Source organism: Crinia signifera, chromosome 3 (assembly GCF_055691185.1).
Source record: "Crinia signifera chromosome 3, ASM5569118v1, whole genome shotgun sequence".
NCBI classification, from domain to species: Eukaryota; Metazoa; Chordata; class Amphibia; order Anura; family Myobatrachidae; genus Crinia; species Crinia signifera.
Window position 1 is genome coordinate 277,474,928 of NC_139219.1, and position 144,179 is coordinate 277,619,106.

Consider the following 144,179-nt stretch of genomic DNA (forward strand, 5'->3'; position numbering starts at 1 on the left):
CACACTGGACAATGGATATATGTCACGCTGGACACAGGATATATGTCGTCACACTGGACACAGGATATATGTCGTCACACTGGACACAGGATATGTCGTCAGTCGTCACACAGGACAGGACACAGGATATATGTCGTGAGTGACTTGTGACACTGGACAATGGATAAGATATAGGCCGTCACACTGGACACAGCCCCTTGTATTAATGCTGCCCCTGTACACAATGTACTACTCAGCAGCACTGCAGCCCCTGTGTGTGAGCACTGCAGCACTGAGTTAGTTAGTTAAATCACAAAAAAAAAACAGGGTTCAGGGCTAAATAAAATAAATCACAACACAGGGCTTAGGGCTAAATAAATCACATCAGGGCACGGGCCACAGGACAGCCCCTGGACAGTGGACACTGCAGCCCCTGCGTGTGAGCACTGCAGCACAACACAGGATATATGTCGTCACACTGGACACAGGATATATGTCGTCACACTGGACACAGGATATGTCGTCAGTCGTCACACAGGACAGGACACAGGATATATGTCGTGAGTGACTTGTGACACTGGACAATGGATAAGATATAGGCCGTCACACTGGACACAGCCCCTTGTATTAATGCTGCCCCTGTACACAGTGTACTACTCAGCAGCACTGCAGCCCCTGTGTGTGAGCACTGCAGCACTGAGTTAGTTAAATCACAAAAAAAAACACAGGGTTCAGGGCTAAATAAAATAAATCACAACACAGGGCTTAGGGCTAAATAAATCACATCAGGGCACGGGCCACAGGACAGCCCCTGGACAGTGGACACTGCAGCCCCTGCGTGTGAGCACTGCAGCACCTAGTTAGTTAAATCACACTACAGGGCTCAGGCCACAAGTCTACAACACAGGGCAGTGAGGGCAGGTCACGGAGCACAGCACAGCACGGAGCACATGGCACGGAGCACAGCACAGGGCAGTGAGGGCAGGTCACGGAGCACAGCACAGCACGGAGCACATGGCACGGAGCACAGCACAGGGCAGTGAGGGCACAGGTCAGGTCACGGAGCACATGGCACAGAGCACAGCACGGAGCACACGGAGCTTCCCAACCACCCTCTTCCCTCTCCAAGATTGGAGTGAAGATGGCGGGCGCGCGTGCGTCTTTTATAAGATCCCGCTCCCGCGAGAATCCGACAGCGCGATGATGACGTTCGGCCTCGTTATTGGTCCGGAATTCAGGCGGGAACACCCGAGCCGGCTCGGATCTGGCCCGGATCCCTGATATTCGGATCTGTCGGATCTCGGGGATCCGGACCCGCTCATCTCTAGTTGATACATCTTAATGTCTCAAAATGTTCGATTAGCGTTTCCATTAAGGATACCACCTATAAAGTATACACAAGTTTGTATCTTCAACCGGAGCACTTACACTTTATGTACCCTGGTGCCACTAACCTTTATTGGAGACTGTAGCCATGTTGGTTCCTTTTAACACACATGGTGGACTTGTCCCATTATCACTCCCTTCTGGTTGATGGTCCAATCCCTGATCTCCTTTATGATCCCTCTAACTTCTCCTCTTAAGCTGGGTATACATATGTACAATTTCATTTTTCTTGCGACCGTTCGATCGACCGAATACACGTTCGGCCGTCCAAAACATACGACCGATCTGCGCGTACACATATGTACAATTTTGCCTTAAATGCTTTTTATTCAATTTTTATCATACATAACAGATACAAAATACAAAATATACATATAACCCTTTACCCCCCCCCCCCCCCCCTTGCCAAAGCAAAACCCCGAGATAAAAAAAAAAAAAAAAAAAAACCTCAATGCGTAATATAGTGCCCCTCACTGTTGGGCCATATAGATGACCGGATGTGCCTACATCCTTTCTCGTTACAGTACATCAACATACAATTCCCGTTATTCTTTCAAGCAGGTAAGTTAGCCGTCGGAAGAGCTTTCACTTATGAGGAAACATCCCTCCAAGCATAATTCAAAGGGAAATCACATAGAGATTATTATAGTACCATGGGCCAGAACTGATTGGCTCTTTAATTATGGTGTTATTGGGATGTTTAGAACTCATACCTCAACAGGTATCCACTATAGACTGTGTCTAATCTAATATAGCTCAAAAATTTTACCATAGTGAAAACAATAGTGGATTATAAACAATACCTATGAACTCAACGCATATCACTTAATTCATTAACATATTTTAAGAGAGTCATTAATTCACAGTGCATAACCCCGTGTTTGTAATTACTAATACTATTCAAGAAAGAAAAAGAACATAAGTGTAATCACCCCTTGTTTTGTGTAAAAAAGAAAAAGTGAAAAAAGATAGAATAAAAAAGTTATCTATTTCTCATAATCCAGTGACTGGTGGTCAACCATCTACCCCATATTTTGTGAAACTTATTAAGAGTATTTCTGTTTAAGTGAAGTAGTTTCTCCTGCTGAACCATAAAGTTCACCTTAGCAATCCACATTTGTATATCTGGGCCGTTTGGGGCCAACCACGTTTTTGCAATCAGAACCTTTGCCACCAGGGTTAAGCCCATTACATACAATTTATCCTCCATCGCCATTCTCTTATTATGGAATATATTTAAGATACAACATCTTGAAGTAAATGTATCCCCAGGAATCCCGGTATCCATCACTTTTTCTATTATTTCTTCCCAAAATTCCTTGACCACTTGACAGTCCCAGGTTAAATGAATAAATGTCCCGGTGGATACTCTGCACTTAGGGCACTCAGCTGAAGTTTTTGCATTGTATTTGACCAGCCTAGTGGTTGTCAAATATGCCCTGTGCAGAATATACACCTGCACTTGTTGACTACGACTTGCATTAGAGGCCTTATATATTGATCTAACAGCCATTTCCCATTCCTCCTCATCCATAAGCCCCACGTCTGGTTCCCATTTTCCCTTCAACTCCGCCATATACAGATTGGTCACATCCCTACTCAACACTTTATATATTCCTGATGTAAAACTATTTTTCCCCCCCTTCCTTAGTTTCTTTTTAATTAATGATTCTTCAAATAGGGGCGGGGAATCGCGATACCGAGCCTCCAGTACACTTCTTAATTGAAGGTACCTAAAGAAGTATGTCTGTGGAATCCCGAACTCCTCTTTTAATTGGGAGAAAGATTTGAGAATGCTGCCACTATACAGCTGACTAAGATCTGTAATTAAGTACTGACCCCATACCTCACCCAACTGTAACTCTGGCGCAATCTGAGTAGTCAGTTTATCCTCCAATGGGTATTCAGGGTCAAAATGTTGGTTACCCACTAAATTATGCGCTTCCTTCCAAATCTTCACAGCCTGGATAACCATTGGAGGATCCGCTGAGGTTGTATACCCCTGTAACAATCTAGACAAAGGAGATTGGCCGGGAGTTGACATGTTGACCAGAGCTGCCGGTAAATTATTATCTTGACCTGGAGCCACCCATGACTTCATACTGGCCACTTGTGATGCAACATAATATTTTCTAAAATCAGGTAGTCCCATGCCCCCCATGTCCTTATCTAACATCAGATTTTTTAGTTTTATTTTAGGCCTTGTTCTATTCCAGATAAATGATGTCATAATACTATTTATCTTCCGGAAAAAGGGTTTAGGCAGGTACAGTGGGGCATGCTGAATTACATAAAGAATCTTGGGCAGAATTACCATCTTTAAGAGATTTACTCGACCGATAACTGTTAGAGGGAGTCGGGACCAAATTTTACATTTAGTGTTCAACTGCGCAATTAGTGGATCGATATTTAATCGAATAAATTCCTTGGGGTCCGTAGAAATCCAGATCCCCAAATACTTGAAGGAGGGTACCCATTGTAAAGGGAGCGTGTCGTCAGGCCCTGGATTTATACTTGGCACAAGCGGGAGGATATTGGATTTACCCCAGTTTATCTTAATTCCGGAAAACCCACTAAACTCACTGATTACCCTAAGGGCCAGGGGCAGGCCCCGGGTATAATCATCGAGATATAACAATAGGTCATCCGCGTATAGTGAGACCACCTCACACACTTGGCCAACCCAAAATCCCTGACCTGCAAGCTGCGTTCTTAGGCTACATGCCAAGGGTTCAATTGCCAAGGCAAATAGCACGGGGGACAGAGGGCATCCCTGCCTTGTCCCCCGGGCTAGCGCAAACGCCGGGGAGGTCCAACCGTTGACTGTTACCCTTGCCATTGGACCAGTGTATAAAAGTTGGATCCATTTTATGAATCTCTGGCCTAAGCCAAAGGCCTGGAGTGCTGCCCACAAGTACAACCACTCAACTGCGTCAAAAGCTTTTGACGCGTCAAGTGAGACCACCACCGGAGATTTCTCATTATCACGTGGCAATTGTAAAAGACTCTGCAGCTTACACAGATTGATGGTCGTGGATTTTGCCGGCATAAAACCGGTCTGATTAGGATGTACAATTTTAAGGATATGTTTATTAATCCGGGTTGCCAATATTTTGGATAGGACTTTGGCCTCTACCGTAAGGAGGGATATAGGCCTATACGAATCTATGGTGCTGGGGTCCTTTCCCTGCTTAAGTAAGATAATTATCCTAGCCTCCAGCATCGATTGCGGGAGATGGTTTTCTTCAAAACAGAGATTTAAAGTTTCTAATAGTAGAGGGGAAAGCTCATCTATGAACATCTTATATAACTCAGAGGGAAGCCCATCAAGGCCAGGTGATTTGCCTCCCTTTAAGCCCTTAATCGCGACCTTCACCTCTTCTAAAGTGAATGGAGCGTCTAATTCCCTAGTTACCTGTTCTTCAAAAGTGGGAACACCTATTTTAGTAACATACTCTTCTATGGCTACACGAGTGCTAGTTAACTTAGAGGCATAGAGCTGCTGGTAGTACTTCATAACCTCCATACCAATTGACTTAGCAGAGACCAAGACTGTTCCGTCCTCCTGTTTGATATGGTCTATATTATTTGACGGAGATTCGGACCTGGCCAGAAATGCCAGGAATTTGCCCGGTCTATCTGAGTGCTGATAGTAACTGCTCACCCGGTAGGCCATTATGCTGTTGTTTTGAGCCTGCAGTGCCTCTACCCATTTGTTCTGGGCAACCAACCACTCCTGCTTGGCAGATTCAGTTCCATCGGAAAGTTACTTAGTCTCTAACTCTACAGTTTTCTGTTCTAGCTCGAGGGTTTCTCTCCTTAACGTCTTCTGTAACTCTGCTATTCTTTTAATTAATGTGCCCCTAATATGTGCCTTGAAGGTATCCCAAACAATGGATGGAGAAGAAGTACCTCGATTTATCTCCCAAAATTCTCGCCATTGATTTACTAGGTTGCGTTCCTGACCCAGGGAGTACAACCACCTGGTATTCAATCTCCAGAGCTTTTGACCCATTTCCCTATTTTCCCGCACCTTCAGACATATTGGAGAATGGTCAGAAACGCCCCTAGCCCAGTATTCTATACCCTCTACCTGCATGGTACATTCCTTGGAGACTAATGCTAGGTCAATCCTCGAGAAGGTCTGGTGGGAGGCAGAATAACAGGAAAATTGTAACGTGGCAGGGTTACGGACCCTCCATACATCCACCCACCCAACCTCCTGGACAAAATTATAAAACCCCTTATTACCCGTGGATCTACTACCCCCAGTGTGGCTCCATCTATCCAGGCCTGTGTCTAAGACATTATTATAATCCCCCATACATATAATAAACTTTTGCTGTGACAATGCGGCAAACTCAGCTGCTTTTGTTAGCACTTCGAGATTGAAAGGTGGTGGAATATACACAAAGAGCAGTATCATTTCAATACCATTGACCTTACAATCCAGAAAAACGTATCGTCCAGCCGGATCTAGACTGCTCCTGTCACAGCTGAACGAGACAGACCTCCCAATAAGAACAGAAATGCCACGAGAGGAGGAAGAAAAAGAGGCATGGTAAGTTTTACCCACCCACGGCTTTTTCAAAGCTAAGAGTTTATTTCCTACCAGATGTGTTTCTATCAAGCACATAACATCTGCTTTAGCTTTCCGCAACTGATCTAAAATCAGGGAGCGTTTGACCTTGTCATTGGCTCCCCTAATATTCCAAGCTAAGATCTTAACCATCGCTTTATTACGTGATTACCTCCCAGCAAATAACCCTTCTTCCTCTATCTCGAGTCTCCTCCCGCGGCATCTGGTCAATTTTACCTCTATTGATCTTAGTGTACCAATTACCATCCTGGCTAATGTACTGTAAGAGAACATACCTAATTACGCATTTACCACATACAACAACAAACCCACCCACCTCCCCCCTCCCCGTATACCTTCCCTGTGATGGCATACTTTACCTAAACCCAACCCCCCCACCTCCAAAGAGAAGAAAAAAAAAAAAACACAACAAGTAAATCCTCTATCTGGGGGCTATCTGAAGAACCCTGAGCTACTCAAAGCAAGGTGAGCTCCCCAGTGGAATAGCACTTAATCCAATTTAGGCCAGTGTCCTATCTGCTGGCTAATATGTACAATTTTACTTGCGACGTCCGATGTACTCCCGTCCAAACAATCGCAAGAAAAAGATTGTACCACCGTACACACTCTCCCGATCTGGCTATTCCCACGATAAAAATGCACACAACATTATTTAATTTAAAAGGAATGCACACACAACGAATATTCTTTAACAGCATGGCGCGGAAAGTACGGGGGAGAAGACTTCCTGTTGTTTACATGCTGCGCTGATGGAGGGATGACGCAGCTAGTCAACACCCACATGGGCGTGCTGCTTTTGGGAGGAATGATCGCAGGAACGGGCTGCATATCGATCGAACGTGCGTACACATGTCACTTTTCTTTCGATATGGATCCGTCCTGTCGGAAGAATATTAAGCAGCAAAGAACCTTCGACCGACCGACCGTGGACGGCCAAGAGCGTTTTTGGCCGTTTATCGATCGCAACGAAGAGATCGGGACTGCGTACATATATATACAATCGAACGGCCATTCGTCCGCAGAACGGAAGAACGGCCCGACGATTGTACATATGTGTACCCAGCTTTACCCCAGTCACGTTGCCTTAGTGTGCACAAGTCTGCCAAGCCTACAAACCTGAAAATAAATTAATTCTACACATCTCATGCACAGCTAAACTTCAGATAGCCAATTATTGGAAACAAGCGCATTCCTCAACCCATAAACAGGTTCTGAATCAAATCTTATTTGTTGCCAGAATTGAGTACATAACTAGCCTCCAAAACAATACGGTACACAAGTTCCATGCAGTATGGTTACCTTAGTACCGAACTCAAGGTGGGAATCTCCCGGTCCTCAACTAACTACAGTATTTACTCCCCATCCACCACTCCCCACTTTTCCTACCCTTTTATCTGATTCTTCTTCCTCCCTTCCCTACTCCTCCATTTTTTTCCTATTCTTATCACACTAACAAAACAATTTTTAATGTCTCCCTGTCTCTCATTTTTCACTCTGATCTCATACCCTTACTCCACCTGTTCTCCACGAGTCTGATAATCCCACCCCCCTTGTATTTTTTTTCTTACTTCTTTTCCCTATCTTTCATTACTCTCTTGAGAAATTATTACTATTATGAAGAGCTTTTTGTATCTTAGTTGACAGGATATGCTCATCCTATTAGTGCATTTTTTTTTTCAGGGTCTGGGTGGAGAGGCAGGGGGTAGTATAGGAGGCACACCACACAAAATAAATAGGAAGGCACTTACTGGTATGTACAACAGAGCCCGTGCAGAGAGGTATGAGCTACCACTTAGATAAGAGGCATCACTCAAAATAGATAGTAAGGCCCTTAGGGGTGTTTACTGCAGGGTCCAAGCAGAGAGGCATGAGGCACCATACAGATGGGATAGACATAACACACAGAACAGATAGGAAGGCACTGAGGAGTGGGTACTGCAGGGTCCACACAGAGAGGCATGAGGCACCATACAGATAGTATAGGCATAACACACAGAACAGATAGGAAGGCACTTAGGAGTGGGTACTGCAGGGTCCACGCAGAGAGGCGTGAGTACTGCATAGATAAAAGGCATAACATAGAATAGTAAGAAAGGAACTTGGGGGTGGCTACAGCAAAAAAAAAAAAAAAAAGGTACACTTTACCTGGAAGGGCGCCCGCGATTGGAATCGCGGGCGTCGGGGGTAAAAAATCGCGGGCATCGCGGGTAAATCGCGGGTACATTAAAAACGGGTGCCCGCGATGACCGCGATTTTCCCATAGGGATCAATGTTAAAAACGGTGATTGACCGCGATTTTAATGTTAAATGCCTCAATGCCCGCGATTTGGCCATAGGAATCAATGTTAAATGGGCCACAGAGCCCTAATAGTCACCGTGAACTCTGAAATGGCCCCCACAATTGTTAACGCCACCCCACGATCAACGTGAACCCGAAGCGTGGCGAGCGCAGCGAGCCCGCGAGGGGCGGCGGTACGCGTCCTCCGACCTTTTCATGCCCTACTATCCACGTCGGCGTGGAGTTGAGAATAGAATAGTGTGGCGAGCGCAGCGAGCCACCGAGCCCGAAGCGTGGCGAGCGCAGCGAGCCCCGCGAGGGGACGCGGATACCTTCACAGGTAAACGCGTCCCCTCGCGGGCTTCACAGGTGTCCGCTTTTCGCCACGGACACCTGTGAAGCCCGCGAGGGGACGCGTATAACTGTGAAGGTATCCGCGTCCCCTCGCCACGCTTCGGGCCTCGGTGGCTCGCTGCGCTCGCCACACTATTCTATTCTCAACTCCACGCCGACGTGGATAGTAGGGCATGAAAAGGTCGGAGGACGCGTACCGCCGCCCCTCGCGGGCTCGCTGCGCTCGCCACGCTTCGGGTTCACGTTGATCGTGGGGTGGCGTTAACAATTGTGGGGGCCATTTCAAAGTTCACGGTGACTATTAGGGCTCTGTGGGGCCATTTAACATTGTTTCCTATGTAAAAATCGCGGGCATTGAGGCATTGAACACTAAAATCGTGTCCAATCTCATTTTTAACATTGGTCCCTATGGGAAATCGCGGCCATCGCGGGCATCGCGTCGCACCCGATTTTTAGTGCATTCGATGGTCGCGATGGGCGCCCTTCTAGGTAAAGAGTACCAAAACAACTTCCTATCTGAAATTGCTGCCAATAGCATGTTATCATACTGTATACTGACCTTTTGCAAGTTACACCTCTAATACCTGTGTCCTGTCATCAGCCACAACCTTTTTCTTTTAAGAACTACCACCATGTTTAGCTTGGGTATATAGGGTTGATCCAATTAAGGTCAATACTCAAAAGGTTGACCACTATTGGTTGACAGGCTATAGGTTGACACATTAAAAAGGTTGACATGGCTTAAATCTACAGGGTGAAAAGGTTGACACAAGCAATAGGTCGACATGGACACTGTACTAGTGCACCACATATCAGTGTGTATTCGCTACATTTGGCACACTATTATATTCTATGTCCACGGGGACGTGAAAACCCATGTTGACCTTTTCCATGTCGACATTTCCTTTTTCAACCTATTGCTTGTGTCAACCTTTTGTCCATGTCATCCTAAGCCATGTTGACCTTTTTTAAGGTGTCGACCTATGGCCTGTCGACCTATAGAGGGTCACCTATTGAGTGTTGATCTAATTAGTGTCGACCGATTGACTGCATACCGTTTAGGTTATTGTCTATGCTTGCAGTCCACTTAATTTTCCACTAGATGGCACCACCTTACATCCAGTAGATAAGTACCCAAATAGATCAAAAGCTGCATCAACAACATTTACAATTGCAGACCACCCTGACAATGCACTTCAAACTTCAAGAAACATCAAGATCGAGATGTAATGTGGTGCGATGTTGTAGACTGTGCTATTTTTTGGTCAAAAATAGCACAAATAGCACTTTTACCACAAATTGCACATATAATAGTGTGCGATTTGCCGTAAAAATCACACGTTTTGCCATGACCAAAAATCACACTTAAAAAATCGCCTCCAGATGTTTTGTCATTGAAAACATCAAACTATTTTAAATTGCACCCTACATTCCACCCTAAATCTGACCAGAATTGCAAGAAAAACAGACCTGCTTCTGGCGAGACTGATAGAACCATGCACAGATCAGTGAGATCTGTGCGTGGTTCTGTAAAAAAAAAAAAAAAGTGTGTAAAAATTAAAAGAAAAGATGGAATGGAGTCCTGTCTCTGCATAACCAGCCCTGGGCTCTTTGAGACGCTTCTGGTTTCCCAACTATGGGGGGGAATTGTTGGGGTACCCCAGGGTTGCCGACTTTCAAAAAATCCTCTCCGGGAGAAGCCCGGAGAGGAATCTTGTATTACTCGTTTTGGGGGGCGGGGCTTAACTGTGACGTCATTAAGCCCCGCCCATATTACAACAAATAGCCGAAATAACAGTTATCCATGGAGGGGGCGGGGCTAAAACGTCACGATTGTGCCGTTTTAGCTCTGCCCCCTCCCCTGAGACCCGCGGATTGCGGCATATAAATGCCGCGATCGGGGGGCTCAGTGGGGGTCCCCCTGATTCCGGGAGGGTTGCCCACCCTTCCGGGGGCTGGGAGGAAGGACCCGATTTTCGGGAAACTCCCGCAAATTCCGGGAGGGTCGGCAACCCTGGGGTACCCCCTTATTTAAGAAAACAGCATCGGGCTCTTGGACCGGTCCTGGTTCAAAATATGGGGGACAAAAAGACTAGCGTTCCCTCTTATTTTTGTACCAACATCGGGCTCCAACAGGATCCCCGTCCAGGGCTGACCAGCCACAGTGGTAATGTTTTGGCTGGAGGACCTTGCATAAAAAGTGTCCCCCGGCTGTGGCTTTTACACCGCTGACTGTTGGAGCAATTGGAATTGGTGAATCAAGTTGTCCAACATGCTGGGTTTCCGTGACCAATCAGGTAGTATTTTATAAGTAAAATTGTCACTCTGAGTGTCATGATGCACACATCGGATCTTTGGATGAAAATGATTTGCTAATCACTGAAAAATATCTCCAATGTATGAGTGCATATCGGTGGATGTGTTAATTGTTAAATTGTTGGGAAGTCCTAATTGTTGAGGCCAGCATACTTGCCTACCCTCCCGGCACACCAGGGAGGCAACCGAAAATCAGGTGGGGGAGATGTTAAATTGTCACAAATTGCACCATTTTAGCCCTGCTCCCTTCTTTTAGAACCACAAATAGTGGCATTCAGCTGGAAACGGGATTATGTAATTGCCGGTCACCACCCTCTGGACTGCCCATGAGCGTCTTCTGTCCCGGAGAGGAATAGAAGTATGTATGCAAGTATGGCAAACTTGAGCCCTGATATAGTGGTTGAGCATGGTTGCCTACCTCAATTTCATCAAGAGAGTAGCAGCACAAAACAAGAGCCTGCTTCTCATCCACACTGCATGCAATGCCATAGGCGAATCTAAAGGGTGGTCCGGGGGTGCACTGGACCACCCATTAGATAGAGTGACCAACTCATCCCTTTAACCCGGGACACATATTAATTACACAGGTTCTGTGGCTGGCTTTCACCTGGTTTAAACCTGCCACACCTCAAGGTTCCATTTCACCTGGTTTTAAACTGCCACAGGACCTGTGTAATTAATATGTGTGTACGGTTTGGGGTGGTCATACGCACAGGACACACAGTTGTATTCTTATGAACAAATGGCCCCCCGTCAGGGTATATTGTCAACAGTTGAAATAAACTACCTGGGGGTGTGCTACCACAGGACAAAGAATTTATGAAATCAAGTGAAAAAGAAGAAGGGTTGTCACGGTAGTGGTGCACCTTAAATAAATTGCGAGACTTAAAACATAATTTTTAATGAGTCAATTTAAAAAGAAATCGGCTGCGAAATATGACAAAACAACATAAAACATTTAACATGGACAGTGCTTGTGTGAACTTTAAAAACTTGGGCTCATGCGGCGTCCCTTGATATTGTTAGTAGTATAGCTTATGCATATAGGTCTCACCCTTAGTGCTGGCTGTTATGCCTATAATACACTAGTGGGGACTCAGAAAGCTCTTTAATAAAGAAACAATCGATCATCTGCCTGTGTCTTTTATCTATATGTACATTGCTCGAAAATAGAAAGATTAGACGAAATTTAATGCAGCTGACAATTGAGCGGTCTCTGATTGATTAAACTGGATGCCCCAGTCTGCACTCAATTTATAGTGACTACCTCGATGCAGTTAACCACTGTATAGTGTGAAATTCTACATATAATTCTACACAGTGTCGAAGTGGGGTTTATGAGCAGCTGGCGCGAACGCCTGATGTATACTGCTTTAGAACACCCCTTGAGTCACTTTGTTTGTGGGTGCATAAGAATGGCCAGTATTTTTACCAAAATAAATTCGGACAAAATTGACAGCGTATAATAGATAGTAATGATATTATATGCAGTGTCACAGGGGTCTGGCTGCCGTACCCTGTCCCTGTCAGTCTATGGGGCCATAAGAATCCCTCAGGACTGGCAGGCGGTAGATGACTGACGGCTAGTTCAGAACTCCCAGTGCTGTATAGTGAGGTGCTGATGGTTGTGCAATCTTAATTTGTATAACTGGAGATGCGCTACTGTGTAGATAGATAGTGATTGCCTTGATACATATAGACACTGTGTAACGTAGAGATCCTATACGAGGATCAACACAGTTTCAAGGTGGGGTTAGGAGCAGTTGGCACAATCGCCTAGTATGTACTGCACAAATCACCCTCTATATCACTATTCCTACAGGCGCATAATAATTACCAGTGTCTGTAGCCAAAATATATTTGGACAGAAATTACACCATATCCGCACTAGTACAGAGTTACATAGGGTCTGGCTGTAGTGTCCCGTCCTTGCCAGGTCATGGGTTCGCAGGTATGTATCACCCAGGGCTGGCAGGCGGAGATGACTATCAGCTCACGATCTCCTAGTGCTACTGCAGGCGGCAATGTACATAGAGTGAAGAAAATTTCTTAACTAAACATTAGAGTCCTTAAAAGGACTAGAAATAACAATCAGGCAGGAAAATAAAAAAGATTCAAGGGAGCAAACGCTTCGCAGTTTCTTCCTCAGGGTCGCCCTGAGGAAGAAACTGCGAAGCGTACGCCGGCCTCCACAAGCCGTGCGGTTGCTCCCTTGAACAGGGACAGGGTACGGCAGCCAGACCCCTGTGACACTGCATATAATATCATTACTATCTATTATACGCTGTCAATTTTGTCCGAATTTATTTTGGTAAAAATACTGGCCATTCTTATGCACCCACAAACAAAGTGACTCAAGGGGTGTTCTAAAGCAGTATACATCAGGCGTTCGCGCCAGCTGCTCATAAACCCCACTTCGACACTGTGTAGAATTATATGTAGAATTTCACACTATACAGTGGTTAACTGCATCGAGGTAGTCACTATAAATTGAGTGCAGACTGGGGCATCCAGTTTAATCAATCAGAGACCGCTCAATTGTCAGCTGCATTAAATTTCGTCTAATCTTTCTATTTTCGAGCAATGTACATATAGATAAAAGACACAGGCAGATGATCGATTGTTTCTTTATTAAAGAGCTTTCTGAGTCCCCACTAGTGTATTATAGGCATAACAGCCAGCACTAAGGGTGAGACCTATATGCATAAGCTATACTACTAACAATATCAAGGGACGCCGCATGAGCCCAAGTTTTTAAAGTTCACACAAGCACTGTCCATGTTAAATGTTTTATGTTGTTTTGTCATATTTCGCAGCTGATTTCTTTTTAAATTGACTCATTAAAAATTATGTTTTAAGTCTCGCAATTTATTTAAGGTGCACCACTACCGTGACAACCCTTCTTCTTTTTCACTTGATTTAATTAATATGTGTCCCGGATTAAAGGGATGAGTTGGTCACCCTACCATTAGACCACCAGCCGCTTAAAATTTAAAGAAATGACAGCCGGGCAGAGAGAGCTGTGTGCTGCCCGGCTGTTTAGTCTAAGTTGCAGTGGTTGCCAAACTGTGCGCCGCTGCTCCCTGGGGTGCTGTGGCTCTGTGACAGGGGTACCGTGGCTGGTGACTCTAACATGGAGCCTCACATCCGCATGTCTTTTTTTTTTTCACTGTGGTGTGAGCGGGCCGGGCAGTAAGTGGAGACAATCAGCACCGCCCCCCGTTCTGATCTGAGGCACTGTTCACAGCTGACTCAGCCTCCAGCGCCCGCCCTGCACTGCGCCGCCGGGGACCCGCAGAGCATTACTGGGAGTGGGGCAGGTCCGTCAAACAGTGACAACCAATTGTTGCAGCTGGAGGTGGAATCCCTGATGCTGCACTCAGCTGTACTGTGTGTTCGGCGGCAGTTTCCTCCAGTTCCTTGCTACTGCACAAGTCTACTGACAGGCTGTGCGACTCTGTGTTAGCAGCTCCAGCAGTGCCCGCAGCAAAGTAAGGGCCTTACTGTACCTTGTTAAAACTTTACTGTACCCTCTTAAAATGATGCTGTGGGATACTGTATCTATCTATCTATATATATATATATATATATATATATATATACAGTTTGTATACACACATATATGTATATGTGTGTATATGTCTATACATATACTGTATAGACTCTAAGGAATTGCTCGTTGCCAAGGGGGATGTCTCACGCCGATGGAGGCACCTAATTGAAAGAAATGACAGCTGGGCAGAGAGCGATGTGCGCTGCCCGGCTGTAATCTAAGCAGTGGCATCGATATTTTCAGTTTTCCTTTTGGACGGACGGCAGCCAATCAGGAGCGGCATTGGTGGTATTGGTAGCCGCTTCTGATTGGCTGCCGGACCCAAGTGCGAGAACTGAAAATATTGATGCTCCTGCAAAGACTACAGGCGGGCAGCGCACAGCTCTCTCTGCCCAGCTGTCATTTATTTCAGTTGAGTCCAGCGACGTGTAACTCCCCCCCCCCCCCCCCCAGACAACAAGCAATTCCTTAGACTAAACAGCTGGGCAGCACACAGCTCTCTCTGCCCGGTATGACATCCCCCTTGGCAATGAGCAATTCCCTCCCTTGGCAACGAGCAGTTCCCTCCCCACCTTGGCAACAAGCAATTCCCTCCCCACCTTGGCAACAAGCAATTCCCTCCCCACCTTGGCAACAAGCAGTTCCCTCCCCACCTTGGCAACGAACAATTCCCTCCCCCCTTGGCAATGAGCAATTTCACTCCCTCTTGGCAACAAGCATGTATTCCCCCATGGGATCGAGCATGAAGCTCCCTTGGCATCGAGCATGAAGCCCCTTTGGCATAGAGCAAGAACCCCCTAGCAATGAGCACGTAGGTAAGCGGCACTTATGTGTCAAATATGTAATGGGAATAACGTTTTGTTATATAATATGTAAGGAGCATTATGGTGTGTGGCCTTATGTGTAATTGGCATTACGGCATGTTAATTTATGTGTAATGGGTATTACAGAGTTTGCTAAAGTATGTAATGGGAATTACGGTGTGTGGTCTAAAGTGTAATACCACGCCCCTTTTTGTGATGCCACGCCTCTGTCCCATGAGAGGGTTTATGTGGGGGAGGGGCGATGTTAGTGGTGCCAGTGTACATACTAAAAGAGCGGCAGATAGAGGCTGGGAATGGGATTAAAAATAGGCCCTGGCATTTAAAATATGCAGGCCCACCATGGAGACAAAAGTGAAGGATGTAGTTGTGCACGTGCCAAAGGCGCGCTCCGGAAAAGGGGGTGTGGCCACTCAACAGGGGGCATGTCCTTGAGTGTAGTGTACAACACCATATACAACTTCTACACATTATGCAACAAAATACTAGACCCCATTATACAGTATTTGCCCCTTACACATGATGCCAAATGAAATGAGCCAAAATTCACATAATAACACACGGATTGAGCCAAAATTCACATAATGCCACATAGATTGTGTCAAAATTCACATAATGCCACACAGATTGAGCCAAATTAAAAAATACCATCCGGCTTGAGCCAAAAATCACATAATGCCACACGGATTGAGCCAAAATTCACATAATAACACACGGATTGAGCCAAAATTCACATAATGCCACATAGATTGTGTCAAAATTCACATAATGCCACACAGATTGAGCCAAATTAAAAAATGCCATCCGGCTTGAGCCAAAATTCACATAATGCCACACGGATTGAGCCAAAATTCACATAATGCCACACGGATTGAGCCAAAATTCACATAATGCCACACAGATTGAGCCAAAATTCACATAATGCCACACGGATTGAGACAAAATTCACATAATGCCACACGGATTGAGACAAAATCCACATAATGTCACATGGATTGAGACAAAATTCACATAATGCCACATGGATTGAGCCAAAATTCACATAATACCACACGGATTGAGCCAGAATTCACATAATGATACACAGATTAAGCCAAAATTCACAATATGCTTCATAAACATTGTCCACCAAAGGCGCGCATTAAACATTTACACCATAATGTCCATTAAACGTTAAGTTACACGCCATTATGTCCATTATGTATTATGCCAAACACCATAATGCCTATTAAAATTATTCTACATAAGTGCTGCTTATCTACATGCTCATTGCCAAGGGTTCCATGCTCATTGCCAGAGGTTCCATACTTGTTGCCATGTGGGATTACATGCTCATTGCCAAGGGGGAATACATGCTCGCGGTAAATGGGGGACAGCCGCCGCCATGCAGAAGTGATAGCCACTGACAGTGGCAGAGCCTGGCTGTATTCAGAGCACTGCAGGTCCCGTCTATTTGAAATAATACCCCTTTCACACCAGAAAATGCATTCCCAGGTTGGCCCCTTTTACACCAGCCTAGTCCCTGCATTTTCTGGTGTGAGGGGGAGAGAAAACGGGTGTGGTATGATTCACCAACAGTCGGGATCCCGACAGTCATTATCCCGACATCGGGATCCCGACTGCCTGGTCTCAGACAGCGTGGCCAGTGCAACAAAGCCCCTTGCAGGCTCGCTGCGCTCGCCACGTTGCGGACACGGTGGCAAGCTATGCTCGCCACCTATTCTATTCTCCCTCTATGGGGTCGTGGACCCCCACGAGGGACCCCCACGAGGGAAAATAGCCGAGGGAAAATAGCCGACGGCCGTCGGGAACCCGGCCATCGGTGTTTTAACAGTCGGTATCCCGAAGTCGGGTTAGTGACTGTTGGGATCCCAACTGTCGGGACCCCGTCCAACACCCAAGAAAACCACCCCCCCCCCTTTAACCAGTTATCTAATTTAATTGGCTATATCTTCGGAACCAACTGACCCATTTACATGAGACAAGTATCATATTGAAGAACTTTTGAGTGGACTTTGAATGATTTTAGTCCAGTGAAACTGGAATGTTTGGTTCCAGAGTAATCTGTCCTCAAAGAACATGAACCTCCATGAAATTACATTTCAAAAAGAAAAAAATCTGTTTACACGCAATATCTCTGGAACCGATTGACCAACATGGACCAGCCTGGTATCATATTGAAGGCCCAGCGATTTGGAATTGAAAGATATCAACCACAAGCTTCTGTGATGCCAGTGGGGGAACTGACAGCCGTTGGAACCGGGTGGCTGGGCGGAATTACCACCAGATCCGTCAGAATAGGGTGAAAAGTGGCCAAATCGCACTAGTGTTTGGCCAGCTTTACTTTGCAGCATCAGAGAATATGGACAAAACCAAATTTATTATCTTTCCTCCACCCAGGGCTATGCCCCCTACTAATATCTCTGTCACTCTTAACAACACCATCATCATCACCCCCGTTCCCCAACTCCGCTGCCTGGGTGTCACTCTCGACTCCCCCCTCTCCTTTGCACCCCACATCCAAGCCCTGGCCCATTCTTGCCGTTTCCAGTTATGCAACATTGCTCGCATCAGGTCTTTTATCTCACAGAGCGCAACTAAGCTTATCATACACTCACTGGTCATCTCACGTCTCGTCTTCTCACTGGCCTTGCTCGATCCCAACAGGCTCCTCTCCAATCTGTCCTCAATGCTGCAGCCAGGCTTATCTTCCTCTCCCGCCGCTCTAATTCTGCCACTCCCCTTCAACAAAATCTGCACTGGCTCCCATTCCCCTACAGAATCCTCATCAAACACCTCACACTCACATACAGGGCCATCTCTATTTCCATATATCTCTAACCTCATCTCCATTCATACACCCTCCCGCCCTCTATGGTCGGCCGACGACTGTCGTCTCTCCTCCACCCTGATCACTGCTTCCCACGCTAGAGTACAGAACTTTGCCAGTGCTGCACCCCTTCAGTGGAATGCACTCCCTCGCTCCTTTAGACTCTCCCCGACCTTGCAAAGCTTCAAACAGGCACTGAAAACTCACCTATTCATCAAAGCGTACCCTTCCACTGCATAAACCAGCTGGTTCTCCGACCCCTTGCCTGTTTACATCCTCATATCTAGGCACCACCCACTTGCTTGCACCTCTTGTAATCTGTCTGTCTTCCCTTCCTACTAGATTGTAAGATCCTCCAAGCAGGGCCCTCTTCCCTCCTGTTGTGAAAGCCCTCTTCTCTTCACATTTCACTCACAGCTCTCCTATACTGAAACATTCAGTGACCATCTTCGTCCGCATACTCATCTCCATTATTGGCCTCAAGCCTCTAGTTGCATATTAATTGAGTCCTCACTACCTAGCTTTAAGCTGTAATGTGTATTGAACTGTGGCGCTCTTTATTTGTACTCTATTTTTGTTATTTATTCAATGTAATGCCAAGTTTTGTCTCCCTGTACTGTTCCTTTGTATGGCGCTGCGAAACACTTGTGGCTCCTCACTGGCATCTTCAAAATACAAGATGATCGATTGGGTCCCCCCCAATCACAGGGGAGGCGATAAGGAATAATCTTGTTACAGAAAGAGGCAAAATGGATGCATGTTTTACAAACAGTGCATCCATTGGGTCTCAGTGAAGTGATGTCCCTCAAATGTTTCTTGTAAAAAGTCACTGCTGTCATGTTGTCCAGGTTGCTTAGTATAATGCATTATTGCTGGTTCATGCAAGAGATCCTGCGTGTGGCCAATGATTGGGTACACCCGGGCACTTTGATAATCCCCAATGTAGCTGGATTGTACCATGTCTCATTGTTCCATGTACCAATGCAGGTTAGGGTCAATGAAGACAGTTAATCATTGGCTGGACTTATTCTGTGCAGTATCATATTTGATTATCATTCACTTGTTGCACATGATGCACCCTGAGATTGTTCCCCAAGCATTAGACCGCTAACATGTTGATCACATTTATAGTATTAATATGCCATCAAGTGGTTGGCATTAGTTACCCTCTCAGGATAGAGAACAACATTGGTTAAATGTTTACCATATATACTCGAGTATAAACTTACTTTTTCAGAACATTTTTTATGCTGAGAAAAGCCCCCCTCGGCTTATTCTCGAGTGAGGGTCCCACTTGAGTCAATAAGTTTTCCCAGTTTTTTGTTGTAAAATTAGGTGCCTTATATATTCGGGTCGACTTATACTCGAGTATATACGGTATATATTATGTATTTTTTGCCCAGTCAGTTGTGCAATTCTGTTGCAGTATTGTTTATTTGTAATTCTTTGTGTCACAGCGGCACCTAGTACCATGGAAGCAGACGAGAGACGTCAGTGAAGCGGAGGAGAATGACGTCATCGTGACTCCAGGGAACGGCGCGGTGGAGGTGGTAAGTGTATTTAAATGTTGTTTGTCTGTTATACAAGTGTTGTCCTGACAAAGGGAATATAATAAAATTCCCGAAACATTGCCCAATAGACCGGACTAAGGGCTCTTTATTTGGATGTCTGTGAGTGCCGGGTGCGGGGAGCTTTGTCCCACCAGCAGGTTTTATATTGATTGACCGAGGCACCCATCATTATATAGCAATTGGAGTACCGGATCACCCACAGCTGTGTGTGTGTGTATATATATATATATATATATATATATATATATATATATATGGAAGGAAAAAAGGTTTTCCAGAGGGCGCTAGCCAATATTTAGACAGAAAAGTACCGGTTTTTACCGTTTATTATAAAAATGTACAAAATCCCTTTACAGGGTATCACAAATGCATAAAATTCATATACATAACAAACAATGATAAAATACTGCTTGATACAACAATTGATATCTGACGTTTACAATTTCACATGAAGTGATGTTCAAGTTTGCGAAGAAATAGCCCAACGCGTTTCGTCAGAACCTGACTTCATCAGGGGCAGAAAACATAGTCAGCAGACACTGTAGATATGTAACAATGCAGAAAATAATTAAAATCAAGCACAACATATAATCTCAGTTTGAGAAATACAATAGGGATTGAGATCAGGAGGAGGAGATGGAGAAAAGGAGAACGACAAAAAAATAGAAGAAGGAACATCCAGGGAAATGGAAAAAGACGACCATAATGAGGTAAGTGGAATAAATCGAGAAGGTTTAAACCCATTTAAGATGAAAAAAAAGGTGAAAAGGGTTGTAGCCACTCCGGAAACACCATGTGATGGTTGAGTCAAGAAGTACATACCTATAAGAGTTCAATACCGATAAAGTTTGAAGGTACAATTTCATATAACGGTCCGTTGAATTTCAAAAACTCTATATAGAGACATATTAGGAATATACATATAATGGTATCATCAGTGACCAATCATAAAATATAAACAATTTATACAAATGTATAAAAAGTATAACAATCCAGGGAAAAAAATACATATGGTATATAAAGGGTATAACATACCAGAAACATGTAACGTATCTCAGCAAACAATTTAAAGGAATGTTCACAGCAGGTAGATCCACTGATAGGTCTCACAACGGGTAAACTCAGATAATGATTGGATCTGATCAAAGTCTGATAATGAAATGGGCTAGGTGTCAATATCAAAATACAAACCAGAGAGATATGCCTGTTCAATCAACAAGTATGTGAAGAAACTTAAAATAATTTCACTCTCTTTATAATGAATGGATTTCATTCTAGATTAATTATATATCACAGATACACGGGATGGAGATTGTGATTTATTAGGTTTCAGTGAATCCAGTATTAGATCCTCCCATATTTTAATTTTAATTTTATTCATATTGTCATTATTATATAATACACCCTTATCACTTACACATGCATATTACCCTATATGGTTGCTGAATGGAACGCACAGTGTCCCATCAGCACTTCCTCTTCCTCAAATTCATCCCCTTTCTATATATAAAATATCCAATATGGCCGCCAAATGGAACGCACAGCGCTATTTTTGCGTTCCATTGCTTCTTTAATATAGTCCTGTTCTAAGTTATATAACTATTTACCATAGGTATTACTTATCTTTTGCCACTTAATAATATTCCCCATTTAATACAGGCTTAGATCGCCTTCATACCGTGTATACTATAAGGACGCGATGTCATATCCGCCCTTTACATTATGATGCACTGCTCTCACATAGGAAGTTGTAGAGAATCCAAGATGGCCGCCAAATGGAACGCACAGCGCGCTGTTTGCGTTCCAGCACATCGTAAATGCTGTTTATACAGCTAAACACTTAGTCCATTTAGGCACTAGGAGCCTCTTTATACATCATACGCCACTTCCATTATACTTGGTAATTTACTATACCTTACCTTGTAAGGTTTATAAGTTTAATACTTCAGATCCCATCCCGGAAGTGATGTCATCACTAAAGCACTATATAAACTCGCTTGACATACAGAGCTATCACTCATTCTGGTGAAACCCTGCTGGATACTTCCTGTTGATTTCTATGTAAGTAGTCTCTTATATGCTATGCATCTGTAGGCATTTTTTCCTCCTAACTACCATATGGTAACTACACCCTATTTTTAGGCATTGGTCTAATTTTTCCCTTTTTACTGAAAAACACTATTTGAATTTCTTTTGTAGTGAAATTACTTTGGGCTCTCCTGCTACTATATTTGCTGGTAGCACCTAGCAATTATCTACTCTGGTGCCACGCCACCATTAACTACTCCCTGTGGCTCTATATGTAAGTTACTTATTTTAAGTTTCTTCACATACTTGTTGATTGAACAGGCATATCTCTCTGGTTTGTATTTTGATATTGACACCTAGCCCATTTCATTATCAGACTTTGATCAGATCCAATCATTATCTGAGTTTACCCGTTGTGAGACCTATCAGTGGATCTACCTGCTGTGAACATTCCTTTAAATTGTTTGCTGAGATACGTTACATGTTTCTGGTATGTTATACCCTTTATATACCATATGTATTTTTTTCCCTGGATTGTTATACTTTTTATACATTTGTATAAATTGTTTATATTTTATGATTGGTCACTGATGATACCATTATATGTATATTCCTAATATGTCTCTATATAGAGTTTTTGAAATTCAACGGACCGTTATATGAAATTGTACCTTCAAACTTTATCGGTATTGAACTCTTATAGGTATGTACTTCTTGACTCAACCATCACATGGTGTTTCCGGAGTGGCTACAACCCTTTTCACCTTTTTTTTCATCTTAAATGGGTTTAAACCTTCTCGATTTATTCCACTTACCTCATTATGGTCGTCTTTTTCCATTTCCCTGGATGTTCCTTCTTCTATTTTTTTGTCGTTCTCCTTTTCTCCATCTCCTCCTCCTGATCTCAATCCCTATTGTATTTCTCAAACTGAGATTATATGTTGTGCTTGATTTTAATTATTTTCTGCATTGTTACATATCTACAGTGTCTGCTGACTATGTTTTCTGCCCCTGATGAAGTCAGGTTCTGACGAAACGCGTTGGCCTATTTCTTCGCAAACTTGAACATCACTTCATGTGAAATTGTAAACGTCAGATATCAATTGTTGTATCAAGCAGTATTTTATCATTGTTTGTTATGTATATGAATTTTATGCATTTGTGATACCCTGTAAAGGGATTTTGTACATTTTTATAATAAACGGTAAAAACCGGTACTTTTCTGTCTAAATATTGGCTAGCGCCCTCTGGAAAACCTTTTTTCCTTCCATTTCTATTCTGGGTCTTGCCTAACAGAGGACCCCCCAGAGGTGCTGCTGCCACTTTCTCAAGCGCAGAAAGGGTTCCCCCACTTGTTATATATATATATATATATATATATATATATTCTTGTTTTGTTGTTCTGCACACCATTACCCTGTTGGTCGTCCTGAGGAAGGGGATTGCTCCCCGAAACTATTGACACCCATGACCTGATTTCTGCACTTTTTTGCCTGTTATGATTTGAATACAAAAAAGGATGCACTCTCCAGAATTTTTAGTAAATGCAGATAGAATCAGCTGTGTAATTGAAGGTTCATACGCAGCAAAACACAATTATATACTGCTGTGTGGTCCATGCTGTGCCTTACCATTGGACAGATGTACTTGTTGTGAAACTCCTGATGAAGGTCCTCAATGGACTGAAATGCTAACGTTGAGTATATAATTGTGTTTTGCTGCATATGAACTTCCAATTACACAGCTGATTTTATCTGCATTTACTAGAAATTCTGGAGAGTGCGTCCTTTTTTATTTATGTACATGAACTCGTCACAAGGTTCTGGATGACACCCTGGGAGCTGCCTTTTGGTTGGATGAAGTGCAATCTTGTACTATACAAATATAGTCCTGGGCGGAGCTGGGGGACGGAGGTCGTGAAGCGGCAACGCAGTGACGCGGCTGGTCCGGGATCCAGGCTGAGAGTGCAGCGCGAAGTCACTTGAGAGCTGTCTTGCGGTGATATACCTGTAATATGCGCTTATGTGTTATATATCTTATAACACCTGCACTTGTGTGAGTTTTTAATCGCTTCAAGTAAAATATCTACTTTTAAACTTAAATACTACACTATGGTGCGCCTCCTTTTTTCTTTCTATGCAATTCACAGATTGGGCTGATTTGGAAGGGCCCTAATAGGAGTGCAGCACGGCCTGACTTTATACATATCCTGGACATTCTCCTGCAGACATCAGCTCTTAAAGGATAAACTGTTTTTTGGAGATATATATATATATATATATATATATATATATATATATATAAAAATGCGGGGGGGGGGGGCCTTCCTGCGCTATGGGAATGGAAGCAGCACCTCTGAAGGGTCTTCTGTTAGACAAGACCCAGATAATAGAAATGGAAAAACAGGGGGGTATCAGAGTGCGCTAAGATACAATGGATGACGATTTAAACATTCAGTATTTAATATACAAATATAAAATGTACAGGTACAAGAATAAAAATGAGCCCTTTTTTTAGGGTATCACAAGTATACAATTGGTGAACAAGAATGATTGTTGTTCAATTCAGGAGATCTTGATCACAGTTAGCCCAACGCGTTTCGTCATAACATGACTTCATCAGGGGCGGATATTGTAATCAGCAATGACCATATGTGTCTTAAAAATAATTTGCCGCTCGGTGTTCCAGAGTCTATCCGGTGTAATTTCAGCAATCGTAAAGGAACAAGTGGAATCTATGTATGTCCTATATACAATTTTCAGCGTGATGTCTCAGAAACATTCCAATGTAATTTCAGCAATCATAAAGGCAAGATGATTCCAAAAGAAATGTCAAAATATTGCCAGATATATAGAATTATTAGAGAGCTCAGGATACAGCAACCAGTCAGCAGGGGTTCACCAGTGCAAGTGAAGTAAATAGTGGAGATTTGGTTCATGAATTGATCAATGCATTTAAGCCTGCAGCCCCCTTCACGGGACCCCACTTTTCTGCAGGTCCTACCACTATCGCTCAAAATGGCTACAATACACATAGCTATCACATCAATGCTTGATTCCAGGCATGCTATCTGGACCAGATGCTCCTGATGACGGTGAGACCCCACCGAAACGGCCGTCGGGCATGAGTAATCCACTCTGGACCACCATGGCATGTTATTCATGTGACCTGTAATGCTTTATCTGTGTCCAGATTTGATGTTTACTTTGTTCCATGGAGTTCTGCTTCATTGGTATGGATTGATCCTATATTGAATATAAACTTTTTTTCTGCAAATGAAAATTGGATGTGCTGGCTTCCCTTTATTACCTACTACATCACCATTATGTGGCTACAGCACTTTGAAGCATAGGCGAATCTAGGGGGTGGTCCGGGGGTGCACAGGACCACCCATTAGCCCATTTTGTAGCTGAGGGATGGAGCTTTCCAACGAGCCCAGCCCCGTGTCTCTAGCCCCCTGGGAACCCGAGATACGACCAGGCAAAGTTGGAACATTTTCCCTATAGGATAACATGGGACCCGCTAATTCCAACCCCCACCCAGTTCAACGGCTGCCAGTTCCCCCTTCGGCATCACTGAAGCTCGAGGTTGATCTCAGTCAAACCCAAATTGCTGGGCCTTCAATCTGATACCAGGCTGAATCCATATGGGTTAAATGGTTCCAGGGATATTGAGGTTAAACCGTTTTTTGTTTTTTTTTCATTTCTTAACCCCTTCCTGACAGAGCCAGTTTTTGCGTTCCTGACAGAGCCCTTTTTTTCAAATCTGACATGTCTCACTTAAGTGGGGATAACTTTTTTTTGCTTTTACTTATCCCAGTGATTTTGAGATTGTTTTTTCGTGACACATTGTACTTCAAATTAGTGGTAAATTTGGGTCGATACAGTCTGTGTTTTTTTGTGAAAAATACCAAAATGTCGGAAAAAAATGGAAAATTTAGCAATTTGCAAAATGTTAAATTTTCTGCTTGTGAGACAAATAATCATACCACTCAAAATAGTTAATAACTAACATAGACCATATGTCTACTTTTTTGGACACTAGGAGGCTTACAATATGAATAGCAAATTCTCAAATTTTCAAGAAAATTTCAAACACTGATTTTTTTAGGGACCAGTTCAGTTCTGATGTGACTTTGAGGGACTTGTATGTGAGACACCCCCATAAATGATCCCATTTCAAAAACTGCACCCCTCACAGTATTCAAAACAGCATTTTGGAAGTTTGTTAACCCTTTAGGTGTTTCACAGGAATTAAAACAAAGTGTAGGTGAAATTTCAAAATTTCATTTTTTTTGCCGATTTGCAATTTTAATACATTTTTCTAAGGAACACAGTACATTTTACTAGAGAAATGTGACTAAAAATTGATTCCCCCAATTCTTTTGTTTTCATAAATATCCTATATGTGGCCCTAGTGTGCACGTTGACCAAACCACAGGCTTCATAATAGAAGGAGCACCTACTTGATTTTGGAGCCTCCTTTTTATGAGATTATTTTTTAGGCACCATGTAGGTTTCTAGGCACCATAAGATGCTAAAAGTTAGGAACCCCCCCACAAGTGACCCCATTTTGAAAACTACACCCCTCAGGGAATTCATCTAGGGGTATAGTGTACATTTCAAACCCCCAGGGGTTTCACCAATTGTGGTACAACTGGGCAGTGAAAATGAAAAATTATTTTTTTTACACAAAAATGCAGTTCTGGCTCCAAATTTGTCATTTTCAGAAGGTATGAAGGAGACAAAGCACCCCAAAATCTGTGCCCCAATTTCTCCCGAGTACGGCAATGCCTCACATGTGACCAAAAAATACCATTTGGGTGCATGGCAGGACTCAGAAGGGAAGGAGTGATTTTTGGATTTTGCAGCTCAGATTCTGGTGGAATTTTGGTGGGTGCTATGTCGCATTAGCAAGACCCCCCAAGCACCAATACAGTGGAACCCCCCCACAAGTGACCCCATTTTGCAAACTACACCCCTCAGGGAATTCATCTAGGGGTATAGTGTACATTTCAAACCCCCAGGGGTTTCACCAATTTTGATACAAGTGGGCAGTGAAAATGAAAAATTACATTTTTTACACAAAAATGCAGTTCTGGCTCAAAATTTTTCATTTTCAGAAGGTATGAAGGAGAAAAAGCACCCCAAAATCTGTGCCCCAATTTCTCCCGAGTACGGCAATGCCTCACATGTGACCAAAAAATACCAGTTGGGTGCATGGCAGGACTCAGAAGGGAAGGAGTGATTTTTGGATTTTGCAGCACAGATTTTGGTGGAATGAATGGTGGGTGCTATGTTGCACCAATACAGTGGAACCCCCCCACAAGTCACCCCATTTTGCAAAGTACACCCCTCAGGGAATTCATCTAGGAGTATAGTGTACATTTCAAACCCCCAGGGGTTTCACCAATTTTGATACAAGTGGGCAGTGAAAATGAAAAATTAAATTTTTTTACACAAAAATGCAGTTCTGGCTCAAAATTTTTCATTTTCAGAAGGTATGAAGGAGAAAAAGCACCCCAAAATATGTGCCCCAATTTCTCCCGAGTACGGCAATGCCTCACATGTGACCAAAAAATACCAGTTGGGTGCATGGCAGGACTCAGAAGGGAAGGAGTGATTTTTGGATTTTGCAGCTCAGATTCTGGTGGAATTTTGGTGGGTGCTATGTCGCATTAGCAAGACCCCCCAAGCACCAATACAGTGGAACCCCCCCACAAGTGACCCCATTTTGCAAACTACACCCCTCAGGGAATTCATCTAGGGGTATAGTGTACATTTCAAACCCCCAGGGGTTTCACCAATTTTGATACAAGTGGGCAGTGAAAATGAAAAATTACATTTTTTACACAAAAATGCAGTTCTGGCTCAAAATTTTTCATTTTCAGAAGGTATGAAGGAGAAAAAGCACCCCAAAATCTGTGCCCCAATTTCTCCCGAGTACGGCAATGCCTCACATGTGACCAAAAAATACCATTTGGGTGCATGGCAGGACTCAGAAGGGAAGGAGTGATTTTTGGATTTTGCAGCTCAGATTCTGGTGGAATTTTGGTGGGTGCTATGTCGCATTAGCAAGACCCCCCAAGCACCAATACAGTGGAACCCCCCCACAAGTGACCCCATTTTGCAAACTACACCCCTCAGGGAATTCATCTAGGGGTATAGTGTACATTTCAAACCCCCAGGGGTTTCACCAATTTTGATACAACTGGGCAGTGAAAATGAAAAATTACATTTTTTTACACAAAAATGCAGTTCTGGCTCAAAATTTTTCATTTTCAGAAGGTATGAAGGAGAAAAAGCACCCCAAAATCTGTGCCCCAATTTCTCCCGAGTACGGCAATGCCTCACATGTGACCAAAAAATACCAGTTGGGTGCATGGCAGGACTCAGAAGGGAAGGAGTGATTTTTGGATTTTGCAGCACAGATTTTGGTGGAATGAATGGTGGGTGCTATGTTGCACCTATACAGTGGAACCCCCCTACAAGTCACCCCATTTTGCAAAGTACACCCCTCAGGGAATTCATCTAGGGGTATAGTGTACATTTCAAACCCCCAGGGGTTTCACCAATTTTGATACAAGTGGGCAGTGAAAATGAAAAATTACATTTTTTTACACAAAAATGCAGTTCTGGCTCAAAATTTTTCATTTTCAGAAGGTATGAAGGAGAAAAAGCACCCCAAAATATGTGCCCCAATTTCTCCCGAGTACGGCAATGCCTCACATGTGACCAAAAAATACCAGTTGGGTGCATGGCAGGACTCAGAAGGGAAGGAGTGATTTTTGAATTTTGCAGCTCAGATTCTGGTGGAATTTTGGTGGGTGCTATGTCGCATTAGCAAGACCCCCCAAGCACCAATACAGTGGAACCCCCCCCACAAGTGACCCCATTTTGCAAACTACACCCCTCAGGGAATTCATCTAGGGGTATAGTGTACATTTCAAACCCCCAGGGGTTTCACCAATTTTGATACAAGTGGGCAGTGAAAATGAAAAATTACATTTTTTACACAAAAATGCAGTTCTGGCTCAAAATTTTTCATTTTCAGAAGGTATGAAGGAGAAAAAGCACCCCAAAATATGTGCCCCAATTTCTCCCGAGTACGGCAATGCCTCACATGTGACCAAAAAATACCAGTTGGGTGCATGGCAGGACTCAGAAGGGAAGGAGTGATTTTTGAATTTTGCAGCTCAGATTCTGGTGGAATTTTGGTGGGTGCTATGTCGCATTAGCAAGACCCCCCAAGCACCAATACAGTGGAACCCCCCCCACAAGTGACCCCATTTTGCAAACTACACCCCTCAGGGAATTCATCTAGGGGTATAGTGTACATTTCAAACCCCCAGGGGTTTCACCAATTTCGATACAAGTGGGCAGTGAAAATGAAAAATTACATTTTTTACACAAAAATGCAGTTCTGGCTCAAAATTTTTCATTTTCAGAAGGTATGAAGGAGAAAAAGCACCCCAAAATCTGTGCCCCAATTTCTCCCGAGTACGGCAATGCCTCACATGTGACCAAAAAATACCATTTGGGTGCATGGCAGGACTCAGAAGGGAAGGAGTGATTTTTGGATTTTGCAGCTCAGATTCTGGTGGAATTTTGGTGGGTGCTATGTCGCATTAGCAAGACCCCCCAAGCACCAATACAGTGGAACCCCCCCACAAGTGACCCCATTTTGCAAACTACACCCCTCAGGGAATTCATCTAGGGGTATAGTGTACATTTCAAACCCTCAGGGGTTTCACCAATTTTGATACAACTGGGCAGTGAAAATGAAAAATTACATTTTTTACACAAAAATGCAGTTCTGGCTCAAAATTTTTCATTTTCAGAAGGTATGAAGGAGAAAAAGCACCCCAAAATCTGTGCCCCAATTTCTCCCGAGTACGGCAATGCCTCACATGTGACCAAAAAATACCAGTTGGGTGCATGGCAGGACTCAGAAGGGAAGGAGTGATTTTTGGATTTTGCAGCACAGATTTTGGTGGAATGAATGGTGGGTGCTATGTTGCACCTATACAGTGGAACCCCCCTACAAGTCACCCCATTTTGCAAAGTACACCCCTCAGGGAATTCATCTAGGGGTATAGTGTACATTTCAAACCCCCAGGGGTTTCACCAATTTTGATACAAGTGGGCAGTGAAAATGAAAAATTACATTTTTTTACACAAAAATGCAGTTCTGGCTCAAAATTTTTCAATATCAGAAGGAATGAAGGAGACAAAGCACCCCAAAATCTGTGCCCCAATTTCTCCCGAGTACGGCAATGCCTCATGTGTGACCAAAAAGTGGCAGGACTCAGAAGGGAAGGAGTGATATTTGGATTTTGCAGCACAAATTCTGGTGGAATGATGGTGGGTGCTATGTCGCATTAGCAAGACCCCCAAAGCACCAATACAGTGGAACCCCCCCACAAGTGACCCCATTTTGCAAAGTACACCCCTCAGGGAATTCATCTAGGGGTATAGTGTACATTTCAAACCCCCAGGGGTTTCACCAATTTTGATACAAGTGGGCAGTGAAAATGAAAAATTACATTTTTTTACACAAAAATGCAGTTCTGGCTCAAAATTTTTCATTTTCAGAAGGTATGAAGGAGAAAAAGCACCCCAAAATATGTGCCCCAATTTATTCCGAGTACGGCAATGCCTCACATGTGACCAAAAAATACCATTTGGGTGCATGGCAGGACTCAGAAGGGAAGGAGTGATTTTTGGATTTTGCGGCTCAGATTCTGGTGGAATGAATGGTGGGTGCTATGTGGCATTAGCAAGACCCCCGAAGCACGGTGAAATTATGAACCTAAAAATCCATAGATGTGTGGTATATTTTAAAACACTCCTTTATACATAGGCCGGGTTTGTCGGGGCAAGTGTCACACTGGAAAATAGTTTGCTTTCTTATTCCCTTTTTATAGCAAACTTTGCACCTTTTTTGTGTCCTGCCCTTTTTTCCAGTGGAGGGGATTTCATCAGGAAAATGCTGCCCTGGTACAATACGGGGGCCAGTACTAGAAGTACTGGGGCCCTCTGCCTGCTGGTTCCCAAATATTAGGCCCTTTATGACTTCCTCTTGAAAGTGCATAAATGTCCCCCTCTGGCCGGTAGAACGGAATAGCACGTAAGCGTTATACAGTGCCATCTGGATGATATACACGGCCAGCTTCTTGTACCAGATTTTTGTTTTCCGCAGGGCACTGTACGGCTTCAGTACCTGATCTGAAAGATCCACTCCGCCCATGTACCTATTGTAATCCAGGATACAATTAGGTTTTGAGGTGTGGGTACTGGTACCTCGTACAGGGACGGAGGTGGTACTGTCTCCGTGAATTGTTGTCAGTATAAGGACATCCCTCTTGTCCTTATATTTGACCAACAACATATTTTCGGTGCATATTCCCCTGCTTTCACCCCTTCTCATTACTTGGGCAATGTGCGTTTTTGGGAGGCCTCTTTGGTTCTTGCGCACAGTACCGCAAGCTGCTGTACCTCTTGAACCAAGGGCCTTAAACAGGGGGATGCTGGTGTAAAAGTTATCCACATATAGGTGATAACCTTTATCCAGGAAGGGGTGCACTAAATCCCAGACAATTTTTCCACTAACACCTACGAGGGAGGGGGGGCATTCTGGCGGTTCAATTCTTGAATCCTTCCCTTCATATACCCTAAACCTGTGAGTGTACCCTGAGGTGCTTTCACACAGCTTATACATTTTTATGCCATACCTTGCCCTCTTACTGGGAAGGTACTGGCGGAATTTAACCCTTCCTTTAAAATGTATAAGGGACTCGTCTATGCAAATGAATTTATCTGGGATGTACATGTCTTCAAATTTGGCACTGAAATGATCAATGACCGGCCTGACTTTGAATAGCCGGTCAAAGGTGGGATCATCTCTGGGTGGGCACTGTGCATTATCGTTGTAATGCAAAAATTTAAGGATCGTCTCAAATCGAGCCCGGGGCATGGCCATACGGTAAAATGGGGTGCTGTACAGAACATCTGTACTCCAATATTGCCTAATTTCTGGCTTTTTTACTATGCCCATATGAAACACCAGACCCCAAAACGTCATCATCTCTACTGCATCTACAGGGGTCCACCTAGCAAATGATGACGTGGGGTTTTGAGCAATAAACTGCTGGGCATATAAATTAGTTTGGTCCACCATTAAATTTATAAAATCATCAGAGAAAAATAATTTGAAAAAGTCAATTTCTCTGAGACCTGTGGAATCAAATTGGATTCCTGGCATGGCCAAAAACTCAGGAACCTGGGGCTCAAAATTGTCTGGTGGTGGGGTCCATACGAGATCAATTATTGGGGGGGGGGGTCTCAGCTGCTCTACGGGGGCATCTTTGAGGGGGACCCTCATCACCAGAGGAGGAAGAGGAGCTTAAGGCGAATCCTTCAAATTCCCCGCTTGCATCACTGGCTGTGTCAGAGTCAGAAGCAAGCATGGCATATGCCTCCTCCACTGAATACATTCTTCTGTATGACTGGGATGACATTTGGGATGACATTTGGGATGCCATTTTTATTTTTGTGTTACTGGTAGTGAAATGTTTCAACACGTGTATAGTGTAGGGGGGGGTACAAACTTTATTTCAACCCGGGGGGTATGTAGTGTGTAGTGTGTATGTAGTGTAGAAAAAAAAAATACTTTATACAAAAAAAAAAATTGAAGGGGTTAAAAAAAAAAAAAAATTGAAGTAGTTAAAAAAAAAAATTGAAGGGGTTAAAAAAAAAAAATTGAAGGGGTTAAAAAAAAAAAAAAAAAGGTCCTGCGCCAAAAATTGAGCACAGATGTTGGTCAGTAACGTCCGTCACTGAACAGCGCTCAAAGGCAACAGGAATTTGATCAAAAAAAAAAAATAGATCAACCCTGTGCCGAAAAAGATGATCAGTGATGTACGTCACTGATCAGCGCACAGCGGCCACAGGACACCCACAAAATCACAGTGTGTGTAAAAAAAAAATTAAAAAAAGACCCCACAGCACACACAAAAAAAAAAAAGGTGATCAGTGATGCGACACTGATTACCAGTGAGGGGCAGCAGGTGCACAACCTTTGGTGCAACTGACAGTGCAACTGGCAGGTATATATAAAAAAAAAAAAAACCTCTGCACCCCCAAAAAGTTGCTGATCACCTCAGATATAGTGATCAGCACAAAAGGCGGGGGCAGCAGACACAAAATTTAGCACTCTCTATCACTCTCTGTCACTATCTCTCTCTATCTCTCTATCTCTCACTATCTATCACTCTATGACACTGCAGCAGCAGCACTGACAGTTATATATATGAAAAATAACCCCTGCACCCCCAAAAAGTTGCTGGGGGTGCACAAAAGGGGGGCAGCAGACACAAAATATAGCAGTCTCTATCACTCTCTGTCACTATCTCTCTCTATCTCTCTATCTCTCACTATCTAACACTCTATGACACTGCAGCGGCAGCAGTGACAGGTATATATATATATTAAAAAAAACCTGCGCCCCCAAAAAGTTGCTGATCAGTTAATTTATACTGATCAGCACAAAAGGGGGGGCAGCAGTCAGTTATATAAAAAATATATAGCACAATCTGTCACTATCTCTATCTCTCTCTCTCTATCTCTCTATCTATAACTATCACACTGCAGCAGCACAAAATATAGCACTCTCTGTCACTAGGCCTCTATCTCTCTCTCTCTATCTCTCTCTATCTCTCTCTATCTCTCTCTATCTCTCTCTATCTCTCTCTCTATAACTATATCACACTGCAGCAGCACAAAATATAGCACTCTCTGACACTATCTCTCTCTATCTCTCTCTATCTAACTAACGCTATTACACTGCAGCAGCACAAGTTCACAACACAGGAAGTCACAAGTAACAGGATCCAGGAAGCATCCAGCACACTACAAGCAGGCAAGATATTTGCAAGGATCAGGTAAGTATTTTGCAAGGTTCTGGTCAGTATATCGCGGCAGCTAGGCACGGTGACCGCACTGCACGCAATTCCAGACCGGAATGGCGTCTGCAGTGCAGTCACCGTTAGTTTAAACCCCCCTCCATGGCTGTGATTGGTCCGTCGGTCCGACGGACCAATCACGGCCTTTGGGGGCGGGCGGGGTGAGGTGGGGTGACACCAGTGTCACCCTTACACCCCGCGGTGATTGGTGCTGTACTTTACAGCACCAATCACCTCCGATCGCGTGTCACCGGCGAACGTTATTCGCCGGTGACACAGAAAACGCTGTAATTGGCTGTTCACACTGAACAGCCAATCACAGCGATCGCCGACGGGGGGGCGGCATCGCAGCCCCCCCTGGGCATGCACGGACATGTCTGCTGTCAGGGACAGCAGACATGTTGAAACTGTCACCGCGTCTATAGACGCGGTGACAGTTAAATGCCATGACGTACATTTACGCCATGTGTCGGGAAGTACTTCCCGACCATGACGTAAATGTACGTCAATTGTCGGGAAGGGGTTAAATGTAATTTCATGACTGTTTATGTTCTTTGAGGGCAGATTTCTCTGTAACCAAACAGCCCAGTTTCATGGGACCAAAATCTTTCGAAGCCAACTCAAAAGTTCTTCAATATGATACTGGTCTCATGTAAATGGGTCAGTTGGTTCTGAAGATATAGCTGGTTGGTTAAAGGGGGGTAGGGAGAGGGAAGTGGTTGTCTCTCCCCCTCACACCAGAAAATGCAGGGACTAGGCTGGTGTATAAGGTGTCAGCCTAGGAATGTCCCTGCATGATCCTGGGATCATATTCCCGGGTAAATCCCTGAATTTTCTGTTGTGAAAGGGGTATTATTTTAAACAGCCGTGATCTGCAGTGCTCTGAATACAGCCGGGCAGCCCCCTGCTCTCTGCCCAGCTGTCAATGACTGTCACCCCTGCAGCTTCCACTCCAATTCTTCTTCCCGCTTTCACCTCAGCCTCCCCCCCGTGTGAGCATGCTCTGCGCTGCGCTCTGCTCCTCTCACCATAGAAGCAGCTGCAACGCTCTCCCTCTCTCCCTGCAGCAGCAGCGAAGTCTCATATAAAAATTTACAGTAAGTGGCACTTTTGGGGGCATTGCTTAAGAGACGCTACAAGTAGCGGTATGTGGGGGCATTATGCATAATGTGTGGCTTAATGTGTAAGGGGCATTATGGTGTGCAGCATCATGTGTAAGCGGCATTATGTGTACTGCATCATGTGTAAGGGACATTATGTGTGCAGCATCATGTGTAATGGGTACTATGGTGTGCGGCATCATGTGTAATGGGTACTATGGTGTGCAGAATCATGTGTAATGGGTACTATGGTGCCATCAAGCAAGAACCCCCTAGCAATGAGCACGTAGGTAAGCAGCAATTATGTGGCAAATATGTAATGGGCATAACGGTTTGTTATATAGTATGTAATGGGCATCATGATGTGTGGCACAATGTGTAATGGGCATTATGGTGTGTGGCCTTATGTGTAAGTGGCATTACGGCGTGTGGCTTTATGTGTAATGGGTATTACAGAGTTTGCTAAAATGTGTTATGGGCATTACTGTGTATGGTCTAAAGTGTAACACCACACCCCTTTTTGTGATGACACGCCTCCTTCCCATGAGGCCACGCCCCTTTTTGCCACGCGGCTGCGCCGCGCTAAGGTCCCCCTACTGTTATGTCTAGATTTGGGACCACCCATTACCATAATTCTAGATCCTCCTATGCTTTGAAGTTGGTGGATATGGTGTGCATTAATGTCCTCTACTCATATATATATATATATATATATATATATACTATCCTATGCAGACGGCTGACGTCCTCTGGTCCTGTGATAACGTATCTGGCTCTGTCCTGACTGCGGCGGGTGGACGAACCCCGCTGGGTTGATCACCCTGCGATCTTCTAAGTTCTGGTTGACCCCGCTGTGCCGGTGACAAGCGCTGTATTGTGGTGATTTTTTTCCCTCGTTTTAATCCCATGTATGTCAGTTTTTATTAGTAAAATATCAGTAAAACTACTATATTTTATATATTGTTCTGACTGTGCGCTTTATCTATTTTCTCTCTATAAACACATACCCTGGATTCGTGGTTGGATCCTACTGTTTGGAGCTGCACACATTGGGAATTGGTTTATGGACCTGGTATAAAGACTGTGTTGGACTGAATTGCGCTGGGTATCTCTCTCTCTCTCTCTCTCTCTCTCTCTCTCTCTCTCTCTCTATATATATTTTTTTTTATTAGTAGTAGGAGTCCTGGCACTTGCTGTGGAATACAGCAACCCGGGTGCCTTGCGAACCTCAGATGAGGGAGGATATATGGAAGAAATGTCCGCTGGCACTCCTGAGGATTTTCAAATACGTATACGGTGGTCAAATAAATAACACCAACACTGGATAGTGTATAAATGTTCCCGAAACGTTGATACACTATACAATGTTGGTGTTATTTATTTGACCACTATATACGTGTTTGAAAATCATCAGGAGTGCCAGCGGACATTTCTTATATATATATATATATATATATATATATATATATATATATATATATATATATATATATATATATAATATAGCATAATTTGGAGAAGCACTCCCACTATCTTGGGAACCTTGCTCCGGTGCCTTCCTAGTGAAGGATGTACAGTCCCACAAGATAACAGTGGGGTTTATTCTAGTTCATTCTTTCTGACAAAATCCTTCTTAGATGGACAAAACCATGTGCATTGCAGGGGGGCAGATGTAACATGTGCAGATAGAATTAGATTTGGATGAGTTATTTTGTTTCTGTGCAGGGAAAATACTGACTGCATGATTTTACACTTCAATATAGATCTCACTTTGAAGAAAAACCCCACCCAAATCTAATTCTCTCTGCACAAGTTACATCTGCCCCACCCGCAGTGCACATGGTTTTGTCCATCGGCCCGTTGGGGGGAGTATCATTGGCTGCAGTGGGTCAGCGTGGAGGTCCCGCTAGCAGCCTTGAGTGGTCGGAGCAGGCGAAGCAGTCCCTGAAAGGATGGAGGAGAGGACGGAGCAGGCAGGCGAAGTGGATGCCCCCAGCATAGCAGCCCCTTGGCCGGAAACAGGCAGCAGAACAACGGCTGCAACCCCCAGTGGTAAGTCCCGGCTGCCGCCCTCCCCTGGCACAGAATGGCACAGCCTGCACGGAGGAGGATAACGGGTGTCTCCGGCGCAGCTGCCCCCCTCCCCCGGACAACAGGTGGCCAAACAACGGCAGCGGCCACACCAGAGGGCAGAGGTGGAAGCTTGGCCAGTCTGCAGTGAAACAACAGCCGTGGCCCCCTAGCTCCCCCTCTGAGAAGCTCAGGACGTGCACAGGACCCGGCCGTAGGTGCGCATCTCGGCCCACGGCATGTCCTCCAGAGGCGGTGACTCCCCACCAGCACCCAGATGACACACATTGGCGGCGCCCCAAGGGAAAAGGTACGATTACACCATAGGGGAAGCTGCGTGGAACCCAGCCTAAGGTGGGCCCAACTACAGCCATAGGCCTCACTGACTCACTCCCCCCTGCCCCCCCCACTGGTTCTCCCACAGGAAGATGGTGCCGCAAATGGCTGCCAAGGAAAATGTGCACTCAGCCTATGTAACCCCGTGTCCCCCTTGTGATAACGGTACTGTCTCTGCTATACTGTGCTGTGTTTGCTCTATTGTTACATACCTGGCTGCTGCAATGACCAGTGGCGCCGCTGATGGCTGCCTAGGCGCTGTGCAGTTGGCAGGTATGTGTTCCCTATGTGATAAATATACTGTCCCTGTTTATATTGCTACCTACCGGGCTGCTGCAACGACAAGTGGCGCCATGGACAGCTGCCTAGGCGTTGTGTAGCTTGGCGAGTATGTGTTCCCTGTGTGATAAACTGTAGTGTCCCTGCTTATATTGTTACCCACCTGGCTGCAGCAACGACCAGTGGCGGCGCTGATGGCTGCCTAGGCGCTGTGCAGCCCGGTGGGCATGTGGTTCCTGCATGTAATGTCTTAATGTAATGTATGCAATGAACCCCCCCATCCCTGCTTGATGCTGCACTGTAATCAACAAAAAATTCCTAGTGTGCGCAAGCACACATGGCCAATAAAGTTGATTCTATTCTATATTCTATAAATACTTGAATAAATGAATAGGAATACCTGGATGATTGACGATTGGATAATTGGAAGATTGACTCTTAGATGATTGGAGGATTGGATGATTGATGGTTGACGATTGGGTGTTTGAGAATTGGATGACTGGAGACAAGATGGTTGCAGATTACCCACCAGGGTATGAGGAGGAGCCGAGGATATCCCAGAACTAGAGACAACTGAGGTGTGTGGCTCACCGGAGGCAGCAACCAGGAGATCAGAGACCAGCAGGGACAACCAGCTGGAGCACAGTGCACAGGCATTAGGTTTGCCAGGAACTTCCCCTTGCTTGCAGGCTCAGGAAACAAGTTGTTCTGAAACAGATGGACCTAGGCAGCTCCCCTTTATACCAAGGGAAGGACTGCCATAGGCCAACTGGTCAGAATGGGAAGGAAAGTCCTGACCTGGCCAGTACTGCTTCCGCCCTTAACCAAGATGGCGACACCGCACTCGGTGTCAGCCTCCTGACAGCCAGACTGCCCTGCCTCTTGTTTGAATCTTTGCGCGCCACTCACAGCTGCACAACACCACCACTGCTCATCCGATCAGGACCCCAGCGGACACACGCCAACCGTTAGCGGACATGGATGGGTGAGTACTGTACCCAACGTACTAAGCCACGGCGGCGTGTGACAGTAATAGGCTTTGTACCCAGTTCTAATAACCCAATTGTTGTGGTGTAAAATGGGTACAACTCTCTCTCACATGTTACATTTGCCTCACCTGCAGTGCAGCATGGTTTGTCCATCAGCAAATATTTTAGCCTTGCCAACAGGTCTGAATCAGGCCCCCCAGAACAGATCTCTTCACAGCAGGGTGCGAACAAAAGTGGAGACATGTGCCTTGGTGCCCAACCCCCCCACCCCCACAATCCACATGTCACATCCACCATGGCTCTCACCCAAATCCCCTGTGCTGTGCCCAGCCCTAGGCTCTCTAATCACATATGTAGCACCATGGCACTCACCTCTGCTTATGTCCATGGTCCTGGTGGGGTACATGTGTCCACGCTGTCCCCAGCTGGTGACGCTGGTGCTGTGTGCCCTGGTGCCGCGCGGGGCATGAGCGATGTGGGACCTGAGTTGCCATGTGTGTCTGTGCCTGGTTAGGCCAGGGTTTGAATGTCTGCGTTTGCGCAGCTGCGCACAATCACAGCCGGCTGTAACCTGTCGCCCCCTCTGGCAGCCACCATCTTTTTGGTTCCCTCAGCCTCTCCTGTGCGGCTCCGCCCCCCTGGTAATGGGCTGACCAATCGCTGCACAGTCCACCTGTTAAGTACTGACTGGCCGGGTTAGACCGGCAGTCAGTACAATGATGTCTAACCCTATGCATCATTGCTCCGCTCTGACTCTGTTGTTCCCACTACAAATCCTGCGTGTCTTCGAGGGAAGTCTCTCCTGCTGATCGTCCACTGCTCTTTTCAAGTACCACGGACTCCACTGCCGCCAATGCGGATTATATCCAAAGGTAATATCCAAAGGTTACCTCTGATTGCAGCCACGATCCAATCCAGCAAGGACAGTCTTCTTCATTCATATTCTTCATTTATATTCTTAATCCAATCTTTCAACCAATCATTCAATCCTCCAATCAATCTTCCAATCCTTCAACCAATCATCCAATTGTTTCTTCAATCTTCATTCCAACATCCAATCCTTCAAGTATCCGATTAACTCCCTTCTTCTTTATTTATTCTTCAATTATTCAAGCAATATTACAATACTCTTTCAAGTATCAAGAATATGATATTCTGCAATAACTTATTGGACAAGTTTTTACATTTGCATCATATACAGTATATCATTTGTGCCATCAGTATCACTTGTTTGCAACATCTTTATTAAATCAATTTTATTTTATTCTATTGTTTCACTCCCTTCTGTTGTGGATGCAACATCCTTACATTAAAGCACCCAGCCTCCGTTACACTATAGCTGGTGCTTCTAAGAAATGTGACAGTTTGTACTGACTCCATGGATCCAGCATCAGGTCAGGAGAGAGGCACTGTTCCTGTACAACAACTTGCGGCTCGTCTGGATCAACAGGAGGCTGCTCAGGAGCAGGTAATTCATGCCCTCCAGGACCTGACAAGAAGACTGGACACTATTCAAACTACGTTGCAAAAAGGTCAAGGGCCTGTAGTTACATCTGCACCATTGCCTAGGCCTATGTCCACTGCGACAGGAGTTACTGCTCATCTTCAACTTCCTACTCCAGCTAAATTTGATGGAAACCCCAAAAATTGTAGGGGTTTTATCAATCAATGTGAAATTCATTTTGAGCTTCAATCATCTTATTTCCCTACCGAAAGGTGTAAAGTGGCCTATGTGATATCTCTTCTTACCGGTTCAGCCCTCAATTGGGCATCTCCCTTGTGGGAAAAATCAGATCCTCTACTAACAGACTATGCCAGGTTTATCGCCACCTTTAAAATCATCTTTGATGAACCAGGGAGCCTCAGCTCCGCTGCTACAGAAATCTTCAGGCTGTGCCAAGGATCCAGGACAGTGGGTCAATACCTGATCCAGTTAAAAATCCTAGCAGCTAAATTGGCGTGGAATGAGGAGGCCTTTTTAGCAGCATTCATGAATGGGCTCTCAGACAAAATCAAAGATGAGCTTGCTGCTAGTGATCTGCCTCCTAAACTAGAAGATCTAATCTCATTATGCACCAAAATTGATCTGAGGCTCAGAGAGAGGAGACAAGAGAAAAATCGATCTGACCCTAAACCTTTTTTCTGGCTTCCAAACCCTCTTCATTACCAACGGAAGAACCTATGCAGGTCAACCGTTCCAAACTAACACCAGCTGAGCGTAAATGTCGCCAAGTTGAACGCCTCTGTCTTTATTGTGCTGATCCCCAGCACTCCGTCGATTCCTGTCCTAAGAGGCCGGGAAACGCCAGAACCTAACCTGTAAAAGAGAGGGCAGGTTAGGGGTTGTTATTACCTCTCTAAACAACAAAGACTGTATTCTTCAAGTTTCCTTGCAGGTTAAACATCAGCTCAGACAGTTGCCAGCTCTTCTCGATTCAGGAGTAGCAGAAAGCTTCATCAAGCGTTGGCATCTACCCACTACGCCGCTTCAATGCCCTGTATACCTCACTGCAGTGGATGGGAGTCGTATACTGGGAGAGACTGTCACACTAAAGACCTAACCATTAACTCTGCAAATTGGTCTACACACAGAAAAAATACAGTTCTTTGTCATTCCCAAATCCTCCTACCCAATCGTCCTGGGCCTTCCCTGGTTACGCACCCATAATCCCAGTATCAATTGGGTAACGTCTCAAGTCCAAAATTGGATTACTAATTGTACAAAATCATGTCTTAACTCTTTGGCACCAACTCATCACGTTTCCCTTCAGATACGAGAAGGGTTACCCACTCAATATCAAGATTTCTCTGATGTTTTTTCTAAACAAGCCACTGATAAATTGCCTCCTCATCGTTCATGGGACTGTTCTATTGAATTAGTACCAGGGAAAAAACCTCCTCGAGGTCGTACTTACCCTTTGTCATTACTGGAAACACAAGCCATGTCAGAATACATTGAGGAAAACTTGGCAAAAGGTTTCATACGCCCTTCATCATCTCCTGCAGGTGCGGGCTTCTTTTTTGTAAAGAAAAAGGATGGAGGACTACTTCCCTGTATTGACTATAGAGGGTTAAATGAAATTACTAATCAAAAATCGTTATCCACTACCACTCATTACAGAACTCTTTGACAGAATTAAAAGGAGCTACAATCTTTACTAAATTAGATCTTCGCGGAGCCTATAATCTTATCCGCATTCATGAAGAGTGGAAAACCGCGTTTAACACAAGAGATGGACATTATAAATATCTTGTCATGCCTTTTGATTTAAGTAATGCTCCAGCAGTTTTCCAGTCTTATATGAATGAGCTGTTTCGTGATCTTCTGTATAAACATGTGGTGGTCTATCTCGATGATATCTTAATATTCGCCAACAGTGTCCAGAAACATCGAGAGATTGTCAGGGAGGTGCTTTCTCGCCTTAGAATTTTTTTTCTCTTTTGTAAATTGGAAAAATGTACTTTTGAGGTTTCATCCATACCTTTTTTAGGTTACATTGTATCGGGGTCCGGTCTGGAGATGGATCCAGCTAAAGTGGAAGCCATTCAGTCATGGCCTCGTCCTCATACTCTTCGAGGGGTTCAAAGATTCCTCGGATTTGCAAATTATTACAGGAAATTCAATAAAGACTTTTCTACCATCGTTGCCCCAATAACCGCCCTCACTCGCAAAAATGCCAAACCTTCCAAATGGGATACCAATGCTGCTGATGCCTTTTTGTTACTCAAGAAGAAATTCATCTCCGCAGCAGTGTTGACTCAACCAGATGTCAGTTTGCCTTTCACTCTAGAGGTTGATGCTTCTGCCATTGGCGTAGGGGCAGTTCTTTACCAGCTGAAAGCTGACGGACAGTTACACCCATGTGTTTTTTTCTCCTAAAAATTCTCCCCAGCAGAACAGAATTATGCTATAGGGGATCAAGAATTATTAGCTATTAAAATGGCCTTGGAGGAGTGGCGGTATCTTTTAGCGGGGGCAGTTCATGTTATTAACATCATTACTGATCATAAGAATTTGCTGTATTTAAAAAATGCTCAATGTCTTAATCCCCGTCAAGCCAGATGGGCATTGTTCTTTTCAAGATTTAATTTTAGGTTGTCTTTCTCTCCTGGAGCAAAGAATCGAAAGGCGGATGCCTTGTCTAGGTCTTGGGAGACTGAGGAGGAAGCGAGATCCTATAAAGTAAGTCCAATTGTCGATCCACTTGCTTTGGCCGCAACAACTGTGCAAGTTCCAGAACCACCAGGTAAAACTTTTGTCAAGTCTAACTCAAGAAAACAGATTCTTCTTTGGGCCCATGACTCTAAGTCAGTGGTAGCCAACCCTAGCCCTCGAGAGCTACCAACAGTGCACATTTTCCAGACAACCTAGCTGCTGCACAGCTGCACTCATTAATCACGGACACATTTTAAAAGATACACAGATGGAGCTAATTAGCTCACTTGTGATTCTGTGAGGAGACCTGCAAAACATGCACTGTTGGTAGCTCTCGAGGACTAGGGTTGGCTACCCCAGCTCTAAGTTCTCTGGCCATCCAGGGGTTCAGAAAACCTATGAATTCCTGTCACATCAGTATTGGTGGCCGGGTCTGAAGAAGGATGTTCAGGACTATGTTGCTTCCTGTCCTCACTGTGCCCAACACAAATCCTCCAACCTTGCTCCAGTAGGTCCATTGAGACCATTGTCTATTCCCAAGAGACCTTGGTCTCATCTGTCAATGGACTTTATCTTCCACCATCAGATGGTTATACCACCATTTGTGTCGTCATAGACAGATTCTCTAAGATGGCTCATTTCATACCTCTACGTGGTTTACCTTCAGCTCCCAAATTGGCAGAACTATTCATTAAAGAAATTTTTAGAATCCATGGGTTACCTGAGGAAATTGTATCTGATCGAGGTGTACAATTTGTTGCAAAGTTTTGGCGAGCTCTGTGTAAAGTTCTCAAAATTCAGCTTAATTTCAGTACAGCATACCATCCGCAATCCAATGGCCAGACGGAGAGAGTCAATCAAGACGTAGAGACTTTTCTTCGTTTACATGTCTCCTCCTCTCAAGATGATTGGGTGGAGGTGTTGCCATGGGCCGAATTTGGGCATAATAACCAATATCATTCGTCTTCTTCTTCTACTCCTTTATTTGTTAACTGTGGCTTCCATCCTAGGGTTCCTGATTTCCAGCAAGTACCTATGACATCTGTACCAGCAGTAACTTTGTCCCTCCAGCAGCTTCGACAGCATTGGAGGAAAGTAAGGAAATCTCTAGCGAAAGCCTCACAAAGGTATAAAAGGTTTGCAGATCGAAAAAGAAGAGCTGCTCCTACTTGGAAAGTAGGTGACAAGGTATGGTTGTCCTCTCAAAATCTTCGTCTTCGTGTTCCCTCAATGAAGTTTGCACCTCATTTCATCGGGCCATTCCCAATAGTACAAATCATCAACCCAGTTGCCTGCAAGTTAAAATTGCCAAATTATTTAAGGATTCCTAATTCCTTTCATGTTTCATTGCTAAAACTTCTAATACTGAACAAATGTCATCTTGCTTTGCCTAAATCTCCTAAAGTTTTTACCCATAGGGGCATCGGGTATGAAGTAGCTCATATCCGGGACTCTCGTATCCGGTACAAAAGGTTACAGTATCTTATCGACTGGAAAGGCTATAGGCCGGAGGAGAGGACTTGGACTAATGCATCTGGACTGGTACATGCTCCCAGAATGGTAAATAACTTCCACAGGAAATTTCCAAACAAGCCTAAAGAGTGTCCTGGGGCCTGGGGCCACTCGTAAAAGGGGGGGTACTGTCACATCCACCATGGCTCACACCCAAATCCCTTGTGCTGTGCCCAGCCCTAGGCTCTCTAATCGCATATGTAACACCATGGCACTCACCTCTGCTTATATCCCTGGTCCTGGTGGGGTACATGTGTCCACGCTGTCACCAGCTGGTGACGCTGGTGCTGTGTGCCCTGGTGCCGTGCTGGGCATGAGCGATGTGGGACCTGAGTCGCCATGTGTGTTTGTGCCTGGTTAGGCCAAGGTCTGAATGCCGGCATTTGCGCAGCTGCGCATAATCACAGCCGGCTGTAACCTGTCGCCCCCTCTGGCGGCCGTCAACTTTTTGGTTCCTTCAGCCTCTCCTGTGCGGCTCCGCCCCCCCTGGTAATGGGCTGACCAATCGCCGCACAGTCCACCTGTTAAGTACTGACTGGCCGGGTTAGACCGGCAGTCAGTACAATGATGTCTAACCCATGCATCATTGCTCCGCTCTGACTCTGTAGTTTCCACTACAAATCCTGCGTGTCTTCAGGGGAAGTCTCTCCTGCTGATCGTCCACTGCTCTTTTCAAAGGCTCCACTGCCGCCAATGCGGATTAAGCAAGGTTAGCCCCCCAAAGGGGTATTATCTTGCTCATCATTCCCAACGGTTATATCCAAAGGTTACCTCTGATTGCAGCCACGATCCAATCCAGCAAGAACAGTCTTCTTCATTCATATTCTTCATTTATATTCTTCATCCAATCTTTCAACCAATCATTAAATCCTCCAATCAATCTTCCAATCCTTCAACCAATCATCCAACCTTCCAATCAACCATCCAATCATCCAAACATCCAATCCTTCAAGTATCCGATCAACTCCCTTCTTCTTCATTTATTCTTAAATTCTTCAAGCAATATTACAATACTCTTTCAAGTATCAAGCATCATCATATTCTGCAATAACTTATTGGACAATTGACTTTTACATTTGCATAATCTACAGTATATCATTTGTGCCATCAGTATCACTTGTTTGCAATATCTTTATTAAATCAATTTCATTTTATTCTATTGTTTCACTCCCTTCTGTCGTGGATGCAACATCCTTACATTAAAGCACCCAGCCTCCGTTACACTACCGTTGGTGCTTCTAAGAACGTGACATTACATATGGAGGGAGCAAGAGTTTATTATTTGAAAAATCAATATACCTCCTCGGTACTTGTGTATTATAGCGGCGCCCCCGATGTGCATCGCGCGATGTTTATATCGCATCGCATGGCATGCATCGGATGGCATGCGATGCGACGCGATTTTTGCCCCCTATGCGATGAAAGATCGTATAAGCACCATAAAGGGTGCTTTTAAGCACCCTAATGGGTGCTTACAATGTGAAATGCACCCCCACGCCACCCCCCCACTATAAACGTGAACCCGAAGCGTGGCGAGCGCAGCGAGCCCGGGAGGGGCGGCGGTACGCGTCTTCCGACCTTTTCATACCCCCACTATCCCACGTCGGCGCGGAGTTGAGAATAAAAAGTGTGGCGAGCGCAGCGAGCCCCGCGAGGGGACGCGGATACCTTCACAGGTATCGGAGTCGCCTCGCGGGCTTCACAGGTATCCGCGTCCCCTCGCCACACTTTCTATTCTCAACTCCACGCCGACGTGGATAGTGGGGGTATGAAAAGGTCGGAGGACGCGTACCGCCGCCCCTCGCGGGGCTCGCTGCGCTCGCCATGCTTCGGGTTCACGTTTATAGTGTGGGGGGGTGGTTATACAATGTTTAATCGCGTCGCATCGCATTGTATGGCATTGTATGCCATGTACAATGTCATACAATTTTAAAATTGTATGACATTGTACAGCATCGCGCGATATCGCGTCGCATCGCATACCATCGTATGCCTTATGGTATGCGATGCGATGGGCGCCGCCAAAATACACAATTACCACCTCCTCTTTTACAGATTTTTCAAGGACAACTTGGAAGACAACATGGGAAATGCTTTGTTAACACCAGCAATAAGTATGGGAACACATTAGCAGTCACCTGAAAGTAATATACTGTATATATTTGTGTATAAGACAAGTTTTTCAGCACATTTTTTAGGCTGAAAAGCCCCCCTCGGCTTATACACGAGTGAGGAGGCCGGAACTGCCACTATCAGAAGGTGCAGGGACACAGTGTGCCAGCAGTGCACCTCCTCCATGTGCTGCTACTGTCCTCCTCATTTCCGGTGCCTGGGGCTGCCGTGTCGTCACGTGGAGTGATTTGTCAGGATGCTCTGTCAAAGTGTGCGGATGATGCACTGGTGATCTCCCCGCAGTGACCGAGCCCAGTGACCTGTACCCGGGGGACGAGAGGGCGGTGCGGACACCGGGTCAGAGGTTATGCGTACGGCAGCCTGAGTGCTGCCACTGAGAGGAGGCCGGGGATGCCATGTCTGATCCCAGCAGCAGCAGTGTGTCCCTGCAGCAGGTGCTGGATGGATGAGTGCCGCCCAGAGACACTGATCCCCCTCATACATACATACATACATACATACATACATACATATACAGTATGACACACTCCTCCACACACACACATACATGTCACACAGCATGCTTCCCACATGTATGGCACTCCAAAATATCAAAACCTTACTGTAATTTCCCAATGTATGACAGTTTTCTCTAGTATGGGATTCAAATTTAGCATGTCGGGTAATTTTCCTTATACAGTATGGCCTCTATGGGTGGTCTGATATTTACCAATAGCTGCTGCACTTCCCACCCTAGGCTTATACTTGAGTTTTCCCAGTTTTTTTGTGGTAAAATTAGGTGCCTCGGCTTATACTCAAGTATATATGGTAATCATTTCTGAAGCATATTCAGTTTATAGCCATGATCATACACAGAGACAAGATAAAAAGTTTTCAAACATCGGACTTCCCATACAATCTCAAAAGGGTATTTCATATGTTGTTCCAAACTAATGTCAACATTAAACACCATGGATCTTTAGCAAGCACCTACTTGGTCAGACACTCCTTTTTCCTGCTTATCATCCACTCTTTAGTGGTGGTCATTTGATCACTAACATCTTAAGGGATGTCAGTTATATATTCTGTGTCTAAAACGTGACTTGGTGCCAGAGTATAAGGCACATACCTCCCAACTTGACCCTCTCCATGAGGGACACAATGCTCTGCTCCTGGACTTCCCTCTTAAGGCCCATACACACTTGACGATTTTCAGCTGAAAATCGCCTAGTGTGTATGCCCCAGAGATTTCCGACTAGCGATGATGCGCGCTCCCGCATCATCCCTAGCGAGGTGGGCAATCTGCTGGTTTTACCAGCACACCTAGCGATGATGGCTGATTTTTCAGCCATCATTGCCAAGTGTGTACAGCAGCCAGACTGAAAGATGAAAGTCTTTCAGTCCGACTGACAGCCCACTCCCTCCCCCTGTTCATACTCACCCTGCCCCGCTCCAACTCTGCCTGCCTCTCCTCCGGCTACAACGCTGCGGCTGCACAGCTTCTCTGCTCCACTCCCCTGCCCGAACATACAGCCTGGCGGGACGCCCCACCCCCTGGCAGTAAGCCCCGCCCCCGTCTGACTGGCCAGCTCCCTGCTCCTGCTGCGTGGAGCATAATGCCACTGACCACCAATGAAGTTCTTTTAAGGCAGTAATATATGCATTGCTGGCCCATGCCAGCATATATATATTACTGCACCAATGAAGTTGTTTTAAGGCAGTAATATATACATTGCTGGCACATGCCAGCATGTATATATTACTGCCCCACTGGGCACCAATGAAGTTGTTTTAAGGTTATATATACATTGCTGGCACATGCCAGCAAAGTATATATTATTGTTCCACTGGGCACCAATGACACATAAGCCAGTAATATATACATTGCTGGCACATGCCAGCAATGTATATATTACTGGCACTACTGGGCACCAATGAATTTGTTTTAGGCAATAATATATATATATATATATATATATATATATATATATGACTCCAGACAGTGCGGTAATTAAGCTGGTGTCTGGACACGTGGCGTTCCTGGACTATAGAATATCCGGGAACAGACAGAGTCCAGCAGCGGCGCCAACATTAGTTACATTAGTCTCATTAGTGAGAGTGAGACACGATATGTGTGCACGTTCGCCAAAGAGAGAGATAGCCGGGCCGACGAGCAGGTCTGCAGCTATTTTGCTTCCGGCTGCGCAATGCTTTCGGCCCGGCTGTCTGGCTGCCGCTCTCGCCATGCTCACTGCTCTTAAAATTTCCCATGGCAATGAGCACTTCACTCCCCCATGGCATTGAGTATGAAGGCCATAGCATCTTGCATAAAGGCCCTGTCATCTAGCTTGAAGCCTCTGGCATTGAGCAAGAAACCCCTAGCAATTAATATGTAGGTAAACGGCAATAATGTGGCATACTATGTAAAAGTCATTATGGTGTGTGTGGTATAATATGTAATGCCCATCACAGTGTGTGGCATAATGTTTAATGGCCATTACGATGTGTGGCATAATGTGTAATGGCCATTATAATGTGCAAAATCAAGAATAAAAAACAAGATAAGGTGAGTCAACGGGCGGTCTGGGGGCAGGTCAATGGGTGGGCTGTGGATGGATCAAGGACTGGGCCACTGTCTGGAAATCTCTCAACACAAAGGTGGTAATCCTAATTTTATTATGGCAGTAACCTAAATATTGCTGGCACAGGTGAATGGATTTCTCCCTACGTGCACGGCTGCAAATAAAATTGTAGCCTTGCACATGAGCGGAATTTCCCCGGACGGGGCAACGTTTACCCGATCGCCAGGCTCTGTATATACGCAACCCAGTGATCAGTTCTGAATCAGGCTCCAAGAACAGAAGTGCACTGAATAAAGCAGCCCCTGCTCCCACCCTTGGAATTTAAACCCTGCCCATTATGTAAATAGCCTTTTATCTGAAAGATGTTCAGCAAAGTCTTTTGCCTCCTGAAAATCTTTTGCTCTTTGGGGAAAATAGCTCAGTGTGTACGCACTACTTTGGTGATAGATATATCTATCACAGATTTTGGCAAAGTCTTTTGAAATGAAAATCTTCTAGTGTGTATGGGCCTTTAATGTATGATTACCTTCATCTATTTTGAACTAGTTAATTGATAAGAAAGGTGTTCCACCACAGGTGATGACAATCATACATTACCAGGGAAGTGCAGGAGCCGAGCAGTGTGGCAGATGTATTACAAGAGATAAGTGCAAGGGTGATAAAGAGAGATAAACATCCAGCTCCTTACTTTTTTCAAACACAGCCTGTAACATGGCAGTTGGCAGGTGATTGCATACCTCCCAACTTTGTGGACGCCGGACCCGGGACACTGCTGACGTGCGCCGATGGTGCGCCTAAATTTTTTGGGGCGTGGTCTAATTCAGGGGGCGTGGCCTATACTCACGTCCCCATACTCACGACTCACGCCCCCATTTTGCCGCTATGGGGGCATGACCCAGAGGCTCTATGAGCCTCTAGCCATGCCCCCAGCCCCCTGGCTGCGGGAATAGACGCTGTGCGCATGCGCACAGCGTCTATTCCCCGCTGCTTAGCAGCCGACAGGGGGGACTCCCAACAGCCCCCCCTCACCGCGGGACACTGCCAGCCGCGGGTGGGACAGCGGGACAGGCCCTAATAATCAGGACTGTCCCGCTAAAATAGGGACTGTTGGGAGGTATGTGATTGGCTGTACGTTTATCTCTCCTTATCACCCTTGTATTTATCTCTTGTTAAGGCTTAATACATCTGCCCCAATGTGTCCCTCCTGGAAAGGGTAACGTTGGGAGGTATGCAATCTGTGTGCTGATTGCAGCTAGTATAAACCTCGTTGCAATGGGTCTTTGGTGCAGACTGCCAATCTATCATTCTTCACCTCTGTTATTCAGCTCAGCTGGTAAAACAAATATTTCTTTTTAATCTTGACAATTTAACACTAGTTTGAAATCCCATTTATTATATCATAAGTTCTTACTGAAAAATGTTTTGTAAAACAACTTAAGATCAATGCATTGTAAGTTGTTATTAAGTATTTGTTGTTGTTGTTGTTAAGTATTTCAGTATTATAGACCAGGCATTCCCAACCACGGTCCTCAAGGCACACCAACAGTGCAGGTTTAAAGGTGCCCACACACGCACCGATCCCGGCGTGCGTTGTGGGCTTAACTAGCACACATAGCATTGCATCGTATGCCTTGTGCATATGATGTGCATACGATGCGATGCTATGCTAGAAAAAGCTAGTACAAAAAGTATGTACAGCACATACTTTTTGTACTGTGCGATGGGGTGCCGCGGGAGCGCGCACCCGATCGTATAGCATCGCACCGCCGGGATCGGTGCGTGTGTGGGCACCTTTAGTGATATCCAGGCTTCAGCACAGGTGACTTAATTAGTACCTGAGTGATTCTGATTAAACCATCTGTGCTGAAGCCTGGATATCACTAAAACCTGCACTGTTAAGCCCCATACACACAGGGCCGGCTCTACCACTAGGCAGCTTTAGGCAGCTGCCTAGGGCGCCAGGATCTGGGGGGCGCTACCAAGTCTACAAATCAAAAAATCAAGGATGCCTATGAGGATCCTTGTTGTACTTAATGCAGGCGGCGGCTGTGGAACTTCTAAGACCTCACCTCGATACTTTCCCTTAAATCATACTTCCTACATTGCTGCCCCCTCCTCCTTGTACTCTGTTGTGGGTGGCAAAGCGGAGGGTGTGGGGTGTGGGGGGGGGGGGGGGGGGGTCACGGGGATTGGATGACCATATGATCTAAAAAAAAAAAAATTGGGGGGGGGGGGGGGAGTAGGTTGAAGTTTTGCCTAGGGTGCTGAGAAGCCTTGCACCGGCCCTGCATACACACGGGGGAGATATATTGCTCAGTAATATATTGCTAGCAATATATTGCCCAGTGTCTCCTTTTCATCAGCGACCAGAGATGGTCGCTGATGAAAAGGATCTTTCTGCCGGGGGAGCTGCAGAGGTAATCAGCTGGTCGCAGGAGAAAGCTCCTGCGACCAGCTATTAGAATGGGGCTGAAAAAGGGAGCGCGCACCCAGCGATTTATCGCCGGGACACACTTCCATCACTGGCAATATGGTCGCCAGCGACCATATTTCCAGCGATTTCAGCCCCTATCGCCCCCGTGTGTACACAGCTTAAGTGTGCCTTGAGGACCGTGGTTGGGAATACCTGTTATAGAGTGTAAGAAAACTCCGGCCTAATTCAGACCCGATTACAGGACAAATTTGTTCTCAAAATTGGCAAAACCATGTGCACTGTAGGTGGGGCAGATGTAATATGTGCAGAGAGAGTTAAGCTGTGTACAAACAGGCAAAAAATCGCTGGCAATATGGTCGCTGATATATTGCTGGGTGCGTGCTCCCGTTTTCAGCCCCCTAATGGTCGCTCGTCGGAGGAGCATGCGACCATGCTCCTCCGACCAGCGACTCCCCCTGCCTCTTCTCCTGGCAGTGTGTCATTTCAGGGACCATCTCTGGTCGCTGATGAAAACGGGACACTGAGCAATATGATTGCTGAGCAATATATTGCCAGCTATCATATTGCTCCGTGTGTACACAGCTTTAAGGCCTGTACACCTGGGGCAATGGTTTCCCCATTTAAGCACAGATCGCATAGCACACTTCGCTGGTAAACATGCAATTCACTTGTAAAAACACTGGTGATCTAGTCAGGTGATAGCGATGCGCGGGACCGTGCATTGACATCGCTGGAAGGTATACACACAGGCGACGTTTGCTTAATTTCTAATGCTGCGTACACACGGGGGCGATTTTGTGTAATATCGCGGGAAATATGGTCGCTAAGTGACCATATTGCCCGAGATGGGAGTGTTCACCGGCGATATATCGCCGGGTGCGTGCTCCCGTTTTTACCCCTGTAGTGATCGCTGGTCGCAGGAACATGCTCCTGCGACCAGCTGATTTCCACTGCCGGGCTCCCCCCGGCAGTTTATTTTTCATCAGCAACCATCTCTGGTCACTGATGAAAAGGAGAAACTGAGCAATATATTGCTCAGCAATATATTGCTCAGCAATATATTGCTAGCAATATATTGCTGAGCAATATATCCCCCCCGTGTGTACGGGGCTTTAGCGATCTAGTCAGATCAATTAGAAATAGCCCTGAACTCTTCCTTTGTGTACTGGCCTCTTGTTGTTTGTTTGTTTTGTTTTTTCTGTGCAGGGTAAGTAAATACTGATGGCTTTATTTTTTACAATGCAATTTAAATTTCAGTTTGAACACTCCCACTCAAATCTAATTGATCTCTGAACAGGTTACATTTGCCCCACCTGCAGTGCACATGATTTTTCACATTTTGAAAACGCTGCAGCCCAGCACACAGTTGTGTGAGGAGGGCTGACAGGCAGGAGCCTCCCTGCACCCAGCACATGGCTGCATGAGTTGGCTGACAGGCAGGAGCCTCCCTGCACCCAGCACATGGCTGCGTGAGTTGGATGACAGGTAGAAGCTGCAGTGCCAGGTAAGAGAGTGGTGGACCTAGGCCCCTCCATCAGGCCAGGGCCTGGGTAAATTAGTACCTGCCTCACTGAGAGCCACTGCTCCTAGTTGTTGCACAGGGGAGTCTTTACTTGCTGACCCATTTCAAAAGATCCACAGCATAAAGCAAATAATCAATAGAATAGCCGCAGTATTGCCAGCATTACATTTTGCCTAAAACTGTAAGCTCGTTTTCACAGCCCTTTTCATACGCACTGGCCAATCCATCGATGCACCATCCACCAGTGTCTACGAGCCCTATATCTGTGAATGGCATCACACTACAACATAGCCAATGCCCAATATATCTATAGCTATATCCGTGTATTGTGCTGTGTGTAAGGGCCATCTGCCGAGAGCCGCCGGTGAGTGATAGTTCAGCTGTCTGGTGCATGCAAATGCGCCAGCCCACTTATGATGTCAGTTACGATGGATCGAGCAGTGTGAATGAGGAACACACTGCCCTATCTGTCTGTAGATCTATCTGGAGATCCATTAATCTGCAGATATATCTTTTAGTGTGTACCCAGCTTTAATCCGCTACATCTACAAACCCTCCAACATGACCAATTCCATTACGTACAACATGCTCTCATTCCTCTCAATGTATTATTATCATCACCTGTATTGAACTAGTTAATTGAGAATGGTGTTTAACACAGGTGACCGCAATAATACAATAAACGGGAAGTCTAGGAGCAGAGCATTTTGGAGGGTATGTCTCAAAAAGATTGTAAGATTGTCTGTCATTATCCAGTTTGCTTTATTACTGTTTCCAATTGTAAAGCATAACGGAATTTACTGTGCTATATAAGAAACTGTTACTAAATAAATAACTGTATCTCTTCTCACTTGTAATCATTCATCTCTATCAACAACCTACCCCTGACGGGTGTGGTATAGGGTTCTGACAGTCATTAGCCCGACGTTTGGATCCCGACTGGCCTGAGTCAGACAGTATGGCGAGCGCAACAAAGCCCCTTGTGGGCTCGCTGCGCTCGCCACACTGCGGCTCGCTATGCTCGGCACCTATTCTATTTTCCCTTTATGGGGGGTCATGGACCCCCACGAGGGAGAATAGCCGGTGGCCGTCGGGAACCCGCCTGTCAGTGTTTTAACAGTCAGGATCCCAACTGTGGAACTCTGGCACCCCCCCTGACAGTATGCAGACAACTCCTTTGCCTCCCTACATCTCAGCTGTATTGTGTATGGAGAATTGTGCAATCCCAGGTCTGGTGCTTTCACGTTAAACGCGAGGCACCCATTATACAGAGGACTTGCCAGGTTCGGCATGAAAGGGGTTTACTTGTTACCTGTGCTTTTTTTTTAGTTTTTCAGTTACTGTAACGTAAAGTTTTGTGTACCATGTATTGTAATGTGTACCACTTGTACAGTGCTGCAACCACCTGTGGTGTTTTATAAAGAAAGTCTAATCCTAATACTGCACAGTGGCATTCAGCCATCACAAGGCCACCAGTCTATGTTTTAGTTTGCATGCACAATGGGGTGCCGGATGATTCACCAACTATCGAGATTCTGACAGTTGTTTCTCTGACATCGGAATCCCGACTGGCAGAAGCCTGATAGTTGGAATACTAACTTACACAGGCAATTTTTCCTCGTGGGGGTCCATGAAACCCATAGAGGCAGAATAGAATGGGTGGCGAGCTCAGCTTGCTACCTTGCCCCCAGCTGATTGACGAGCCTCCAAGTGGCTTGAATGTGCTCACCCTCCTCGTCGGGCTCCTGGCAGTCAGGATTCCGATGTCGGAGAAATGACTGTCACTCCTCTGAACTCCGATCTTAATTACCAGACAGTCCCAGTAACCCTAGATTCTGGAACAACGATCGGCTTCCGATGTTCACCCGCAGCCTCAGGTGCTGCTCCATGCAGCCATCTTTCTAGGGATCTTCCTTTCTCAGCCATAAAGGTCCAGGACAACCATGAGATTACTGCATGAGGCTAACCTTCTGTCTCTTATAAAGTACTATTACAGTGTAAATGTCCAACTTTTAATAACAGTGGAAGAAAACATACACGTCTTCTTTAACTAAAGGCAATGGAAGCCATGTATATTGTATGTGCCTATAAGCTGTCCCGGCTGCCTCTGTCTCCTGCTTAGTTGCAAGCAATCTAACCATGGATGAATGGAACCTTTTTAACTGTTCTCATGTATACTCTTTTCAATAAAGCTTTTACCATAAAAAAAAAAAAAAAAAAAAAAAAGTTTCGACCTCCACCTTGCCTGACGCATTTCCACATCCGCTGCCTCACCACCAGCCCCGCACTCAGGCTGACGTGTCGCGGCTGATGACGTACCTGTAGGTGATAGGCTACAGCGCGCTGTATATAAGTTCTGGACGAGGCGGCCGCTGCTTTCCCCGGCAGTCAGCGGATCGGGACACGGAGTGAGTGTATGGAGAGGGGTACCTGGGGAGTAACGGCGGGGCCCGGTAGCCGCCAGGGGGCTGGCCGGAGTACGCTGTGCAGCTGCTGTTATCGCTGGCTGCGTGGTGTAGTCTGTATGGGAGGTAGCGGGAGCCTTGGACTGTGCTCACTGCAGCAGCCGGACTCCACGACCCAGGCACCCTATAGATCTCTGGCCGACCGGCCAGCTCATCAATGTCCTGTACAAAACGATCGATGTCTGCCTGATGCAGCTCACACGTCCCTAGTGCTGTACTGCCAATGGCTGCACTCTTACAGCTAACATATGTTACACCAGACTTACCTTGAACGTGTGCAGTGTGGGATATCTATAAATCTGTGAGATGAGATATAGAAATATATACATTTCTATATCTCATTCTCTAATTATTCATTCTACTCCGTCTCCATAGCCTGACAGTATTGAAATGTGGAGCTCGATGGCTAGTAGTGATATATATAGGACTGCAGCCTGAGGTACACTGTACTGACCTGCCCACCTGGGATGTGTCTGGCTCCAGACAATCCATCTAACTTATTTATCTGCAGTTCAGTTTTGTGAATGGAAGAATATGGAATGGTGCCCAGTTAATGTAATGTTGGTGTGCCCACTTAGTGTCTTGACAGCCAGAAGAGGCACAAGGTGCCAGTAGTAGTCTGAGGAATGCCTTGTGGCACTGCATAATCAGGGTTTACAGATTTAAAAAACTTTCTGGAGAGTACCAGTTTCCAAATCCGTCATTCCTGAGTGGCGTTAACATGGTGAATTTTATGGATATTTATATAATTCAACTTAGTGTTTGTTTTTGGTATATGCAGTTTTACTGCCAGATGGTTCAAATTGTTGCTGGTACACTGATTTATAGCTAGAGGTAATGGGGTGACGAGCCTAATATTTTAGCTCTTAACTTCTCCAGCATGTTTGTCATGAATATGGTTTTCCTTTTTTATCAGCTACCTGTCACCTGTAGACAGGAGTGTTTAATTATGTGGCTAGCAAGAAACACAGGTTTAACCTGGGCCTGAAGTGGTGACGTTGGCATTGAAAGAGGCCTAGGGTGGGAGGGATATGCAGTTAAGAGAGGGGGAGGTGAAATCCTCCTAATCCATCTCCCAGCCAGCAGTGGATGTTGCAAGCTCTGCAAGTGAAAATAAGAGGACTACTTAATTGTAACTAGCTGACTTTCTCATCTGACATTGTGTGCGGTTTCTTTTTAATCTCACTGGCAGATACAAATTTCATAGCATTTTTTTGTTGGTAAACTGCTTACTTGGCTAGTATGAAACATAAAAATAAGTAATAGCCTTCATCTTCCGGTTACCATCAAACACCTGTCATCCAAAAATGCTGTTTTAATCTGAACTTTGTATACGAAAACGTATTTATTTGACCTGTCATTTGGTTACATGTTTGTCAATGGTAATTAAGGATGTATGGTAATGGAACTAGTTTGCAAAGTCTGCTATAGTTCAGATCATGGGGTTTATAAACTGAACATAAATTTACCCATAATATAGCCTAAATAAACTTTTACTAATTATGTGTGTATGTATATATACTGTCCCATGTTATCATTTTAACTGTATGGTTTGTGGTTCTCCTATAAAAACCATACTATATTTAATTAATGTTGCGGTTTGCTGCCAGCATTCGTTTATTTCTATAAATCCACTATGAAATTTAATTGAATGTTCCAAATGACCTATTCATTAATGTTCTCATAAAACCAAAGTCTTACAAGTTGCTACAATATTACAATATGGATGATGACGCATATGTGATTTAATAGCATAATGCAGATTATTTAAGGTGATGTGCTTTGATGTGGTGGTAATGTCATTGTTTTATTTTGGCAGCTTAATTTGTTGTCACAATGTTGGCAAGTGTGACTAAGGAGAATATGTACTATTAGTGTGTAGAAATAACTCCTGCATTGGTGACTTTGCAACATTACATACATCAATGTAATTCTTCATTTTTATGTGGCAGTTTCTGCCCTCTGTTATTGGGATTATTTTTACAGTGTTTTTGTGAGTTTTGTAGGTGCTATACATGCGAATTGTAAACTATAGATTATAAGTGTGCGAGCAGGGCCCTCCTAACTGTTATCAGTTTGCTACTTGTGTAAGTGTGCGAGCAGGGCCCTCCTAACTGTTATCAGTTTGCTACTTGTTTTAACACTGTTTCCAACTGTAAATGGCTACAGAATATGCTGCGCTCTATAAGAAACTAAATAAAACTTGTCCAGTGATGGCAGTCTGGCCAGAATGGGGCATATAGTTTATTAAGTTACACACTATAATGCTTTTTCGACCTTTTTTTGGTATGCTACTTCATCTGTAAGAAACTTCGATGTAGGCCTATTGTGCATACTGAATACATTACAGCGTTGCATGTTGCTTAAGTCTCAGTCCAAAGTTCCAGAGCGAAGTATTTTTCTTTTATGCGCTAGAGGAGCACAAGGTCTATTGAGGTAGTAATAGTCAGACTGCATACACTTGTAATTGATCATTTTAAAGAATAACTCTTATAGAATGCATTATGGAATTTTAAGTTGGAAAAACCCTCTCAACAAAGTTATTAGCCAGTCTCCCACATATTGGAGTTCTTCAGGGTAAATAGCGAACTCCTAAAAGGAGTGTCACCTACTTTCTAGTATCTATGAAAAGGTAATGGGTTAATAGTCTGACTGCCCTGGTTTGGCACACAGACGCTCAGATCTAGAAAAAGGTAGTTTTGGTCCATTCATGCTTAAATTTAGCTTACATTCTAAAAGGCCCCTGCAGTAAAATGTAAGAAATTGGCAAATTAGCATTGAACACCTGATCAATAATATACAAGGTCAGCCTTGAAAGTTTATTCCGGGCGCTAATAAAGTTCCAGCACTGGGCTCCCTTCTCCCATGAACATCAGCCTGTGATGATCATTGTCCTGTTTCTAAAGTGCAGTCGCCACCCCCTATGTTAAAGACTCCGTGAAAAAAAAAAAAAAAATTCCTCTTTCCGAGCACATTCCATAATTCCAGGCATTCTGGTAACTGAACGGATTTCTCTATTAAAGAAGCAGGCTCTTTTTGAGGGAACACATTTGTAACAAGTTTGGCAGTTTGTATTTCTTGTGGAGCCCATTCTGAGAGTTGATTACCAAACGTGTGTGACAGACGACTGATGTGATTGTACGGCATAATAGCTTAGGGCACTGGAATTCAGCATATTAAGCCCTTTCTAGATGTTCTGTTTTTCCTGATTTTTTTTTTTTTATTTTACATTCTTTCCATGTCACTTTCTGGTGTGGTTAATTAAGAAGACAAGGATCTGTAATGAATTTGCAGAGGTATGGCTAAACATGTGGAAAATCCCTTTTTGTCTTTGGAAAGTTAGGCTCTTAGGACAGTTGTGAGTTTTATTTCTCTGAAATTCTATACCTTATTACATAATTATAGTCAGTCTTCCTGCTAATGCTTATCCATATGGAAATATCTACAGAACCCACAGTCACTAAGTACTGTATGTAACGTGTTGCTTTTTGTATGAACCTCAGATTTATTTATTCTCCAAATGGTCTTAAGAAATTCTATTTCTATTCTATGAATCAGGCAGCAAAATGGTTAATCGTTTGAGAGCGTTGTCTGATGCATGCTGAGCTGGCAGGGAGCTCTGGCCCTTTAAGTAGTCCCCTCCCCCATACCGGTAATACAGGCTGTGCTGAGGTGGCAGTACAGAGGAGCCTGTCCCTGCTGATCACACTGCTCCATGCTGGGAGACAGAGCCTCCTTCTCCTACACACCTGCTGAGGCTCTGCGCCCTGACAGTGATCCTTGTTTGATCCCTATGCCTGCACTGTGCAGAGACTCTTCCTCCGAACACTTCCCCATTACTTCTAGTGCATCCACCTAGTAATCTTTCTCTTTTACAAATGACCTTTAATTGGCTGATTGCGGTAGGCAGGGTTACCACCTCATATCTATCTATAGATCTATTTTTCTATGTTGACAAGTTGATTTTATGTAATAACATTGGTTTACTTATTGGCAACATATTTTGTTTAAAATCGGGGACAGAATCCTAATTAAACAAGACTGGGAAATACACTGACCAGATGATAGTGTCTCACAATCTAGGTAAATGGGCATGGATACATATGCCTAGCCTGATTCCAGAGGGGTCTTGGTTTACAGCAGTGGTGTCAAACTCATGGCAGTCCAGCTGTTGTGGAACTACACGTCCCAGCATGCTCTGACACAGTTTTAGCAATCCATTATATAAAATCTGTGGCAGGGCATACTGGGACATGTAGTTCCACAACAGCTGGAGCGCCATGAGTTTGATTTGGACTGTACACCAGTGGTGTCAATGTCACACTGCAGGGTCTGTGTTTTATGGATCAGGAAGTAAAATGTCAGGTTTTCATCTTGGTGCATTCGATTTTGCATTCAATCATGCGATTTATTGAATGCACCGTTTGGTTAAAAAAAAAAGAGAGGAGGGGCCAGGAAGTGACCAGAACTGTTCAAGAATCGCACGTCGCCGTTTAGAAAAATCACATGCGCACAAAACAGCATTCGACCGCACATACAATTCGAGAAATATTATGTGCAGCGCTTAAAGACTGTGAGACGCGACATTCGAGCGGCGTGGCCGCGCATCGCATCGAAAGGAACACATTTTGTGCATACAATCATTTGATTTCTCGGCCAGATGAGGTCGAAATCGAAGTATTGTATACAATATCTCACAATTGTATGGGCAGCATTACGGTCACTTTTATTCTTACCTGTGTTTTCTTTTACTGTCTGTAATTTACTTTTAAAGTAATCATTTAAGAAACGAAGCAAAAACTGAACATTTCAGTCTAGTTTGATTACAGCTCTTCCTCAAAGCCTATGCTAAATTGTTCTTTGTAATGTTTATTTGCAGAGTAATTGTGGAACATCTGTTGATGTAGTCAAACAATGCATGCGGATATAGCAAGCATTAACTTTTTTTTTTCTAAAGCAAAAGAAGATTTAAGTTTTAATGTGAAGATGTGTAAAAAGACAGGCATGGTAACTTTTAACCTTTGATTTGTAGTTCCATCCTGAGACTGTACATAAGGCATTGAACCTTGTGTCTTCAACAACCATACAGGTCAAGGTGTGGCATGTTCCCTTTGGAAACATTTGTAAAGACCTGTAGCAACTTTATGCTTCTGTCTATTCTAGCTGGCATTTAAGATTTTATTTGTAAATAAAATAATCCATCTCCAGATGATTTTAGCCGAATAGTGTGGTTTATATGCCTTCAGATTAAAACGCGTTGTTTCTAGAATACTTTGGTCATTTTCAGCCATGTATTGCATAATTTTGCTCGGCATCTATTTACATTAAGGATAGATATCCTATAGGTGCCCTGCACACCCCCCAGTAAGGGGCCATGCCCCCTTTTCAAGAAGTGCATGTTGCCCACAAAGCTGCATCCTGCCACTATTTGTTACTTGCCATTGTATCTAGTGATGCCAAGTAGCTCTGTTTCCTGACAGGTAATAAATAGATACACTTTAGATTTGTTGTACCTGGCTGATATAAGTGATCTAGGTACACACTAGAGCAATGTGATGAATGACTGAATGATTGCAGTTTCGTCCTTTATACTGCAATATCTTCCGATTAGCAGTGCCTCACTGCAAACTATAAGATATTGCATGCAGCTGCGGGAACGTGGAATTGGTTAGATGACGTAGTTCTGATATGGCTAGAAGCAACGATGTGCCAATATCGGCCAGGTGGGTATCCACCTTTAAAATATGGTAAAAGTTCAAGCTGCTTAAAAAAGATACTTGAAAAAGATCTGCATTTAGTATGGGCATAAAGTGAAAAGATCTTTTAAAAAGCTGTCTTGGTTGTTGTCTTAACTGGGTACAATTCTGTACCCAGCTGTGGCATGAAGACATTTGACGGAATCCTGGTGCCGCCAGAGCACATGCTTGAACTCTGATATGGATTACAGTCAATGCTGGAATCCTGACAGCTGGCAACCAGAATGCAAGTGTGCCATGGTGGGTTATGTTCAGACCAGTGATGGCTAACCTTGACACTCTAGCTGTTGTTGAACTACACATCCCAGCATGCTCTGCATCAGTTTTAGCATGGCCAAATAGTAAAACTGTAGCAGGGCATGCTGAGATGTGTAATTCAACAACAGCTGGAGTGTCAAGTTTAGACACTATGGGGGACTTGGGGTTAGCGACTAGCATGGAGTGTTAGTGGGCTATGGGGATAGGTTATGGCACATGCCAAACTCCATTTGGTATCCTTTGTATTGGGCTACGCTATGAGCTTATTCTATCCATTAATCACTGGTGTGGCAAGGTTGAACTTTATTGGGCACGTCCGCTCAACCCATGGACAGTGAGCAATGATGCAGCCCTGGCATGTTTGGCAGCTAATGCCAGCTATAGAGGTCAGAAAAGCGGTTTCCAGGGGCATGTGAAGAGAACATGGCACATGGTCCCCTGGTGTCACAGCTCGTGTGGGCTAGTGCAGGTGTGTGTGATGCACAGCAAATGGCATGGGACAGTAATCCCTGAATGGAGGGGAGATGCCCCCACACACACCTGCCCCCTCCCATACAACAGAGTTTGAGGAAATATCCTCTCCGATCCGGAGCGGGCTCCTCCATAGTAGCAACAGCTTCACGGTCCCTGGGTTTACTGCAATTAATCTCTGTGGTTGTTGGATCCCACTGTCATATGTCACTGGTGATTATTATCCCCACTGAGCATCGGTGCTGTGCACACCTGTACAGGATCGCATGCTGGAGGATGATGCTGTCGCTTGTCCTTTTCAGGCGGTATAAAATTGCAAATTTTATGATTTGGATTTTTGTTGCGCTTTCAATAGATCGACAGTGACGTTTGTAAATCCCATTCTCAGCAAGCACCTAGGACCTAAGGAGAAGCTACTTGCCAAGTTTCAAGATTGTAGGCCTTGTGGTTTCAGTGTATTAATGATGAGTCCAATCTTGGTTTTTGCCTGATAGATATGAGAGCGAGAGATATGTCTATATGACATTACAATATGGTTTTCACCAAATCTACCAGACTGCATATACAGTTTAATATTGCCATGCAGGTAGTAACACATACAATTGTGGGTAAACCTGAGCGCGGGCATATAATATCTATAATATACCATTCAGTTATAGGTTGTGAAGTCAATGCAAAGTGTGCTTCTACATTTTATTGTAAAGTAAGCAATGGGTATTAATTATGGATGTGATATTCCAAAGAGTTCACTGCAAGATCAGCTGATTTCTGCATCCACATTTCCCTGCATGTTTAGTTCATACATGACTTCATCAAATACAATGCAGAATATCTGTACTTATGCTCTGGTGGTGTCTAGGAGAATAGTGCTAGGTCTAGGTCAAATCTTGTATATTCCGTTCTGTGTGACCACTGTCGGTAAATGCGTAGACCCTTGATGACTCGCATTTCTCTCCATGCTTTGCTCAGCACAGGTTACTGTTCCCAATAGTTGTACATTTCACACTGCACCTCGAATAGGCAATTCGACCTGGGTTATAAAAAGGGTTAAACATAGTTCGCCCCTCTGTATAATTGGTGACCCGGCTTAAATGTGAAAGCGCCGGACCCGGTATCGAGATCCCAGGTCCGACCCAGCTTTGCAGTGGAGTATAACTCAAGCAAATGTTGGGAAAATGTGAAAAAAAAAAACCATACAACCTCTTGGTGTCAACATTTTGACTGTCTACCTATATATTGTAGATGTCGTCCGAAAACCGCTCTGGAGATTTGTTTCCCTCCCATACTTTGTAGGGTTATGTAATAAAGTGCGTGACCTTTAATGATCTGCAACCGCTACTACCTGAAGTATTAGTAGGCTTGCAGGGTGTTGGCTAATCTTGCACAGTGAAAGTTTTTTTTAAAAGCACTTTCTTACAAATTAACTTGTACCATTCTTTACCCAGAAAAAAACATTAATGTTGCAGTCTTGTGTGATCTGATGGGACTATTAAACATGTTAGTTGGTATAAACATGACTGTTATACAGTTCTGTCACTGGGTGAAGCCGTATAGCTGGTGACCAATGCTGGCCATACACTAGGTGGCCAAACCTGTCCTCAAGATCTACCAACGGTGCATGTTTTCCAGGCAACCTGCGGATCTATAGTAGGAATGAATGCAGCATGTTTTAAAATGTGACAGTTAGTAATGACTACAGCTGTGCACCAGCTAGGTAACCTGGAAAACGTGGACCGTTGGTAGATCTCGAGGACCGGTTTGGCCACCCCGGTAGACTAGACCAACTCCTCTAACCATCCAACTAGTTGGTTGGATAGAATAAATATCTGGTACTGTATTGGAGCAAATGTAATATGTAATTAAGGGGTAAATATGTAAACTGGCAGTTAGGACAGTTCTCTGATTGGCTGGAGCATTATCACCTTGCACAGAATGTTTTTTATGGGGCCCGGTCGCCACGTCACTAATAGGGGTGGGCTGGCACCACTGAAGTCTCTGTGCGGCCGGGGAAGCATCGGGAATTGCCATCTACAGTGATGCTGGGCTTCTCCGTGCACACTGGCGGGAACAGGCAGCAGGCTCTTTTTGGCGGGGTGCTGCTAGAGGGACGGGCACATTTTGCCCTTTAAAAATTGGGCAGGGTGCAGCACCTTGCTAAAACGGGAACACTACTGCTGTATGCTCTGTGAATTCCGGCAATCCAGATCAGCTGGCCTTGTTGTTTCTCCAGGCTGTAACCTTTCTACTAGCTGGGATTGGAAAGCCTGTGGGTCTCCAGGTAATAGAATTGCAGTTCCCAACATGCCCAGCCAGTCTTTTCCTTATTGCTAGGAGGAAGAGCAGGCCCATTTTAGTTGGAGTCAGCTACCTCTGAGTTGTGGCTTCTGTAAATGTTTGCTACTACTTTACATGTAACTCATGAGCATACAAAGTGTAATTGTTCTGCATGCATCTATTTAACCTGATTCCTCTGAAAAGTGTCTACATAGGGGTCATTCTGATTGACTCAGTAAGCTGCGAAGTCCCTGTTACACTTGTGGGCATTCCCATACCCCAGCTCCTGCCGCCCCATCCCTTCCGTCACCCTGCGTACTGTGAGCAACTCATCTGGGCCATTCCCAAACCCCAACCATCGGGGCATGGGCCAAATTCAGAATCGCCCGTTTTCCACTGTGCTGCGTATTCAGGGGTAAATGGCACAAATGAAACCTAAATATTACCTACAAATACCATAACTATCCAATAATCCATACCAGTTATTAATCAGACACCAACTAGGTTGACATGCAGGAAGGTCGACACAAGCATTATGTCTATGTGGGGAAAGTCAACAGTTGAAAGGTCGATATGGGGTTTTTACTTTTTTTGACCCGAATGTTGACAGTCGACATGAACACTGAAACGTAGCAGTGTCCCCTCGCCTGGCTCGCTGCGCTCACCAAGCTTAAGGCACCATATTTTATTCTCCCACCACGCCCTAGTGTGTGGTAATATGATAGGGTATGAATTACCGCCTGTCGGCACATGTCGGCTCAAAGAAAGTGGAAAAAAAACATGTTGACCTTTTGTCTGTTGCCCTTTTGATGACCTTCAGTGTCGACTTAATGCTTATAGACCTAGTGACCGTATCCCAATAATACCGAAGATGAGTGTTCTTGTTTACCTGTGCATTTTGGGTTCTGTTACGTGCAAACATGTAAGATTTGTTTTGTCACCAGGCTTACTGTAGGATTGAGCTTTGTGGCGTGCTGTGTCTCTGCAGGTGATTACATATGAAGCAGGCACTACAGGGAATAATGCTTGCAGAACCTTATGTTCTTCCCATGAGGTTCCCAGTGTCCACTAGAGACTGAGGACGCATCTGCATTATCCTCATCGGGGCCACGGCAGTTCAGAAAATAAGAGCTCTAAAACGAGCAGAGCATTCTGTCTGATGTGTTTAATTGGTGTGCACCCATTCTCCCTATCCCATCTTACTCTGTAAGCCCGTACATTAGCTTGCAGTGAGCACAGCAGGCTGCTTACTAGTTAAACTGGTGTAGACTTGACGGAGCACATCTGTTTCAACTCAGGGAAACCCTTGTTTCCACGCATAATGTCCAACAGAATTGTACAAAATGGCCAACAGGATGTCTAACAGCAGCAATAGCTGTTCAAGCTCTGCCTTAGCCGGTCAGTTTTCCGGTTTATTTCTAATTGATAGTGAACCTGATATTCGTAGTTGGCAGATGTGCAAGGTGAGTAACTGCATCAGCCTCCAAACAGGAAGCCTGGAGTGAGTTCTGCAAAAAAAAAAAAAGCTGACTATTTTTCACAGACCTGGCCTTTGGTGCTCTTCTAATATGGAACTCTGAAATCTTTATGCTACTTACATGTGCCTTTGACTGTGACTAAGAGCACCACAAACCGTTCAGAGTTTTTAAGCTGACGTTTGCTAAGGAATGACAATATGTATGTGTTTTCCACTAATATGTATTGTGAAATACCTGTGGTAGTTTTTTTCCGAAGTCCAAGGTTCAGTCTGTGGTTTAAAGCTCTTTGCTGAAATCATGTATGGTCCTTGCCGACAGTGCCTATTACATTAGTCCTACTCCATGGTAGGAGATATAAGGCAACAGTCATTTTAGATGTACCAACACTAAACTGTAAACCTTCTAGTATTGCTGTACAATGCCCATACATCAGTGATTTTCAACTCGCAGCACACAATAAAGATATTACAATTGCCAAGACACCATCCCCAATACCCCCTCCCCCCCTCCCCGGTAATCATCATAAAGCAATAGGGAGACCACAGTGCCCTTGTACAGAATACGCTAAGCCCAAGCAGGAGGCACACTTGTTAACTCTTTGAGTGCCAATGTTGCTTTGAGCATCAGACTATCAACTAAAAAGGTCAGTGTTGCTCACAGCGACTTTTTGTATTTATTTAAAAAAAAAAAAAAGAAATAAATAAAAAAATACATCAAAGTCAATTAAAGTTTAGTTAAAATGTCACCCAAAAGAACAGTTGGTGTGAACAACGCTGGCATTTTTAGTAGATATTTTGAGGATCTCACAGCAATGCCACTGCCTGACCGGTTTGGTATACATGACATCACCGCATACATCTTTACCAATTTAGCTGCTGAAAAAGATGCGTGCAATATATATCTAAAAGTTTATATTGTGCTGCACATGCAGTATGTGTACTATGAGGATCGCGTATATATGACTGCCCGCATGATATATTTAGTTCGCTGTACAATTGATATATTGGCAAGTGTGTACCCAGCTAGAAAGTAGAAACCTATAACTAGACAATTGATGATGGAATTTAGCACTACTGGTTTGTCAAGGGGTAAAGAAATGCTTTGGGGCATTTCTAATTTGCCACAGAATTTACCTACTGTCTGGTTGTCAGCACTGTGCAATTGTCAGCTGTGGGACCTTGTTATACTAAAGGTGCGTACACACGGGGCAATATGATCGCGGCAATATATTGCTAGCAATATATTGCTCAGCAATCATATTGCCCCGTGTCCCGTTTGAAAATTTAAACACTGCTGGGTGAAGAGGCAGGGGATGTCGCTGGTCGGAGGAGCATGTTCCTCCGACCAGCGACCATTCAGGGCTGAAAACGGGAGCGCGCACCCAGCGATTTATCGCTGGTGCACACTCCAATCACTGGCAATATGGTCGCTCAGCGACCACATTCCCAGCGATTTCAGCCCCTATCGCCCTCGTGTGTACACAGCATAAGGCCCAAAGTGTTATTATTTATTTATTTTTTCTTTGCTGCCACAGGAAAAAATAAAATGCGCTAACATTTTAATGCACAGAGAAACCTATAGATTCCAGCTCATTGCCCTGAAACTGTTAGTTTGCATTACCCTTGGACAGGGGCTCCCAAACTTTTTTTGAATCGTGGCACCCATAAGCCAAAAGTTTCTAATTGTAAAATAAATAATTAGTTTAATTTAACAAAAATGTTCATTATCCTTAAGCTGTGTACACACGGGGGCGATAGGGGCTGAAATCGCTGGAAATATGGTCGCAGGCGACCATATTGCCAGTGATGTGAGTGCGTCCCGGTGATAAATCGCCGGGTGCGCGCTCCCGTTTTTAGACACCTTATGATCGCTGGTCGCAGGAGCTTGATCCTGCGACCAGCTAATTACCTCTGCGGCTCCCCCAGCAGAGGTTCCCTTTCATCAGCGACCATCTCTGGTCGCTGATGAAAAGGAGAAACTGAGCAATATATTGCAGAGCAATAGATCTCCCCCTGTGTGTACGGGGCTTTAGGGGCATATTCAATCTTGGCCAAGTTTTTGTCCAGGTGAAATAGAACGGCAAAGATTTGCCTATTAGTGTTCATTTAATGGCATTTTCACCCATTTTTGAGTATATTTTTGCCCATGCCATTTTGGGTCCAGTTATGTGGGGAGGGATCGGATCCTCTTCTGTTTGTCAACATATGTTATGATTAGAAGCCACACTGAATTGCTCCTGGACCACCAACCCAAGGAAACCCTTCAATTGTCTCGAGGCAACCCTTGGTGCCACGGCACGCAGTTTGGGAAACACTGCCCTAGGGTTTAATGCACAGAGAAATGTAGAATAACTAAATAGTTGTGGGTATGACACCCAAATCCCTCTTTATTTTTATTTTTTTTCCTCCCAGTAAACAGTGTGACTAATTTTAATGTTTGTGTGTAACAGGATTTAGTAAATATAGAGCAGTCTTCCTCAGGGTACTTATTTGGACTCAAGAGGCAGGTTTTCTGCAATGGCATTAAATTTTGCAGTTCATATCACTGCCTTTTAAATACTGTAGCCAGAACTGCCAATTGGCTGCTTTGAAACGCCACGTCCACCGTGCCCTGATGTGGACCGAGCCAAAAAGTGATTGGCTAAGGCTCAAATGATCCTTTTTTCTGTGCTTGATGCCAACAGATAACATGGCACATTATGGGAAATGTTTAATCATTCACATCATGCCTGCCGGAGTGGCTCTAAACATACTAGGGTGAGTTTCAGCAGACTTGACTCAGTATGATTTTTGACATTTGGAGGAGACCCAAGAACATCTATTAAAATTAGTACTGTGCTGTGGTCAGCAATAGTGACCACTTTGTCACTGAATATCAATTTATACTATCAATGTAGATCTCAAACTCTGTCCTCAGGACCCCACACAGTTAACGATTTCCAGGTCACCCGACAGGTGCACTCATTACTGACTGACACTTTAAAAAAAATCCACAGAATCACTTGATTCTGTGAGGAGACCTGCAAAACATGCACTGTTTTGAGGACTGACTTTGAGAACCTCTGGACTAGATGGTGCTCCAGTAATATTGCATATAAGTGAAAATTGAGGTGTACTGCACACACTTTTTTTTTTTACTGAAGAAAAACAGGTACTTGTTTCCTAGCACGGCGCCCACGATTTTGATTGTATTGATCATGGCCGCAAAAATCGCGTCCATCGCATGCCAACCAAATCACATGCGATGCAATCGACGCGATTTTTGCATTGGAATCTATGTAAAATGGTCCCTGAGACCAAATTTAACATTGATTCCAATGTAACAAGCCCCAAAAAATATACAAAAAGGATGAAATCGTCCCAAGGCGCAAAGCCGGAATCCTGCAGCCGTGCACTGGAAAAAAAGGTTCACCAGATGCCTCTTATAGACAAGATTGCAGAGAGAAAAACCAGTATGTGATGGGCGCTGGGTTCCTGTTCGCTTCAGTAGTATCTCATATGTGGGAGATATATGAAAAAAATGTAAACATACATAAATTAGTAATGTATGTGTATTTAGTTAACTCAAAAAGAGAGAGATTCCCAAATGAATATCGTACCCTCACTCACACCAGAGTATTGGGTGGACAGGCACATCAAGGTATCTTTAAACTTCATAGACCACCTCCGTGTAAGATAGTGACAAAACAATGGGGTCGTACCGTACTCACATGTACGATCACAGTTGTAAGCGCGTAAGGGTATCTTTTGGAAACCCACAAACGATAATGGGAGGTGACGTCAAAGGTCTCCAACCGTCCCAGATCATCATCAAAAGAAAGAAACGTTCTCTCTTATTTAAAGGTTTTATTGTGGATAAAACATAGATGATGTGCAGGGTGCAACCTGTACCCAATAGATGTTACAGGACAATAAAGGAATCGTACCTGAACAGGCAGAGTATGGCCTGGCCATCCACTGCCAATCGGGTCTTTCCAGGGTTACAGGTATGTTCACTGCACAGCTCCTCTCCACCAACGCGTTTCGACAGGTGAACTGTCTTTCTCAAGGCTGGAGAGCAGTTGTGCTTAGTGCAGGTATTTATACCAATGGCTTGATCATCTTGATCCCTCCCAGTGTGGCGTCCAACCAGAAGTCCCAGTATTACACTGGGAATCAGTATATAAGGCTTTAAAAATAAATACTGGTGATATTATCACATTGTGTATATTCACTTTAACTTCTCCGTTTTAAGGGGGATTCGGCATATGCGCTATATAATATGAGACCAAGAAAAAAGTTCTAATTCAATATCCGGAAGCGGCGGGTGACACGCATCTGAGACGCAAACGTCACTTCCGCCGCTTCCCCTTCGCCACTTACAATGGAGCGGCGCGGTCAGCTGTCTCAGTAGAGCGGTACGTCACTTCCGTCGCTCGGTGTGACCGCGCCGCACCATTGTAAGTGGCGAAGGGGAAGCGGCGGAGGTGCTATTCATAGCACCGAGAATTGTCGACCCCCAACAAGGTTGAATAGTTTTGAATGAATTTAGTGTGTAGTGCTTGTGGTGTTCTTTCCCAGTGTATGCGCACCCGCCGATGCCTACTCACAAGTTCATGACCATCTCAATCGTCTGTGCTAGCAGAGACAATATAGCATATCGAGTGTGTATGCACTCACAGATGCTTGGTCACCACTGATATCATAAGTTTAACCATTATTTATATAGCGCACACATATTCCGCAATGCTCTAAAGAGAATATTTGATCATTCACATCAGTCCCTGTGGAGCTAACAATCCATATTTCCTGCCATATGCACACTCATTTATTCTTTGGTAAATTTTGTTGGGAGCCTATTAACCTACCAGTATATTTCTCGATTGTGGGAGGAAAGGAGTACCCGGAGGAAACCCACACAAGCACAGGGAGAATATGCAAACTCAGTCAGGGTTATGGTGGGAATCTAACCCATGATCTCAGTGCGGTGAGGCAGTAATGCCTAACCATTACACCATTGCTGCCCAATAAAAAACTTCTACTTTTATTGATAAAGCACTACTTCTGGTCCCTGCTGAATTGTTTTATTGTGAGTGTCTGTCTAGTGATAGTTGATCACTCTGATCTGTTACTAGCTAAGCCCGCTGGAAGATAAAGCTACTCTGCTGCCTTGTGATTGCCTCTGTTTTTGTATGTGTTAAGAAGATGATTTGGTTTTACAAAAGAGGTTGAATTTTGAAAGCTATGTCTAGAATTCTCATCCCATTACAGCTATGTTCTGGGGAGGTTTAGCACCAGAACTACATGTAGGTCATTTCTTATTGGTATTGGTCAGAATGTCATAATGTAGGATGTGATCCTTTTTATATGGATTTTAATATACACCACTGGATTTTTATGCACTGCTTGCCATGATTTGTATGATCTAGCCTTTTATTGATGATATTATTCCACAGAAGCTGGCAGGCTGAAAGAAGCATTCAGCTCACCGGACGGACTTTCTGGCTTTTGACCCTTTAGCTGGTAAGTTGTTTTCAGTGTCTCTTTCACTTTTAAACTTTGATTGTATTTTAAGTGACTTTGCGGTCAATCAGTGTCCAATCAACACACTGAATGGTATATGGATGTTATATATGTAGTCTAAACACAATTTTATTTAAAAATCACATGCTTTTTCCAAATTATGGCTATGAAAGTTTTCAAAAACCTGTCCGACGCGCGCACACACACACACACGCGCGCGTCATATTTTCAAATCACCACGGCAGCGATCCTAATTAAGCTAGAGAGGAGGGGGTGGTGTCTTATTATAATTTTTATTTATTTTTTTCTGATATACAGCACAATGTTCTGTGAACAAGATGTTTTTTCAAATTTAATTTTTTGTTCATGATTATCGCAGCGCGTTGACCGTCATAAGGTTTTGACAGACATTTTTGATGTACTTGAATTCAGTGTTTTTGAATGCTACAATATCTATAGTATTCATTACAAAATCTCTAAACAATCTCCAGTTGACACAAATAAGTGACCTTCTTTCGTCCGGCTGGACCTTCACCATAATTTTTTGTCCAAGGAAGCCTGATGTACTATGCTTACCTCCTAATAGAGGTATTATGCTGAGTTGACCCAACTGGAAGTATTTGTCATGTCTACTGATTACACTTTAAAAACCACTGAGTCATTGTCAAATTATCTTCAAATAAAATAGTTGGCTGACTAATAAAATGTCAAATATTTCTATTCATCTTGATTAATGTAATTAAGCTAATGAAGCCATCAAATCTATTACCTTTTTACTACTTGTAATTCACCTGTTGTGTTTTTTTTTAATTACTTTTTTTTTTCATAATTAACTATGAACCCATTATCTTTACACTTTTAACCAGATCATTATGATCAAAAATTTCAGTTTGAATTTGGAGAAAGTTCTTCCTCACAAACAGCCAGGTGCACTAATCTTCGAAAGTGATATAAAGGAGAGTGATAAACCACAAACCAATCCGCTCCTGTCTGACATTTTTCAAACGGCCTGTTACATGGCAGATAGGAGCTGATTGGCTGACTGTTTATCACCCTCCATTTGGTCACTTTTGAAGCTTAGTGCATCTGGCCCAAAGCCTGTTGTGTTGAATATAACAACACAGTACAATTACATCACTCCCACCCCTCTAGCTTTAAGTAGGAGCTTTTTGGGGGATTTAAAAATGTGCTGGATGTGCATTTTTGCCAGTTTTTTTAAAACTTTACACAACTATAATTTGGTAATGGCATGAGATTTAAATAACATTTTGTATTTTTGTTAGACTACATATATAAACTTCATATACCAAACTGTAACAAAATCTGAGTCGGTAAGGTAAAATTTGAATAAAGTGTTTATTTGACACTGAATGGCCCTTTGCACAAGTTGCAGTTTACTAGGGGGTCAGTTGCTAAAATGAAATTGTAAATGTCAGGGTCTATTTTATTTCTGTTAACAGTATTGGACTTGTGGTCCATGTGCAGAGAGAGATTGATCAATATATAGCTATCTCTCTCTTTGTACGTGGACCGAAAGTCCAGTACTGTTAATAGAAATAAGCTATTCGCTTTTCACCTTGATAAAGGGGGGTCAAACCCCGAAACGTTGGTTTGAAATACATTTTGCCTTTTTTCAATGAACCTGGAGTGCCGCCGTTTGTTATCTAATATGTATAGGTGTGTACTTGCCAATTGTAAGAGTATGGACAGAGTTACAGATGCATAAACACAACTAACTTGTCAAGCCTTTCAGAGTGCCTGAAATACCTTATTAATAGGGTGTGGGGATGCAAATAAATTGTCAACTTCTGATTGAACGCTTCCTTTAAGTACTTACTGGCATATTTATTTGGACTAAAATGTGAAAGGGTGTCTTCACGCCCTCTTTCACATTCTTTTTTTTATTTTCTCCAAAATGTATTAAAGGGCATTTAAGTGATCATATAGCATTTCTCATATTTGTAATAAGAAATGTAAGTCTAGCTGCATTTACTTGAAATTAAAGAATACAAGAAGCCTTGTGATAAAAAGGCAAATTTCAGGCAGCGTTATCCACCGGTTCCTTCCTGGCTTTGTTCGCTGCTTTGACAGGCATAGCAGAGACAGGAGACAGCTCCAGTGATCAGCCATGTGTGTCTAGTGAGTTTGTCTAAAACAATAATAGAAAAATAAGTGAACCGTTTACAGCAGACATCAGATGGCAGGGCCACATAGCTGAAACTTGGCCATCAGATAACTAGACCCAAAGGCGTGCACTGGAACACAATCAAGTGTTAATTGAAGGTGGTGTAGAGGCGGCAGTAGTGCTGCATGGGGATGCGGTCATTTGGTCTACTGCATTATGGTCGACAGTCATTAGGTCGAATCCATTAGGTCGACATGCTAAAAGGTCGACATGACTCTAGGTCGACATGGGAAAAGGTCGACCTGATTCTAGTTCGAAAGGTCATTAGTTCGACAGGTCATTAGTTCGACAAGGTCATTAGTTCGACATTGTCTGTCGACATTCACAAGGTCGACATGGAGTTTTTTGAGCCAACATGTGCCGACAGGCGGTATTTCATGCCCTACCATCCACTAGGGCGTGGTGGGAGAATAAAATAGTGTGCCGAGCGTAGCGAGGCACCGTGCCCGACGTATAGCGAGCGATGCGAGGGGATGCAGTGCACTTTAAACTGTGTCCATGTCGACTGTGTTGACATTCAGGTAAAAAAAGTGAAAAAACCCATGTCGACCTTGTGAATGTCGACATAGACAATGTCGAACTAATGACCTTGTCGAACTAATGACCTTGTCGAACTAATGACCTTGTCGAACTAATGACCTTGTCGAACTAATGACCTTGTCGAACTAATGACCTTGTCGAACTAATGACCTTGTCGAACTAATGACCTTGTCGAACTAATGACCTTGTCGAACTAATGACCTTGTGACCTTTTAGCATGTCGACCTTTTAGCATGTCGACCTTTTAGCATGTCGACCTTTTAGCATGTCGACCTTTTAGCATGTCGACCTTTTAGCATGTCGACCTTTTAGCATGTCGACCTTTTAGCATGTCGACCTTTTAGCATGTCGACCTTTTAGCATGTCGACCTTTTAGCATGTCGACCTTTTAGCATGTCGACCTTTTAGCATGTCGACCTAATGGATTCGACCTAATGGATTCGACCTAATGGATTCGACCTAATGGATTCGACCTAATGGATTCGACCTAATGACTTTCTACCATAATGCAATAGACCAAATGATCCCAACCCGCTGCATGTGCAGCACATACTTGGTGAATTTATTGTGAAAATTACCCAAAAAGTCTGGAGTGCACTCGAAGGGATAGGTTTTAGATTAGCTCTGTCCCTGCATGCGATAATAGATACTACCCTCAAAGCATTCAGTTAGCCCATTGCAGAATGGGTCGATTTTTGTCATATCTAAGATATGTATTGTGATAAATATGCCAGATTTTTAGACTTTTCTGCTGCTATGCAAGTTTGTTATATACTATCGTGGCGTTTGTGCATAGAGTTTAAGTAAATTATGCAATTAGCTCCAGTATTTCGGATAAAAACAATACCCCCTCCCCCCCCATAAAAAGTACATCATAGAACTGGATAACGTCCAGAGAAGGGCAACAAAGCTAATAAAAGGGTTGGAGTTGGAAGTTACATCATGAAGGCAGATTGGACAAATTGTGATTGTTTAGACTAGAAAAGAGACCTTTAAGGGGAGACCTGCTTACCATGCACAAATATATCAGGGGCCAATATAAGGAACTGTTAGGCACCCTTTTTGCTTTGAGGAAGGATCCTAGGACATGTGGGCATGAGTTTAGACTAGAGGAGAAGATTTCAGACTTTTAGAAGAGAACTTTTTTACGGTCAGGGCCATTAAATTGTGGACCTCCTTCCTGCAGATGTGGTGACTGCAGACACAATAACTTAATTTAAAATAAGGTTGGACTAACACCTATTTGGTGTACAAATAACAATAATTAAATCTGATATCCGTTTATAAAAGGTTTGTAGCATATAGATAATTCGCTATAACCAAAGGTTGAACTTGATTGACACACGTCTTTATTCAGCCTTAACTACTATGTAACTATGTATTTGTGTGATTGGATGGTCAAGTAGTCCTTTCATTAGTGGCACATAACCTTCCATTACAGATTGCATTCTCCTGTATATTGGTTTAGTGAACAAAGTATATGTACACACTAGACAGCATTGTGTGTTTATGAAATAATTCAGCTACTTTAACAGCAGACTGAAGTTTTGTACTGCTAAAGCTTTCAAATGGTGGTTGATTTTATGTACTTTTGGTATATTCTGGTGTGGGTTTTTATTTATTTTTTTATAAATTAAACCGCAGTAGTATTGGTTAGTTGTGAAGGTAAACATAATTTCTGCTGGTAAATGAAATTTAATTCTTTCAGTGGTTACACGGATTTGCGTGGGAAAATGAGCTCGGTGGCGGTTCTTACCCAGGAAAGCTTTGATGAACATCGCAGTGGACTGGCCCAACCAGCGGCCAGAGGTTCGTACAATGTTCTGCATACTCTTAAGTTAGAGGTTCTCAACTCAAGCACCAACAGGTCATGAAGTGTTGAGCTCATTAAATTTGCTTGCTCAGTAATTATTTAAAACTTGACCTGTTGGGGAAAACTTGAAGGCTGGCAATCTCTGCTTTAAGCGATTTACTTGCACTTAATTTGAGTATACTCGAATTTGGGCTTTCTTCGTAGCAGCCATTGGATCAGAGGAGGAAAATGATCCCCCCACTTACAAAGATGCATTCCCACCCCTCCCGGAAAAGGCTGTTGGCAGCGAGACCACTTCTGAACCTGCAGGTGCATGGAGCAAGATTAGGCCTATTAAGTCTTCCGTTATCACTCAGGTAATTTACAAATGGATTGTAGATTGTGTCCCTTGTGGATTTGCTGAGGCCTTTACATACTGTAAATTGCTGAAAATCAAGTCCCATAGTTCTTGGATATGTTTCACGTAGGAAAACAATTTTTAGGAATCCGTGAGAGCACATTAAAATCCAGCTATGGTTTTCCAATTTAGACAAGTTATTAAACTAGAACTCCATGTTGCCAATAATTAGTGGTTAACCACATTACTGTTCTATTGTCACGTATTCTAGAGGTAATTATATGTAACTCTGATTTGCCATTTAAAGAAATCTAGGTGGGCATAGTTGTGTAGGTTTTTTGTATGTTTATATATTGACACAGTAAAATATGTTTGGGGATGAGAAAATAAAGTAGCGTTATTCAGTACTGTGAAAGACTCAGTGCACATTCGATTAGTTACAGTGCAGAAAGCTTAGTGTGACCCATTCATGGACAGCAGGCATGTCCAAACTATGGCCCTCCAGCTGTTGTGAAACTACACATCCCAGCATGCTTTTAGCATTCCCTAATAAAAAAACTGTGGCAAAGCATGATGGGACTTGTAGGGTCACAACAGCTGGAGGGCCATAGTTTGGACATGCCTGATTTACAGGTTTGATGTAATATATATCACTAAAGGGTGGTCATGAACTTTGCCACAGAATGATGCTCATGGCATCTAGCTATTGATGGTTTATATTGAGTAAAGACTTTGCTTGGTCAGATTGCATCTGCAAATGCTTTGACCTTGCATGCTCAGATTTCTCAGCAGTAGACTAAATTGTTTAAAGCAGTTGAAGACTGGTCTTTCCTTTTTATCTAGGTGTTTCATGTCCCTCTGGAGGAGCGAAGATACAAGGACATGGCTCAGTTTGGGGAGGGTGAGCAGGCCAAAATTTGCTATGACATAATGCAGAAGACTGGGGCTCAACTGGAGCTTTCTCTGGCCAAAGACCAAGGCTTGTCCATTATGGTTTCTGGAAAACTTGATTCTGTTATGAAGGCGCGGAAAGAGATAGTGACCCGGCTGCAGACCCAGGTAAGGAGTGTTTTTTGTTATCTACGGTATTACAAAGGCACAGTTGTAGTCTTGACATTGCTATGTTCCCATGTCATCGATTAGCTGAGGGGTTTTGCATTTGACATCTCTAAGGGTTGGTGTAGTGGGAACACAGAGTATTTATGAGCATGATGCATTTTAAATCCCCCTAAGGTTAATTTAACAGATCTGCAGGGAAAGTATAAATATTGGGTTAATCGGCAGATACTGTACCAGCATCTACAGTCATCAGATGCGTGCCTTGTGCTATGTATTTACCGATGTACTAGTTTTGAAGTGTTTAGGTTCAGAACATCACCATCTTTTCAGGGTTTTTTATTTTTTTTAACTGAAAATTACATGGATGAAAAAAATCCTTTCCTTTGCTAATTGAAAGGGCAAGTTCTGCAATTTATGACCATTCTGTACCGAATGTCAGTTGCCTCATTATGGCAAGCCTAGTAGCATGCCTGATGCTGAATTAAATGATTACCCTGTTAGTAGAGCATGGTACTCTATATTCGCTGCAAAAATGATGTTTAAAATTCTGCATCTAGTTAAAAAAAAAAAGTATCCACTGGAACTGTTGGGTGGAGGGGGGGGGGGGGGGGAAGCAGTACCTCCACCTCCAGAGGTCTACTGCAGCGCCACACAGGTGCACCTATTTGAGTGTATTTTTGAGCACATTTGAGTTGTTTTATTATATGGCTCTAAATTATCAGCTAATTTACCAGACACATGTGTTGCTTTCTGTTGATCTTATTTTATTGTTTTAAAACCCCTACAAATCCACCCTCAAGAACAGCAGAAATATATTGATTAGCTTGCTAGTTGCCAGCCTCCCATTGGAGGACTGTCCGGTATTTGTTATGACTTCTGCTCCCAGCACTTACTGCTTGGCTGACTTTGATACAAATGTTGCCATCATGGCATATATAATTTATTCTGTGTTGCAGTTTTCTGCAAAACTTTTTCTAACCCATTATATTAACCGCTGAGCCAAAACCTCATCAGCGCTCGCATATGAAGTGAATGTATCCTTAGAACGGCATATGAACCGGTCCGTTTACTAGATAATAAGCTGCTGGAATTAAGTACTCAGTCAAGGTGATACTTTCCTACGGGCAATATTCATGTGCCCAAACAACTGGGTCAGTAAAAAAAAGAAGGAAAATTGTTGGGCAGTGGTGAGTACTGGACGGTGTTTCTGAGGGAATTGAGCACTGAGCAGAACAGTGTGCCCTTACACTCTGCGTACAGTTTGAGGGTAGGTACAAAGAACGTGAAAGCCGCTCTGGCCTCCAAATCCTGAAACTTCATTCTAGTTGCACATCTATGGTATGATTTTGGATTTCAACTTCCAAAACTGCGATAGGTCCAGCTCTCTGTGTGTGCATAAGATGCACATCTCCTGCTAATGGTCTTTCATTATATACAACTGGTCACCTTGAGAGGTCTTCTAGGGCCCATGTATTTGCTTGCTTGTATTGAAGCAACAGCATATTAGCAGATGTCCTGATGTTTTGGCTCATCTGTTTGTTGTGCCTAGAAGTTTCCTTATTCCACATGACTTATTTCCACTAGTATTTTAGACTTTTGGGATCAGAGGGTTGAGAAATAGTACACAATTGACTGTCTTTTAACTGATCTATCTAGGCTTCCGCCTCAGTCGCTATCCCCAAGGAACACCACCGATTTGTGATTGGCAAGAATGGAGAGAAGTTGCAGGACCTGGAGTTGAAAACGGCTACCAAGATTCAAATCCCCCGGCCCGATGATGCCAGTAACCAGATCAAGATCACTGGCACCAAAGAGGGCATTGAAAAAGCCCGGCATGAGATTCTGCTCATCTCGGCCGAGCAGGTAAGGATGCAGTGTAAGTGGTAAATTTAGAAGTGGTCTCTTCATCCACTATTTAATGGTGGCAATTTATCTCTATCTCTATCTCTCTCGCCTTGACACTCCAGCTGTTGTTGAACTACACATCCCAGCATGCTCTGCATCCGATTCAGCATGGCAAAATAGCAAAACTTAAGCAGAGCATGCTGGGATGTGTAGTTCAACAGCTGGAGTGTCAAGGTTAGCCATCTCTCACACACTGCCTTGAGTACTGTTCTTCCTTGGATAAATATAGATATGTTCAGTAATCTATATCTAACACTTCAAATGCACATCTTTGTTTTACTGACCACGTATTTGTCATCATCAAGGATAAACGAGCAGTGGAACGATTAGAGATTGAAAAGGCCTACCACCCTTTCATTGCTGGACCCTATAACAAAACGGTGAATGAAATCATGCACGAAACAGGAACAAGGATAAACATCCCACCTCCAAGTGTCAACAAGACAGAGATCGTCTGCACTGGAGAGAAAGATCAATTGGCCCAAGCTGTAGTAAAAATCCGGCAAATCTATGAGGAAAAGGTGAGGAAGTGTTTCGGGTGATCTGCTGTCCCTGAATGAATTGGTCGAAGGACGAAGATGGTCACCTGAGTGTTGGAGTATAGGAGAGCTGTGAGTGAAATGTGAAGAGAAGTGGGCTTTGACAACAGGAGAGAAGAGGGCCCTACTCGGAGGAGCTTACAATCTAGTAGTACATTATGTACTACTCCAGCCTTTGCTATTAACCCAGGATTTACATTAACTGAGATATTTGTGCATCATTTGTGTCACTTATTCATGGTACATTAATTTAATATTGTTTGAGTCTGACCACCTCCTCTAGAAGGTATAAAAGTTTTTATAATAATGCTAGTATTACAGGGGTTCCTAATGCCATATGTTCTAACCTCTCACCCCTGCAGAAGAAGAAAACCACCAGCATTGCAGTAGAAGTGAGGAAATCCCAACACAAGTATGTCATTGGTCCAAAAGGCAATAGCCTGCAGGAGATCTTGGAGCACACCGGGGTGTCTGTGGAGATACCTCCCAGCGACAGCAGCTCAGAAACGGTCATCTTGCGGGGAGAGCCAGAGAAACTAGGCCAGGCACTGACAGAAGTATATGCTAAGGTACAGCTTACTGTATGGCGCTAGGCTATTGGCCAAAACAAAGGCCTACGGGTTGCAGGCAGCTGTGATGCTTCACTGATTTAGTCTCTGGAATCAAGAAATCCAGAGACTAAATCGGTAAAGGTTGGTTGGGTTTGTAATTTAGGAAAAAAGAAAGGTACTTGTGTATTAGCACGGCGCCCGGCTACACTACATTGTCTGTGTAGGCCAATGGCTGCCTAGCGTAGTTAGCGTAGGGACTCCACAGCGTCCATGGCTCTGTCCCCAGCGTCCATGGTAAGCCTAGTAAACGCCTCACACAATGCCGGTAACCGCCCCTGTGCTGGCGGACGCCGGCGGAGAGGCGCTCCAGCTGTCTGACACAGGTGAGTCTCAGACGCTCCTGCGTCTCAGTAATTATTGCGGCAGGGTACGGCAACCCTGCCCGTGTCCGTAAGTGTGTCTTATGCACAATAAAGGAGGCATTTGCCAGTGCTCCATGTTACATACTGACAAATGCCTCCTTTTCAAACCCCCACTATCCACGCCAGCCCGAAACGTGGCGAGCGGATGCGGTAATAGTCCTCCCAACCTGTTCATATCCTCACCATCCATGTCGACGTGGAGTTTATTTTATAAAGTGTGGAGAGCCCGAAGCGTGGCAAGCGGACACGGAATACATGTAAAGTAATCCGCGTCCCCTCGCGGGGCTCATTGCACTCGCCACACTTTATAAAATCAACTCCACGGTAACGTGGATAGTGGGGGTATGAACAGGTCAGGCGTAACGCATCCCCTCGGGGGGTGCTCTGCGCTCACCACGCTTCGAGTTGGCGTGGATAGTGGGGTTTTGAAAAGGAGCCATTTGTTAGTATGTAACATGGAGCACTGGCAAATGCCTCCTTTATTATGCATAAGACGCACTTGCGGACACGGGCAGGGTTGCCATACCCTGCTGCAATAATTACTGAGATGCAAGCTCCGGCTGATACTAACGGGGATGCATGACTGACTACGCTAACTGCGTATGCTCCGGCTAGGCGGGAACACTACGCTGGGTGCGCGAACAGTACGCTGATTCTGACAGTGGCGCTACGCTAACTGCGTAACGGGCGCCGTGCGAATACACAAGTACCATATATACTAAGTATAAGCCTACTTTTTCAGAAAAAAATTTATGCTAAAAAAGCCCCACTCGGCTTATACTCGAGGTACCAAAAGAAAAATTTGGAATTTTAACTTTGAAATCTTGCAACTCCCAAGTGGTTACATCTGGTTCCATGACTAATCTTTACCAATGGTGTAAATGCAATCTGTTCTCTACTGTAGGCAAACAGCTTCACACTGGCCTCCGTATCTGCTCCCTCATGGTTGCATCGGTTCATCATTGGAAAAAAAGGACAGAGTTTGGCAAAGGTCACACAGCAAATACCAAAGGTAGGCCAGCTGGGTGTGTGGTGGCAATAATCCTTCTTAATGTGAGCACAAAATCCATGTTTAGGGTCCCTGAACTGTTCTTACCCAACTAGCACTATTTATTGATTTGTATCTAGATTCTATTTGTTTGTATTCAGCCTGTATGACCGTGATGCTGATGGTCTCCTCTGCAGGTGCACATTGAGTTTACAGAAGGGGAAGACAAGATTTCTTTGGAAGGGCCCACAGAGGATGTGACCGTGGCTCAGCAACTGATGGAAACACTTGTCAGGGACCTGGTAAGCATTTATTACTAACTCCTGTATGCTAACCAGTTTGTTTGATTACCAGTCTCTGTTTGTGAAGCCTCTCGCAGGAATAACTTAAATAATATTGTAGAACCTAATGCTTGTATAAAGTGCTAAAGGGCTAGTCCCATCACCTGCATTTTACAGTATATTCATTACATCTATAAAACTACCTGTAACTTGCACATTGTAATTTCTTCAGTTCAGTTGTATTTTCTCCTATGTCCTCCTATATTCTGTGTTTATTAGGTCTTCCACTTTGGGAACGTTCTATTTTGCATTAATTTGCTTCTAGAGGTGATGCCTGTGGGGTAGCCCAGCCCAGAGGATTGCTCAGTCTATTGCTACTAGGCTGGATTGAGTAGCCAGCATCATACTTTGTCCAGCCTCCAGGAGGCAAGGTGTAGACCGGTCTAATCCAGTACACCTAAATCCTAAATCATCCAAGCCTTTGTACTGTGCCTAACCAGTCTGTCACATTGAAACATGAGATTTACTGGTAGATGAGAACCAAATTGGCCAATCCAGTCTGCCCATCAAAGTTAGTGTTAGTGTATTAGGGTTGGGTTAGGGTATTAGCGTTAGTTGGGCAAGTTTTGGTTAGGTGTAATGGTATTCGGAAAAGGATCTTAGGGTTGATTTAGGGTTTTGTGTTAAGACATTAAGTTAATGTTTAGGGAAGGCTACTAGGGTTAGGGTAGAGATGCTCTTTGTCCCAGATCGAGTGGGTTGTTCTAGGTTTGGGTATGTGCCCCAGCTCCTGGAGATAGTGGGACAGATACTTTAGTAATCTGATGGTTTGCAGGTAACAGAACCCTGATCAATAGCAGCATCGGGAAGATTGTGAGGCAGAAACTTATGGCCAGATCACCAAGGTCCAGCTGGGGGAGAGTGTACTCCTTGCAGTGTTGAAAGCACGGTACACAGGTGTTTGTATTAGTGGGACGCCAAAATAGTGTTTTCCTCAAAGCAGTTTTACAGAATTTTAGTAGACTGTTTCTATGGGTTCCTCCTGCTTAACTCCTGTATAATATTTAATAATGCTTTAATTGTGATGACACTTAGAAAAGGAAGAACACTGCAGCCTATAGCCATGGCTGCAGCCAATACTAATCAATACATTGGGAGAAATATAGAATGGTTATGTAAGAAGGTACAATAGTTGTATGTTTGCGTATGTATACCTTTTTTTAATTTTTCCTTACGTTTATTTTTTTTTTTTTAAGATTTCTCGTATGGACTTTGCAGAAATAAGCATTGAACACAGATTCCACAGACATCTAATTGGCAAGAGTGGAACAAACAGTAAGTCTGTGATTTAATGAGTTGTCCTACCAATCAATTATGGGTGATATCTCAAAAAGTTGATTGGGTGTAGTAGTGATAGTAATTGTCTGCGCTGATCTCCTGGGAGGGTGCAGGGAATTTCGTCCACTGTATTAACCAAGCATGGTTGGAAAAATGCGAATGTCACTTTTCTTAAGTAACTTTGATGTATTGATATCTTGGTGTAGTCCAATCATAAGATGCAGAGAATATTTGTGTAAACTAAATGAATAGGTTTGTCATGTTAAATGATGCTAAAATCTTTTTGGCTAATATGTCATGTTTATTTAGTTAATAGGATAAAAGAGCAATACAAAGTATCTGTAAGGATTCCCCAGGACAGTGAGAAGAGCAATCAGATCCGGATTGAGGGTGACCCCCAAGGCGTACAGCAGGCAAAGAAAGAGCTTTTGGAGCTGGCGTTGCGCATGGTGAGTGGAGCAGGAAACCTTTTACAGTTCTTCTATTCCGGAGGTCTCCTGTAGTGATGTAAACGTTTCTGTTGTAGGAGAACGAGCGCACAAAGGACTTAATCATTGAGCAAAAGTTCCATCGAACAATAATTGGACAGAAGGGGGAAAGAATTAGAGAGATCCGGGAAAAATTCCCTGATGTGAGTATTTTCGTAATCCCTTGCAATAGTTCCCTGGTAACCTACCCAACAATCTTAATGGTTTCTTTTTTTTTTTTTTTTAGGTCATCATTAATTTCCCTGATCCGGCTCACAAGAGTGATATTGTACAGCTGCGTGGTCCTAAGAATGAAGTGGAGAAGTGCACAAAGTATCTACAGAAGATGGTTTCTGAGATGGTAGGGGCCGTTTCACAAGCCACCAGATTTCACATACCAATATTCCCTTTTTTAATGAATGAATGTTTTTACGCCCTCTTAATGCCAAAATTGTCATTTTTTTTCAGTCTGCTTTTAAAATACTAATATGATATGTAAATTGAGTTTAATCCGGTTACACCCATAGAGCGTAAATATAAATATGACAAAACTTTACAGCTTTCAGTAATGGCGAGTCAACTTTTGTGTTCTTCTGAGCCGGAGATTGATTTCATTAATGGTTGACTGCAAGTTTACATGTTTCCGATGTTTGCTTTGTAGGTGGAGAACAGTTATTCCATCTCTGTGCCAATCTTCAAACAATTTCACAAGAACATCATTGGAAAGGGTGGTGCCAATATAAAGAAAGTATGTAGTCTGGTAAAAGGGGGAACTTGTTTTTATTGTTTTGTACCTTATTCCGTACACCTTTTTATTCAATCTTATTTTGGTTAATGTTTAGATCCGTGAGGAATGTAACACTAAAATTGACCTCCCAGCTGAGAACAGTAACTCTGAAATGATTGTCATAACTGGGAAGAAATCCAACTGTGAGGCTGCACGTGACAGAGTTCTGGCTATTCAGAAGGAACTGGTAACTAGTGTTCCAATATTTTACTTTGGTGAATTGATGGTTTAAGAGAAGATAATCAGGAGAATCACTGATCTTCCCATGGTTGGTAATCGGTCTGCACTGTCTACATTGTTCTAGGCTAATATAACAGAACTTGAGGTCAGCATTCCAGCTAAACTGCACAATTCCCTTATTGGAGCGAAGGGACGCTTTATACGCTCCATCATGGAAGAGTGTGGGGGCGTACACATCCACTTCCCAAGCGAGGGCTCTGGCAGTGATACAGTCACCATCCGTGGACCAGCTCAGGATGTGGAGAGAGCTAAGAAACAGCTGTTGCATCTGGCTGAGGAGAAGGTAAAGAAGCATTCATATACAGTGCTTGGGAATGGGAGGGGGAGATATACATGTCTTTATCTCTCTATCCCAATAGTGGATTCTTAATCTATTGGCTTATAGCGTGCGGTAATAAGAGCTTTGATGAAATAACATGAGCTCCCCTGTCCCTATTCTGCAGAATGCTTAAGCTCTGCATGTATTAGGCTGTTTTAAATGGCTGCTTTGTGTCTGCTTTCTCCACCCCCTTAAATAAGGATTTTGAGTGTTCCTAGTATTGACCAGTGCTGGGAAATGTTGTTGCTTGAAATTCTGTTTTAATATTGAGGTCTTTTACACCAGTCTTCATACGTTGGTATCTTAGGTGCTAAAATGTTAGTTCATAGCTGTTGATCATTAAGTTGCTTCATTGTCTTCTTTCAGCAAACCAAAAGCTTCACAGCCGAGCTGCGAGCGAAGCCGGAATACCATAAGTTCTTGATTGGTAAAGGAGGTGGAAACATCCGTAAAGTGCGCGACCTAACAGGGGCCCGTATCATCTTCCCAACTGCTGAGGATACGGACCAGCAGCTGATCACCATTGTGGGTACCGATGAGGCTGTGAAGGATGCTCAGAAAGAACTGGAAATCCTCATCAAAAGCTTGGTGAGACTTTTTTTTTTTTATATATTCATTCATGTTTCAAACTTGAGCCTGTGTCGAAAACATTAGATTAGGGTGACTATAGAAAATTGGGGTTCACATTGTTTGATTGCTATGACTTATCTAACATTTTTAATATGAATTTTAGCATCCCAAAGTGAAACCTAATACAAGGCGTTCTTGGCATTCTATGGGAGAACATGGTTGTATACAAATGTTGCATCAAAGTTCATTCAGTGGTTTCAGTTTATGGTGTTTCACAATACCCATTGTTTTATCGATCACTGTTTTTCCTATTGGTATCTTAAACCTAATTGATCCTTAGTTCTATGTTAGGAAATGCATATGCCTACCTCATGCATGTTTAAATTGCTAGAATGTCTGAAGCCCCCCCCCTCATACACTGGTTCAATTTGGCCCAATTACACCCAATTCCAACGGATTGGTCCAAGAATTTGTGTGACATCCTATCAGGTTTCCATCATGGTCACCTGTTTCCAGAAATGCTAATCACTAGGCTCTTGCATGGTCACTTGATTCCTGATTTTGACCATTTTACTCAAGTAACTACAGTATTTATCTGTATGCCTACAAGACCAGTTCAGATGTCTGCAGCACAGCAGACTTACATAATGTCCACTTTCCATTCTCTAGGATAATATAGTTGAGGACTCCATGTCTGTTGACCCGAAACACCACCGTCACTTTGTGATCCGCCGCGGCCAAGTCTTGAGGGAGATTGCAGAAGAGTATGGAGGTGTGACAGTCAGCTTCCCTCGCTCTGGTGTGCAAAGCGATAAAGTGACCTTAAAGGGTGCCAAGGAGTGTGTGGAGGCTGCTAAGAAAAGGATCCTAGATATCATTGATGATTTGGTAAGAGGATAACTCCTGGCTAGTGTTCAGCAACGTATGTAACCTTTTGGTTTTTAGTTGGATGCTCATGTATTCTTTCTTTATTCAGGAGGCTCAGGTCACCATCGAGTGCATGATTCCGCAACGATTCCATCGATCCATTATGGGACCTAAAGGTTCCCGAATCCAACAGATCACAAGAGAGCATGCTGTGCAGATCAAGTTCCCTGACCGGGAGGACAACTCTCAGGGAGGTAAGGAAATTTACTGTGCCGCGGTTTTTAACAAAACAAAAATGAAACCTAGAATTCTAAGGGATTGGCTGCTTCTCTGCCAGGACCCAATGCCGAGTCGCCAGCTCAAGAGAATGGGGAAGATGGTGCAGAAACTAAAGTCGCTACCGATCCAGGATCCCCCAAAAAGTGTGACATCATACTGATCTCTGGCCGCAAGGAGAGGTGTGATGGAGCTTATGAAGCCCTGAAGGTGTGTATGGAACTGTGGGGTGGAGATAACAGGGGTGATAATACTTGTACATTTGTCAACTGAGCAATTAATAGTTGTGTGCAATACGACACTTGCTGCTCAATAATAATCTTTTCACCTCGCCAGGCTCTTGTACCAATCAGCATTGAGGTGGATGTACCATACGATCTCCATCGTTACATCATTGGGCAGAAAGGAGCTGGAATTCGCAAGATGATGGATGAATTTGAGGTCAGTGATTTTAGTTATGTTGCAGTTTTCTTTCCAAGTTTACTGTTCATTTTCCTGTCCAGCAGACAGTGGTATATTCTTGCTCAGTATGTAGAGGGCACAGGATGTTTTTACCCTTGTGTTCATATAGTTTATTCTCTGTATGGTTTGGAAAGCTCTGCTCCGCAATCCAGTCCCTAGGAAATTCATGCTCTCTGCCTCCTCTAAATTGTATGTTTGCATCAGATGTGATCACATGGCTTTCCTGACCTGGTTGCATCTGAGGTGACAAGTCACAAATGCTTACTGAGTAGTTGCTGGAAGATATTAGATAATGTTCCGGCAGCCACTAACATCAGAGGGCCCATCCCGACCCGGGTATGCTTTTTTGCTTACAGTATATATATATATATATATATATATATATATATATATATATATATATATATATATATATATATATATATATATATATATATATATATATATATATATATATATATAAGAATTCTGTGCAAAAATTGGCACACTCTCAAATTAGATCCCGTCCTGGCAGAACATCTACCTAAACAGCCAGATATAATATACAAAAAGGCGAGAGACATAAAATCGATGGTATCCAGGAGTGTACTTGATAAAATCCCAGATAAAACATCTATGAGAATGCTGGGAGGGATAACGGGATCATTTTCATGTGGCAGTTGTAAAATTTGTCCCCAGATGAAAAAAGGCACCAAAACTTTCAGTGATCAAAATGACATAAGACAATATAAAATTAAAAAATTCATAAATTGTTTGTCTACCTATGTTGTTTACATGCTCTTTTGCCCCTGTGGCTTTAAATATATAGGGAAGACCAAAAGGGTTCTCAAATTGAGGATCCTAGAGCATACAAGGAACATAAAGAATAAGATTACAAATCACAGTGTTTCGAGACACTTCCTGCAGCATCATAATGCAGACCCAAGCCTTTTAAAATTTATAGGCATTGAACAAATCCCACTGGATAAAAGGGGCGGGACAGGGAGAAACTATTGACCAAGAGAGAAACATTCTGGATCCTGACATTAGATACCCTAATACCGAAGGGGTTGAATGAAAATTATGAAATTACACCCTTTATCCAGGATGCCTAAAAAAGAGGAGTTAGGCAAGCTATGTATAATGGAGGGATTCTTTGTATTCTTTGTATAATTTCTTGGTTACTGTAAAGCATGATCCCACCTCAGGAACAGAATGAACTAGTCCGATATCCCTTTGTCCGACCATTGTCCCCATTACCGTATGTCTTTGCTTTAGTCCTTTTTTCCTTTTTGAATTTATTGAATTTTCTCCTTCATCCTTGGGGACACTGAAGTCTACGCTGGGGAATAGAGTGGTGTATCGGAGGAGTCGGCACTTTAAGAAACTTGAACTGTGGTATGGCTCCTCCCCCTCTATTCCCCCCTCAGACCTCAGTCTTAGTTTAGTGCCCGGAGGAGTCGGATCCCTGGGCAAGGGGCTCCGTTTGGGGCCTTTTTTGTTTTGACTTGTTTTTTTTATGAGACAGGCAGCCAGCGCGTGCCGGCTGCCTGCGACGTGGGATAGCTCTCCGGGGAGTCAGAGCGGCACCGCTTGCGGCGCACGCGGCTGACTCCGGTCACAGACGCATCAGCGTCTGGGTCCTGCCACAGCTGCCTGCGGCTTGTGTTACGGGGCCGCGACCTAGTCGCCCGCCGGAGAGAGCAGGGCGTGCGAGCGCATAGCGCTGGGTGACGGCTGGACCAGGGTTAATTCACTGGTCCAGCAGGGAGCAGACACCAATCAGCGCCGCTGTATACAGCGCGCGCTCTGATGAGGACAGAAGGGGCGGACCAGTGAGTGGTCGCGTCCTAGCTGCAGTCCTCTGTGTCAGACGCCGGTGCCTGCCACGCTGCTCCCTTGTCGGCTGTGCCTCTACAGTTCTCTGGAACAGGACAGCAGGACGCTTTCTCCCCCTCTTCAGCCTGGATATTATTGAATACTGCGCTGGGTGAGTGGAGGGGATTTTCTCTTGTGAGACTTCCCCGCTGGAGAGATTTCTGGTGGGCCTAATTCGGGGAAGGTGCGCTCCTCTCCCCCTATTAGTGTGGTGCTTTTGCTCTTGGTGTGGGGTCCTTGTGGGGGCTCTCTTTGTCTGGCTTATTTCACCTCCTTCCACCTGTGTGTGTGTAAGGGGTGTGTGTGTGTGCAGCATGACATCCAAGTCTCAGTCAAAAGCTTCTCCAAAGCTGTTTGTATGCACTAAGTGTGAGCAACAGTTTACGCAGCATGTGAAGGGTGTATCCTTGTGTAAGGATTGCTTCAAAGGGGATGCTGGGCAGAGTCAGGTCCCTATTCTGAACACTGAAGGAGTTACCAGTGTGTTAGCCACTCTGGCATCAGAGATGGCTGCATCTCGCAGGGACAGGGAGTCATTGCAGGTGCAACTGGCTTCCATGTCTGCTGCGGAGCCGGCCTGGGCCAGAGAACTGATTACATCAGTGAAGGCGTTGGCCCAAGCCGCTGCGGTGCCTTCAGGGGCCGCAAGTGCTCCACCTCCCCCGAGGAAAAGAGGTGTCCCTTTATTGTTACAGGGTGATACTTCAGAGGGGGCCGACGTTTCGGAATCTGGGATTGGACGATAGTCACGACCGATGCCAGCCTCCGGGGCTGGGGAGCTGTTGTGTTGGGGCAGCACTTCCAGGGTCGTTGGTCGTCTCAGGAGGCGAAGCTGTCTATAAACATCTTGGAGCTTCGCGCGATTCGTCTGGCCTTGGCCTATGCGGACGGGATCCTCCGGGGGAGGGCGATTCGCATTCAGTCGGACAATGCCACGGCTGTGGCTTATGTGAACCGGCAGGGCGGAACGCGCAGTCGCGGAGCCATGCAGGAGGTGCGTCCAATCCTGCAATGGGCAGAGCGGCATGCTCTGGCCTTGTCAGCGGTCTTCATTCCCGGGGTGGACAACTGGGAGGCGGATTATCTGAGTCGCCAGGATGTTCACCCTGGGGAGTGGGCCTTACATCCGGAGGTATTTGCCCAGATCGCCCACCGATGGGGGATGCCCCAGGTGGACATGATGGCTTCCAGGAACAATCGGAAGGTGCGGCTGTATTGTTCCAGGTCTCGGGATCCAGAGGCGGTAGCGACGGACGCGCTGACCGCAAGTTGGAACTATTCTCTCATTTATCTGTTCCCTCCGTTGCCCTTGATTCAGTTGGTACTCAGGAGAATCAAGCGGGAGAGGTCCAGGGTCATCTTGGTGGCACCGAATTGGCCTCGTCGTCCTTGGTATGCCGACCTTCAGGGGCTCCTGATAGATCATCCTTGGCAGCTACCTCTAAGGGACGATCTTCTACAGCAGGGGCCGTTCGCCTACCAAGGCTTACGGCAACTTCGTTTGACGGCATGGCTGTTGAGGCCACACTGTTGAGCAGAAGAGGAATTCCTAAATCAGTGATTCCCACTATGATAAGGGCCAGGAAGGAGGTGACTTCACGGCATTATTATAGTATTTGGAAGGCCTATGTAGCGTGGTGCGAGTGCCGTAACTTGCCCACGGCTGTGTTTTCTTTGTCTCGGTTGTTGCAGTTTCTGCAAGCCGGATTTAAGGCGGGTTTGCGCCTAGGGTCCCTTAAGGTACAAGTGTCTGCATTGTCAGTTTTCTTTCATCGGCGTCTTGCCGTCATTCCTGAGGTGCAGACGTTTCTGAGCGGGGTTCTCCGCCTTCAGCCCCCGGTGCGGGCTCCGGAGGAACCTTGGGATCTTTCCTTAGTTTTGGATTATCTTAAGTCAAGTGTTTTTGAACCCTTAGACTCTATTGATTTGCGGTTGTTAACTTGGAAAACGGTGTTACTGCTCGCGTTAGCATCGGCACGCCGGGTGTCCGATCTTAGCGCTCTTTCATGCCGGTCTCCCTACCTGGTGTTTCATCCGGACAGGGCTGAGCTTCGGACCAGGTTGGATTATTTGCCTAAGGTGGTTTCATCTTATCACCTAAATCAGCCAATCGTGGTTCCAGCTCTTACGGGAGATTCCGCCTCGCTGAACGTGGTCCGAGCCTTGCAGGTGTATGTGAATAGGACCAAGGATCTCAGAAGGTCGGATTCACTTTTTGTCCTTTATGCTTCGGCAAAGCGGGGTTGGCCAGCGTCTAAACAGACTCTGGCTAGGTGGATCTGTCTCACCATTAAGCAGGCTTACCTTCATGCTTCACAGTCACCGCCAGTCAGGATCTCGGCCCATTCCACCCGTTCGGTGGGGCCGTCCTGGGCCGCTGCCAGGGGAGTTTCCCTGACACAGTTATGTAGGGCGGCCACTTGGTCGGGCCCTAATACTTTCGTTAAGTTTTATAGGTTTGACACCTTTGCGGCCTCTGCCTCCAGTTTCGGCCGTGCGGTGCTTCAGGATGTCCAGTGCCTTCCCACCCGTGGGGATGGCTTTGGGACGTCCCCAGCGTAGACTTCAGTGTCCCCAAGGATGAAGGAGAAAATAGGAATTTGGTACTCACCGTTAATTCCCTTTCTCCGAATCCGTAGGGGACACTGAACACCCTCCCGGCACTGATCAGGCCAAAAGGGGGGGGTTTATTTTTAGCGCATGCAGTTATGTTTGGTTATGCATGCGTCTGGGTGTTGGTGACAGCCTGCTGAGTAGTATGGTTGTTCGTTTTGTTTTGTTAATATCTTTCTCTCTCTCTCTATTGGGGATTCCCTGGTCTCTTTTCTCCTCTCGGGCACGGTCAACTAAGACTGAGGTCTGAGGGGGGAATAGAGGGGGAGGAGCCATACCACAGTTCAAGTTTCTTAAAGTGCCGACTCCTCCGATACACCACTCTATTCCCCAGCGTAGACTTCAGTGTCCCCTACGGATTCGGAGAAAGGGAATTAACGGTGAGTACCAAATTCCTATTTTTTGAATTTTCTGAATCCTGCTGTAATCATCTGAATCAGATATATATACATTTTTGTGAGTTTTTTTTCTTTTGATAGTATTCTAGAAACTAACTCATAATGCATTGTCACTTTAATGTTGCTGCAATATAATTGTTGTGGTAATTGATAAGTGAAAAGTCACAAGATCACTTTAATTAACTTTATGTGTCGACAATCAACAGTATGTGTTGATTGATGAGTCCCTTGTTTGTAGTTAGGTAATTTTCCACGATAATTTTTCATGATAATTTTTAACTTACTGTCTCTTTAAGATTAACTCAGAAAGCACTGTCACTTTAAGAACTTTTAAGAACTATGCTACTACACTATTTTTGATAGATAGTTGGTCTAATAGCGAATTTGCATATATCTTACAGTCTGTAGATGTATGAATAACATTTTTATCAAGATTCAGATGCAAGTTTTGAGAGCATGATTCAAATGACGTGAGAAACACGGAGATTACTCCGGACTGATCAGCAGACCTTTTGCATGATCATATTTTTCAATTTTGCGCAAAAGAAACAGACGCACGCAACCAATATTTTAAATATCCCCTTAATCCTATAACCGTTAAAGAAGTAGTGAAATTTTTATAAATTAAGATGTTCCTGAGTGAGGGAATATGCTAAAAATCATGTATGGAAATCACGTGAGCAATGATAGGCTGCCGGGAGGTTAAAGGGAGGGATAGAGCGTCACAGTCGCCACCCCTCTGACGAAGTCTGGTGACGAAACGCGTTGGGGCGTGGCCACTGTGACGCTGAACGGAGTTCCCACAGAGCAGGCTGGAGGAAGGACTGAGGAGAAGCCCGGGTACGAGAACGACAGTGCGGGACATTGCCGGCGGTGCCTGAGGGTCGTGAGTCCAATACAGTTTGAGCAGCCGTGTTGCCTGTGGGATGTCTTATGAAATCATGTGGTAGTTCAGTCCACAGCGGACGAATTATTTGGTACGGGCACTATACCCCGTTATTTTATGTCTATTGAGTCAGCTGTTTTTTAAAGATTAAAACGGTAATACACCATAGGCGCCCCCTGTGTCTTCCTCTTTTTCTATATATATATATATATATATATTTTTTTTTTTTTTATTTTTTTTTTACACATAACAGCCAGCAGGGGGCCGAGAGCCGCTCATTAGATATTCGTATATTCACTGCTCCCGATCATTAAATATGCACGATCGGGAGCAGTGCAAGCAGCTCCCTACCTGCGTCCCCTTTTAGCTCTCCTGGGGGGCAGCTTGTGCTGCCTGGGTCCCGGGGAGCCCTTCTCCCCCCCCACATACATTCCGGGGCAGGCAGGGAGACTTCCATCTCCCTGCCTGCCACCGTCCGTTGCAGGGGTTAAGAATCGCCGGCAGGGGCAGCGAGCCCCTGCGGCATTGAACACGGTGAAAGTGTTAGTCAAGTGCTTTAAAATCACTAGCTAATAAGTCATAATTATGGCCCTTATGACTAATCCATTAAACAGGTACTGGCAGTTATTATAAATGCAAGTATTTAATCGGCTACCCTAGTAGTAAAGTCAGCGTATATTGGACTGTGCAGTCTGTTTTATCTTTTAAGCAACATGAGGTTTTTAATGTTACTTTAAAGGTGAAGCTAATGTACATGCATTAACCTTGCACCATGGCCTCACTATGTCATATACCCCTTTCACACCCCTGAAAATAACACAGAACTATGTGTGGTGAATGGGCCTTTTTAAATTTCCCGGGTCCAGCAACCTGGCATTCCGACCTGGATTAAAAGAAGGGTTAATCGCTGGTTGCTGTGTATTGTTAACTGGTAACCCAGGTCGAGCGAATCTGGTCCCATTCACATTGTGGAGGAAGCAGTGCTTGGAGACTGCATAATCTCAAAGCGCTTCTTCCTCCCACACCCCCCAAAGAAGCTCTGCATCGCTGTGGGAGCTTCCTCACAAATGGCGGGTCACTACCGTTAGGAAAGGGATTTTTGCTGAGAGCAGTTGGACAGCAGATCTGCAGCCATTGCATATTCTCCATGACTGTAAAGATGATGATTCAGTCCAAAATTGGCGACAAGTACTCTTGCCTTCACAGAGGGAAAATCCCTTTAGTATATGAGCTGTCCTTGAGTGTTATCTGTTCATAGAATTCTGTTTTTTGTACTGGTTGTAACTGTAGCCAGACTTGTTTGCATTTATATAACAAATACAATACTATAGGTCAACATCCAAGTTCCTGCCCCTGAGCTGCAGTGTGACATAATTACCATCACTGGGCTTTCTACAAACCTGGAGCGGGCCAAAGCCGGACTTCTAGATAGAGTGAAGGAACTTCAGGCTGAACAGGAGGATCGAGTAAGTGATGTGATATTGATCTGCCAAATGTCTCTGCTCTATTAAATTACACCAGTATACTAATGCTATTTATAACGTTTCCTTGTATTGAAATTTTCCCAGTGTTGCTACTTAGCATTTATACCTCTTCAACCTTTGAAAGAATCGTTGGGCAGTCCCCTCCCTTTCCAGCGTAGAACTCTCTCATTTGATTCTGAAGAGATAAGATAGGGGTGGAAGGGTGTCTAGGTATAACCATATTTGTAGTGTGGCTTTGTGTGCAGCCTTAGTTATTTGAAGATATAAATAAATATCTATATAGATAGGAGAGAGCGGAAGAGGACTGGTTGGTAATAAAGATATTTATATATTTTATGTTTTCCGATTGTCTGTTTTGTCAATTTCCAGATTGCTATTGGGAGCATGTTAAAAGAAGATAACGTAACTGCGCTCCACTAAAGGCGCAGCTGGGTCCCTGTAGTTACACCTCCTACAAAACAGTAACTCTTAAAGGGGAATGGAACCCGCGCTCCTAATTTAAGGTATATATTTCCCAATGTGCGTAATTGTTCAGCAATGGTCCTATTTGTTGTATTCACCGGTCTTCACAATGATGAACCTCAAAAACAAGAGGAAAAAAAGTCTTAATTTTGAGGTTACAACAACAAATAGGACCATTGCTGAACAATTACGCACATTGGGAAATATATACCTTAATTAGGAGCGCGGGTGCTATTGGGAGCAGCCTATTTTATTTGAATATATTATATATAATCCTCATTCAGTGTGTGCAACTCAGTTTTTTTTTGTTTGTTGCAGCCCGGCTCACCATCTGACTGAGACGCGTCTCAATCTCCGTCTCGGCAGGGGGAGGGGGGGGGTGCGGGCAGGCGGCGGGGACCCCGGGTGACCCGGGGGAAGCGCCGTCTAAAGGGGACGCACGCGCCTCTCCTTCTCGCTATACAGATGGGGATGGCGGCTGGCGTCGCCATCCCATGCAAAGATGGGACCTGCCCTATCTGTGTGTGTGTATATCCCCGCATATTCATGACAGGAAACGTGTTTAAAGGCAACGTTTCAATGTCCTTTATTGGACGTTTTCATCAGGCTCATAGCCTGATGAAAATGTCCAATAAAGGACATTGAAACGTTGCCTTTTAATCCAGTTTCCTGTCATGAATATGAGGGGAGTGCCGCACCATCCAGCAGTGTTTGTCTAATCCGTAATATATGTGTGTGTGTGTGTGTGTGTGTGTGTGTATGTGTATATATATGTATGTATGTATGTTTGCACCCCATTCTGTTGGATAGAGAGATAGAGTGTGTGTGTGTGTGTATATATGTATGTATATATATATATATATATATATATATATATATATGTATATATGTATATATGTATATATATATATATATATATATATATGTATATATGTATATATGTATATATATGTATATATATATATATATATATATATATATATATATATTCTCTGTCTCTCTATCCAACAGAATGGGGTGCAAACGGCACCCACACTTCACAGGTTGGGGTGCAGTGGCCTGTGACCACACACTCTAGTAAATACAAATACAGGGGGCCCAGCACTCAATACTACAAACTCACCTTAACAGTCAAATAATCAACTAAATAAATAATGGGGTTTTAGTTCATGAATTGATCAATGCATTTAAGCTTGCAGCCCATCGCCAAGGGACCCCATTTCACTGCAAGTCCTACACTAACAACTGGTTCTCTTAGGAACCTGGCAACTGCTTACACATCATAGCTAAAATGAACATGTGTTTTTTCTTGGGTTAAAGCTCACCTGCCAAGTACCTTTATGGCTTTTAAAGGTCCCAAACACAGCACCTGAATTAGAATTAAAGGGGCAGCTGTCACAGGTTTCAGGTAAAAGAGCTTATCAAGGTTTTCTTTTCTTTTCAGGCTTTGCGAAGCTTTAAGCTGGTTATTGCTGTAGAACCTAAATTTCACCCCAAAATCATTGGTCGCAAGGGTGCAGTCATCAGCCAGATCCGTACTGAACACGATGTCAACATCCAGTTCCCAGACAAGAATGATGAAAACCAGGTGCAGTATTTGTTTGTTCTGTGGGTTATGGAAATCTTCAGTTTAAAACACTTATAATTTAGACAAGGTGCCAGAATTTGGTTCATGTGCAATTAAATAGTTTTTTAGAACTGTCAAAATGTACAGTTGATGTAATTAACTCAGCTAATGAGTTAATGTAAAATCCAGATATTTAAATGGTTACCTGTTCACTTCTATTATCCACATTTGAATGTAATAAATCTTAATTCAGGATCAGATTACCATCACCGGCTATGAACGAAACACCGAAACTGCTAAGGAGGCTATAATGCAGATCGTTGGGGACCTGGAGCAGATGGTGTCTGAGGACATCACCCTAGACCATCGTGTCCATGCCCGTATCATTGGGGGCAGAGGCAAAGCCATACGCAAGATCATGGATGAATTCAAGGTATGTGATTTCTCTTTCTTTATCAATGAAAGACTACTGTTCTAAGGCAGGGTTTCCTAAAGATGGAACCAGAAGGCACATTAACCACTTGAGTGGTGGGTATTGCTGGGGCAGGGCAAACCTATTAGGCAGGTTAGCTTAGCCTGCCTCCCCATGCACCTGTCCGGGCACCCCCCTCAGGGGCACCAGCTCCTCTGCCGCTGCCCCAGTCGCCATTGTCAGCAGTGACCACAGAAGGTTTGGGGGGACTCCGGCTCCTGTACTCCCTGAGCCTGCTCCCTGCAAATAATGGCGGGGGGGGGGGGGGGACAATCAACCATTTGCTCCCAAACACTGGAAGTCAGACAAATGATTAGTTGTAAATCAAACTGACTTAACCAATTTGTCTGAATGATCATTGCCGGTTTTTCAGTATTTGATGGGAACAAAAATCTGGTAATGTATGGGAGCAAATGACAATCATTTGTTACCATACAGATTGGACAGAAATCTTTAAGTGTATGCCTTATGGACTGTGGTTGGGAATTCCGGTCCTAAATTGAAGAATCACTGTTATGTTGCCCATACACATTACATTTATTATATACAATTTAATCAGTTTAGTGAAGAAGCCCGAAGGAAGTGGTCTTCATGCAGTTTAGCATATGGACAGAATGTCCTTGTCCGCATCTCCTGGAGAGAAGCTGGTGCCTGCACTAGCCCATGACCAGTCTTCGAAGACTGAACCCATGGTGGTTCTACAGCTCAGGTTGTGCATCTCCGAGCAGTAAAAACAGCTTTCTGGCACACCTGTCTATACAACAGTAAGAGGTGGTCTGATCTTCGCAGGCTGGTTTCCTGTTACACAGGATGTGTATGCAGGTTTTTTTAGAAGAAGCAGTAGCTGAAAATACCTCCTTTGTCCTTTAAAACACCAAATGTGTATGACAAGGTTTAGAGTCTGAGAAGAAAGTGCTTCAGCATGATGTTTGCCGTTGTGCAGCACAGAAGCAACCCTCTTCCCGGGTGCCTTTTATTCTTGGAACACAACTTAAAGAATTTTAAGGAAATGTCCCCACACAAGCCAAGTTCCTAAGGAAATTGTCCATTATAACACTTAATGTGAAAGCACCACAGCTTACTGATTGTTATAGTGGCAGCAGCTTTCTCCTTCATATGCTAAGGAGAGTAGTTTTAGATTGGCACAAACTATTAATGCAAATGTAAATAAAAGCTTGTTTCACTAAATGTTACTGGATAATGGAACAAGTGTATTTTATTTTTTTTTGTTTCTCTAGGTGGATATTCGCTTTCCACAGAGTGGAGCAGCTGACCCCAGCTGTGTGACCGTGATGGGCAAACCTGAGGATGTGGATGAAGCCATTGACCACTTGCTAAATTTGGAGGAGGAATATGTAAGTGCCCCTAGTTCATATATACCAAGGCTTTTTCTTACTAGTACTGCATGGTTTCATTTGAGTAAATCTTACTTTCTGATTTTAAAAGTGTGGTTTGTATTCGTCCCTTGAAGTTGACTTTTTATTGTTTAGATGTCTGATGTGGTGGAGAATGAAGCGATGCAGTCTTACATGAAGCCACACTCTCAGGAAGAGAACAAGCCCCAGCCATCCAAGGGCTTTGTTGTGCGCGATGCACCCTGGACAGCAGGAAGTGGTAATGAGAAGGTGAGTTCCTGTTCATAAAGGCAGGTAGGAGGGGGATTACTGCATCAATCACTGAGGTGTGGATAGATCTATGTAGGCTATATAATGCAGAACTACGGATGCAAGTTAATAAGGCATCACATGAATAATAAATATGTTTTAACTATGAAAAGAAGACTGTGACTTAGTGATCACTTCTTTTTAATGTGCTGAATTTTCTCCTTCCTAGGCTCCTGACATGAGCAGCTCTGAGGATTTTCCTAGCTTTGGGGCTCCAGTGGCCCCCAAAACATCTCCATGGGGCCCCAAGAGACACGGCGGTGGAAAAGGCCTGATGCCTGCTGACATGTCTGCTTCCTGTTAACTCCTGTCGCCGTGTCCGACTTTTCACCTGGCCCATCACCCCCTTATATCCCTCTTCGCCTCTTTCCTCCGCATCCCAGGATCCCGTATAACCAGCCACTGCTGCAGGGGCTTACCTGGCACTTCTGGCTTTCTGGTTTCTCACACAAAGATTTAAATTGGTATTTCAATTGTAGCATAGGAAGAGCCTGCTCATGACACCTGGTTTACCAAAGAGATGCTAAATGTCTCTACACACCTCCAGCTAAAAAGTTGCCGCTTCCTAGAGCGTATATATATTGCCACTACAGCCCCTTACTAGATTTCTGGAATATGTGTGGTGTCTGCCTATTTACCAAGATGCCTTCTCTATTGTAAGGGTTCATGTCTATAATCATAGGATGGATTGCAACAGACAGGCCCAAACCATTGGAGAAGTTTCAACCATTTATCTTTTGACCAAACTCTTGGCTGTGCAGTCATACTTGATAGTTGCGCATGCAGTATTACCTGAAATGCTGTTTTTAAACTGTGAGGTTGGGATGATTTGAAGAGTTGCTCAGGGCTCCTGGCCTCCATCCTGATGTCCTAAGTTATCATGAGTCTTAATGCACCATTGTCCTGCTGCAGAACAGAATGTATTGTGAAGTGCCCTGTAATCCTTTTCACTGCCAGAGCCATTTGGGGGAGGGAGGGATATGTGCACAAATGGGGTTGTGGAGGGTGTAATGACCGCTCCTCCCTCATCATCTCATCCCGTTTTACGTCATTATGATTAATAATGTTTTAAGCTTTGGAGAAGCCTCGATATTCCGCTGGGGCATCAGGACTCAATTTTACCCTGCCGCGTGCTGCTGAAGGAAGACATGTCGTGAGCTGACTGAGCAATGAAGGAGTCCACCAAACCTTGATAGTCCTGTCACAGCCCTTTCTTTTGTCCCCTTACCTCTGATGCCGGGGGAAAGGGATCATGTTTATGTCCTGGTTGGGTGGGGGTAACATTAGTTCCAGGTTTTTTCCAGACCTCTCCTCAGCCCCCTTACCCCATTGGACATTTCTTCTTACTGTGCCTCAGTATCAACTTCCTGTACACAAACGTCAGGAAATAAACATCCTTTAAAAGCCAGACTCTCTCTTACTGGTGATTGGCATTAAACTAATGCCCATTTGTGAAATATAGAAAACTTCTTGTGTATTTGTATGTCTTGGTGTAATTTGCAGCCGTCAGACCTACAATTGGCATTGCATCTTGTACAATACTGCAGAAAGGATGTATACAGAAAAACAATTCTTTTGGCAGAATGTAAAACATGCAAAAGAGGGGGTGGTTGCATACCCCAGAGTGTTGGGGACCTGCTCGACAGAGGTGAGCTCACGCGATGGTGGTCAGGTTCATATCTATGGCCAAGTATGTTAACCTATATTTATGTGTGGAGTAATGATTGCATAGTGCACCTGCATCCCCCCTTTTTGCATGTTGATGCATGTTCAGTTAGATTTGGACAGAAAGCTATTGTCCAAGGCTGTATGAAAAACGTAGCTAGTGGTGCTTCAGAATTGGGCATCTGTTGCATCATTACTTTAATGGGTGTAACTAGTTATTTGCCCTTTGGATAAGTTCCAAGAGCGTGTGGAAGGAATTTCAGGTTATTCAGCAGTGAGCATACAGAGATTTGTCTGACGTGAGCCCTGTCTTGCATTGGGGATAGGGGCTGGTGCGGATGTGTGCGGATGCTGGTGACTGCTGCTTTAACAAGCAGATGAATAGTCACTAAATACAGGGGATCTGCAAGTCTGTGACCAACTTCTGTGCAACACTGTACAAAGCCTATATGGGTAGCTCTATCCAAGTAGTGCACCTGCTATGTGCCCATGGCTCCACTATAAAACTGGGTCTCTGGCTTGTGCTTGTAGACAAGCCCCACAGTTTGTTTGCCACATACTGACATATAAAATCATGGTGGACTTTAGTGCTTTATGTTGTGAGATTTAAAACCATGACCTTTGTTTTGAAGTCTCACAGATACAACCACACTTTGAAACTCAGACCCAACTACAGGGTTTCTAAAACTCCATACTTGGTGTCCTGAGGATTGAGTTTGAGAAACACTGCTTTTACAGTATGCCAGTAGTTGTGCGCACATCGGGCCAAGGAAATCAGAGGGAATATTCCAAAAATGAATCTTACAGATGCAGAATACGGTAAATCAGAAAACTGAAATCTCATGGACCCTTATGACCGCACCCTTAAGGGGTCATCTGATTTTTTAAACCCATATTCGAACTTGGATTGTCCCTTAAGATAAGGTAGTGTGCAAAGTTTGAAGACTAGAAGTTAAAGCGTTTGAGAGTTAATGTGGAACATCCATACATACACATCCATACATACACCATTCAATTATACTTTTGTAGATTAGGCAAATGGGTATAGATTGCCATTTGCAACTATTAAAATTTTTACTTTTTAAAAAGCTAAAGCAGGCATGTCCAACGTTGGCCCTCCAGATGTTTTGAAACTACACATCCCAGCATGCTTTGCAATAGTTTTAGCATTCTCTAATAGCAAAACTGTGGCAAAGCATGCTGGGATGTGTAGTTTCACAACATCTGGAGGGCCAACGTTGGACATGCCTGATCTAAAGCGTGCATCGCTCAAGATTATACTGTGGCATTTGTATGAAAAATTGAGAAATAGTAAACCCTGGTGGACATATGCGGTATTGCCTCCATGCATTAAAATAATGTGCAAATTAAAGAGCATGTGACCATTTTTATACCCAATGACTTAGCGAATCCTTATAAAAACCTGGCCAAGTAAACTAAAATCATGGCAATGGTTTATGTAGCGCCAGCTGCGGGGAAAGCAGGATGCAGTTAGCTGTCGTATCTCGGACTGAAGGGTGTGTTGATTAGGACTCAGCTTAGAGAAAATCATACTGCGGAGTCCTGTGTGTACACTCCTTTAAGAAAGGTTGAATTTTAGGAATTAACACCATTAGAAACTACTAGTATAAAGGGCCTTTTTCTAGTTCACTCTTTCTGACAAACCCATGTGCACTGCAGGGGGGCAGATGTAAAATGTGCAGAGAGAATTAGATTTGGGTGAGTTATTTTGTTTTTGTGCAGGGTAAATACTGACTGCTTTATTTTTACACTGCAATATAGATCTCACTTTGAAGTAAAACCCCACACAAATCTAAATGTCTAACTTTTGACGGTCTACCTTTTGACCCGATCGGCCTTGTGACAGTCACATGGTCAACCACTTATGGTAGACAGTCTAACACAGGGCTGGGCAACACCGGCCCTCCAGATGTTAATGAACTACATATCCCAGGATGCTTTGCATTAGTTTTGCTATGTGGCCATGCTGAAACTGATGCAAGGCATGCTGGGATGTGTAGTTCATCAACATCTGGAGGGCCGGTGTTGCCCAGCCCTGGTCTAACATGAGTCAGTCTATGATCAGTCTGGATACCGCAATCATAGCATGGCTAACCATGTGTCTTAAGAATATGGCCACACCGTTCTGGTCAGTCATGGTAAAGTCTGGGGTCCATGAAATGACCCTGTTGAAAAAGACTAGACCTGGGGTAGCCAACTCCAGTCCTCGAGAGCTACCAACAGTAAGTGTTTTCTAGATATCCTCACAGAATCACAAGTGAAGTAATTAGCTCCACCTGTGGATCTTTTAAAATGTCAGTCAGTAATGAGTGCACCTGTGCAGAAGCTAGGTTGTCTGGAAAATTTGAACTGTTGGTAGCTCTTGAGGACTGGAGTTGGCTACCACTGGACTAGAGATAATGACCAAGGGCAAAAAGCAGCTGCTGGTCTGAGTATTATGGCTGAGGCCAAGCTGGAGCCATTAGGATGACTCATTCAGATTCCTACTTGTGGGCAAAGAGATTTGTCCTGTATGAGATCACTGGTGAATAGGCATGGCTTTGCTGTTCGTTTTGCATCTACAGTGGCCTTCCAGTCCTGTAGCTAGAGGGCAGGGTGAGTTGTGAATGTAGATGTTGACATTTTGAATCTACTTGACCTATATCCCAGATAAATGGCAGGCTTCCAGGTGTTCTCAACCGGGGTAAATCAGGTCAGCTCTCGGAACAGTTGCATGTAGATCCTCCGCCAATTTTTTTTTTTTTTTCATGAACGGAGATTCTACTGCCATTGCAGTTGCTAGTACTAATAAGTTCTCCCTACAATTTTGTGGGACTGGGATACATACTGTGACTTGTACTAATTAATCTTAACCCACCCAACCTTGCTAGTCAACAGAGGTGAGGAATACCCATCAGTTCCTGGCTGCTGGTGGGCTCATAGGATTTGATGATCTTGTGGACAGGGTCCTGGACACTGGCCTCTGTAAACTGGTTGTGGACCCCTTCTGCAGCATCTAGTCTGCGTTTATATGTCCCATCATCATCATTATGAATATATATATATTTATTTTTAAACCTACAACTTTAAATGTGTTTGAAGTGTGACTACTGCCTCACCCTCTCTCTTCATTAAAGTGCCAGGGTGACAGTTAATGTGATGCGAAAATTTGATGTGTGATTTTTTTTTTTTTTTTCGGCCAAAATCGCACTTTTTTCCGAAATAGCATATTTAATGAGATTCAAAAAATGTGGATTGTGCCGCGAAATCGCACATTCTGAAGGTGCGATTTTTAGTAACTCACAACAAGATTTTTTCCCATTATAAAGTATACAAATCGCATATTTAATAAGATGGGAAAATGTTACTAAAAATCGCCACATATGCAGACCAGGTTCTGACAGGCCAATTTGCCAGAACCATGCACACATTGAGATCCAAAGTAAAATTAAGAAAAAAAAATGGCGTGAGGTCCCCTCTCCTGAGCATAACCAGCCCTGGGCTCATTGAGCTGGGGCTGGTTATGCTTAGGAGGGGGGACCTCACGCCATTTTTTTTTTTTTTACACAAATTCGCACATTTTCATGACTAAAATATCTCTTATCGCACTTTATTTGCCTGGAACACGCAGCTCATTAAATATGTGATTTTGATGCAAAAAAAATTTGATTTTAAAAAGTGCGATAATGGCCGATTTTGGAAAGTTACTAAAACTCTCATCCCATAAAAAGGCCAACCCAGGCTTCACACAGCCACCTATACTGTATATACACCTTACTGTCTTAAGCTCCAGTGTCCCCATAGTGATTAAAATAAGTATTGTTACTTAAAACATCCTTTGGGAGACATAATATTGTTATTTAAATCATGGACAATAGTTCAGTAAAATTAGTATCCCGCTGTAGCATGAGAGTTACCATACATGGGTAAAAAGTTTTTTTTTTACGTTTATTGGCCTTTACATATGCACAAAGAGAGGAAAGGAACATGAAAAAGGGGGGTAACAATAAAAATATAAAGATATACAGAAATAGAGTAAACTTTATAAAAAAAATAAACTAAATATGGTACTTATGTTAGTTGGGTGCCCCCTAAGCTATTTACTTAGTGGGCTATTCTGCGTAAGGAAATTGCATCGCATCGCATGTGCACTTTTAGTGTCACACTATGCCTGCGATACTACTAATTAATGGGGGTTTTTTTTCCCGGTATATTTTTTTCCCTCTGTTATCGCATCGTATGGCATTGTTCAGCACACATTTTATGATGCTAAAATGTGTAATGCGATATTACTAAATAATGTATTTCCTCCTATTGTAGGTACCCCCTGCTATTATCCATACAACCCATAGTAGCCCACCCAGTATCCACACCACCCCATAGTGTTGCAAGCACAGCATTTGCCCACTATCCACGCCAACCCGAAGCATGGCGAGTTTAGCGGAATGCGTCCTCCCGACCTTTTCATACCCCCCTATCCACGTAGGCGTGGAGTTGAATTCATATAGCGTGCAGCGAGTCTCCGAGCCCGAATCATGGCGAGCGAATGTGGGAAACGTGTAAAGTAATCCGCGGGGCTTGCCATGCTTCGGGCTCGCTGCGCTTGCCGCATTATGTAAAATCAACTCCACACCAATGTGGATAGGGCGGGTATGAAAAGGTGGGGAGGACGTGTTCCGCCGCCCCTCGCCATGCTTCGGGTTGGCGTGCATACTGGTGTGGTTTTAGGAACACATTGACAGCATCCATGCAACACATCTGAGACAGTAATGTGGTCAAATTGGTAACGTTAAACTGTGAATTTAGTAAGAACTGAATAAGATAAGTAATACAGAATAAATATCACAAGAAAAATATAATTATCACAATATTCTCACAAGAACAATAATATCACAATAAATATCACAATAAATATCACAAGAACAATATAATCACAAGAACAAAAGAGAAGCGCTAACTGGGCACTGCAGAGCCCTTAGGCAGGAAAGGCTAAAAGACAAAAGGCTGGTCTTTTGCCACACTTTTCCTCCACATATACTCTTCAGGGTAGGAGGTCAAATGGTGCCTTGCAGTACCACAGTGCTTTTTGTTTCGCCACTTTGCGGCACCTCACATACTCTCAATGTTTTGCGTATGTATGCCCGCCAGCAGTCACTATAAATGACACTTCCAGGAGCAACATGCAATGTTATGGCATCCATCAAAGTTGTGGCGTCTCTCCAGTCTACAGCTTTCATAAAGCAGGCCCCCGTCTCTCGGCAAATGCCACCAAAGACTCACTGCTGTGGAAAAATCCTCCCCACGGAGTACTTGTGTTTGTGAAGAGGGTCTCGTCTACCTCCACAACAAGGCCCGGTCCTCCAATCTGTTGCTTGGGCTGGGAAAGCAGATCATACGTGCACGCCTCCCTCATTAGTGCGTTGTACTGCACCGTCATAGCTAGGCAGATACCAAGCTCTCTTTCGCAGTACGCCACACTGCTGAGTTCCTGCGCCCATGAATAAATGAAGCATAACAACTTTACAAAAGGAAGACAGCAACCTGGGTACCACAGCCCAGCACGCACTGTCACCTTTCGGTGACAGGCCTTTTTATGGCACCTCCAATTACCTTTTACCGAAAGCCTCATGGGGTGGCCATTTACGCATGTTTACGTCTGTGGCAGCAAATTCTGACGCTGTAAAAATGTCAACGCCTCCTCCTCTGTTGTCGGGAGAGTAAATAGTAAATCTGATGTCGTGCCATGCTGCTGTCACCACCGAAACCAGAAACACTGGGAGCACTCTGGGCAGCATCCATCACTGTTCCTGTTTTTCCTCAGAGTGAAGGAGCCCACACACGCACCGTTGCCGTCAGTGCGATGCTGTACGATGGGGTGCGCACTCCCGCGGCACCTCATCGTACAGTACAAAAAGTATGTGCTGCACATACTTTTTGTACTAGCTTTTTCTAGCATAGCATCGCATCGCATGCACATCGTATGCACAAGGCATACGATGCGATGCTATGTGTGCTAGTTAAGCCCACAACGCACGCCAGGATCGGTGCGTGTGTGGGCTCCATTAGGGACCAGGAGCACTTAGGCAAATTCTGACTGACTACACTATTTACTTAGCTTAAGTTTATTCACAAAACATTTCTTCACTTCACTTTCTATTCCCAACTCCACGCCGACGTGGATAGTGGGGGTATGAAAAGGTCATAGGACGCATACCGCCGCCCCTCGCGGGCTCGCTGCACTCGCCACGCTTCGGGTTCACGTTTATACTTGGGGGTGGCGTGGGGGTGCATTTAACCCCTTCACGACATTTGACGTATATATACGTCATGGTCGGGAAGTACTTCCCGACCGTTGACGTATATATACGTCATGGCTTTAAACTGTCACCGCGTCTATAGACGCGGTGACAGTTTGGAGATGTCTGCTGTCCCTGACAGCAGACATCCCCCCTCGCCGCCCAGGGGGGGCAGGGGTGCCCCCCCCGGTCGGCGATCGCTGTGATTGGCTGTTCAAATCTGAACAGTCAATCACAGCGTTTCCTGTGTTACCGGCGGCTAAGCCGCTCGGTAACACAGAAAACGGTGGTGATCGGTGCAGCACCGATCACCACCGAGCGGCAGCACCCCCCTCCCACCCGCCGGGCACTCACCCGGCAGCAGCAGCAGCTCCCCCGGCTCCACCGCTACGTCCGGAGCGCACGCTGCGCTCCCCTCCTCCCCCCTCCCCCCCGCAGCAGCAGCAGCAGCAGCAGCAGCATCATGCTGCTGCTGGAAAAGTTAAAAATAAAATAAAATCAAAAATAATGTGCAAATGTGTGTATATATATATATATATATATATATATATATACACACATATATATATATATGTATATATATATATATATATATATATATATATATATGTGTGTGTGTGTGTGTGTGTGTGTGTGTGTGTATACCGCACCGATCACCAACGATCGCCAGCCCCCCCCCCCCTCCCACCCGGCAGCCCCCCTCCCTCCCACCCACCCGGCTGCCGCAGCGCCAGCACCCCTCCCACCCCCCCGCCAGCCGCAGCGCCAGCCCCCCTCCCAAAGCTGGTGACCAAAATGGGGTCACTTGTGGGGGGGTTCCACTGTATTGGTGCTTCGGGGGTCTTGCTAATGCGACATAGCACCCGCCATTCATTCCACCACCAAAAATCACTCCTTCCCTTCTGAGTCCTGCCATGCACCCAACTGGTATTTTTTGGTCACATGTGAGGCATTGCCGTACCCGGGAGAAATTGGGGCACAGATTTTGGGGTGCTTTGTCTCCTTCATTCCTTGTGAAAATTAAAAATTTTGAGCCAGAACTGCATTTTTGTGTAAAAAATTAAATTTTTTTACACAAAAATGCAGATCTGGCTCAAAATTTTTCATTTTCACAAGGAATGAAGGAGACAAAGCACCCCAAAATCTGTGCCCCAATTTCTCCCGGGTACGGCAATGCCTCACATGTGACCAAAAAATACCAGTTGGGTGCATGGCAGGACTCAGAAGGGAAGGAGTGATTTTTGGATTTTGCAGCACAGATTCTGGTTGAATGACCCCCGAAACACCCATACAGTGGAACCCCCCCACAAGTGACCCCATTTTGCAAACTACACCCCTCAGGGAATTCATCTAGGGGTATAGAGTACATTTCAAACCCCCCGGGGTTTCACCAATTTTGATACAACTGAGCTGTGAAAATGAAAAATTATTTTTTTTCATTTTCACTGCCCAGTTGTACCACAATTGGTGAAACCCCTGGGGGTTTGAAATGTACACTATACCCCTAGATGAATTCCCTGAGGGGTGTAGTTTGCAAAATGGGGTCACTTGTGGGGGGGTTCCTAACTTTTAGCATCTTATGGTGCCTAGAAACCTACATGGTGCCTAAAAAATAATCTCATAAAAAGGAGGCTCCAAAATCAAGTAGGTGCTCCTTCTATTATGAAGCCGGTGGTTTGGTCACCGTGCACACTAGGGCCACATATAGGATAATTATGAAAACCAAAGAATTGGGGGAATCAATTTTTAGTCACATTTCTCTAGTAAAATCTACTGTGTTCCTTAGAAAAATGTATTAAAATTGAAAATCCGAAAAAAAAATGAAATTTTGAAATTTCACCTACACTTTGTTTTAATTCCTGTGAAACACCTAAAGGGTTAACAAACTTCCAAAATGCTGTTTTGAATACTGTGAGGGGTGCAGTTTTTGAAATGGCATCATTTATGGGGGTGTCTCACATACAAGTCCCTCAAAGTCACATCAGAACTGAACTGGTCCCTAAAAAAATCAGTGTTTGAAATTTTCTTGAAAATTTGAGAATTTGCTAGTCATATTTGAAGCCTCCTAGTGTCCAACAAAATGAAAAGGAGGTTGAAATAATAATTGCAACATAAAGTAGACATATGGTCTTTGTTAGTTATTAACTATTTTGAGTGGTATGATTATTTGTCTCACAAGCAGAAAATGTGACATTTTGCATATTGCTAAATTTTCCATTTTTTCACGATATTTTGGTATTTTTCACAAAAAAACACAGACTGTATCGACCCAAATTTACCACTAACTTGAAGTACAATGTGTCACGAGAAAACAATCTCAAAATCACTGGGATAAGTAAAAGCAAAAAAAAGTTATCCCCACTTAAGTGAGACATGTCAGATTTGAAAAAAAGGGCTCTGTCATGAAGGCACAAACTGGCTCTGTCATGAAGGGGTTAAGCATTGTAAGCACCCCATTAGGGTGCTTATACAATTTAATATCGAATATGAGTTAAAATCGGGTGTATGGCATGCGATGCGATTCGATTTAAAAAATCAGGCAACTAATTATCTGGGCGCCGTGCTAGTACACAAGTACCCTTCCTCCACAATCCAGATGGCTATACAGCATTCTACAAGGACTTTTTATTTTGATTCCATTTGGGAAGGACTGACCAAAAAAACATTTTTCAGTGAAGTACAATTACTTAAAAAACAGACAATTTAAAAAAATATATATATATATATTTTATAATGTTTTTTACTTTATTTTTGTATATCTTTATATTTGTACTGTTTCTGTTTTTTCATGTTTCCTCCCCCTTTTCTTTGTACATATGTATATACCAATAAATGTAAAAATGTACCCATATATGTTAACCCTCATGCTTTATGAGTACTGCAGTGGGATACCCATGATCATATGTCGCCATCTTCAACCACATGTTGAGAGATGAAGAATTTGTTATGCATACCAACGATATTAAAATTATTATTATATTTAATAATGCTGTGTGTGCGTGCGCAAAAAGTGCTGCAACTTTTTCCTATCACAACAGTGCAAATCTGTGACAAAATTGGCGAATATTATCATATCCCCCCCCCCCCCCCCCCCCCCCAAAGAAAAACACTAATACATTGTGAGGAGTATTCAATGTTTTTTGAGAGTCTGGCTCACCGCTCACTGTTCTGTGTCCCTGTGATCTCGCTGAAGCGCTCAGCACTTTTTCTCATCTCCTCATTTCTGACTTCCTCAGTATTCAACGTGTGGCCAGCTCGCCGGCCCCTAATAAGCATAATTATGCGAGTTCAAATGGGAGTGCTGTAACTGGAGAGATCTGTTTTCTCCTGCTCTCCACATGAGCTGGTCAGACTGGGATATTCCTGAGCAGGGTGTTCATCTCAGCAGCGTGTTTCTCGCATTTGTGGACTTGTATTTTTTTTACAAAGGTTTAGAAAGGTTAATGTTTTGTTCAGTATTTATTTTACAACAAATGGCTGTGTGACTATTTTAATTGGGTTTGTGCAGACGGGTGTATTTTGTTCTGTTTGGCCTTTATCCTTGTGTTGTGCTTTTGGCATTGTTTCTTTGCCCTGTGTTTTTATTTAATTTATTTTATAATTGTTAGCGTGTTTAAAAGCCTGGTTGGGGGTTAGGTGAGGAAGAAGAGCGGAAGCATGGGAAATTACTAGGAGCATTCCAAAATGATTTCTTATTGGTTACCATTAAAATAACTTATTAAATTCCAAATAAATTAATATAGAAGTACAGCATTATGGCACTTGCAATAAATACATTAGAGTACATTTTTTTAAATTTATAAGCCATAAAAAAAAACAAAAAAAATAACAACTTTAACAAAGATAACCCTACAGTTCACCTAAAAAAGATGCAGAGGGAAAAATGAAGAACATCTCTAAAAAAAAGAAACCAGCAGGACTCGCAATTTGTGCATTGAATACACTTTTTGAGAGAGACACTAAAATCCCCATTGAACAGACGTTGCGAACACCGGGGAGAAGTGCAGGGTGAACTGAGTTAGCTTCGCAAAATATTTTTGGAGAAGCAACAGAGTTGAATACAGGGAAGCACAAAATATGAGAGAAAACTTCACTACTCTCAAAAAAACATGCACACTCACCGTTATTTACGGTGACATAGGAGCATTGAATACATGCCATAGTGGCTGCAAAAGTTCTCAGGGGGCTCAGTTTTCCAACAGAGCGAGTGTAAAAGTGCCCATACACTCACAGTAGTGTAGGGACACCCCATACCCTGCAAACTGCCCAGGATCTTCCTGGGTGGCAGGGACGGGATGCAGTTAAGATCCCGGCGTTCAGAATCCCGACGCCGGAATCCCGACCGCCGAAATGCCGACACTTTCTCCCTCCTGGGGTGTCCACGACACCCCTGGAGGGAGAATAAATTAGTGTGCCGAGCGTAGCGAGGCACCGGGCCCGCTGCGTGGCGAGCGCAGCGAGCCCGCAAGGGGGGGCGATCCACGTCCCCCCCTTGTCGGCATTTCGGCTGTCGGGATTCCAGCGTCGGGATTCTGAAGGCCGGGATCCCGACCGCCGGGATTCAATACTGAATCCGGCAGGGACACATGTGATCCATCACAATGTGTTTTGACGGATTGCATGCGTCCCTGCTTCCCTTCTGTCCAAGGTCGGATGGCCCACAGGTCCAATGAGCACGGGACCATGCATCGGACCCGAGGGCATGTATGGCTCAGTGTATGGGGGCCTCAAAGGTTCAGCAATGGTAGACCTTTTGCACCTTCAGTAAAATTAATCAATGAAAATGGAATATCCTTAAAAAGTGACTTCTATGTGCGTAATGGAAAATATAAGACCATCAGCATGTCGCAGTATCTCTCACACCCCAGCCCCTCCTGATGCTTTCTAGACTGGCATACTCTTTAGCAGTATTTATTTTCAATAATGATGTTTTATTATGGATTTTGTAGCGATACAAGGATATTTAATACCAAGCAATTGTAGAAAACAACAAATAAATACATACATACATACGGGAAGAGAGAAGGAAAAAGAAAAAAAGACAATCAGGAAAAGAAAAAATGAGGGAGTAGGAATTGGAGCATATAGACACATAATTCATATTTCAATTCACCAATCACATTTGATGAGAAGAATAGGGTAAGCAAAAGCACACCTGCATATTACACCTATTCCAAAGTTCTAATAATAGAAGGGACAGTCAAGAGGTAACAGCAGTTTATATCAGTCAGTTTCTAGAAGTAGAGAGGCTGCTTCTCCATCAGTAGTAGAAACGTGCTTACTATACCATTTTGTGAGAGGGAAGGTTGAACGAAGAGAGTATGGATGGCCCAGGGTCAAATTTGGCAAGCATAATGAATTTTTATGAATACTTTTGCAAAGGGAGGGTGGAGTGGCAGTTTTCCAGTTTTGTATAATGGTAGCTCGGGTAGCTATGAGTATGAATTTGAAAGTTCAGGAGGGTACATATGAAGTAATGTGACAGTAGGTGAGACTTTGAGTACTGTGTATGCAAAGTCAGAGACACTCTCCCAAAGTGGACAAATTTTAGGGCAAGCCCAAAACACATGGAATATGTCTCCAATCTCCGGACAGTTCCTCCAACAAATCTTGGACTGTGTGAGCCTTATTTTATGTAGCTTAGCTGGCTTGTAATACAACCTATGTATTCATTTAAAATGCATCTCACGGTGATTACTACATTTACAGAATCTTCTGCCCATGAGAAGAATAGTTTACCATCGTTTATGAGTAAACAAAGTTCAAATCGGTCTCTCATTGTACCTGAGCAGGTGTCTTGATCTCTGAATCCCTTCCCTGTCCCAACACATACCAGAATCTAATAGAACCTCTAACATTTCCCGAAGTAAGTTTGAACAGTATATTAGATGGGGGAAAAGGAAGGATGGGGCCCATGGAACGTACCATTGAAGCAATCCAGTGGCTAATACGGTAGTATGAAAAAAAAAAAACCTCTCCATGTGGCAGATCGTATTGGGTCTAGAGGGAGGAAAATGGAGTGGTTGCAGTACCATCCACCGGAGCAGCTATGGTAGTTATTCCACACGATGACCATGTAGAGACATTCAAATCCGGTATAAGTTTGGACAGGGCCGACACAGACATGTGTCAGGTTGACAATGAGAGGGACCCTGTCAAAACAACTGATACAGCCCAGGCTTTAATAGAATCAAATATGGCCTTGGGGGTGGACTGGGAAAGATTGAACCGGAGTCGAACATAAATCTACAAGGGGAAAGTGTTTACAAAGAGCCTTCTCCAAGTCAACCCTAGGTTTAATGCCAGCTGGAAGTAACCATTCGCCTCTATGATAAGAATATAAATAGGCTTTCAAATCAGGAACTTCTAACCCACTGTCACGTCTATTTTTCATCAAATAGGGAATTGTATGGAATACGTACATCAATTTCGGTAAGACAGACATCTTAAATGCAGCCAACCTGCCTAACCATGATGTCTCATAACTCATCCAACCATGCAGCAAAGTAGCTATCTGTATCAAGAGTGGCGTGTAGTTAACCTCCACAAATTTAGACAAAGAATTAGGGACATTGATCCCCAGATATAAAATATAGTCGCTCTTCCAATTGTACTTATATTACAATTTAAAATATTCAGCAGTATTTCACAAACAAGGAGATGGCGTGTCGGTAGTACGCACTTTATGATAAAGTGTGTTTTTATTTTTTTTAAACGCAAAAAAAAAAAAGTGCTGTAGTGCCTAAAGATTTAGACCTCTACTACCACCTTGTGGCTCTATAGCAATATACAGTATGCATGATTATGCCAATGTAGTGCAGCACTTTATTATTACCCAAGTGTAATTGTCAGTATATGAACAAATATAACTGCATTTTTTGAGGATTCTGTACACCCCTGAAACCTCAATAAAAATTGAGACAGGGAGAAGGGGGGGGGTGCGGGGAGGCGGTGGGGACCCGGGGGAAGCGCCGTCGGAAGGGGACGCGCACGCATCCCCTTTCGCAGATACAGATGGCGGCTGGCGGGGGATGGCGGCTGGCGATTCTGCCACAAGCCCGGCTCCATCTGTATACACCATGAATACAAATACACATCACCTTTACTATCCTGAAAATACTAATACGCATAAAAAAAAACATATTTTGCTGTACGAATACAAATTTTTTATGGGATTTTACCTTAGTAAATTTCGCCCGAGATGTGAGATGCGATCTCAGTATTTCATATGGTAAAACACCTAAAACAGCATGGCGTGCGGAGTGGAACGCATCCTTCGACCTTTTTATACCCCCACTATTCACGTTGGTGTGGAGTTGACTTTATATAGTGTGGCGAGCCACCAAGCCCGAAGCGTGGCGAGCGTACGCAGATTACTTTACATGTATTCCGCATCCCCTCGCCACGCTTCGGGCTTGGTGGCTCGCTGCGCTCACCACACTATATAAAGTCAACTCCACGCCGGCGTGGATAGTGGGGGTATGACAATTTCGGAGGACGCGTTCCGCTGCGCTCAGTGGCAAACGCACGATTTTCAGAAGGGGGTTTCCAGAGGGGCAGAGCAAAGCACGGAGATGGACATTTAGGTGACCCAGTATATGCCGGGTCAGTTAAAGTATTATAGATAGGCCAAATGTATATACAGTAAATAATAATAAATATACACACACACGCGTAGACCCCTGGGCATAGCAATGCATTGGGGCACCTAGAGATCCTCCAGCGGTAGGGGTGGGGGGAGCTTTGATGTCCCATGAGTGGTAGGGGGTATTATATCAACCACTCAGCATGTAGGGCCTGGATCAGTAATTTCCACTAATTACCCCTTTACTGCACAGATGGTGGGAGATGGGGTGGGTTGAAGGGGGCATTGGGCTGAATGAAAGGGCCCTTATACATAACTTCCAGGGTGGTAGAGGATGTTTAATATGCAGAGGAGTGGTGTATAGTGGACGGGGCTTATTATTCATAATTTTCTGGTGGGAGGACAGCTTGCTTGACTGCAGATATCTCCAGTTCCCAGAAATAGATTTCTTAGATTGTAATGGAATTAAAAACTAGAGAATCCCATCTACCAAATTGTATTGGGGACTAGGGGATCAGAGTTCAGGAGGCAGAGCAATCTGCCAACGAGTATATAAAACTACATACCAGGTGAGTGGAGCTGGAGCAGTAACCAGCTGCTGGAAGGCTGATATATCTGGCTCTGGGAACAGGAGAGACAAGCTACTAGTGTCCATCAAAGGGGGAGAGTCCCATTTTTTTCAATATACCCTCAGAAAAACTCTAAGTCAGACAGAACCTGAAATATCTGATGGGGAAGAACAATTAACAGGCTTGGATGGGGACCACTGCTTTGAAGTCACATATCTCCGGTTCCCAAGGGCCGATTTTTAAAATTCTTGTACCCATGGAAAGAGGGGACCCTCAGCTTTCAGCCTATGGACCTTAGACTCCTGGGGGGTTTCTGGGTACTCAGAAACCCCCCCTGCATGCGCTACTGGCGCTCGCCACGCTTCGGGGGTGACGTGGAGAATGGTGGTGTTTTAGGTGTTTTACCATATGAACTACTGAGATCGCATATCTCACATCTCATCTCGCACCACAAAAAAGGGCTATGCGATGCGATTTCACTCAGGGTGCAGTGAATAAATTAACTAAATGAACTACTGAGCGTACGTAGGAAATCTGGGCGCCCTGCTAGGAAACAAGTACCAAAGAAAGGCAGCATTCCACGAGCAAATCGCAAGTGTATAGGCGGTGAGGGACAAAATCAATACATATGAGAGTGTTCATAATATTGAACAAATACAAAATGATCATCCGGAGTGGCACCAAAACTTAACAATGAAAATAGACCCGTACAAAAAGAATCTGATCAAGTTCAAATCAAATAAATATCTGACAGTGAGTCGTGATTAGGAAGACAATAGCGTGTATAGATGGTTGATGGGAGGAGAGCCGGGTCCCCAAAAGCAACAATATACATCTACAAACAGAGGCTATTGTCGCCGATGAGAAATTCCCCTGAGAGATACAGCTACCTTGAATTCCGATAACGACTTTGCTGTTTCTGCAGGTGTAGAAGTGTGGGAATAGCAGTTTTAAACAAAGGACTTTCATTTATCCCCACATATAAGCATAATGACATCATAGAAAAGCATAGATTTAGCCGCAACCTTTAGAATGAAAAAATTCCCGTACTCAAAGAGCCAATTGCATCTACTGGACAATTTGATGATTTTTTTTAAACAACGCAGCCACTCCACTTTTGATCCCCCATCTGATAACACCTCCATTCCAACATTCTTACGACTAGTGGATGACGCGGTCATAAAATATAACAGTGCCTCGCCCCTGGTATATTACAATCTACAAATAATTATAAAAAAGAGAGCGCAGTTGTCACACTAATAATCAAAATATAAAATTTATTAATAGTAGAGATGTGCGGCGGCCACTTTTTCGGGTTTTGGTTTTGGATCTGGATCTCCCTTCGTGTTTTGGATCTGGATTGGTTTTGGCAAAACCCCCCTTGTGGGTTTTGGTTTCGGATCTGGATTTTTATGAAAAAATGCTAAAATAACAGAATTTGGGCCTGTTTTTGCCCCTAAAGTATTATTAACCTCAATAACATTAGTTTCCACTCATTTCTAGTCAATTTTGATCACTTCACAGCTTACAAAATTGTTTTCATTTACTGTAGTTGGGCCAAAAGGGTATACTGAGGTAGCTGGATGACTAAGCTAAGCGACAGCAGTGGGCATCACATACATGTGGACCTTACACTTCCAACCTGGCACATCTTGGAAGCAGAGGGGCAGACAGGGTGGCAGTTTAATAAACTATCCCAAAAAAAGAGAAATGCTCCAAAGAGCATGCCCCTGGACACAGCCCCTGTACAATGGACACAGCCCCTGTACACTGGACACAGCCCCTGTACACTGGACACAGCCCCTGTCACACTGGACACAAGCCCTGTCACACTGGACACAAGCCCTGTCACACTGAACACAGCCCCTTGTACACTGGCCACTACAGCCCCTGTACACTGGACTTGTGTACAGCAGCCCCTGCAGACCCTAATCGAGTGAGCAGCAGCAAAATAATATATTATCATTATAGCACAGCACAACCACCCTCTTCCCTCTCCTATGCTGGAGTAAAGATGGCGGGGCGCGCATGCATCTTATATAGAATCCAGAGCCCGCGAAAATCCGACAGCGCGATGATGACGTTTTGCCTCGTTTTCGGTCCAGAATTTAGGCGGAAACTCCCGAGCCGGCTTGGATCCAGACTCGGATCGCGATATTCGGATCTGTCGGATCCCGGAGATCCGGACCCGCTCATCTCTATAAATAAGCGAGTTGGAATGGTATCATTCTGATGTATGGCCAGCAATAGAAAATGGCTGTATGTTTAACTCTTCTACCTGGTCCGCATAAGTCAGGCATGTCTAAAGTCCGGCCCGGGGGCCAATTGCGGCCTGTGATGTCACTTCAAGCGTCCCGCAGCCTCCAGGCGGAAGTGGGAGGCTGGAGGCTGATGTGGGACGCACAGCACAGGACTCTAGAGGTGGGACACCAGCGAGCGCGCCTTTACCTTGCTGGCTTGCTGTCTGTATCGGTGAGAGGGTGCTGGCTGCCACTGTGAGACGTGTTTGCCATCTTTCAGATGAGTATGTGTCTCCTGCTGCTGTAATTATATATCACCCTCCACCGCGATCACAGTGACAGCAGTGTGCAGGGTGGGGCAGCAAAGGGGAAGCTTGCTCCTGTAATATGTGGAGTGGAGGAGGGCGGCAGCGGGAGCCCAAGCATCTGTCTCCTGCAGGGGAATATACAGTGAAGGGAGGCAGTATGTGGTACATACAGTGAATGAGTGGCTGGCGTCCCGTAATACTTGCGGTACATGATTACCTTTTTTCCAGAGTCCCTCTGTGTCCTCTCTCAGCGGTGTGCGCAGGGACCCAGAAGCGCATGCAGCGCACACCGCTGAGAGAGGACACCGAGGGACGCAGGAAGACGGGTAATCGTGTATCGCGAGTAGGATGGGACGCCAGCCTCTCGCGACGTGATTACCTGATACTGAAAGAGACTCAGTGACCATATAGCCCCCACTCAGCCGCACTGCCCCACCCTGAGTTCCATCCCCATCTGCCCCCTCCACACCCCAATACCCCTTCCTTATCCAGCCTTTGGACCTGTGTAACTAAAGGTGCCCATACACTAGTAAGATTTATCTTCAGATCTGGCTGGTTGGAACAAAAACATGGTAATGGATGAGTGACAGTTTGTCCATTTTCCAGCATTTCCAAGCAAATAGTCAACTGTCATTTGCTCTCATCCATTACCATGTTTTTGTTCCAACCAGCCAGATCTGAAGATAAATCTGCGTGTGTATGGCCACCTTAAGAGATTAAAGAACGTTTATACAAAACAACATACTATATTCTGTTTTTTTCACGTACATAGGAGGTCCAATTATAAGCATACCATACCTTAGATTAATTGTCTCCTCCTCTAATACTGTTTATTATACCTAACACAGCAAAGTATTCATTATCAGAGCGCAGGTCTCCACTGTCTTTTGTTCATTATTGTTTACGGGAGGGTGGCCTCCCTCCCTGGAGACCAGCAGCCATATATATAAATATATATTGAGACATACCAAGTGAGCGCAGAACCCACCAATATTGCATATTGTATAGTGTGTAGGTAGATACCCAACCTTACATTACAAAACAAGAACACAGTTTATCAACATTGCTGCATCAGCAGTCACAGTACCCACATTGGCAGCAAGACGGGAGAACCCAAATGTTTGGTGCCAGTGAGGAGATGATGGTAAGGAGTAAGCAAGTGAAGAAAAAATGCAAGTGGGAGAGGGTCCTGCCCATTCGGTACGGTGTAACAAAGGTTTGAATTAGCAGAACTGCAGCAATGTAGTCCCCAATACTGGGAGTAGTAGTAATCTGCAATATCTGCAATATCTCCTCTGTCAAGCATACCATAAAAATGAACTATACAGAAACTGTTTTTAGAACATGATTTAAAGAGTTAGCAAGGATGATGAATACTTTCCTATGGAGCCAAATAACTCAAACATTGGGTGAAATTTAATAGGATGAGAGATTCAGAAAGTGAGAGATTTGGTAAGAAATCAAAATGGTTTGCAGTGTAAATGATTGCCACTAAAAAAACTGGAGATGTCTTACCAAATCTCTCACTTTCTAAATCTCTCATCCTATTTAATTTTACACATTATGTGTAATAATACCATACTTCCCAACATGAACGTCTACAGGAGGGACATAATGCTCTGTTTCTAGACTTCTCTCTTAATGTATGATTACTATTACCTGTTTTATACAGGTTAATTGCTCAGAAAGGTGTTTTTCAGGAACAGAGCAAAGTCCAGGAACAGAGCATTATGTCCAGGAACAGAGCATTATGTCCAGTGGCGGTTCTTACCATTGTGGAGGGGAGGGCTGCTGCAATGGCCCCCCCCCCCCTCCGCTGCCGTCACCTTCCCTGGTCACTGCCGCCATCCCCGGATGCTGCGCGCACCCCTGTCCCTGCAGTAACATCATACATAGTGCGCATGCGATGGCCCAAGCCTCCGGGGGCAGCCTCTGCAGCAGCCCCCAGAGACTTGATCGGGTTACCGGGTTCTAGCGCATGCGCAGTATGGTCCGCGGTACTGCGCATGCGCAGAACCCGTTTTGGGGGCTGCCGCGCATTTGCGCAGAGAGAGGCATCCTGGAGGGAGGGAACACGTCCCGATAGGATGCCTTGAGTGACTGGCAGGTCAGACTTCCAACAGGAAGTCACTGCCAGTCTGCATCTGGCTTCACTTTAAGCAGAGACAGTGGCGGTTTTTACCTGAGGGGGCTGCATTTATTCACTACTCTGTGAGCCCCAGGGGATCGCATCGCATAGCACCTGCCGCAAAATCGCATGCGAACACATGCGATTTTATGGGGTGTGCGATGCCACTACATTAGCTATACTATGATTGTATGACATACAATGATGGTTTACGCACCCCGCCCCACTATCCATGCCACCCCGAAGCGTGGCGAGCTCAGTGAGCCCTGCAACGTTTTCATACCCCCACTATCCACGCCGGCGCGGAGTCGATTATATATAGTGTGGCGAGCCACCGAGCCCTAAGCGTGACGAGCACAGCGAGCCCCGCGAGGCGCCCAGATTTTCTACGTATGCAAATGTAGGGAAATCGCATTGCATCGCTTGGGGCATTTTAGTGGCATGCGATGCGATCCAATTTTTTTAATGTCATATATTCACTACTCTGTGTGCCCCAGGGGATAGCACCAGCCGCAAAATTGCATGCGATTTTATGGGGTGTGCGATGCCACTACATTAGCTATACTATGATTGTATGACATACAATGACGGTTTACGCACCCTACCCCACTATCCATGCCACCCCGAAGCGTGGCGAGCGCAGCGAGCCCCGCAACGTTTTCATACCCCCACTATCCACATTGGCGTGGAGTCGATTATATATAGAGTGGTGAGTGCCGCGAGCCACCGAGCCCGAAGCGTGACGAGCACAGCGAGCCCCACGAGGGGACGCAGATAACTTAACATGTATTGTGCGGCTCACTGCGCTCGCCACGCTTCGGGCTCGCCACACTATATAAAATCAACTCCACGCCAACGTGGATAGTGGGGCTATGAAAAAGTCGTAGGACGTGTACCACCGCCGCTCGCCACGCTTCGGTGTGGAGTGGATAGTGGGGGAGGGGGGGTGCGTAAAACCTCATTTTATGACATACAATCATATTACATGAACAAAATCGCATCCCATCGCATCGCACGGCACTACAATCGCATGGCAATGTGATTTCACTACGCAGAATACCCGACTAAGCAAATAGCTTAGTAGGCGCCATTCTAGGAAACAAGTACCGAAAGGTGCTTCATCACAGGTGATGGCAATCATACATTATTAGGGAAGTCCAGGAATAGAGCATTTTCTCCCTGAAGGAGTGGGTCAGGTACTGTAGGCAACCATTAATAAAGGTCTAGCACATGGTTGCCTACCCGACCCTCTTCTTCAGGGAGAAAATGCTCTGTTCCTGGACTTTCATGGTAATGTATGATTACCATCACCTGTAGTGAAACACCTTTTTTTTTAAAATTAACTAGCTCACCACAGGTGATAGCAATTATACATTAGCTGAAGAGAAAGTGGGGTGGGAGGAGCCTGCACTAAAAATGGGGATAATGGATTTAAGAAGATAGGGAGATTGGGAAAAAAACTGACTATAATTGATAAAGAAAATCCTGTCTCACATCACCTACCAGCCTATGCCCTGGGCTGTAGCCTTAAGAAATGTGATGGTCAGTGGTGCACCCCCGAGTAGAGATACGTTAAGTTATAAACAAAAGAAGAAAAAAGAAACTCGGGTGGGGTGCACTCTTATTCCCCAATCTACGATTGCTTAGCTGCTCGAAAAAGTTTTTTTATATAATTTTTTCTATGCCAAGTGAAACATCTATTTTTGTCTTTTTATTTTTTTGTCATTTTTTTAGATATCATTTTCTGTGCTTTTAAAGTCCTATAATGCGAAAAGATTTATTTTGTATTAAAGATATATAATGTATCAATTTAATTCAATTTGTGCTGCACAAAATTTTAATAAAAACATTTTTTTGATATTTTTATGTTGCCTCTATTTGCAAATTATTTATAGACAATTATAGTGGGGCTGGTATCAAAGATTGGTGCAATGAAATCGTATGTGTGTGTCACTGCCACAAATGCACATATGCACCAATGCTATATAGGGCTGACCGTCATAAATCCTTAATGCCTTCACCAATTGGCATTATAGTTTTGTCTCAACTGAATGAGATAAGGATTATAATCATTGGTCAGCAAAATAATTCAAAATATTCAAACAAAGTATATACATGTCACACCAGGGGTCTGAGTCGACGAGACTGAGACCTCTGGTGGGGACCTGGACCGGTACCTGAACCGGGGAGGTTGGAGAGGACCCTTGCGCATGGGATGCGCGACAGTGCACCCGAAGCCAATAAACAGTCAGTGGAAAAATATTTAGCAGATGGTTGTATATATAAACAGGCAGTAAAGTATGCAGGAGATGTTATACAGTCTGTACAGATAGCAATACTTTACAGATGGATGATGTGGAATCGATGGTGGAACATCGGATACGGAATGGTAGACTGTAGGTCCGGGATGACGGACGGGAACTGGAGGATGGAGATCCGGAGTATCGGACTTATGGATGATGATAGAACATCGATGGTGAACGATGATGAAACATCGGATAGGAGACTGTGGGTCCGGAATGACGGACGGAAGCTTGGAAGCTGGAGATCCGGAGTATCGGACTTACAGATGATGTCGGAGCATCGATGGTGGGCGATGTTAGAACATCGGAAGGACCAGAGTCCCGGAGCTAGGCTTGATCGCTGGGATGTCGAAGCAGGAACACAGGTGATGGAATAACCTGGACTTCACAGGAGATGGAATGCCTGGAATATACTGCAGCAGAGAAGACAACACCAGCAGGAAATACACTTGCACGGAGACAAGGACAGCTGACCATACACTGGAGACAACTGAAGCACTAGCAATGGTTCTGAGAGCTCCCAGCATACTTATCCCCACTGGGTGGCCAGGATTGGCCGAGGAAGTATGACAGGGAGATCAGAACCAACAGGATTGGACAGCACAGACATGTGACTGGGAAGAACATGGCAGCCCCCATGTCTGCTATGGCGGGAAAGTGTGTTTGTGCACACCATGCTGGATACTGGGAGCAATGGCGGCGGACAGGTGGATTGCCGTGCACTGGGGACTGTCACTGGGAGACAGAAGGCCGGCAGAGATGACGTCTGGACCGCAAGCTGAACCTGCGGAGGCACTTAGCCGGTAAGAAAGTCTGTCTGACAGCTCGGATCGTGACAGCACCCCCCCCTTTAAGGGTGGCCCCAGGACACCTTTTAGGCTTGCGGGGAAACTTGGAGTGGAACGCCCGGATGAGTCTGGGAGCATGGACATCGATGGCATTGGTCCATGATCGTTCTTCGGGGCCGTAGCCCTTCCAATCGATTAAATATTGCAGACGACCATATCGGATGCGAGAGTCCAAGATTTTACTGACCTCATATTCTGTTCCACGCTGGGTGCAAACCTTAGGAGCCTTGGGGAGCTTGGAATGAAAGCGATTCAGAACCAGCGGCTTGAGCAGCGAAATGTGGAATGTAGCTGGCACTTTCAAATAGGGCGGCAACTTGAGCTTGTAAGCTACAGGATTGACGACTCGCTCAACTGGAAAAGGGCCAATATATCGGGGAGCGAACTTCATCGATGGCACTCTCAATCGGAGATTCTTGGTTGACAACCAGACACGATCTCCTGGACGGAGGGCTGGTACAGCTCTGCGTTTTCTGTCGGCAAATTTTTTGTACCTGCTTGAAGCCTTCAGGAGTGAAGAACGAATGAGCTTCCAGGATTTGACGAATTGCCGGATGGTCGTGTCGACCGCTGGAACAGAGGACACAGGTTGCAGAGTGAAGTCAGGAACTCGAGGATGAAACCCATAGTTGGCAAGAAATGGAGTGACATTTGATGAAGAATGATATTGGTTATTATGGCAGAACTCTGCCCATGGAAGGAGTTGAGCCCAGTCATCTTGGGAAGAAGAGACATATGTGCGAAGAAATGCTTCAAGGTCCTGATTCACCCTCTCCGTTTGGCCATTTGTTTGAGGGTGATAGGCTGTGGAAAACTTTAGCTTGATTTGAAGCAGGGAGCACAGGCTTCGCCAGAATTTGGCTACGAATTGGACTCCTCTATCGGAGATGATTTCAAGAGGCAGTCCATGAAGCTTGAATATCTCTTTGATGAAGAGCTGGGACAGCTTGGAAGCTGACGGAAGACCGGTGAGGGGAACGAAGTGAGCCATCTTGGTGAACCGGTCAACAATCACCCAGATGGTGGTGAACTTGTCAGACTCTGGAAGATCAGTTACAAAGTCCATAGAAATATGCGTCCAAGGACGATGTGGCACTGACAGTGGCATCAATTGCCCAGGAGGAGACTGACGACTGGTCTTGTGCTGAGCACATTTAGCACAAGAGGATACAAAGTCCTGTACATCCTGTTTGAGGGACGGCCACCAGTAGGACCTGGTGATAAACTCGTAAGTTTTCTGAATGCCTGCATGGCCAGCGAATTTTGAAGAATGCGCCCAACAAAGCAACTTCTTTCTTAGAGCTGGCTTTACAAATCTTTTCCCTGTAGGGGGCGTGAGATTAGAAACTCCCGTTGCGGAGAAGGCCACTGGATCAATAATGAAGTGTTGATGTGTGGACTTAGACTCACTATCTTGCTCCCATGAGCGGGAAAGGGCATCAGCTTTTCGGTTTTGTGTCCCTGGACAGAATGACAGCTTGAAACGAAACCTGGAAAAGAAAAGTGTCCATCTGGCTTGACGGGGGTTTAAACATTGAGCAGACTTGAGATACAGAAGATTCTTGTGGTCTGTGATAATTGTGATCTCATGGACAGCGCCCTCTAGAAGATATCTCCATTCTTCTAATGCCAACTTGATGGCGAGAAGCTCTTGGTCACCGATGGCATAATTACGCTCTGCAGGCAGGAACTTACGGGAGTAGAACCCACAGGGATGAAGACGTCCATCGGGCGCTTTCTGCGAGAGGACTGCCCCAACACCCACGGAGGAGGCATCAACCTCGAGAATAAAGGGCAAGGTGGTATCAGGTTGTCTTAAAACAGGAGCTGAAGTGAACCTCTGCTTCAACAGATGGAAGGCTTCGATGGCTTCCGCCGGCCACGTCGCTGGATTAGACCCCTTTTTCGTTAAGGCAGTGATGGGAGCCACAATAGAAGAGAAGTTACGAATGAATTTTCTGTAATAATTGGCAAAACCCAGGAAACGTTGAATACCTTTCAGCGAAGAGGGAATTGGCCAATCTTGGATGTCCTGCAGTTTTCCTGGGTCCATTTGAAGACCAGAACCGGAGACAATGTACCCTAGGAAGGGTATAGACTTCACCTCGAAGACACACTTCTCCAGTTTGCAGTAGAGATGATTAGCTCGCAGCCGGGACAGAACCTCTTTGACCCAATAACGATGTTCTGTGATGTTATTGGCGTAGATTAAAATGTCATTGAGATATACAACTACATGACGATACAGAATGTCCCGAAAAATCTCATTGACATAGTGCTGGAACACGGCTGGGGCATTGCTGAGCCCGAAGGGCATGACGAGGTACTCATAGTGGCCGTCTCTGGTATTAAACGCCGTCTTCCACTCGTCGCCCTCTCGTATGCGGATGAGATTATATGCGCCCCTCAGGTCGAGTTTCGTGAAGATGGTTGCACCGCTGACACGGTCAAACAGCTCGGTGATGAGGGGCAACGGATATCGGTTCTTTACTGTGATGTCATTGAGGCCGCGATAATCAATGCAGGGACGTAGGCCTCCATCCTTCTTCTTTACGAAAAAGAATCCTGCGTCAGCAGGAGAAGTCGAAGGACGGATGAATCCCTTTGCCAGATTTTCCTTGATGTAGTCGGTCATGGCTTGAGTCTCTGGAAGAGAGAGAGGATAGGTTCTACCTCTGGGTGGTTCTTTGCCTGGGATAAGGTCGATAGGGCAATCCCACGGTCTGTGAGGAGGTAGAATATCAGCGCCAGACTTGCTGAATACATCTGAGTACTCTTGGTAGGGAAGAGGCGGAAGGTCTGCTGCATCGGCTGAAGAATGACGAGCTGGGAGTACCTTTTGGAGACAGGTACCGGAGCAGGAAGGATCCCAGGAAAGGATTTCGGATGTCTTCCAATCAAGACGAGGATTGTGAAGACGGAGCCAGGGTAAACCCAGAACCAGAGCATGAGTGGCTCGGGGTAAAACCAGGAAGGACAAAAGTTCAGTGTGCAGGACTCCCACTTTCACTGTAAGTGGCAAAGTTCTGCGGGAGACTGTCGCATCAGGAATCCTACTGCCATCCACAGCAGTAAGGAAGACAGTCTTGGAAAGACTTTCAGTGGGCAACCCCCACTTGCGGACCAGTTCTGCAGTGACGAAGTTGCCAGCGGCACCGGAATCAAGAAGTGCGGAGACAGTCTTGAAATGCTGACCCACTTGTAGGGAAACTGGAAGGACGCAATCAGTTGCTGATGGAGAGGACTTAATTACTCCTAGCCTACCCTCTCCTTGACGGGCTAGGAGGAGGAGTTTTCCTGACGCTTTGTGCATGCAGAAATTTGATGTGCAGGATCGGCACAATACAGACAGAGCTGTGCCAACCGACGACGTCGTCGTTCTCCTGGGGACAAACGGAAGCGGTTTATCTCCATTGGTTCTTCTTTGGAATGAGCCACGGGAGCAGCAGGTAAGGAAGGCGGAGGAGTTGGCACTTTAACTGTAGCGCTCTTGTGACTTTCTACAGCCCTTTCTCGAAAGCGTAGGTCTACTTTGATACATAATGATATAAGGTCATCTAGACCTGAGGGTAAGTCTCTGGTAGCGAGTTCATCCTTAATACGGTCGGATAGACCATGCCAGAAAGCTGCGTATAAGGCCCCATCACACCAGGAGAGTTCAGACGCCAGAATCCGGAATTGAACCAGATATTGCCCGACGGAGCGGGATCCCTGTCTGAGACGGAGGAGTTCAGTGGAGGCGGATGCTGATCGCCCAGGCTCATCGAAGATGCGCCGGAATGTTGACACAAAGTCCTTGTAGTTTGACAAGATGGCATCAGATCTTTCCCATAAAGGGGACGCCCATTCTAACGCTGCTCCACACAGGAGGGAGATGATGTAGGCGATCTTGACCCTTTCAGTAGGGAAGTTGCTGGGTTGCAGCTCAAAGTGGATCTCACACTGATTGAGAAAACCTCGGCAGGTCTTGGGGTTCCCATCATACTTAGTGGGGACAGACAGATGAAGGCGAGGTGCGGCAGCCATTACAGGAGGATGAACTGGACTTGGAAGTTCACTGACAGGCTCAGGGCCACTGAGAGTGGTCTGTAGTTTATCCAGCCGGGAAGACAGATCTTGCAGACAATGAATCACTTGGCTCTGCGCAGCCTCTTGCTGATCCAAGCGAACAGCCAGTTGCTGTACAGGGCTGGGTGGTGATGCTTGGTTTGCGGCTGGATCCATTTTGCTAGTGCTTACTGTCACACCAGGGGTCTGAGTCGACGAGACTGAGACCTCTGGTGGGGACCTGGACCGGTACCTGAACCGGGGAGGTTGGAGAGGACCCTTGCGCATGGGATGCGCGACAGTGCACCCGAAGCCAATAAACAGTCAGTGGTAAAATACAACCGAGTTTTATTTAGCAGATGGTTGTATATATAAACAGGCAGTAAAGTATGCAGGAGATGTTATACAGTCTGTACAGATAGCAATACTTTACAGATGGATGATGTGGAATCGATGGTGGAACATCGGATACGGAATGGTAGACTGTAGGTCCGGGATGACGGACGGGAACTGGAGGATGGAGATCCGGAGTATCGGACTTATGGATGATGATAGAACATCGATGGTGAACGATGATGAAACATCGGATAGGAGACTGTGGGTCCGGAATGACGGACGGAAGCTGGAGATCCGGAGTATCGGACTTACAGATGATGTCGGAGCATCGATGGTGGGCGATGTTAGAACATCGGAAGGACCAGAGTCCCGGAGCTAGGCTTGATCGCTGGGATGTCGAAGCAGGAACACAGGTGATGGAATAACCTGGACTTCACAGGAGATGGAATGCCTGGAATATACTGCAGCAGAGAAGACAACACCAGCAGGAAATACACTTGCACGGAGACAAGGACAGCTGACCATACACTGGAGACAACTGAAGCACTAGCAATGTTTCTGAGAGCTCCCAGCATACTTATCCCCACTGGGTGGCCAGGATTGGCCGAGGAAGTATGACAGGGAGATCAGAACCAACAGGATTGGACAGCACAGACATGTGACTGGGAAGAACATGGCAGCCCCCATGTCTGCTATGGCGGGAAAGTGTGTTTGTGCACACCATGCTGGATACTGGGAGCAATGGCGGCGGACAGGTGGATTGCCGTGCACTGGGGACTGTCACTGGGAGACAGGAGGCCGGCAGAGATGACGTCTGGACCGCAAGCTGAACCTGCGGAGGCACTTAGCCGGTAAGAAAGTCTGTCTGACAGCGCGGATCGTGACAATACAATATTTACATTTGTGCACGTACATTGGTATCCTTTATATTGGCTTGTTTGTTATGAGACTATAAATTGGTAAGTTCGTATATTATAAGACTATAAATTAGTCAGTTTTACCTAACAGAACTCATAAACACAATTGTATCAAAGAGTTAAAGAGTGTAATTTATCAAACAAGGAACCCTTGATTCTGATATAACAGTCCTGCAAAAAGTAAGTTCACTTACAACAGCAGAAAGGGGTTGGGATCATTTGGTCTATTGCATTATGGTCGAAAGTCATTAGGTCGAATCCATTAGGTAGACATGCTAAAAGGTCGACATGACTCTAGGTCGACATGGGAAAAGGTCGACATGATTCTAGGTCGAAAGGTCATTAGTTCGACAGGTCATTAGTTCGACATTGTCTATGTCGACATTCACAAGGTCGACATGGGGTTTTTCACTGTTTTTTTACCTGAATGTCAACACAGTCGACATGGACACAGTTTAAAGTGCACTGCATCCCCTCGCATCGCTCGCTGCGCTCGCGATGCGTCGGGCACGGTGCCTCGCTACGCTCGGCACACTATTTTATTCTCCCACCACGCCCTAGTGGATGGTAGGCCATGAAATACCGCCTGTCGGCACATGTTGGCTCAAAAAACAGTGAAAAACTCCATGTCGACCTTGTGAATGTCGACATAGACAATGTCGAACTAATGACCTTGTCGAACTAATGACCTGTCGAACTAATGACCTTTCGAACTAGAATCATGTCGACCTTTTCCCATGTCGACCTAGAGTCATGTCGACCTTTTAGCATGTCGACCGAATGGATTCGACCTAATGACTGTCGACCATAATGCAGTAGACCAAATGACCGCATCCCGCAGAAAGATAGTACTATCCATGTATCTCAAATAGATATGCCCCTCAATAGGTTATTGAAGCTCTATAATAAACAGGCTATCATTATCCAGGTGCAGCAAATTGTGATTAATCAATTATATATACACATCAACTGTGTCTGCTTCAGTGCAGAACGGCATGTAGCAAATGCTGCGATCTCAAGCAGATGGACATAGAGCTAAAGATGGACAGAAACTACTTATCCAGATGTAGCAGTTGTAATTGATCAGTCTATATATGCAAATATCAGCAATATCCGCTTTAGTTATGAATACCTAGACAAATGCTGTATCCCGCAAGAGCTGAAAATATGAATGAATAAACCTCTGCTGTTTGCTCAGTTAATGCAGAGAGACACAGCGATAAAATTACACAGAATGACAATCATAATTGATCAAATTAATGTGAACGACTGTATCCACTGTAGCGCAAAGGAACACTTGTAAATACTTTAAACAAATACTGTGTCCTGAAAGAAAACAGTTACACAGATAAACACTCTGCTGTTGCGCATTTACCTGACAAGATGATATTAGCAGTTAAATGCTAAAAGCGGAATAATGCCGCTAATAGATGCAATTGTGTCTAAGAATCAATACCAATTTATGCCCTGTAGGGATATACTCAAATGCACGGCTTTAACTCTAAATGAATAAAAGAAGAAAAAAAGACCACTTTGCCTGTAGTCAGAGCTGAGCCGGCACACACGGCGCACGGCTGCTCATACAGGGAGAGGTCTACGTTACCAGCCCTGGATCTATTGAATGCAGAGACGCGTAGGAGCGCTGTGTCTGTTCTTTGGAGCTCCGATTTGGAAGCCGCTCCAGCGGTGACGTGTGCACACGTGACCACATCTCTGCCTGTCTGTCTGGACGTACGTTTCGCAAAAGCTTGATCACCCGGCAGCGTACCTAAGCTGTCTGGCTGTGGCTTCTTAAGCTTGTGTACAGCCAATAGTAATCAACTGTCAATCATTGTGCTTGTTCCCACAGCTTAGTGCATTGAACTTTTTACATATGTATTGCGACACATTTTTATTCACTCTTGAAGGTATATCACCATTAGGTTTTACATAAAACGGCAGGAGAAAATGTTTAGGATAATTTTATTATTTGTTTGCTTAAAATGAAATACATAAGTTTCTTGAAAAAAATAGAATCAAAATATTAATGAGAATAACTCCCTGTCTGGTCTCTCATCCCATATAGTACCACAACATGGTTATTCACTAGGCTATGCTTTTTTGACTAATCATGTTATGCACTATGTCTTTTAATGTTTTATTTTTATGTTAATAGTCTACATGCCCCGTTTTTATTCTGGCATATCTCTTTTTCCAATTAGATTATTGGTGATATTACTGTATTTATATCATAATGTTTTATTACATTTTATTTTTATTATTTATTTTTTATATTTGATTAGATGGTTACTATTCTTTCTTAATATTTATTCTTCTTATTTTAATTATTTTGGTATCTTTGTCTGCCTTTTATTTTTTTGTATATTTTGTTTTATTTCAAAAATTTATTTATACATATTTTTTATATATTTTTTATAATTATGTTTTTTTATATTATATTTTTTTCTTTTTTAAATTTTTTTGTGAGTTTTTTATTTCTCAATTAATTTATGAATAGCATCTCCCAAAATAAACAAAAAAGATAATGATAATAATAATTTTAATAATAATAAAAGTGAAATAAAGTAAATATAGATATAATAATAATAATAATAATAATAATAATAATAATAATAATAAAAATAGCAATATAGTGGGATAATGATAATAATAAAAATTATGAAAAATATTTAAAGAAATAATAATTAATAATAATAATATATACTGATAATATAAAAGAAAGATTTATGACGGTCAGCCCTATATAGCATTGGTGCATATGTGCATTTGTGGCAGTGACACACACATACGATTTCATTGCACCAATCTTTGATACCAGCCCCACTATAATTGTCTATAAATAATTCGCAAATAGAGGCAACATAACAATATCAAAAAAATGTTTTTATTAAAATTTTGTGCAGCACAAATTGAATTAAATTGATACATTATATATCTTTAATACAAAATAAATCTTTTTGCATTATAGGACTTTAAAAGCACAGAAAATGATATCTAAAAAAATGACAAAAAAATAAAGACAAAAATAGATGTTTCACTTGGCATAGAAAAAATTATATAAAAAAACTTTTTTCGAGCAGCTAAGCAATCGTAGATTGGGGAATAAGAGTGCACCCCACCCGAGTTTCTTTTTTCTTCTTTTGTTTATAGCAATTATACATTACCAAGGAAGTCCAGGAACAGAACATTTTCTCCCTGATGGAGAGGGTCAGGTAGGCAACCCTAGTCTAGCAGAATTGCAGGAAACTGGTACACACAACAAAAGTAACAACCTGAGGATTTACTGGAACAAATTATACAGTGAGTACTGTACCTGCAATTATCCAGGTGCATAGGCAAGTAATGCAGACCAGCTGAGCAGAGACACCAGCACCTGTGGCTTATACCAAGGCAAGCCTTAATGATTTTGGGCTGTTGTGTGAATCAGGTGCAATATTTTCCAATGAGCATCAGATGCTGCTGTTACAGAAGCCAAAAGTCTTGACTGCTTAGAGCGGCACCTCTGGTGAAATATGGTACAGCAAGCAAATACCGTGGGAAAGCAGTAACTGCTGCAGGTACTGATCATTCTAGCTTCTCTGTGCCTGGAATACCCGAGAACCACCTGCTACCACACTAATGTTGATCATAAACATAGGGGCCCATTAGATAACATATTACTAAATTAATGTGAAAAAGACACCGTAATGTAGTAAAGGAATTTTGGAGCAGTTTTTGTGAAAAAATGGGGGTGTGGCCTCGCTAAAGCTTCATAAGTATAGACCCTTCACAAGTATAGACTTTGCTATATAGGGAAGCACCCTCATGTTAGGGAGTTGTCCCCTGGTTGCACAGCCAAGCTGCAAAGCCAGTCGCCATGCCTACATGTTTTGGGATGCCACGCAGCTACCAGGACCCACCCCTCAAATGGTCCAGGCACACCTGGATTGTTCAGACCGATCTCCGCAATGGGATGCCATGCAGCTACCAGGTCCCACCCCTCAAATGGTCCAGGCACACCTGGATTGTTCAGACCGATCTCCGCAATGCTGTGTTAACACTGCTGCAACTCGGTGTCGCTGACCCCCACCAGGGACTTGTGGTTCTCAAAGTCCCAGCCTGCGGGGGAGGTCTTCTGGTACTTGTAGTTCTCCTGTATAAGGCAATGTTAGGATTGAAAGATTTAACCCTATCAGGTCGGCGTCCACTGGCCAGGGACGCCGGTGAAAGCCCCGGGCTTCAGCCCTGGACGGGTGAAGCCTGGGGGGGAACCCCTTTATTGGGGGGTCCCCACTCCTCCACGTACCCTGTCCAAGGCTGACCAGCCAAGGTGCTCATAGTACGGCCGGGTACCTTATGTAAAAAGTGTCCCCCGGCTGTGGAATGACACTGCGGGCTGTTGGAGCCCGGTGCTGGTTTCAAAATACAGGGGACCCCCAGTTTTTTTGTCCCCCGTATTTTTGGAACCAGGAGCGGTCCAAGGGTCTGGGCCTGGTTTCAGAAATACGGGGAACCCCTATGCTTTTAGTCCCCCGTATTTTCGGAACCAGGTCCGGCTCAATGAGCCCGGGGCTGGTTATGTACAGGAGGGGGGACCTCATGTCGTTTTTTTTTTTTTTTTTAAATCACAAAATCGCACATTTTACCAAAATCGCACCTTTTCATGACTAAAAAATCACACTTTTTCATGTCTAAAATCGCCCTATGTCGCACTTTTCATGCCGGAATACTCACCTCATTAAATATGCGAATTCGCGGCAAAAGTGCGATTTTTAAAAACAGATATATATGGCAATTTGAGAAAAAAAATTGCATTTTCTCAAAAATGGTAAACCCACTAAATCTCGCCCATTGCTTGCACTTACTTGCCCTTACCCTTACTGGTCTTTGCCCTTACTTGCCTTTGGCCATGCCCTTACTTGCACTTGCTCTTACTTGCCTTTGCCCTTACTGGTCTGTGCCCTTACTTGCCCTCGCGTTTACTAGCCCTCGCCCTTTTTTGCCCTCGCTCTTACTTGCCCTCGCCCTTACTTGCCCCTGCCCTTACTTGCCTTTGCCCTTACTTGTCTTTGCCCTTACTTGCCCTTACTAGCAATCGCCCTTACTTGCCCTCATCCTTACTTGCCCTTACTTGTCCCTTGACCTTACTTGCCCTTACTTGCCCTTGCCCTCACTTGCCTTTGCCCATGCCCTTACCTGCCCTTGATCTTACTTGCCTTTGCCCTTACTGGTCTTTGCCATTACTTGCCTTTGCCCTTACTTGCCCTCGCCCTTACTAGCCCTCACAGTTTTTTGCCCTCGCCCTTACTTGCCTTTGGCCTTGCCCTTACTTGCCCCTGCCCTTACTTGCCTTTGCCCTTACTTGTCTTTGCCCTTACTTGCCTTTGCCCTTACTTGCCCTTGCCCGTACTTTCCTTTTCCCTTACTTGCACTTGCCCTTACTTGCCCCTGCCCTTACCTGCCCCTGCTCTTACTTGCCCTGCCCTTACTTGCCTTTGCCCCTACTAGCCCTCACCCCTTACTTGCCCTCGCCCTCGTCCTTACTTTCCCTTGCCCTTACTTGCCTTTAACCTTACTTGCCCTCGCCCTTACTAGCCCTCACCCTTTTTTGCCCTCGCCCTTACTTGCCTTTGCTCCTGCCCTTACCTGCCCCTGCCCTTACTTGCCCTGCCCTTATTTGCCTTTGCCCTTACTAGCCCTCGCCCTCGTCCTTACTTGCCCTTACTTTCTCTTGCCCTTGCCCTTACTTGCATTTGCCCTTGCCATTACTTGCCTTTGACCTAAATTGTCCTCGTCCTTACTTGCCCTCGCCCTTACTTGCCTTTGCCCTTACTTTCACTTGCCTTTGCCCTTACTTGCCTTTGCCCTTACTTGCCTTTGCCCTTACTTGCCTCGCACTTACCAGCCCTCGCCGTTACTTGCCCTTGCCCTTACTTGCCCTTACATGCCAATGCCCTTACTGGTCTTTGCCCTTACTTGCCTTTGCCTTTACTTGCCCTCACCCTTACTAGCCCTCGCCCTTACTTGCCCATACTTGCCTTTGCCCTTACTTGCCCTCACCCTTACTTGCCCCTGCCTTTGCCCTTACTTTCCCTCGCCTTTACTCACCTTTGCCCTCGCCCTTACTTGTCTTTGCCCTTTGACGTTACTTCCCTTTGACGTTGCCCTTACATGCCTTTGTCCTTACTTGCCTTTGCCTTACTTGCCCTTGATCTTACTTGCCTTTGCCCTTACCGATCTTTGCCCTTACTTGCCTTTGCCTTTTTTTTGCCCAACTTGCCTTTGCCTTACTTGCCCTTATTTGCCTTGGCCCTTACTTGCCCTCGCCCTTACTTGCCTTTGGCCTTGCCCTTACTTGCCCCTGCCCTTACTTGCCTTTGCCCTTTCCCTTACTTGCCTTGCCCTTACAAGGGCGAGGGCAAGTATGGGCAAGTAAGGGCAGGACAAGTAAGGGCAAAGGCAAGAAAGGGCATAGGCAAACGTAAGTAAGGGCAAGGGCAAGTAAGGGCAAGGGCAAGTAAGGGCAAGGGCAAGTAAGGGCAGGGGCAAGTAAGGGCAAGGCCAAAGGCAAGTAAGGGCGAGGGCTAGTAAGGACAAAGGCAAGTAAGGGCAAAGGCAAGTAAGGGCAACAGCAAAGGGAAGTAAGGGCAAAGACAAGTAAGGGCAAGGGCAAGTAAGGGCGAGGGCAAAGGTGAGTAAAGGCGAGGGAAAGTAAGGGAAAAGGCAGGGGCAAGTAAGGGTGAGGGCAAGTAAGGGCAAGGGCTAGTAAGCGCGAGGACAAGTAAGGGCAAAGACAAGTAAGGGCAAATGCAAGTAAGGGTAAGGGAAAGTAAGGGCAAAGGCAAGTAAGGACGAGGGCAAAGGTAATTAAGTGCTAGGGCAAGTAAGGGTAAAGGCAAGTAAGGGCAAGGGCTATTAAGGGCGTGGACAAGTAAGGGCAAAGACAAGTAAGGGCAAGGCAAGTAAGGGCATGGGCAAAAGACAAGTAAGGGTAAAGGCAAGTAAGGGCGAGGGCTAGTAAGGGCGAGGACAAGTAAGGGCAAAGACAAGTAAGGGCGAGGGCAAAGGCAAGTAAGGGCAAAGGCAAGTAAGGGCAGGGGCAAGTAAGGGCAAGGCCAAAGGCAAGTAAGGGCGAGGGCTAGTAAGGACAAAGGCAAGTAAGGGCAACAGCAAAGGGAAGTAAGGGCAAAGACAAGTAAGGGCGAGGGCAAAGGTGAGTAAAGGCAAGGGAAAGTAAGGGCAAAGGCAGGGGCAAGTAAGTGTGAGGGCAAGTAAGGGCAAGGGCTAGTAAGCGCGAGGACAAGTAAGGGCAAAGACAAGTAAGGGCAAGTAAGGGCATGGCAAATGCAAGTAAGGGTAAGGGAAAGTAAGGGCAAAGGCAAGTAAGGACGAGGGCAAAGGCAATTAAGTGCTAGGGCAAGTAAGGGTAAAGGCAAGTAAGGGCAAGGGCTAGTAAGGGCGAGGACAAGTAAGGGCAAAGACAAGTAAGGGCAAGGCAAGTAAGGGCATGGGCAAAGACAAGTAAGGGTAAAGGCAAGTAAGGGCGAGGGCTAGTAAGCGCGAGGACAAGTAAGGGCAAAGACAAGTAAGGGCGAGGGCAAAGGCAAGTAAGGGCAAAGGCAAGTAAGGGCAGGGGCAAGTAAGGGCAAGGCCAAAGGCAAGTAAGGGCGAGGGCTAGTAAGGACAAAGGCAAGTAAGGGCAACAGCAAAGGGAAGTAAGGGCAAAGACAAGTAAGGGCAAGGGCAAGTAAGGGCGAGGGCAAAGGTGAGTAAAGGCAAGGGAAAGTAAGGGCAAAGGCAGGGGCAAGTAAGGGTGAGGGCAAGTAAGGGCAAGGGCTAGTAAGCGCGAGGACAAGTAAGGGCAAGTAAGGGCAGGGCAAATGCAAGTAAGGGTAAGGGAAAGTAAGGGCAAAGGCAAGTAAGGACGAGGGCAAAGGCAATTAAGTGCTAGGGCAAGTAAGGGTAAAGGCAAGTAAGGGCAAGGGCTAGTAAGGGCGAGGACAAGTAAGGGCAAAGACAAGTAAGGGCAAGGCAAGTAAGGGCATGGGCAAAGACAAGTAAGGGTAAAGGCAAGTAAGGGCGAGGGCTAGTAAGGGCGAGGACAAGGGCAAAGACAAGTAAGGGCGAGGGCAAAGGCAAGTAAGGGCAAAGGCAAGTAAGGGCAGGGGCAAGTAAGGGCAGGGGCAAGTAAGGGCAGGGGCAAGTAAGGGCAAGGCCGAAGGCAAGTAAGGGCGAGGGCTAGTAAGGACAAAGGCAAGTAAGGGCAACAGCAAAGGGAAGTAAGGGCAAAGACAAGTAAGGGCAAGGGCAAGTAAGGGCGAGGGCAAAGGTGAGTAAAGGCGAGGGAAAGTAAGGGCAAAGGCAGGGGCAAGTAAGGGCAAGGGCTAGTAAGCGCGAGGACAAGTAAGGGCAAAGACAAGTAAGGGCAAGTAAGGGCAAGGGCAAATGCAAATAAGGGCAAGGGAAAGTAAGGGCAAAGGCAAGTAAAGGTGCCCACACACGCACCGATTTCAGTGCTATGCGTTTTTGGCTGTACAATGGTTCTTTACAATTTTTCTGCCAGAATTAAGCATGACCCGATGTGATGGTTATTTTGCTGTCTGCGATGCGATGCTGTGCGATTTAAGCACACTTTTTCACTGGCTTTTTCTGACCTTTATTTTGTTCGAGTTCACATGTTTTAAACCTGCAATAAAGTTGTTGATAACAATTTGTATGTAATTATTTCCCAAATAAAAAAAAAAAACCATCGTATAGCATCGGCTCGTATGCCTGTATAATGCTGAGCCCGATGCTATGCGATAATGTCCAAAAAAGTACCTGCTGCACATACTTTTTTGGACATCTAAAATCGGCCCCCGGGAACGCGCATAGCACAGCATCACGTCGCACACGCCGCACGAATACACCCCGATAATTGTACGCACGATGCGTTTTGTACTTTAAAAGTACAAAACGCGTTTTAAAAAAGTGTGGGCTGCATTAGGACGAGGGCAAAGGCAATTAAGTGTGAGGGCAAGTAAGGGTAAAGGCAAGTAAGGGCAAGGGCTAGTAAGGGCGAGGACAAGTAAGGGCAAAGACAAGTAAGGGCAAAGACAAGTAAGGGCAAAGACAAGTAAGGGCAAAGGCAAGTAAGGGCAAGTGCAAGTAAGGGCAAAGGCAAGTAAGGGCAAGTAAGTGCTAGTAAGGTCAAGTAAGGACGAGGGCAAAGGCAAGTAAGGGTGAGGGCAAGTAAGGGCGATTGCTAGTAAGGGCAAGTAAGGGCAAAGACAAGTAAGGGCAGGACAATTAAGGGCAATGGCAAGTAAGGGCGAGGGCAAAGGCAAGTAAGGGCAAAGGCAAGTAAGGGCAAAGGCAAGTAAGGGCAAAGGCAAGTAAGGGCAGGGGCAAGTAAGGGCAGGGGCAAGTAAGGGCAGGGGCAAGTAAGGGCAAGGCCGAAGGCAAGTAAGGGCGAGGGCTAGTAAGGACAAAGGCAAGTAAGGGCAACAGCAAAGGGAAGTAAGGGCAAAGACAAGTAAGGGCAAGGGCAAGTAAGGGCGAGGGCAAAGGTGAGTAAAGGCGAGGGAAAGTAAGGGCAAAGGCAGGGGCAAGTAAGGGCAAGGGCTAGTAAGCGCGAGGACAAGTAAGGGCAAGTAAGGGCAAGGGCAAATGCAAATAAGGGCAAGGGAAAGTAAGGGCAAAGGCAAGTAAAGGTGCCCACACACGCACCGATTTCAGTGCTATGCGTTTTTGGCTGTACAATGGTTCTTTACAATTTTTCTGCCAGAATTAAGCATGACCCGATGTGATGGTTATTTTGCTGTCTGCGATGCGATGCTGTGCGATTTAAGCACACTTTTTCACTGGCTTTTTCTGACCTTTATTTTGTTCGAGTTCACATGTTTTAAACCTGCAATAAAGTTGTTGATAACAATTTGTATGTAATTATTTCCCAAATAAAAAAAAAAAACCATCGTATAGCATCGGCTCGTATGCCTGTATAATGCTGAGCCCGATGCTATGCGATAATGTCCAAAAAAGTACCTGCTGCACATACTTTTTTGGACATCTAAAATCGGCCCCCGGGAACGCGCATAGCACAGCATCACGTCGCACACGCCGCACGAATACACCCCGATAATTGTACGCACGATGCGTTTTGTACTTTAAAAGTACAAAACGCGTTTTAAAAAAGTGTGGGCTGCATTAGGACGAGGGCAAAGGCAATTAAGTGTGAGGGCAAGTAAGGGTAAAGGCAAGTAAGGGCAAGGGCTAGTAAGGGCGAGGACAAGTAAGGGCAAAGACAAGTAAGGGCAAAGACAAGTAAGGGCAAAGGCAAGTAAGGGCAAGTGCAAGTAAGGGCAAAGGCAAGTAAGGGCAAGTAAGTGCTAGTAAGGTCAAGTAAGGACGAGGGCAAAGGCAAGTAAGGGTGAGGGCAAGTAAGGGCGATTGCTAGTAAGGGCAAGTAAGGGCAAAGACAAGTAAGGGCAGGACAATTAAGGGCAATGGCAAGTAAGGGCGAGGGCAAAGGCAAGTAAGGGCAAAGGCAAGTAAGGGCAAGGGCAAGTAAGGGCAGGAGCAAGTAAGGGCAAGGCAAGTAAGGGCAAGGCAAGTAAGGGCGAGGGCAAAGGCAAGTAAGGGCAAGGGCAAGTAAGGGCAGGGGCAAGTAAGGGCAACGGCAAAGACAAGTAAGGGCAAAGACAAGTAAGGGCAAGGGCAAAGTAAGGGCAAAGACAAGTAAGGGCAAGGGCAAGTAAGGAGCGAGGGCTAGTAAGGGCAAAGGCAATTAAGGGCAAAGGCAAGTAAGGGCAATTCCACAGGCAAGTAAGGGCTAGGGCAAGTAAGGGAAAAGGAAAGTCAGGGCAAGGGCAAGTAAGGGAAAAGGCCAGTAAGGGCAAAGGCAAGTAAGGGCAGGGGCAAGTAAGGGCAAAGGCAAGTAAGGGCGAGGGCTAGCAAGGGCAAGTAAGGATGAGGGCAAAGGCAAGAAGGGCGAGGGCAAGTAAGGGCAAAGACCAGTAAGGGCAAAGACCAGTAAGGGCAAAGGCAAGTAAGGGCAAAGGCAAGTAAGGGCAAAGACCATTAAGGGCAAAGGCATGTAAGGGCAAGTAACGGCGAGGGCTAGTAAGGGCAAAGACAAGTAAGGGCAAAGTCAAGTTGGGGCAAGGGCAAGTAAGGACGAGGGCAAAGGCAAGTAAGCGAGGACAAGTAAGGGCAAGGGCTAGTAAGGGCGAGGACAAGTAAGGGCAAAGACAAGTAAGGGCAAGGGCAAGTAAGGGCAAGGACAAAGACAAGTAAGGGCAAGGGCAAGTAAAGGCAAAGACCATTAAGGGCAAAGGCATGTAAGGGCAAGTAACGGCGAGGGCTAGTAAGGGCAAAGACAAGTAAGGGCAAGTAAGGGCAAAGGCAAGTAAGGGCGAGGGCTAGTAAGGATGAGGGCAAAGGCAAGTAAGGGCGAGGGCTAGTAAGGGCGAGGGCAAGTAAGGGCAAAGGCAAGTAAGGGCAAGGGCAAAGGCACTTGCAAGTGCAAGTAAGGGCAAAGGCAAGTAAGGGCAAAGGCAAGTGCAAGTAAGGGCAAAGGCAAGTAAGTGCAAGGGCTAGTAAGGGCGAGGACAAGTAAGGGCAAGGGCAATCAAGGACAAGGGCAAAGGCTAGGAAGGTTGAGGGCTAGTAAGGGCAAGTGCAAGTCTAGTCAAGGGAAAGTAAGGGCAAGGGCAAGTAAGGACCAGGGCGAGGGCAAGTAAGGGGCGAGGGCTAGTAAGGGAAAGGCAAGTAAGAGCAAAGGAAAGTAAGGGCAAAGACCAGTAAGGGTAAGGGCAAGGGCAAGTAAGGGCAAGGGCAAGTAAGGACAAGGGCAAAGGCAAGTAAGTGCGAGGGCAAGTAAGGGTAAAGGCAAGTAAGGGCAAGGGCAAGTAAGGGCAAAGACAAGTAAGGGCAAGGCAAGTAAGGGCATGGGCAAAGACAAGTAAGGACAAGGGCAAGTAAGGGCAAAGGCAAGTAAGGGCGGGGGCTAGTAAGGGCGAGGACAAGTAAGGGCAAAGACAAGTAAGGGCAAAGACAAGTAAAGGCGAGGGCAAGGGCAAGTAAGGGCAGGGGCAAGTAAGGGCAAGGCCAAAGGCAAGTAAGGGCGAGGGCTAGTAAGGGCGAGGGCAAGTAAGGGCAAAGACAGGTAAGGGCAAAGGCAAGTAAGGGCAACGGCAAAGGGAAGTAAGGGCAAGGGCAAAGTAAGGGCAAGGGCAAAGTAAGGGCAAGGGCAAAGTAAGGGCAAGGGCAAAGTAAGGGCAAAGACAAGTAAGGGCAAGGGCAAGTAAGGGGCGAGGGCAAGTAAGGGCAAAGGCAAGTAAGGGCAAAGGCAAATAAGGGCAAAGGCAAGTAAGGAAAAAAGGAAAGTCAGGGCAAGGGATAGTAAGGCAAAAGGCAAGTAAGGGCAAAGGCAAGTAAGGGCAGGGGCAAGTAAGGGCAAGGCCAAAGGCAAGTAAGGGCGAGGGCAAAAAAGGGTGAGGGCTAGTAAGGGCGAGGGCAAGTAAGGTCAAAGGCAAGTAAGGGCAAATGCAAGTAAGGGCATGGGCAAAGGCAAGTTAGGGCAAAGACCAGTAAGGGCAAGTAACGGCGAGGGCTAGTAAGGGCAAAGACAAGTAAGGGCAAACACCGGTAAGGGCAAAGGCAAGTAAGATCAAGGGCAAGTAAGGCAAAGGCAAGTAAGGGCAAAGGCAAGTAAGGGCAAAGGCAAGTAAGAGCAAAGGCAGGGGCAAGTAAGGGTGAGGGCAAGTAAGGGCAAAGGCAAGTATGGGCTAGTAAGGGTGAGGGGAAGTAAAGGCAAAGGTAAGTAAGGGCAAGGGCAAGTAACGGCGAGGGCTAGTAAGGGCAAAGGCAAGTAAGGGCAGGGGCAAGTAAGGGCAAGGCCACAGGCAAGTAAGGGCAATGGCAAGTAAGGGAAAAGGAAAGTCAGGACAAGGGCAAGTAAGGGAAAAGGCAAGTAAGGGCAAAGGCAAGTAAGGGCGAGGGCAAAAAAGGGTGAGGGCTAGTAAGGGCGAGGGCAAGTAAGGTCAAAGGCAAGTAAGGGCAAGTAAGGATGAGGGCGAGGGCAAGTAAGGGGTGAGGGCTAGTAGGGGAAAAGGCAAGTAAGGGCAATGGCAAGTAAGAGCAAGTAAGGGCAAAGACCAGTAAGGGCAAAGGCATGTAAGGGCAAGTAATGGCGATGGCTAGTAAGGGCAAAGACAAGTAAGGGCAAAGGCAAGTGCAAGTAAGGGCAAAGGCAAGTAAGGGCGAGGGCAAGTAAGGACAAGGTCAAAGGCAAGTAAGGGCGAGGGCTAGTAAGGGCGAGGGCAAGTAAGGGTAAAGGCAGATAAGGGCAAGGGCTAGTAAGGGCGAGGACAAGTAAGGGCAAAGACAAGTAAGGGCAAGGCAAGTAAGGGCATGGGCAAAGACAAGTAAGGGCAAGGGCAATTTAGGGCAAAGGCAAGTAAGGGCGAGGGGCCCTCGCCCTTACTAGCCCTCACGCTTTTTTTCCCTCGCCCTTACTTGCCTTTGGCCTTGCCCTTACTTGCCCCTGCCCTTACTTGCCTTTGCCCTTACTTGTCTTTGCCCTTACTTGCCCTTGCCCTGACTTTCCTTTTCCCTTACTTTCCCTCGCCATTACTTGCCTTTGGCCTTGCCCTTACTTTCCCCATGCCCTTACTTGTCTTTGCCCTTACTTGCCCTCACTTGTATTTGGCCTTGCCCTTACTTGCCCCTGCGCTTACCTGCCTTTGCCCTTACTAGCCCATTGTCCTTACTTGACCTCGCCCTTACTCGCCTTTGCAATCGTCCTTACTTGCCCTCGCCCACGTCCTTACTTGCCCTTACTTGCCTTTGCCCTTACTTGCCTTTGCCCTTGCCCTTACATGCCCTGCCGTTACTTGCCCTGCCCCTAGTTGCCCTTACTTGCCCTCACCCTTACATTCCTTTGCCTTCGCCCTTTCTTGCCTTTGCCCATGCCCTTACTTGCCTTGCCCTTACTTTCCCTCGCCCTTGTCTTTGCCCATGTCCTTACTTGCCTTGCCTTTACTTGTCCTTGCCCTTACTAGCCCTCGCCTTTACTTGCCCTCGCCCTTACTTACCTTTGCCCTCGTCCTTACTTGCCCTTACTTGCACTTGCCCTTACTTGCCTTTGCCCTTACAAGCCCTCGCCCCTTACTTACCCTCACCCTGGTCCTTACTTGCCCTTGCCCTTACTTGCCTTGGCCCTTAAAAGCCCTTGCCCATACTAGCCCTCGTCCTTACTTGCCTTTGACCTTACTTGCCCTCGCCCTTACTTGCCCTCGCCCTTACTAGCCCTCGCCCTTAATTTTTATTCAATATTCATAATTAATACATACCAAAAAAATAATTCCATAATTCTTTACAAAACAAAAATCGGTACTTGTTTAGTTTCAAGGTGGCCGAAATAGATCGGACACATGGAGTTGATTTTATATAGTGTGGCGAGCCCGAAGCGTGTGGAGCGTAGCGAGCCCCGCGATGGGACGCGGATTACTGCACTCGCCACACTATATAAAATCAACTCCAATTGTTAACTGTTATTTTATACTGATGTAATATGAAATAATTCTATCCAACGGAGCCATATTTTGTGATGTTTAGAAAGCGTGTTTCTACTAATATAAAGATACTTTTCATGCTTAAACGTGTAAATTACTAATGCTTTCCAACATGCTGGATTTGGTCCATTCTTTGCCATCCATCTTCTGCCAATTATAACTTTTGCCAAAGAACATAAATTATTAATATATTCCCGATCTCCGGGCTCAAGCTGCCTGGCTTCCAGAATATTATGAAGACAGCCTCTTGGGGTCAGAATCGCTCTTGGGCAACGGCAAGGAAGGGCAAGGAACGCCAATGGTGGGAACGTAAGGGAAATGGCAGGAAAGTAAGGGCAATGGCAAGTAAGGGCAATGGCAAGAAGGAGCAATGGAAAAGAAAGGGCAATGGGAAAGGAAGGGCAATGGGAAAAGAAGGGCAAGGGCAAGGGCAAGAAAAAGGCAAGGAAAGGCAACGGGAAAGGAAGGGAAAGGGCGGGCAAGGAAGGGCAATGGCAAGTAAGGGCAATTGCAAGTAAGTTCAAGAATGGGCCAGGGAAAGTATGGGTAATGGCAAGGAAGGACAATATAAATAGGCTTTCAAATCTGGTACTTCTAACTCACCGACACGTCTATTAATTGGTCAATCTTGAATAAGCAATCCGAGGAGATCTGGACTTTCAAATATATTTTTAAATCAAAGAACAAATCTAGCTAAGGAGTTTGAGGGACCAAATAGGGAATCGTACGGAATAGGTACATCAATTTTGGTAAGACAGATATCTTAAATGCAGCCAACCTGCCTAAACATGATATCTCATAACTCATTTAACAACGCAGCAAAGTAGCGATCTATAATCAAGAGGGGGCGTTTAGTTAAACTCCACAAATTTATACAAAGAATTAGAGACATTGATTCCCAGATATAAAATATAGTCGCTCTTCCAAATGCACTTATATTGCAAATTAAATCTTCAGCAGTATTTCACATACAAGGAGACGGCGTGCCAGTATTATGCACTTTATTATAAAGTGACGTGTTTTTATTTGCATTGTTGCAACAGTAGTGGAGAGGTAGCTGCAGGTGTCCAACAAGTAGCATGACCATGTAACTATTAAAAATCAACTGAAAATACCTAGGAGTGATGCAGCATCTGTCAAGATATATGTCATATATATATATATATATATATATATATATATATATATATATATATATATATATATATATATATATACACACACACACACACACACTGTATATATTTTAGGTACATAAACACTTTAGGTACTTGTTTCCTAGAACGGTGCCCACTAAGATAATAGCTTAGTGGGCTATTCTGTGTAACAAAATTGCATTGTATCGCATGCCATTTTAGCATGCGATGCGATTTTCCTATGTAATGTATTCACTGCTCTCTGGCAGTGAATAAATTACATACATCGCCTCCGATATAAAATCGGATGCGATCGAATCCAATGTTACAGGCTGCGATGCCATTTAATGCACTAAACAATTAAAGGACATACAATGTAATTTATTAATGTGATTTAGGCCCCCCCCCCACTATCCACCCCACCCGAAGCGACGCAAGCGCAGCATGCCCCGAGAGGGGTGGCGGAACGCGTCCTCCCGACCTTTTCATACCCCCACTATCCACGTCAGTGTGGAGTCAATTTTATATAGTGTGGCGAGCACAGTGAGCCACCGAGCCCGAAGCGTGGGGATCACAGCGAGCCCTGCGAGGGGATGCGGATTTCGTTAAATGTATTACGCGGCCGCTCGCAGCGCTTTGGGCATGGTGGCTCGCTGCACTCGCCACACTATATAAAATAAACTCCACGCTGATGTGAATAGTGGGGGTATGAAAAGGTCGGGAGGACGCGTTCCGAGTCCGCTCGCCACGCTTCGGGGTGGCGTGGATAGTGGGGAGGGGGGGCGTATAAATAACATTAATAAATGACATTGTATGCATGTAATTGTATAGTACATAAAATGCATCAGATTTGAATAAATTACATAGGAAAATCGTATCGACTTGTATCGCATGTCACGCAAAAACTGCATTAGATGCGATGCGATTTCATTACGGTACCGTACG

General features: G+C 44.7%; 1 protein-coding gene across 3 annotated transcripts; it reads left to right on the forward strand.

Moving 5' to 3' along the window:
* Positions 1–52,682: 52,682 nt before the first annotated feature.
* Positions 52,683–99,730, forward strand: HDLBP (high density lipoprotein binding protein). Of its 3 annotated transcripts, none has more exons than XM_083178140.1 (28): positions 52,683–52,752; positions 70,907–70,973; positions 75,407–75,507; positions 75,716–75,867; positions 76,692–76,907; positions 78,564–78,770; positions 79,118–79,333; positions 79,714–79,920; positions 81,229–81,336; positions 81,510–81,614; positions 82,850–82,928; positions 83,241–83,380; positions 83,458–83,562; positions 83,646–83,759; positions 84,060–84,146; positions 84,241–84,372; positions 84,490–84,708; positions 85,111–85,332; positions 85,984–86,202; positions 86,291–86,435; positions 86,519–86,667; positions 86,794–86,898; positions 94,005–94,139; positions 96,064–96,207; positions 96,440–96,619; positions 97,897–98,013; positions 98,149–98,283; positions 98,492–99,730. In XM_083178140.1, the coding sequence occupies exons 3-28, from the start codon at positions 75,432–75,434 to the stop codon at positions 98,624–98,626; spliced, it is 3,849 nt and encodes a 1,282-aa protein (XP_083034266.1). In that variant the 5' UTR covers positions 52,683–52,752; positions 70,907–70,973; positions 75,407–75,431; the 3' UTR covers positions 98,627–99,730. The 3 variants fall into 3 exon arrangements, with proteins under 3 accessions (XP_083034266.1, XP_083034265.1, XP_083034267.1); XM_083178139.1 differs by lacking the exon at positions 52,683–52,752 and adding an exon at positions 55,048–55,178; XM_083178141.1 differs by lacking the exon at positions 52,683–52,752 and adding an exon at positions 55,048–55,178 and having other exon boundaries at positions 75,719–75,867.
* The last annotated feature ends 44,449 nt before the right edge of the window (positions 99,731–144,179 follow it).

What these genes read in the sequence shown, in the direction of transcription:
- HDLBP (XM_083178140.1), top strand. Translation starts at nt 75,432, where the DNA reads ATGAGCTCGGTGGCGGTTCTTACCCAGGAAAGCTTTGATGAACATCGC. An exon ending in TCACACAGCAAATACCAAAG is followed by an intron (nt 81,337 to 81,509) that starts GTAGGCCAGCTG and finishes TCTCCTCTGCAG; the next exon opens with GTGCACATTGAGTTTACAGA. An exon ending in AGATCATGGATGAATTCAAG is followed by an intron (nt 96,620 to 97,896) that starts GTATGTGATTTC and finishes TTGTTTCTCTAG; the next exon opens with GTGGATATTCGCTTTCCACA.